Source organism: Clarias gariepinus, chromosome 1, assembly GCF_024256425.1.
Source record: "Clarias gariepinus isolate MV-2021 ecotype Netherlands chromosome 1, CGAR_prim_01v2, whole genome shotgun sequence".
NCBI lineage: Eukaryota > Metazoa > Chordata > Actinopteri > Siluriformes > Clariidae > Clarias > Clarias gariepinus.
Genome location: NC_071100.1, coordinates 20,809,239 through 20,953,107, shown reverse-complemented (window position 1 = coordinate 20,953,107; position 143,869 = coordinate 20,809,239). Strand labels below are relative to the sequence as shown.

Here is a 143,869-nt window from a genome sequence, read left to right as displayed (position 1 = left end):
ATTTTTTTTTTGATAGATGCGGAAAAAACCCTAAATAGTAATCAATACATGTATATCGCAATTGAAAAAAAGTTATTTATTTATTTATACACACCTCCCTCACTGTATACCGCCCTCTGACTCCACACTGACAAAAAGCTAGATGCGCCACTGGTTAAAAATGTTTTTTTTTTTATTCACCTATTTCTGTTTACTGATAAGCCCACTACATCACCCCTGCAACTTCCTGTGTACAGAAATAAAATACTTTGAGCAAACATTGGGCATTCAGTGCCGTGAAAAACGATATGCTCCCTTCCTGAATGTTTTTTTTTTTTTTTTGCATATTTGTCACACTTAAATGATTAGCGTTATGCAAAGATAATGTGAAGAAATAAGATAACAATAAGAAAGAGAATGGGCAAAGATGGCATATATGGATGGGTTCCAGGGTGAAAGCTACTGCTGATTAAAAAGAACACAATGGTTCATCCCACATTTGCCAAAAAATATCTTGATTATCCCCAAGACTTTTGGGAAAATATTGCATGGACTGATAAGACAATAGCTTTTTGGAAGATGTGTGTCTGTTACATCTGGCGTATAACTAACCTATTATTTCATAAAGACAACACTTTACTGGTCACCAGTGATGGAATAAGTATTTAAATAAAGTACTCAAACAAAGTACAAATAGTTATAATTATTAGTGCTATGGAAATAATGTAATGTAATGCATTTAAACATAACAGCCTTTTTTAACACTAAATATTGAAGGTAGAGATTTCCTTTTCATATAAAACTTACATGGTTTGGTTTGAAGCTGCTTTAAATGCAAAACTATTAACAGACCATCCTTACTAAACATGGTGTTTTCCATTTGTTTCTAAAATGTTCAAGCAAGCAACATTTTGATAAAAAATGTATGGCTTTAAATCTTCAAACCTTCATTTTAAAAAGAAATGCAAGGTGTACGTGCTACATATGATTTTATGTAGAAAACAGTGAATCACAACTAATAAATAAATAAAAAATATTTAGCTAGATTTTTACACACTGGCTATGTTTTTACAGACTGGGTCACAAATAATGCTACTAGACCGGCCTAACCAGACACAGCTGAACATTAAACAGGAAATAAAACAGCAAATGTGAACACTGTTGTAAAAATATAGGTTTGTAACAAATAGTCTGAATCTAGGTAAATCACTTTACTAATATGTGTAGGACACATGCCAAGACTGCCTCTCTCTCTCTCTTCTGTTTTTTTTTTTTTTTTTTTTTTTAATCAGCCCTTTCTGATTCCCTACACTGAGTGGTTGGACAAGTACTGCTCAGATTGTTGTAGATCTACAAGACAGAGAAAACAGATAATTTGTGGGCCCTGATCACTGAGGATTCCATGGAAGGGGGCTAATAATAAGTAGCTAGGTTAACTAGGTTAATAAGTAGCTAATTTAATGTAATTATAAATACAACAATATAACAGTATTTTTACTTTTAGCCAAAGTATGAATAAAGAGTAAAATAAAAAATGAAGATAAAATTAAATACATCTTCAATCTGAAAAGTAAGATAATAACCTACAATTAATTTTTATATTACTTTTCTTATTTTATTAAATGCTTAATTAAATCTTGAATTTGCTTTCACTATATTTTAAATACAATTTTTATTTATTTTTCATAGCTCAGGGAAGCCACCCAGTGATCATGATGGAGAGTTATGATAACTCAGGAGGGATTCATCTAGTGTGTGAGTCCAGAGGCTGGAAACCTGAACCTGAGGTTTTCTGGCTGAATAGAGAAGGAGACACTCTGCCTGCTGAAGAGACACAGACACAAAGAGACACTGAGGGCTTCAATGTGAAACGCCGCATCACTGTTTATAATTATAGTAACTTAAACAGATTTTACTGCAGACTTGTACAAGAAAATTACATGATGGAAGCAGATGTTATCATTAATCGTAAGTGTCAATGCTTAAAAAAAACTTATAATCACTGTCCACTTTAATAGCAACACATGTACACCTGCTCATTATGCATTAATTATATGACAGCAGAACAATGCATAACATCATGTATATACAGATTAAGAGCTTCAATTAATATTTACATCAAACATCAGAATGAAGGGAGAAAAAGTCAGTGACTTTTTGTGGCATGGTTTTGGTTCCAGATGGGCTGGTATTCTGTATTTCAGAAACTGCTGACCTCCTGAGATTTTCACATGCAACAGAGATTTTCATTTTGGTGAAAATGTTATTATTATTTTTTTTTAATCAAGTGAGCGACAGTGCTGAGGGTGAAAATGCCTTGTTTTATGAGCAGTCAGTGCAAATGGCCAGATTAGTTGAAACTGCCAGGAAGGATACAGGAACTCAAATAATTGCTCTTTTTAATCCTGATAAACAGAAAATGATCTCAACATGCACAAAACATCAAGCTTCAGGTGATGCTCCAACAGCAGAAGACCACACAGAGAAGACTCCTGTCAGCCAGGAATAAGAATCTGAGGCTTTGCCATTCTGTATAACCTCTAGAGATTGTTGTGTGTAAAATTTTTTGGATATCAGCAGTTTCTGAAATACTCAAACCAGCTAATCTTGTGCCATGTACTTTCCCCTGTTCTGTGGTATGAAGTGAACAAGCTTTTGACCTGTATCTGCATGATTTTAATCATTGTACTTCTGTGATATGAAAGGAATGACTGATTGGATATGTGTATAAATTAGCAGGTGTACAAATATATGGTGGGTAACGTATACTGTAGCGTTGGATAAAGGTCTATTGTAATCATCATATGTACAGTACAAATGTAACAAAAGTATCTAAAATATATTAACTATTGAAGTTATTGACTAACTATTATCCAGTTTCTTAAAGTATTTAGTAATATTTGATTAATGTACTTTAATTTTAGGTAAAGTCTTTAATACTTGGAAGTGGATTGTCAGCCTTTCAGTTTCAGCATTTCTTATTGCTGTTGGATGGATAGTAACTGCAATTATCTTACACAAGAAAGGTAATATTTAAATCCACAGGTTAGCTGAGTAACTGGATCAAGAGTTTTAGGAGCATGAGCAAACAAATACAAGTAGCACTGGATAGTATGTGTAGCTTGGAATATAAAACATATAAATCTGGAATATGAAAAAAATATATATTTTCATTAGGGTCTTTGCAAGAACCCTGCTTTGTTCATTTATAACCCACAGATTTAATGTAACACTGTGCAATGCGGTTTCATTCTTTAATAGTTAACTGTGCAATTACTATGTAGGGGTCAATAATTATGCATTAACAGTTGTGTCACTATTATTAATTACTGATGAGTTCAGGTTGATTATCCAGTATGTAATATTCAATTAATTATTATGGTAGCTCATTATTAGCTATTTCCACTGTTAACACTGCTTACGCCCTAGTCTATCTAATCATTGTCTATCTAATAATTAAACCAAGTTTTCTAAATCCATCTACTGTAATTCCTAAAAAGTTAACATTATCATAACTGTGATGTATGCTTTAATGTTTAACTATAACCACCATTCTGCAGTGCTTCTGGTAAACCTGACCTGGATTGATTTAGCATGCTGTAACTAAAACTCTTGTCTAACTCCCTTGCCTCTTAAAATGTACTGTAACACTAGTTAGAGGTGCTTGATCAGAGGTCTTCAACAATTGATCCAGTTTAAATTGACAAAATTATACTTGGCTAGCAGGCCTGAACCCTGATGCAGTCCTCTGCTGTTCTATGTCAGGTTACAAAGTGTACATCACGTGTTTGCATCACACACCAAGGCACATGATCACAAACATCTGAACCATATGTATGAAAAATGTTCACTAGTATTATGTCGTTCTGGGAACAGATATGTAGATTGTAAGATAGTTTAGCAGTTTATGATCACAGCCAGTGAAAGGTGGATATGTAGAAATAGTAATCTCAGTTGGTTAAAGTAGAGCTCCACCCCACCTGCATCATCAGCTGCATATAAAACTGTAACCCAACTGCCTTATTTGGGATCATGTGACAGAATCAGACAGTTTTTACTGATTGATGAAACCTGAAACATTATATACCCGGTGTCTGAAAAAGGGTTTGGAGGTAATCACATATGCTATAATAATGTGGTTCTCCAGGAGCCTTAGCCTGGCTTTGTAACCCAATCCATTTATTCAACAACTCAATGTTTCATTTATATTTTTGCAATATATTTTGATAACACAGCATAGTGTGCTGCCTGGTACAATCTTTTAGCCAACTTCACATTGCTAAGGGTTTGATTAAGTAACTAAGTAAACAATCAATTGCGGTTTTTTTATGTAAGGCCAGTTTGTGTTGGATAACCTTTTTCTTTTCAATATATAAAAATCTCTTTTTTTGTTGTTCTTATCTTTCTTTATCTTTCCTTGTATTATATCAATTTATTTGAAAATCTTAAACAATTAAGTATGACAAATCTGCAAAAAAGTATAAATCAAGAATCTGCAGACACTTATGACACTGCCGGTAGAATATAATATATTATATGACCTCATGCAGGTAAAGTTCAGCTTTTTATGTAAATGTACTGTATTGTAAAGCAGAAAATTTTTAAGTTATCTTTTTTTTGAAAAAAAATGTATTATTTTATTCAACATACACAAATAGTAAAAAGAAAATTGTAACAATTTAAACAAAATCTTACAAGTGTCACGCTCTGACATTTACCGTTTTTTTTTTTTTTTCTCCAGAGCCGCAGAGACAGAAGGTGGAACGTGGTAATTGATTTTGTAGATTACAAGTTGATTAATTCGACTTGTACTTTTAGACAGAATAAATATTAGTTATGTGTATCGAACTATATTTGTATAAACTCAAAACACTGCCTAATTGTCTAATTTTTGTGTGTTTCACAGAGATAACAGTAAAGAGGAACTTTGCAGGTAACAATCATTTAAACACCACATAAAATAATACTGTGAAAAAAATATATTTTTAAAAGAAGAGATGCTAATAATAAGTTTTTGTTGTCTTACCAGAGCTGCAGGTTGAGAAGATGAAGCATGGTAATTACATATGTTTCTATAACTTTTAGGGCTTTTTTCAAAGTTAGTAGAAAATTAAATATTTATATAAAAGGAGAAATGGATTGGTGTTTTCCATGCATTTGCATTGGGCACGGGGGCATCAATTGCTTTTGCTAAATCACATGAACCTAACCAACTCTATCTTTTTAAACTGTTGCTCCTTTGGCAGCATAATACACTTAGAGATCACTATCTGCTTCTAACCTCCGCATAAATTGTCAAGGACGAGACAGAATTGGTGACTGGAGTGAACCCAAAGGCACACTTAGACACAGGAGTTTAAAGGATTTAAGCAAAGTAAGCAAAGTTGACAGAATAATGAACCTTTAAGCAATCAATGAGCAGACAGTGACAAACGACAGTGAGTCAATGTGCATCTAGAAGGGGAGCATAAGAAAAAAATCTTCTGAGTAGTGCAAAAAGTCTTTGTTCAAAGACAGAATAAACACAGTCACTAATCCAATGTTTAACTCGTACCTTATAGAATAAATAAAGGGAAATGCAATCAAGCAGGTCAATTCACTTACACTCTTGACAGATATCCGCAAAAGCAGAAGCGCCCACAGAGATTATCCACAACAAAGCATTTACAGTAATTCTGTCACTAAATTCTGAGATGAATTTCAATACACAGACAGGGTCGATAGCTGGGTTTGTCAGATGGGAAAATATAGTATAATCCAAAGTAGAAACGAAATTCAAAGTCTGTTAAACATTTCCAAGCATGATCAGATTATCCAGCAGTGAAAGAGTCCAAATCAGAAAGTGCAACTCAAGTTAAAAAAAAACAAAAAAAAAACACACGGGTAGGTCAGTACAGGTTGCACAGAAGTACAGTGGTGTGAAAAAATGCTTGCTAGCTTCCCCTTACTGATGTCTTTTTTTTTTTTTTGCATGTTTGTCACACTTTAATGTTTTAGATCAAACAAATTAAAATATAAGTCAAAGATATTTACTTGATAACATAAGTAAACGCACATGCAGTTTTTAAATAAACGTTTTTATTATTTAAAAAAAACAAAATCCAAAAGCGGTGTTACATTTATGCCACACATAATAGGACACACACCTTCCAAAATGTTAAAAAAAAGTATTGGGAATCATCAAGATGTTTTCTGGCAAATCGGAGTCACGCCTTTATGTTCTTTTTGCTCAGCAGTGGTTTTCCTCTTGGAACTCTGCCATGTAAACCATTTTTGCCCAGTGTCTTTCTCATGGTGGAGTCGTGAACACTGACCTTAATTGAGGCACGTGAGGCCTGCAGTTCTTTAGATGTTGTTGTGTGGTCTTTTGTGACCTCTTAGATGAGTTGTCGCTGCGCTATTGGAATACTTTTGGTCGGCCGGCCACTCCTGGGAAGGTTCACCACTGTTCCATGTTTTTGCCATTTGTAGATAATGGCTCTCACTGTAGTTCACTGTGGTCCCAAAGCTTTAGAAATGGCTTTATAACCTTTACCAGACTCATAGATCTCAATTATTTTCTTTCTCATTTGTTTTGAAATTTCTTTGGATCTTGGCATGATGTCTAGTTTTTGAGGATCTTTTGGTCTACTTTACTTTGTCAGGTAGCTCCTATTTAAGTGATTTCTTGATTGCGAACAGGTGTGACAGTAATCAGGCCTGGGTGTGGCTAGAGAAATTGAACTCAGAGTTATGTTATGTTTTAACAGGGGTTGGGGAGCAAACACTTTTTCACACAGGGCTAGTTTTGGATTTTGTTTTCCCTTAATAATAAAAATCTTCATTTAAAAACTGCATGATGTGTTTACTTGTGTTTTATTTGACTAATATTTAAATCGTTTGATGATCTGAAACATTACAGTGTGACAAACATGCAAAAAAAAAAGAAATCAGTAAGGGGACAAACACTTTTTTACACCACTATAAATCCAGACACAGATGATAATCCAAGTATCACTTAAATAGGACCTGCCTGACAAAGTTAATAAGCTGATTTCAGGTGTACTGTGGTAATTAAATAATTAAAGGCTGAAGTGAACTTATGATCTGCACGTGTGTAGCTGATCGGGTTGACTTGTGACATAAATGTCTCCATGACAGGTTAGTGTCACGATAAATAAAAAAAGGAGAGATAGTCTGCTACTCCTTTTTTATTGATTTATTTAACGTTAGGCAGTTTTGAATTTGAATTTTATATACAGTACTGTGCAAGTCAACATTGGTGGTTCAGTGGTAGGTTTCTTGCCTGCCATGCGAAAGGCTTGCATTTACTTTCCACCCAGTGCCCAAACCCCAGGCACTGGATGCAGTGCTGGTCTTAAGCTCAGATAAAATGGGAAGGTTGCACCGGTAAGCGCATTCGGCAAAACCCTGTACCAAGTTGTGTGTGCGCGGCTCAGATGGTTTGCTGTGGCGATTCCTTAATGGTTTGAAAAGAAAATGTTATAACGTAAAAACGCTTTAAAAAATAAAAGTCTTAAAAGTTGTTTAATGTTTTTAGCAATTTGCAAAGTGGAAAGTAAATTAGCACAACAGAACAAAAAATTCAAATCAGTAGTTGCTGTGACTACTCTCTGTGCGCTGGTAACAGAGCAAAGAGGAAATCAGGACTTGTCAGACTACATGACCTTTTATCCAACTCTTCACATTCTATTATTTATGCTTTCTAGCAAATTGAAGCTTTTTTTTCCCAATACAGAGCTACACACCTGTTTAGTCCTAATCCCTTAAGTTTGCTTCAAATTGTGCGTGTGGAAATGCATGCTGTTAAACATATCCGTGAATGTGTTTTATTTATTTATTTTGATTTAATTCCACCAAACGTTTAAGTGTAGCTGCAGACCTTCTTTTAATAGATCATCAGGTATGGCTACACAATTATCTTTTTGTGTAACTTCTTCCTTGAGGATGACGGTTCACCACCATCCTTCCCGGTTTTAAGCATATTTTGGACAGTTATTAACTTTATGCTTTGTAGCAAGAGCAGGGAACAGGTGGAGGAAAATCTAAAGAAATGGAGGTACGCTCTGGAAAGCTAAGGAATGAAGGTTAGCTGTAGCAAGACAGAATACATGTGTGTAAATGAGAGGAACCTAAGTGGAATGGTAAGGCTACAGGGAGCAGAGGTAAAGAGGGTGCAGGACTTTAGGTACATTTACATTTACATTTAGGCATTTGGCAGACGCTCCTATCCAAAGCGACTTACAAAAAGTGCTTAGGGTCAACGGTCCAGAGCAATGGAGAGTGTAAAAATAAGTGAAGAGGCGGGTACAGGCAGGTTGGAACGGGTGGAGAAAAGTGTCAGATGTGTTATGTGATAGAAGAGCATCAGCAAGAATGAAAGGAAAGATGTTCAAGACAGTGGTGAGACCAGCGATGCTCTACGGCTTAGAGACGGTGGCACTAAAGAAAATACAGGAGGCAGAGCTACTGTAGAGGTAGCAGAGCTGAAGATGTTCAGGTTCTCTTTGGGAGTGACAAGGATGGATAGGATCAAGAATGAGTTCATCAGGGGGACAACCCATGTTAGATGTTTTGGAGATTAAGTCAGAGAGGCCAGATTGTGGTGGTTTGGACATGTTCAGAGGAGAGATTGTGAATATATCGGTAGAAGGATGCTGAGGTTGGAACTGCCAGGCAGGAGGTCTAGAGGAAGACCAAAGAGGAGATTTATGGATGCAGTGAGAGAGGACATGAAGTTAGTTGCTGTGAGAGAAGAGGATGCAGAGGATAGGGTTAGACGGAGGCAGATGATTCGCTGTGGCGACCCCTGAAAGGGAACAGCCGAAAGACAAAGAAGAAGTTGGACAGTTATTAACTCAATTTTAGTAGTCTCAGCAATCTCCTTGGTTGTTTCCTTTGCTTAATGCAGGTGAATATTGACCCTTTGCCACAACTACAGGATATGTTTTCTGACATGGTTATTAAAAAAATGAGAAGCTACTCATTGCATAAGTTAGGGTAAGTAAAATCAGGGTTTTTTGGCCAGACAATAACATTGCTTAATTTCATGTTTCAGTGTTGGCAGTGAATAAGATGTTTTCAGGTAAGAACCATTTTACATTTTTATCTTCATTACAGTAAAATTAGAAAAACAGCAACAGGATCAAGTCTCTTCTGTAGTTATTATATACTGTGTTTGTTTCTGTGTGTGTGTGTGTGTGTGTGTGTGTGAGAGAGAGAGAGAGAGAGGGTTAATGCATTTGTGAGAAATGCAGAAAATAAAATAAGAGCACTGTATTTTAATCAGTTACTGTGTGAACACAGGGTATATTATATTGCTCAAGCCTGAATTGGTTCAAACTAATTAAAAGCCTGTCTACACTGAGCTAATCACAAGAACCATGCAACATCTGGCCTCTCTGGCCAAATGTCTCCATGGCTGACTGGGTAGTGAACTAGTTGACATGCATGACTCACTGAACAGTACTCTGCAAACCAGTTTGGGCCTTGCAGCAATGCATAAATTCATTTAATTTCTACCCATAATTCTATCATAAAATACCTTACCTCCTGCTATCATTTCCTACTATATCAAAGAAAATCTGCACAGAAGAAAATTTTGGTTGTCAAAACATTGTGGCAATTTTGATATGGCATGAATGTTAGGACCCCATTTGTATTAGTTTGTTTTGAAAGATTATATTGATACAATTGCATTGGACGAACATAGACTACATGATGTTGGGATAACGTTGAATGAATGACCCAAATACAGTGTTGCACATTAGACATTTAAAAAAAACTATTATTAATATCATGTGAATCAACTGAATACATGCTTATAATGTTCATACTACATGTTTTTCTTATTTTAATTAAGCGCTCAGACCTCTGTAGTGAGAACACTGAATGCTAGCCGCTTGTCTACTAAGGAACCTGCAGCTGAGATTAGTAAACGCTGCATACAGTTGTGGCCAAAAGTAGTAAGACAAAAGTAAAATTCAATGTGTTAATGACATTTTTTTATTTTTGTATCAATATTTACTATGAAGTTCTTAATTCTTTAAAACATGTTGGATCGAGCTGAGCATGTCAAAAAGATTTCTGCTATATTCTGGTATCACTTGCTCAATCTTTGCCTGCTTGATTGCTGGACTAACTAACTACTGTAATTCACTAAAATCACTTCTTCTTCTTCTTCTTTATCTTTCGGCTGTTCCCTTTCAGGGGTCGCCACAGCGAATCATCTGCCTCCATCTAACCCTATCCTCTGCATCCTCTTCTCACACCAACTAACTTCATGTCCTCTCTCACTGTATCCATAAATCTCCTCTTTGGTCTTCCTCTAGACCTCCTGCCTGGCAGTTCCAACCTCAGCATCCTTCTACCGATATATTCACCATCTCTCCTCTGACCATGTCCAAACCACCTCAATCTGGCCTCTCTGACTTTATCTCCAAAGCATCTAACGTGGGTTGTCCCTCTCATCAGTCCCTCTGATAAACTCATTCTTAATCCTATCCATCCTTGTCACTCCCAAAGAGAACCTCAACATCTTCAGCTCTGCTACCTCCAACTCTGCCTCCTGTCTTTTCTTCAGCGCCACTGTCTCTAAGCCGTAGAGCATTGCTGGTCTCACCACTGTCCTGTACACCTTTCCTTTCATTCTCGCTGATACTCTTTTATCGCACAACACACCTGACACTTTTCTCCACCCATTCCAACCTGCCTGTACCCGCCTCTTCACCTCCTTTCCACACTCTCCGTTGCTCTGGACCGTTGACCCCAAGTACTTAAAATCCTGCACCTTCTTTACCTCTGCTCCCTGTAGCCTCACCGATCCTCCTGGGTCCCTCTCATTTACACACATGTATTCCGTCTTGCTGCGGCTAACCTTCATTCCTCTGCTTTCCAGAGCATACCTCCACCTCTCCAAATTTTCCTCCACCTGTTCCCTGCTCTCGCTACAAAGCACAATGTCATCTGCAAACATCATAGTCCATGGGGACTCCTGTCTTACCTCATCTGTCAACCTGTCCATCACCAGAGCAAACAAAAAGGGGCTTAGAGCTGATCCTTGATGCAGACCCACCTCCACCTTGAACTCTTCTGTCACACCTACAGCACATCTCACCACTGTCTTACAGCTCTCATACATGTCCTGCACCACTCTAACATACTTCTCTGCCACTCCAGACCTTCTCATACAATACCACAGCTCCTCTCTTGGCACCCTGTCATACGCTTTCTCTAAATCTAAAAAGACACAATGCAACTCCCTGTTACCTTCTCTGTACTTCTCCGCCAGCATCTTCAAAGCAAATACTGCATCTGATGTACTCTTTCTACGCATAAAACCATATTGCTGCTCACAAATGCTCACCTCTGCCCTTAACCTAGCTTCCACTACTCTTTCCCACAGCTTCATTGTCTGGCTCATTAGCTTTATACCTCTATAATTGCCACAGCTTTGCACATCTCCCTTGTTCTTAAAAATTGGCACCAATACACTTCTCCTCCATTCCTCTGGAATCCTCTCACTCTCCAAGATCTTGTTAAACAAACTTGTCAAAAACTCTACTGCCACCTCTCCTAAGCACTTCCATACCTCCACAGGTATGTCATCAGGACCAACAGCCTTTCCACTCTTCATCCTCTTCAACGCCCTTCTCACCTCACTTCTACCAATATTTTCTACTTCCTGTTCCACAACAGTCACCTCTTCTACTCTTTGTTCTCTTTCGTTTTCCTCATTCATCAACTCCTTAAAGTACTCCTTCCATCTTCCCATCACCCTCCTGGCATCTGTCAGTACATTTCCATCTCTATCTTTAATCACTCTAACCTGCTGTACATCCTTCCCATCTCTATCTCTCTGCCTTGCCAACCTGTACAGATCCCCTTCTCCCTCCTTACTGTCTAGCCTAGCATACAAGTCCTCATATGCTCTTTGTTTGGCCTTTGCCACCTCTACCTTCACCTTACTCTGCATCTCCCTGTACTCCTGTCTACTCTCTTCAGTCCTCTCAGTGTCCCACTTCTTCTTAGCTAGCCTCTTTCCCTGTATACACTCCTGGACTTCCTCATTCCACCACCAAGTCTCCTTGTCCACTTTCCCCTTACCTGATGATACACCAAGTACCCTCCTACCTGTCTCCCTGATCACATTGGCTGTAGTTGTCCAGTCAACTGAAAGCACCTCCTGACCACCTATAGCCTGTCTCAACTCCTCCCTAAAGACTTCACAACATTCTTCCTTTCTCAGCTTTCACCACTTTGTCCTCTGCTCTGCCTTTGTCCTCTTCGCCTTCCTCACCACCAGGGTTATTTTACACACCACCATTCTGTGTTGTCTGGCTACACTCTCCCCTACCAACAATTTGCAGTCACTGATCTCTTTCAGGTTACAACGTCGACACAAGATGTAGTCGACCTGAGTGCTTCTGCCTCCACTCTTATATGTCACCCTATGTTCCTGCCTCTTCTGGAAGAAAGTATTTACTACTGCCATTTCCATCCTCTTTGCAAAGTCCACCACCATCTGTCCTTCTACATTCCTGTCCTGAAGACCAAACCTTCCCATCACATTTTCATCACCTCTGTTCCCTTCCCCAACATGTCCATTGAAGTCTGCACCAATCACCACTCTCTCACCTCTGGGGATGCTCTGCATCACTTCATCTAACTCACTCCAGAATTTCTCCTTCTCTTTTAACTCACATCCTACCTGTGGGGCATAACCACTAACAACATTGAACATTATCCCTTCAATTTCCAGCTTCAGACTCATCACCCTATCTGATACTCTCTTCACCTCTAGAACATTCCTTACAAACTTCTCTTTTAGGATAACTCCTACTCCATTTCTTTTCCTATCCACACCATGGTAAAACAATTTGAAACCTGATCCTATGCTTCTAGCCTTGCTACCTTTCCACCTGGTCTCCTGGACACACAGTATATCCACCTTTCTTCTCTGCATCATATCAACTAACTCTCTTCCCTTCCCTGTCATGGTCCCAACATTCAAAGTCCCTACTATCACTCCTAAATTCTTGCCTTTCCTCTTCTCTCTCTGCTTTCGAACACGCCTTCCTCCTCTCCTTCTTCGACCAACAGTAGCCCAATTTCCACCAGCACCCTGTAGGTCAACAGCACCAGTGGCGGTCGTTGTTAACCCGGGCCACGACCGATCCGGTATGGGAATTATATTCTTGATTCGCATCATTGATTTGGCAAATGTTTTACGTCGGATGCCCTTCCTGACACAACCCTCTGCATTTATCCAGACTTGGGACTGGCACAAGAAGACACTGGATTGCGTTTATATTATATATAAATATAATATTTAATTTATTTATTATTTATATAATATATAATATTTAATTTATAATATTATAAATATAAAAAGCCCCAGATCAATGTGTGTTAAATCACATTGTGCTAATGGACATTCAGCAGCATATATGATATAAATATATTCGGATATTCTGTTGTTTTGAGGTTATATTTGCAACATTTGTGTTACATTTGTGTTTGAAACTTTCATTTAAGCTCATCTGTACATCATTTTATCAAAGTAACTCTAACTACAGATGACATCAATACCTAATTACAGGTACGTGATAATATCATACGGTATTTGGAATTCTGCTGAGAGTGCTAAGAGAATAGTTGAAACTATTTAAAATAAAGGTGAAACTCCTCAACAGAATAGAAAAAACTCTTGAACTGAACAACAAGCATGCCCTCTTTAAACTCTCACACAAGCACACTCACACAAACTGTACACACTACGCTAATTCACTAACAACGCTAATTTACTCATGAAACACAAGAGAGTGTGGTAGCTCTAAATGTGAGATGGAAAACGGTCCTGAATGATTTGTTAATATATATATTTACAGTGGTGTGAAAAACTATTTGCCCCCTTCCTGATTTCTTATTCTTTTGCATGTTTGTCACACAAAATGTTTCTGATAATCAAACACATTTAACTATTAGTTTAAGATAACATAATTGAACACAAAATGCAATTTTTAAATGATGGTTTTTATTATTTAGGGAGAAAAAAAAATCCAAACCTACATGGCCCTGTGTGAAAAAGGGCCCCCCCTTGTTAAAAAATAACTTAACTGTGGTTTATCACACCTGAGTTCAATTTCTGTAGTCACCCCTAGGCCTGATTACTGCCACACCTGTTTCAATCAAGAAATCACTTAAATAGGAGCTACCTGACACAGAGAAGTAGACCAAAAGCACCTCAAAAGCTAGACATCATGCCAAGATCCAAAGAAATTCAGGAACAAATGAGAACAAAAGTAATTGAGATCTATCAGTCTGGTAAAGGTTATAAAGCCATTTCTAAAGCTTTGGGACTACAGCGAACCACAGTGAGAGCCATTATCCACAAATGGCAAAAACATGGAACAGTGGTGAACCTTCCCAGGAGTGGCCGGCCGACCAAAATTACCCCAAGAGCGCAGAGACAACTCATCCAAGAGGCCACAAAAGACCCCAGGACAACATCTAAAGAACTGCAGGCCTCACTTGCCTCAATTAAGGTCAGTGTTCACGACTCCACCATAAGAAAGAGACTGGGCAAAAACGGCCTGCATGGCAGATTTTCAAGGCAAAAACCACTTTTAAGCAAAAAGAACATTGAGGCTCGTCTCAATTTTTCTAAAAAACATCTCAATGATTGCCAAGACTTTGGGGAAAATACCTTGTGGACCGACGAGACAAAAGTTGAACTTTTTTGGAAGGTGCGTGTCCCGTTACATCTGGCGTAAAAGTAACACAACATTTCAGAGAAAGAACATAATACCAACAGAAAATATAGTGGTGGTAGTGTGATGGTCTGGGGTTGTTTTGCTGCTTCAGGACCTGGAAGGCTTGCTGTGATAGATGGAACCATGAATTCTACTGTCTACCAAAAAATCCTGAAGGAGAATGTCCGGCCATCTGTTCGTCAACTCAAGCTGATGCGATCTTGGGTGCTGCAGCAGGACAATGACCCAAAACACACCAGTGAATCCACCTCTGAATGGCTGAAGAAAAACAAAATGAATACTTTGGAGTGACCTAGTCAAAGTCCTGACCTGAATCCTATTGAGATGTTGTGGCATGACCTTAAAAAGGCAAACCATGCTAGAAAACCCTCAAATAAAGCTGAATTACAACAATTCTGCAAAGATGAGTGGGCCAAAATTCATCCAGAGCGCTGTAAAAGACTCGTTGCAAGTTATCGCAAACGCTTGATTGCAGTTATTGCTGCTAAGGGTAGCCCAACCAGTTATTAGGTTCAGGGGGCAATTACTTTTTCACACAGGGCCATGTAGGTTTGGATTTTTTTTCCCCCTAAATAATAAAAAAAAAACTGCATTTTGTGTTTACTTGTGTTATCTTTGACTAATAGTTAAATGTGTTTGATGAGCAGAAACATTTTGTGTGACAAACATGCAAAAGAATAAGAAATCAGGAAGGGGGCAAATAGTTTTTCACACCACTGTATATATATATATATATATATATATATATATATATATATATATGAGGCGCCGTATAGGGCTTAAATTAAACTTCACTCATGCACATGTGACAAATGAGACAATGTTTACTAAACCTGAATACAGATCCAGTAGGAGAGGAAATCCTAATGATCTATAGTTCCGTTTATGAAACATGTTCTGATTATTATTTTATGTTAATACTGTTAATCATACCAGCTGAGGCATAGTAATTTGTGTTATGTTTTATGTTAGTACCACTTTAACACTTTGTGTAGTACTGTAAGAGTGGGGTGCAGTTGCTAACTGGTAGAGGAGGAGGCGTCGCAGTTATTCACAATGATAATTTGACTATTGTACAAAAACACGGACACAAATTTAATTCATTTAAAATTCTTTATAGTAACATAAGTGTATTTAACTATATTAAGTCAGCTCAGTCGATCCCGCTAATTGTCATTTACAGACCTCCAGGGCCGTACTCGGAATTTCTTAGTGAATTTGCAGATTTCCTCTCAAACCTAGTCGTTTCTGTAGACAAAATGTTAATTGCTGGAGATTTTAATATTTATTTTGAAAACCCAGAAGACCCTCTGAGAACTGCATTTATGTCTATACTGGACTCGGTAGGAGTAAATCAGTGTGTAGTAGGACCCACTCATAAAGCAGGTCACACTTTAGATTTAATAATATTTTTTGGATTAAGTATAAAAAATTTATTCACAATACCACTATCTGAAGTTATCTCAGATCACTATCTTGTCTCAATTCAAGTGTGTCACAATAATAATGTACACACAGCGCCGCGCTACCGTATAAAACGTACATTCACATCAACTACCAAACAGAGTTTTATCAGTAATCTCCCAGAGTTCCCAACTACGATTAGATCACCGTCTGACCCCACAGAACTCGATCAGGCGACTGAATATTTAGAGTCGACATTTCGCTATACCCTAGATAATGTAGCTCCAGTCAAGAGAAAAATTATTAGAGATAAAAAAACTTGCTCCCTGGTATAACGATCACACGCGCACTCTAAAACAGACCGCTCGGAAATTAGAACGTAAATGGCGTCAAACTAAATTACTAGTATTTCAAATAGCATGGAAGGAGAGCATCCTGAACTATAGAAAAGCTCTTAGTGTAGCTAGATCAACATATCTCTCCATTCTTATAGAAAATAACAAAAATAATCCTAGATTCTTATTTAATGCTGTAGCCAAATTAACCAGAAATAAGACCACTGCAGAAATCTCCACAATAACATCATGCAATAGTGAGGACTTCATGAACTTTTTTAATAATAAAATTGTAAATATTAGGCATAAAATTGAGGTTTTGAAACCGAACAATGTAATTGATGCAGATGTTAATCTAGCCATGTCAGACCAGAACCTAGAATACTTTACTCCCCTTGAAGAGAATGAACTAATTTCACTCATCTCTTCTTCAAATTCATCAACCTGTATATTAGATCCTGTACCGACACATTTTCTTAAACAGATAGTACCAGCAATAATAGAACCCCTGTTGAGAATAATTAATTCTTCACTCAGCATTGGATATGTTCCAAAATCTTTTAAATTAGCAGTTATCAAACCAATAATTAAGAAACCTGACCTCGACCCCTGTCAGCTGTCCAGTTACAGACCAATATCAAACCTCCCCTTTATCTCTAAGATCCTGGAAAAGATAGTAGCGGAGCAGCTATGCTCATATATACATAGAAATGGCATACATGAACTGTATCAGTCAGGATTTAGGCCTCATCACAGTACAGAGACAGCGCTCGTTAAAGTAGTAAATGACATTCTATTGGCCTCTGATCAGGGTTGTGTAACTATGCTTGTATTACTTGACCTCAGTGCAGCTTTTGACACTGTTGATCACGCTATTCTTCTTCACAGATTAGAAAATGTAGTGGGAATTAAGGGTACAGCCCTCTCCTGGCTCAGATCCTATCTGACCCATCGTTATCAGTATGTAGACTTAAATGGTGATTATTCTGCATGTTCTCTAGTGGAGTTTGGCGTTCCGCAGGGTTCAGTTTTAGGTCCACTGCTTTTTTCCCTTTACATGCTTCCTCTGGGCAACATAATCCGTAAGCATGGTATTAGTTTTCATTGTTATGCTGACGATACACAGTTATATGTCTCAGCAAAACCTGATGAGAAAAAACAGCTTACTAAAATTGAGCAATGTGTGCAGGACATAAGAAATTGGATGCTAATTAACTTCCTTCTGCTAAATCCGGATAAGACAGAAGTTCTAGTCATAGGACCGCATACAGCTAGGAGTAAAATTTTAGATCATACCGTAACTTTAGATGGCCTTTCTGTTCCATCAAATGCAACAGTGAAAGACCTTGGTGTGATTATTGATTCCAGCCTTTCATTTGAAGCACATGTAGATAATATTACCAGGATAGCATTCTTTCACCTCAGAAATATTGCCAGAATAAGAAATTTATTGTCGCTAAACGACGCAGAAAAACTAGTTCATGCTTTTATCACCTCTAGGTTGGACTATTGTAATGCCTTACTGTCTGGTTGTTCAGCTAGATGCATAAATAAGCTTCAGCTAGTCCAGAATGCAGCAGCGAGAGTCCTCACCAGAACCAGAAGATATGAGCACATCACCCCTATCTTATCTTCACTCCATTGGCTCCCTGTGAAATTTCGCATTGATTTTAAAATACTACTCTTGACATATAAAGCATTAAATGGTCTCGCGCCGCAGTACCTGAGCGAAATGCTAGTGTCTTACGATCCGCCACGCCTACTTCGATCAAAGGATGCAGGCTGCTTGTCAGTACCGCGTATTATGAAAAATACAGCTGGGGGCAGAGCTTTTTCTTATAAAGCCCCAAAGTTATGGAATAGTCTTCCAAATAGTGTTCGGGACTCAGACACAGTCTCAGTGTTTAAGTCCAGGCTAAAAACCTATTTATTTAGCCAAGCATTTTTATAAATAGATTTGCCATAGGTAAAGGAGCAGATCTGGGGGACTCATGGACGTAGAGTATTATGGTGAACTGGTATGTTTGGATGCTGTCTTCCTCACTCTCATTGATCACTCAGGTTTGCTGACGGTGAGGTGATTGTTTGCTTTACATGTCAGGAAGCCCTCATGTTTGTGTTTCCTTCTGGCTCTCCCTTTTAGTTATGCTGTCATAGTTAGTCCTGCCGGAGTCTCTGCTTGCACTCTACAGTTAATATACATTCACATTATACATTGTGTGACTGTGACCATACCTAACTGCCATCTCTCCTCTTCTTCTCTTTCCCCCCCTCTTTCTTTTTCCTCTCTCCTCCTGTCCCCCCCTTTCACTCTTTCTCTCTCTCTCTGTTGAGCTACACATGTCGTTCCTGAGCTGCCAGTGATCCAGACTCCCTCTGCCCTCCGGACCTGTCTGACCCATCCTGGTGCCCCGCTTCTGGCTGAAGATCTCGTCACATGGATGCCCCGTGTGTCTCTCTGGGATGCGTCTGGTGTCTGGGAATGATTCTCTCCACCTAGAAAATGGTTCTGGCCTTGACTGGTGTTGGCAACTGTTTCTCTGGGGACTTGACAGTTCGATAGTTCATGACTGGAACTTCTTACAAGTCTACCTGGGTCTTCAATAACTACCTGGACTCCATATTAACATCAATTAACATCAGCTATTATAGCTAAACTGCCTCCCACCCTACACACTGTATAAATGCAGATCATTTACTGCCTTCTGTTTCACCCAAATGAGGATGGGTTCCCTGTTGAGTCTGGTTCCTCTCAAGGTTTCTTCCTATTACCATCTCAGGGAGTTTTTCCTTGCCACTGTCGCCCTCGGCTTGCTCACCAGGGACAAACTGACCATTTTGATTCATACAAATTCACATTTCATACAAACTTAAATAATTCTTTTGACTATGTAAAGCTGCTTTGCGGCAATGAAAATTGCTAAAAGCGCTATACAAATAAAATTGAATTGAATTGAATTAAGTGATTCCAGCAGAGGGTTGTGCAACTTAGTTGTTGAGGTATGTAGAGGGGCACGTGGCCTACTTTCTCCCAGTCATTACACATGTGAACTGAGGAAAGCCGTGTCCGTGTATCTCTTACACAAATACCTCCCTTTTCAGGGCTTTTACACCGCTGGGATGAGAGAAGTGAGGTTCGTATCCTGAGCTTGAGAGAAACCCCACTTAACTCGTCCCATAAAAATAACCCAGGTGGTGGAGGGTGTAGCTACAGTCGGCGTGTTAGCCAAGCCAGGGAGAGTGTGCATCCTGAGGTGCAGAGTGTTCACCAGGGGCGCAGTAGAAGTCCAAGGTAACAGACAACTATACCTTTGCATAGTTCTGGTCCTCCCTCACCCGCCATGATGAATTCGGAAATTGGGAACCTGCAGTTTGAGATTAAGGGCACTCTTTTCCAACTCAACAAAGAGCAGTTGATGCAAATAAGTGACTTTCTTGAAATTTCAGGAATAGATCGAGATAAGGTAGCTGGCAAGACTTGTAATGCCCTTGTCTCGTATAATATCCGACACGTTAAACGCGAAGAACTGAGTGAAGATGACGGCATGTCAGAACTGCTGAGTTTAATGGACATGATAAAAACTCTGCAAGACACTAACAAAAATTTTATACCAGAAACAACAACAGACAGTGGTGAACAGGAGAAGCTAAGAAGAGCGCAAGAACAGCTAAAGCTTATGGTGCAACAAAAGGAAACCAAAATGCATGAACTAGCTAACAGACAGCATATTGTAAATAATTAACCCATACCAGTTTACACAGCCCCAACCACTGTTAACAGTCCCACTTGGCGAAGAGATTATAAAATCTCAGGTCAAATTGGCGAACCTGGGCAAAAGGACAGACTCACCATCTCTAGTCTGGCCCGCCAAATTGAGAATGGACTGAGTAAATGTTTCCCCTAAATCAGAAATAGTGGACGCTGTTATCAGAGCCATTGTACCGGGACTCCAACTGCGGAGTTACCTGGAAGGTAAAAGCGATCTGTCCCTGCCCACTCTTAGAAGAATTCTCTGCTCACATTATTAGGAAAGGAATGCAACTAAGCTATACAAACAGCTCACCACAGAGGTCCAGAGCAGTAAAGAGACCCACAGAACTTTTTAATTCGAGCAATAGATTTAAGGCAAAAGATATTGTTTTCCTCACAGGAAGCAGAATCTAGTCTCAAGTATGACCCTGCACTAGTGCAGAGCATGTTCATGCATACCATACTTACAGGCCTACAAAATGACAACATTAAAACTGATCTCCAGCCTTACCTTTTGCAACCAGCTACCTCGGATGAGTTACTCTTGGAACGGCTCAATGTGCCAATGTGCCAATGAAAAAGAGAGGCAAGATAAAAAGAGACAGATCACGCCACAGCATCACACTGCAGTCCTTGCAATTCAGTCTAGTGATATAAATGGAGATTAAAAAATTACAGCCCAACAAACCACTGGCACCCCTCCCCCAGATGTGTTGTCAGACTTGAAGGAAATCAAAGCAGATATAGTACAGTTGAAGGATCTCAAAGCTGAGGTATCACAAATTTAAGAATCCATTCATAAAACAGATAATGTGCCCAAGTTTTATCCCCCCGCCGGCAAAGAGACTGAATACGGGGCAGCCCACCATCCATGCTATTCCCAACCTCAGTTTGTGGCATGGAATAAAGAGGGTGCCACGGCTTTTCATCAGCCGAGTGGACCTGTACAAGAGTATCAAGCTGGGAGTGGCCCTAGGTTAATGACAGGAACTGCCCAGTTTCAGCAGAGATTTGCACCACAGAGATACCCAATGCCACGTGCCCGCCCGAGATGTTATTTGTGCCAGCAGCGAGGGGAAGAATATTGCCAGCATTGCTACAGGTGTGGAAGTAGTGAACACTTCCGTGCTGGCTGTAGGAGCTATAGAGGACCACCCAGCACAGGAAGAGGAACCCCTTTAAATGAGAAACGGTTGCCCCCATGGGACAGGGAGTGACCGGGACAGCCAAAGTGTCCCAAGAATGCACCGGCTGTGCAGAAACAGAGGGAAATCAGAGGTTTCAACAGTGTTCAGTGTGCAAAACAACTCACTATTGTTCCAGGGAATGTCAGGTTAGTCATTGGCCAGAACATAAGAAAAAACTGTAAACCGTTTGCACGGCATAAGAAAAGAACAGAACAAACACGGTCATGTAAAATGATGAATAATAGAAAAAGGGACATTGTGACAAAAGAACATTGTACAGTGACTGAACTTGTAGGAAAAAAAATATCTTGTCCACTGCTATCTACAAGGGGGAAAAATGAAGTACTGTGGCTCACAGGTGTCTGCAATTGATGAGGTATGGAAAATTAATCACTTTCCAAACATTAAGTTGAGAGACATAGCAGAGATAGTTGACTTAAATGACCCCTTGCAGGTTGAGGCAGCCAATGGTATAGAAATGCCATATATGGGGTGGATAGAAGTGACCTTTAGACTAACAGGGGCTGCTGATGAGTTTCATGTCCCCATACTTGTAATGAGAGGTAGCCAACAGCCATGTCCTATTATTGGCTTTAATGTAATTGAACGTGTTGTTATCAACAGCCAGAACAACCAGACAAACAATGTCGACAAAGAAAAACTGATAAAAACTGTAAAATTGGCTTTTCCTAACCTAAAGAAAAGGAAAGCTAAGCCATTTATTAAGGCAGTGAGTGTTGAAAGAATGAGTGAGTATTTGGTGAAAACAGCATGCCAGAGGATGACTATACCAAGTCATTGTGCTGTTCAAGTAGAATGTAGAATCCTTGCCAGATCCTTTAAGGATGACACTAAATTACTTTTTGAACCTGATGGTAACCCCCATTGGCCAAAAGGACTTAAGTTCTGTGACACGTTAATGCAGGTAAGGAAAGGGACACGACTAAATATCATTCTTAGTGTACAAAATCCCACTGACCATGACATCATGTTAACAGGAAGGGTAGTTATTGGTACGGCCCAACCAGTCACCTTTGCTTATCCACTTAGTCCAGTTAAAGAAGCACATCCATCTGCTGATATAAATAAAATTCAGGCCTATCCTGCCGAACATCAGAGAAATAATACAGAGCTCTGGGACCCCCCTATTGATCTCAGTCACCTGGATGATGGTCAGACGAAAATAGTATGTGAGATGCTGAGGGAAGAATCAAGCTCTTTTTCTCGGTCAGATAACGATATAGGCTGCATTGATAGACTTCAGTTGGAGATTTCATTGAAAGACCCAGAACCAGTAGTCCGGTCCTATATGTCAGTTCCTAAGCCGTTATATGAGAAGATGAAGGACTATCTGAAGGATCTAATTGCACAGGGATGGATTGAGAAATCCCACTCTTCCTATGCGTCACCTGTTGTTTGTGTACGAAAAATGTGGTTCTTTACGTCTATGCATAGACTACAGGGAACTAAACCGCAAGACTCACCCCGACAGACAGCCAATCCCTAGAGTTCAAGATCATGGATGGCCTTGGAGGAAATACTATGTTTTCACTATTAGGTCAAGAGAAGGCCTATCACCAAGGTTTCATGGCAAAAAACAGCAAACATTTGACAGCTTTTGTGAGACCATGGGGGCTGTACGAATGGACTAGGATCCCATTCGGGCTTATGAATGCTCCAGCAGCCTTCCAGCACTGCATGGAAGAGTGTTTAGAAGGCCTCAGAGACAAAATTTGTGTTCCTTACTTGGACGATACATTGGTGTTTAACAAAACGTTTGAGGGTCATGTCATGGATATAAGAAAAGTGTTGCAGAGGTTGAGGCAGAGTGGAATCAAATTAAAACCAAGCAAATGCGAGCTATTCAAAAGTAAAATTCGCTACCTTGGGAGAATAGTATCGACAGAAGGAAATAAAATGGACCCGGCTGACACAGCTGCCATAAGGGTGCTGAAAAACAAAACCCCCAAAACAGTTGGTGAGTTAAGACAGATTCTGGGGCTGTTGAGCTACTATCGGCAGTACATAAAGGACTTTTCTCACATTGCCGGCCCCCTTTATGAGCTAACGAAGGGCCCTGCCCAAGAATTAAGCCCGCAACTGAATGGGAGGAAGGTGCATACAAAAAGAAATGCGAACGTTGTACCATCATACACAACAATTAAATGGACAGACTCACACCAACAAGTTCTTGAACAACTGATTAGCTGTCTGATTCAACCACCTGTCCTGGCATTCCCAGATTTCTCCCAGCCATTCGTTCTCCACACAGATGCATCTAACAAGGGTTTGGGTGCTGTGCTGTATCAGAGGCAGAATGGAAATTTCGTGTGATTGCATATGGGTCTCGGACACTGTCAGTCTCAGAAAAAAAGTTATCATTTGCACTCAGGCAAATTGGAAGTCCTTGCTCTTAAATGGGCGATCACGGAAAGGTTCCGTGACTATTTGTACTATGCCCCCTTTTTTACTGTTTATAGTGACAACAACCCCTTGACTTATGTTTTGTCCACTGCTAAGTTAAATGCCACAGGAAGCAGATGGGAAACGGAATAAGCTGATTTCAATTTCACTATTAAGTATCACCCTGGTAAAGAAAACATCGACGCTGATAGTTTGTCGAGAATGCCAGTAGATACAGAAACGATGATCAATGAATGTACAGAGAAGATGTCCTATGATGCAGTGGGAGCAACTGCTCAGGCAGTGGAAACACAGCAGGAGTCGAACGCCTTATGGTCGATGGCTATCTCTGTCAAGAGTCTACTTGTTGCTCCAGGTACCGCCATTGTTTCGCTAACACCAGCACAGATACTGTACAAGAAGATCAGAAGGATGACTTACACATTGGGCCAGTGTTAAAGTGTAAGTTGTCTGGGGTAAAGCCTTTGCGTAAAGAACTTAAAAATTTAAAAAAGGGGCCTTTGTCTCATTCGTGAATGGGGAATAGATTAGATTAGATTCAACTTTGTCATTGCACATAGTTACAAGGCAACGAAATGCAGTTAGCATCTAACCAGAAATATAAGTTAGCAGTGGGGTATAAACATATATACAGATCTATATATACTATACATAAATAATAAAAATAAAGGCTATGTATGAATTGGCTTTACAGAAGAATATACAGGATGTATATATTTAAATGAATATACAGTGTAAAGTGAGCGGAGATGGATGAATTAATTGACTGAATAAGTGTAGATATACAGATATGTCTAAATATAAGTATATGGGATAAAGATATACAGAAACTATATATGGTTGAATTTACAGGAAGTGCAATAGTATGAAAATATATACGAATAAATATGGATAACTTAACAGCTGGAAGGGAATGCAGAGAGAGTATATCTATACACACATATATACATATATCAATATATATATATATTAGTGTACTGTCTATGTGCAGATTATACAAGTGAATGTACAGGGAATATTTACAGAAACATATACAGGGATGTTGGGTTATCAGTGATGATGCCGTGCATGTAAAAGGGTTAGGTGGATGGTGAAGTGTTCAATAAGGTAATCACTGTGGGGTAAAAACTGTTTCTCATCCTGCTGCTCTTGGCTTTTAGGCATCTGAACCTTTTTCCAGAGGAAAGGAAAGAAAACAGTTTATGTGCAGGGTGAGAGGTGTCTTTCACAATGCTACGGGCCCTACGCAGACACCTTTTCTTGTACACCTCCTCAATGCCATGAAGAGGAGTACCAATGATGCGCTGGGTGGTTTTCACCACCCTTTGGATGGATTTACGGTCCGAAACAGAGCAGTTACCGTACCAGACTGTAATGCAGCTGGTTAGGATGCTCTCTACTGCACAACGATAGAAATTGTTTATTATGTCCTTAGAAAGGTGATTCTTCCTCAGTAGTCTTAGGAAGAAGAGACGCTGGGAAGCTTTCTTGAGAAGACTGGAGGTATTAGTGAACCAGGTTAAGTCCTCAGAAATGTGTATCCCCAGGAACTTGAAGGTAGTAACACGGTCGACCATTGTCCCATTGATGTAGAATGCCTTCTGAAGTCCACAATGAGCTCCTTGGTCTTACTGGTGTTCAGGAGCAGGTGATTGTCAGCACACCACTCGGCCAAGTGCATTACCTCTGCCCTGTAGTTGGTCTCGTCGTTGTCATTGATGAGGCCAATCACTGTTGTGTCATCAGCAAACTTAATTATGGTATTGGAACCATACATAGGACTGCAGTCATGCGGGTACAGTGAAAACAGGAAGGGGCTCAGTACACAGCCTTGTGGAACGCCGGTGTTTAAAATGATGGTTGAGGAGAGAATGTTATTGGATTTAACATTCTGTGGTCTGTTGGTCAGAAAGTCTAGTATCCAGCTGCATAGAGAGGTGTTGATTCCGAGATCAGCGAGCTTCGTAATCAGCCTGGAGGGGATGACTGTATTGAACGCAGAGCTGAAATCCACAAAAAGCATTCTTGTGTAAGTGTTCTTATTATCCAGGTGAGATAATACCGTGTGTAGTGTTAGGGAGACAGCATCTTCAATGCTCCTATTTTCACGGTAGGCGAACTGATGAGGGTCTAGTGTGGGGGGAAGGCTTTTCTTGAGGTGAGCTAGGACTAATCGCTCGTAGCACTTCATGAGTATGGGTGTGAGTGCAATTGGTCTGTAATCATTAAGGCACATGGGTTTGGAGTGTTAAGGCACAGGTACAATAGAGGTGGATTTAAGGCAAGTCGGCACTGTTGCTTGGGATAAGGACAGATTAAAGATGTCCTTCATGACCTCAGACAGCTGTTCAGCACAGGTTCTGAGCACACGTCCAGGTATTCCATCAGGGCCAGCAGCTTTACGTTTATTTATCCTGCTGAAGGCAGCAAAGACTTCTGCGGTGGAAAGTGAGAGAGGCTGAAAGTTCACAGGTGGTATCGACGTAGTGATTGTTCCTGGGTGACTCCGATCAAAACGAGCATAGAAATTATTAAGTTCGTTGAGGAAGGAGACTTCAGTGGATATGAGTGCAGAGTGGGTGGGTTTGTAGTCACTGATGGACTGTATGCCCTGCCACATACGCCGAGGATCATAGTTTTTGAAATGATCTTCGATCCTCAACTTGTAGCTCCACTTGGCCTTATCAATACCCCTTTTCAGGTCAGCTCTAGATGCACTATAGGCTTGCGCATCTCCTGATCTAAAGGCAGCATTCCGGGCCTTGAGCAGGAGCCGAACTTCCCTGTTCATCCATGGCTTCTGATTGGGGTATGTTGTAATCTGCTTCACAGTTGTTACACTGTTAATGGTGGCTTTGATGTGGTCCAAAACAGAAGAAGTGTACAGATTAATGTCCGTGTGAGAGTCAGAAGTAGCTTGAAAGGCAAACCTACTCCAGTCAGTGTGGTGGAATCGGTCCTGAAGTATAGTGTAAGTCTCTCCAGTCCACACTCTGATGGGTGTAACTGAGGGCTTCACACGTTTGATGAGCGAAGTGTATTTGGGGAGCAAGAACAATGGAAGGTGATCAGACTGTCCCAGGTGGGGGAGGGTTAAAGCTTTGTATGCCTCAGCTATGTTTGTATAGACATGATTCAGAGTTTTGCTTCCTCTAGTATGACAGTCTACATTTTGAAAAAATTTGGGGAGTACTGTTCTCAAGTTAGAGTGATTAAAATCCCCTGCAACAATGAAAGCAGCCTCAGGATAAGCAGTCTGTTGTTTGCTAATAGCTTCATGCAATTCTTTCATAGCAGTCTTAGCATTAGCATCCGGTGGTATGTATGCAGCAGTTATAACTGTAGTTGTAAACTTCCTCGGTAGATAGAAGGGTCTGCATTTAATCATTAAAAATTCCACATCAGCAGAACAGTGACTTACAATGACCGTGCAGTTAGTACACCAGGCTTTGTTTACATAAATACATAAACCTCCACCTTTGGTCTTCCCGGAGCCCTCAGTTGTCCTGTCCGCTCGTAGGATGAAGCGTCCAGTTAGTTCGGTTGCGCTGTCGGGAATGTCGCTGCTTAGCCATGTTTCCGTAAATATTAGAATGTTGCAGTATGATAATTTTTTGCTGTTGGCAATATGGAGTCGCAGTTCGTCCATCTTATTTACCAGAGACCTCACATTAGCAAGGAAAATGCTAGGTAAGGAAAGCCGGTGTGGTGTTAGCCTTAGCTTAGCACGGAGCCCTCCGCGCTTCCCCCGCCTTTGTTTACGGTCTCTTCGCCGCCTGCGAGCACTTCCGCCTGGCCGGGGATAGCCCGTAACCTCCGATGGCTTGTAGATCTCAAGAGGAATGAGACGAAAGTCTACTATGCCACTGTTTATTTCTTGTAAGTTGATGTCTAAAAGTTCCTGTCTACTATACTGTATGAGGTTAGACAGAAAGCGTCTTGCGTAAATAAACTGAATATGATTAAGTAAATAACTACTAAACTGCAGTTTCTGGAGAGACGCCGAGCCTCGCGTTGCGCACGCGCCGCCATCTTGGTCATACCAATATTGGAGACAGATGAGAATAGAGTCCTGTGGAGAAGGACAGTTCACAGAAAACAACTAGTGTTGCCTGACAAACACAGAATCACAGTATTGAAGGAGCTACATGACCAAATTGGACATCAAGGTACTGATAGGACAGTGTCACTAATTAGAGACCGTTTCTTTTGGCCATACATGCAGCAAAGACTTGAACAATATGCAATGACCTGTGCTTGTCTAACACAGAAGAAACCTAGTCGTGAGACAAGGGCTTCCCTTACAAACATTATCATCACACAGCCATTTCAACTTGTGTCAGTGGATTTCCTCCACCTTGATAGATGCAAAGGCGGCTATGAATATATACTCGTGGTTGTAGATCATTTCACACACTTCAAAGTCGGGAAAAATGGTGGCTGACAAAATATTCAATGATTATGCCCTGAAATTTGGATTCCCAGCACACATCTACCACGATCAAGGAGGTGAATTTGAGAATCAACTCTTTTCCCAACTGAGCAAGTACTGCAATGTGGCCGTATCAAGAACAAACCCTTACCATCCACAGGGGAATGGACAAGTGAAACGCTTTAACCAAACACTAATGCAGATGCTAAAGACCCTCACCGATAGAGACAAGCTGAACTGGAAAGACTCCTTAAACAAGCTTATATTTGCTCATAATTGCCAACGTACAGATGTCACAGGCTTCTCCCCATTTTACTTGCTATTTGGCCGTTCTCCAAGGTTACCTATTGATATGATGTTTAACTTGCCCACAGAAGCAGGGAGCTCTAGTCACCATAGTTACGCTGAACAGTGAAGGCAAGGAATGCAGGAGGCATATGCTATTGCACAAGAGAATGCGAAAAAATCTGCCCAAAGAAACAAGAGGATATATGATGGCAAGGTGAGGAGTTCAGTGCTGTATCCAGGTGACCACGTTTTAGTGAAAAATATGACCCCTCGAGGAGGACCTGGAAAACTACGGAATCACTGGAAAGACACCATCCATACTGTAGTAGGAGAGGATCTCCCTATCTATGAGCTAAGGCCTGAACATGGAAAAGGAAAGTCCAGGACTCTACATAGAAACCTCCTTCTACCATGTGATCACCTGCCCCTGGAAACTGAGGTGCGTCTACCTGCAAAACCAAAAAGGAAAACTTCAGTGACTGACAAAGTCAGAGAGGGTTCAGAAGATGAGAAGGATGAGGATGATTATTATAATAGAGGTATGCTATATTAGCCTGTGACTCCGCCACCAGAACCGGTGAGAGAGATGCCAGAAATTGTACAAAGGGAAATTCCACCTGACCTCAGCACACCCACCGCTGAACCACCCTGGCTGGAGAACAGTGATGATGACAACCCTTTGGAAAATCTGGATATTCAGGATGAAAACACACCTCATACTGAGGAGGACCGAACATCATCGCCCATGTTGAATGTCGGACAGGAAGAGGAGATTGACATGAGACTGCAGCAGCCTCAAAGGCTCCGTAGGCCACCAAAGACCTTTAGATATGACAAAATTGGAACACCATCTTGCTACAATCTTGTCTCGTCTTATGTAAGGCCCCAAGTTTGGATACAACCAGTACAGTCTTGCTACAACCAGCCCCTGTATTTTTATGGAACTTAGACTGGCTCCGCTTTTGACATGTTAGAATCCTTGACACTCATCGGCTTACCGCAGAGCCAAATGTTGTTTATTACACAAACACTAATTTTACACATATTAAATGCTTAAAATGAGTCCTGTTATGAAAATAGCACAGCTATGACACTTTGTTTTAATGATGCCTGTGCTTGGTTCAGTGAATATTCATATACAGTATGTATAGACTGTGCACACATATGTTTTCAGTTCCAGTCTGTAAATTAACTGCAACAATGACTGATGAAGGAACTGAATGTAAGAAAGGGGTGCAGCCTGTAACAAGTGTTAGGACATATTTTGTCATACTTGGTCATTGAAGGTCAGAGATAAGGATGTTGGGGACAACATCTAATTTTGATGGGGAGTATGTGACAAATGAGACAATGTTTACTAATACAGATCCAGTAAAAGAGGAAATTCTAATGATCTATAGTTCCGTTTATGAAACATGTTCTGATTATTATTTTATGTTATTACTGTTAATCATACCAGCTGAGGCATAGTAATTTGTGTTATGTTTTATGTTAGTACCACTTTAACACTTTGTGTAGTAAGAGTGGGGTGCAGTTGCCAAGTGATTCCAGCAGGAGGTTGTGCAACTTTGTTGTTGAGGTATGTAGAGGGACACGTGGCCTACTTTCTCCCAGTCATTACACATGTGAACTGAGGAAAGCCATGTCCGTGTATTTCTTGCATACACATATATACTCAACAAAAATATAAACGCAACACCTTTGTTTCTGCTCCGATTTTTCATGAGATGGACTTAAAGATCTAAAATTCATTCCAGATACACAATATTACCATTTCTCTCAAACATTGTTCACAAATCAGTCTAAATGTGTGATAGTGATCACTTCTGCTTTGCTGAGATAATCCATCCCACCTCACAGGTGTGCCACATCAATATGCTGTTCTGACATCATGAGTAGTGCTCAGGTGTACCTTATACTGCCCACAATAAAAGGCCACCCTGGAATGTGCAGTGTTGTCTCACAGCAAAATGCCACAGATGCCACAAGCATTGAGAGAGCGTGCAATTGGCATGCTGACAGCAGGAATGTCAACCAGATCTGTTGCTTATGCATTGAATGTTCATTTCTCCACCATAAGCCGTCTCCAAGGGCGTTTCAGAGAATATGGCTGTACATCCAACCGGCCTTACAACCGCAGACCACGTGTAACCACACCAGCCCAGGACCTCCACATCCAGCAGGTTCACCTCCAAGATCAAGAGACCAGCCACTCAGACAGCTGCTGAAACAATTGGTTTGCATAACCAAACAATTTCTGCACAAACTGTCAGAAGACGTCCTCATCGGGGTCTTGACCTGACTCCAGCTCGTCGCCGTAACAGACTTGGGTGGGCAAATGCTCACATTCGATGGCGTCTGGCACGTTGGAGAGGTGTTCTCTTCACGGATGAATCTCGGTTTACATTGTTCAGGGCAGATGGCAGACAGCGCGTGTGGCGTCGTGTGGGTGAGCGCTTTGCTGATGTCAATGTTGTGGATCGAGTGGCCCATGGTGGTGGTGGGGTTATGGTATGGGCAGGCAGCTGTTATGGACATTTTATTGATGGCATTTTGAATGCACAGAGATACCGTGATGAGATCCAGAGGCCCATTGTTGTGCCATACATCCATGAACATCACCTCATGTTTCAGCAAGATAATGCATGGCCCCATGTTGCAAGGATCTGTTCACAGCTCTTGGAAGCTGAAAATGTCCCAGTTCTTGCATGGCCAGCATACTCACCGGACATGTCACCCGTTGAGCATGTTTGGGATGTGCTTGACCGGCGTATACGACAGCGTGTACCAGTTCCCACTAATATCCAACAACTTCGAACAGCCATTGAAGAGGTGTGGACCAACATTCCACAGGCCACAATTGACAATCTGATAAACTCTATGCGAAAAAGATGTGTTGCACTGCATGATGCAAATGGTGGTCACACCAGATACTGACCGGTTCTGAGTCCCCAGACCCCCAATAAAGCAAAAAACTGCACATTCCAGGGTGGCCTTTTATTGTGGGCAGTATAAGGTACACCTGTGCACTACTCATGATGTCAGATCAGCATCTTGATGTGGCACACCTGTGAGGTGGGATGGATTATCTCAGCAAAGCAGAAGTGTTCACTATCACACATTTAGACTGATTTGTGAACAATGTTTGAGAGATATGGTAATATTGTGTATCTGGAATGAATTTTAGATCTTTAAGTCCATCTCATGAAAAATCGGAGCAGAAACAAAGGTGTTGCGTTTATATTTTTGTTGAGTGTATGAAACACTCACACATACAGTATATACTACTAACTGCTTAAACAACTACATATGAAACACTTGCATACACATATATGAAACACTCACACATACATATATACTACTAACTGCTCAAACAACTACATATGAAATGCGCGCGCACATACATACATACTTTCCACGCACATACAGTACTGTACATACATACTTTCCACGCACATACATACATACTTTCCGCACACACACATACAAACTCTTCTTGCACATTCACCTATGAGATTCTCAGTGTAACCGGAAGGCATTTCAGTGTAACCGGAAGGCATTTCAGTGTAACCGTCTATATATATATATATATATATATATATATATATATAGTGTATAGATAGGCTAATCAGGCTAATAGCAGCATGATCCAGCTAACTAACATTTTGATTAATACTAACTTCTTGTGTAAACCAGTAACCAGGTTTGCGCATTTTCAAAAAAAATTTGCCTTAATTAATGAGTGTGTCTTGATTTAAGAGTACCAAATATCATTGCGTATCATGTGACAATCATGCTCTTCTTATTTTGACGCCGAGCCTCACATGATCACAACTGAGCTAATGGTTCTTCTCTCTCTTACACACTGCTGAATTATGGGTAATCGTCTCCCATGCTCGGTTTCAGTGCGCATGCATCACTCGTATAGTCAACATCAGTGCGTGCGTGTATGGTTTACTTTAACACTGTGACCCTGTGTGTGTGTAAAGCATCTTTTTATTTTGTGTTTGTAAGCAAAAGCAAGTGTAATAATCTTTAGAATTAGAGAGAAGAATTCTCTGATGATTCCGTCAGTGTGTGTGTGTGTCTGTGTGTGTGCGCCCTTCTCTTCTCCTTTTAGCTTCACACACACACCCACACACACTCTTAACGGAAACACTGCTCTTACTTTACAGGAGTGATTCCATTAGTGTGTCTGCTGGAAAGGTTCATTGTTAAAAAAGTTTCCTTATGGAGCAGTGTTTCCCTTGGTATGTATGTGTGTTTGAAAGTCGTCCTAACAAAGCCCTTTCAAATAAGAGAGGGGGAGGGCTAATGTGTAAGGCAAGAGGGAGGGAGGGAGTCATTCCTCCTAATCTTACTTTAGCTTCACACACACGCACAAACACAATCAGGCCTATATGTTAGATTGCTGCAGAGATGGTTGTTCTTCTGGAAGGTTCTCCTATCTCCACAGCGGACGTCTGGAGCTCTGACAGAGTGACCATCGGGTTCTTGGTCACCTCCCTGACTAAGGCCCTTCTCCCCCGATCACTCAGTTTAGTGCCTGATGTGTGATTAGTGACTCCTCAATCAGTGTCAGATGTTGTGTCCTTTTGGTTCTGAGTCTTTATACCATTTTAAAAATGATACAAATATTAATTTTCACAAAGTCTGCTGCTTCAGTGTTTTATATATTTCTGTCAAATGTTACCATGGTATACTGAAGTATAATGAAGAATTTCATAAGTGCCAAAGGCTTTTATTGACAGTTACATTAAGTTTATGCAAAAAGTCATTATTTGCAGTGTTTACACTTCCTTTTTAAGACCTCTGCAATTCGCCCTGGCATGCTGTCAGATAAACTTCTGGGCCACATCCTGACTGATGGCAGCCTATTATTGCATAATCAGTGCTTAGAGTTTGTCTGAATTTGTGGGGTTTTGTTTGTCCACCCGCCTCTTGAGGATTGACTGCAAGTTCTCAATGAAATTAAGATTTGGGGAGCTCCCTGGCCATTGTGTTTTGTTTTGTTTTTGTTTTTTTTTTGTTTGTTTGTTTTTTCCCCAAGCCACTTAGTTATCACTTTTGCCTTATAGCAAGGTGCTCCATCTCTGCATTAAGTACAGAATGTGATTATTTTCAATGTGTCGTACTGCTTACTGATTAAACCTGATATAATGTTAGAAAAGAGAAAAAACAATGATCAACATGAAGATAGATAAGAATTTTTTTAAAGTAGACCAGTAGAAGATTGAGTGTGGAAAAGATGATGATGATGATGATGATGATGATAACTAACTGTAAGTTAGCTAGAAGTTACACTAGAGACTTATTTATATGCTTATTTAATATGTATATTATTTATATTATATATAATATATATTATATATATTATATTTATATATATATTTACATTCATATGTCTGAAAATGTCTGCTGTTCTGTTCTTCACCAAAATTTTGTCATGAAGAGAGATGTCGTCTATGTTTCGGACATGACTATTTAAATAAATGATTAAAAGTTCTAAATATAAGATCAATTTAATTATAAAAAAATTAAAGGCCGCTATATTCAAAATAATTCAAAATATGATTAAAATACCTACAGTGGTGTGAAAAACTATTTGCCCCCTTCCTGATTTCTTATTCTTTTGCATGTTTGTCACACAAAATGTTTCTGATCATCAAACACATTTAACTATTAGTCAAAGATAACACAAAATGCAGTTTTTAAATGATGGTTTTTATTATTTAGGGAGAAAAAAAATCCAAACCTACATGGCTCTGTGTGAAAAAGTAATTGTCCCCTGAACCTACTGTAATAACTGGTTGGGCCACCCTTAGCAGCAATAACTGCAATCAAGTGTTTGCGATAACTTGCAACGAGTCTTTTACAGCGTTCTGGAGGAATTTTGGCCCACTCATCTTTGCAGAATTGTTGTAATTCAGCTTTATTTGAGGGTTTTCTAGCATGGTTTGCCTTTTTAAGGTCATGCCACAACATCTCAATAGAATTCAGGTTAGAACTTTGACTAGGCCACTCCAAAGTCTTCATTTTGTTTTTCTTCAGCCATTCAGAGGTGGATTTGCTGGTGTGTTTTGGGCCATTGTCCTGCTGCAGCACCCAAGATCGCTTCAGCTTGAGTTGACGAACAGATGGCCGGACATTCTCCTTCAGGATTTTTTGGTAGACAGTAGAATTCATGGTTCCATCTATCAAAGCAAGCCTTCCAGGTCCTGAAGCAGCAAAACAACCCCAGACCATCACACTACCACCACCATGTTTTACTGTTGGTATGATGTTCTTTTTCTGAAATGCTGTGTTACTTTTACGCCAGATGTAACGGGACATGCACCTTCAAAAAGTTCAACTTTTGTCTCGTCGGTCCACAAGGTATTTTCCCAAAAGTCTTGGCAATCATTGAGATGTTTTTTTAGCAAAATTGAGACGAGCCTTATTGTTTTTTTTTTGCTTAAAAGTAGTTTGTGCCTTGGAAGTCTGCCATGCAGGCCGTTTTTGCCCAGTCTCTTTCTTATGGTGGAGTCGTGAACACTGACCTTAATTGAGGCAAGTGAGGCCTGCAGCTCTTTAGATGTTGTCCTGGGGTCTTTTGTGGCCTCTCGGGTGAGTTGTCTCTGCGCCCTTGGGGTAATTTTGGTCGGCCGGCCACTCCTGGGAAGGTTCACCACTGTTCCATGTTTTTTCCATTTGTGGATAATGGCTCTCACTGTGGTTCGCTGGAGTCCCAAAGCTTTAGAAATGGCTTTATAACCTTTACCAGACTGATACATCTCAATTACTTTTGTTCTTATTTGTTCCTGAATTTCTTTGGATCTTGGCATGATGTCTAGCTTTTGAGGTGCTTTTGGTCTACTTCTCTGTGTCAGGTAGCTCCTATTTAAGTGATTTCTTGATTGAAACAGGTGTGGCATTAATCAGGCCTGGGGGTGACTACAGAAATTGAACTCAGGTGTGAAAAACCACAGTTAAGTTATTTTTTAACAAGGGGGGCAATCACTTTTTTACACAGGGCCATGTAGGTTTGGAGTTTTTTTCTCCCTTAATAACGTAAACCTTCATTTAAAAACTGCATTTTGTGTTCAATTATGTTATCTTTGACTAATAGTTAACGGTTTTTGATGAGCAGAAACATTTAAGTGTGACAAACATGCAAAAGAATAAGAAATCAGGAAGGCGGCAAATAGTTTTTCACACCACTGTATTTATATTTATCTAATCTAATTATTTATTGTAAAGTATCTTTCTAGAAATTCTAATAAACTATGTGTTTAATGTTTACAAATTCAGCTTGAATAATTCAGTGATCGTATTTCCAGAAGTGTGTTTTCAGGTTTTAAGCACATTCCAGTGTAACAGCAAGGTTACTCACAGCTAAACAAAGCTAAGCAAGCTGTTTTCTGCCTCCTTTAATTAAATGCACCCATTCTCTCTCTATTGCTCTATCTTTCTCCGTCACACGCACACGCGGTTTTCTTTTGCTAAAGTTTCAGAAGTTAAACATGTAATATTTCTCATCTCTGACAGGTTCGTACCATAAACTCTACAAGTTTTTCTTTTTACAAAATTTTTAATTAAATTTAATTAAATGTTTAATTATTTAATCTTCTAAAAATCCTCGTATAAATTCTAATGAATCTAAGCCACTGATGATGTTTTAATCTTTTTTACCTGAAACTCACATCTCACTCTGTGTTTCTCTCAGTGGATGTGACTCTGGATCCTGATACAGCTCATCCACTTCTCATCCTGTCTGATGATGGAAAAGAAGTGAGGGGAGGAGTCACAGAACAGAATCTCCCTGATACACCACAGAGGTTTACTAATTATCCCTGTGTTGTAGGAAAGCAGAGTTTCTCCTCAGGGAGATTTTATTATGAGGTTCAGGTCAGCGGGAAAATTAAGTGGAGATTAGGTGTCATGAGAGAGAACATTAACAGGAAGGAGTGGATTACACTGAGACCTCAGGATGGAGTCTGGACTGTGGCACTGAGGGATGAGAATGAATATAAAGCTCTTGCTGATCCCCGTGTCCCCCTCACACTGAGAGAGAAGGTGAAGAAGGTGGGGGTGTTTGTGGATTATGAGGAGGGTCTGGTCTCCTTTTATGATGTGAACTCCAGATCTCATATCTACTCTTTTACTGGTCAGACTTTCACTGAGAAACTCTATCCAGTCTTCGATCCTCGTTTAAATGATGGAGGTAAAAATGCAGCTCCACTGATCATCTGTCCTGTGTGTAACACTGAGTGAATTTTCACCTCACAGATTTAATCATCTGTTAAATGTCAGAATAGACAAGAACTTTTCAGATTTTTTTTTTTTTTTAGTAACAGGGGACATTAATCGGTACAACACACTCCACGCTCGATTACTGTAGCTTTGTCTAGTCCTGAGTAACCCGAATATACGCTTCAGTGTTTTTCATGTTGAATTTTACAGCTCGAATTTGATCCCTGAAATTAATTTATTTTTTCATTATTAAAAACTGAATTATTACCCGATGTGTGTGTTTTCATGAGTAGTGTAATACAGGCATAGAGCTGTTGGTACATCATTCATTGTAGTTCAATGCTGTTTATTTTCTCTTTAATTTGATCTCAGTTCTTGGTGAATGTTTCTTAGCTGGATGATGGATGTGTAAATGTATAAAACAATAACTTATACCATGTTAAAACGTCTACTACTGAAATGTGTATAATTCGTAAATGAGTTATTTATTAATTAAGTTATTAATTTAATTAAATCATTATTCAGTTGTTCCCTACACTGTTCACAGTTCACTTTGAACTGAGCTGTTTCGCTCCCTATGGTTTGGAATCGCACTTAACATAGCTGAACACCCTGTGTACTGTAGTATACTTTGCAGCGTACAAGCTGATCAGAACACACCAAGTTTTCATGTTGATTTAAATGAGTTGCTCTTACAGTATTTACTACTACTGGTTTGGTGCACAATCACACTGGGACTCATTTGTCAGGTCAAAGTTCTTCAGGACACACACATTCTTATCTAATACAGAGTGTGTAACTACTGTAACTCAGCACACACAAATTCTGATTTACCTTTTAATCCAAACTGCAGTGTGGTTTTATGACCACTTACACCTGGACACACATCACTACTGTACTTTTCCTGATATCAGGAATTTCTCTGGTAACTTTGCTAACATTAGTAGCTGTCAGTCTGTGATCTGTGTTGCATTGTTTAACATGTGCAGTACTGTATATGTACAGCTATGGATTAATGTATGTAGCCCCTCAGACGTTAGTTTTAAAATGTGTAAACGTCTTCATTGTCTTAAAATGTGACCTTAAATCATTTGTTTATTTGTAAATGATTGTTACTTGCCTACACTCTAAAAAACGCTGGGTTGTTTTTTCCACCCAAGCGCTGGGCTGCCTCTGTTGGGTCATTTTTCTGGGTTATTTACAGAGAGTTGGGTAGTTTTTGTGTAACCCAGCTGCTGGGTTGAAGTTTGATTGGCTCCTCCCCCAAAGTTCACCGGTGGATTCAGCGGCTGTCAGTCAGAGCTTCGTGTCTCTCTTGAGCTCCCACACCGCTGATGACGGTTCGTTTAAGGGAAAATGATGTTAAATACAAGATCTGTATACACATGTTCACTCACCTAAGTCACATATGACTGAAAAATTATTACTATATGTAACATTTATTACTGTTACCGTGTTAAGGTTAAACTTAAACTTTCAGGCTGGTCTGAGGTAAGATAATTTAGCTGACAATAGCTGCTATGGTTAGCCAAAGAACCCCACCTGTGTATGAAGGAAACGGATAAGATGTCTGAGCTTTTTATCTTTCTCTGTAGAATGTTTGCAAGGTGACGAAACTGTAACTGTAGTATTAGCATGACGCTAGCATTTAGTTAACATTAGAACTTTATTCATCTCACTGTTTGAGACAATAAAATGCTGGAGTGTTACAAAACACTGACCCTCTCACAAATATACACACCTGCTAACCTCCCGTTTATAACAATATCTTACACCTTTCCCCCTTTGGCAAGTAGTATGCAAATATGACTGCTGCATGTAAGCTAACCAGGTAGCCCTCTTTAACCAAAGTTGCTTGTGACTCAGGCTAAATTAACTATCAGTCAGCTGTACAGATAACTACTAGATGGAAGTATTAATATTTGGGTGATGACAATGCATCTCCTCGGTAATTAGCTTAAAATCAACACAGACCACAAGATCAACTAGTCTGACAAAAAAAAAAAAAAAAGAAATATATATATATATATATATATATATATGAGCTTTATCCCAAAAGCCATGCTTATTTTGCTTATTTTATTTTTGGTAGTAGCTGTCTCCATGTTTTTGTTTCAAGTTACCTATACCCTAGCTTTGTAATTTTTTTATTTAGTATAAATCCTATTACACATTAAATTGATAGTTTTATTCAGTTTAATCTTTGTTATTCAACCAATTTTTAGCTTTCTTTCATTACACCAACATGGTGGAATACCTCCAGCAGGCTAAAGTGTCAAGGCCGTACCCTACATCCTGATGTTGGGAGATGATGACCAGCGCTGCTCTCAGGCATTCGTCATTCTGGTGGGACAGGCTCTGGAGCAATGCACACTACTTGGGGCGGTTGATGTGTGCTTCAAGGCATTTTATATTTTTAACATTAACTATTTAAAGTAGTGTGCTCCTGTATAAGACTTTTTGTAATGTTGCTATGAAATAGCAAGGCCTACTTGAAAAGTCATAGTCAGTATATGCATGTTAAAATGGAACCAGGGCTGGATAGTTTTGTTTTGCAGAAAGGATATCTAATGTCAAAAAGAGATCCTGCTCTGTAGAAGCTGCCTCGGCCTATTTGTGTTATTACTCCATTCTGCCCTTGTGAGTAATAGTATAGTAATGATGTCGCTGTTGTTTATCTGTTCCTGTGCTTTTGAAAAATAAACGTTTTTTCTATGAACATTTAATAGGATGTTGTTAATTGCATATATGTATGGTTTGCAAAACTTTTAAGTTTTTTTTTTTTTTTTTGTAATAAACCAGTATATCAAAGTAATTTAACTGTTTAATAGACGTGGGTAGTTTTTTTTTTTTTACAGATTGACTGTAAAACATGAAAATAATAATAACCTTGTTTGTGAGGTAGAATTAACTCAACATTCCAGTTTAAATGAACCAACATCTGGGTAGAACATTTGACCAATTTATGTGGTAGAATTAACCCAGCATTATAGTTAAATATGACCCAGCATTTGGGTTGAATATTTAACCCATTTTGCTGGGTTAAAAAAATAACCCATTTTGCTGGGTTAAATTAACCCAGCATTTAGTTAGTCCAATAGTTATCCCAGCATTTTTTAGGGTGTAGAGTTCAGGCAAATCTCAGTAGCTCTGAGTGGGTTGATGAGGAAAAGGAAGAAGGCAGATAAAAGAAATTTCTGTACCAAACAGCCTGAAAGACAAGTGAGTCAGCATCGTCAGCATCATTCAGAGTGATATGAAGATCACACAGCAATGGCAAAGAGGGAAACTGTCTCTGCAGCAATAGGCTATTAATCATCCATTACATTTTTACATTTTAATCAGGCCATGTACAGTACAGTGGTGGCCAAAAGTATTAAAACTGAAATTCAATGTTTTTATGTCATTCTCAGCTTAAAATAATGACAATCAGGATAATAAAAATAATGTACTTTATAGAGTGAAATTGCTATGTTGGTATGAAGCATAAGACATTTGTATTAAGATGTATAATTACATCAGATGTAAAAAAAAAAATCTAACACTCTTCTGAATGAAAGCAACTAAAAACAATATCACACAATTATTAACTAATATTAACTAACAATATTGGCTAACTTACTGTGTCATGTAATTTTGTTGCTATGATTAGCTAATCATAAATTATCAACATAAATTGTCAACATGGTCAGCCATTTACCCTTGCCCAGAAAAACACAATACAGATATTGGTTTTAATATAATGAGTGCAGCATGAAATATAAATTATTTAGAAGTATATATAAGCCCAAGTTAATCTTAGGGTGTGTTCACTCTTGACGTGTTTGGTTTGATTAAAGCAAACTCCTGTGCAGTTGCACTGTTTGTGCTGTTCACTTGAACAAATGTGAACAACTCCATCTGACCATCTTCAAACAAACCAAGAACACTTGAAAAGGTGGATCACGCTTGGCTTCTAAATGAACTCTGGTGGGGTTCGATTGAAATGAGACTGTACTACGAACCAAAGATATGTAAACCAATCACGTCTGAAGGCATTATCTGATGAGCGCTGTAGCTGGTCAACTCTGTATCTGTGACAGCTGATGTAAAGGCAGCATTAGGACGAAAAGGGAGTGAGAAAAAGTCATGGCTACATCATGGCTTTAGTTTGCATGGCACTGGATGATTTTCCAAAAAAAGGAAATACCTTAAAGTCATTAACAAACAATGTCAAATTAAATGTTTATTTTAATGAGCATCTAAGAACATTCACTATAAACAGTGCACAAGAGTAAACAGACAGAACTGATATCCCAGCAGGGCTGTGTTCAATGACAAGAGTGCTTACAAAATGTTCATAAGCATACAACAGTTGAATCGATTAATGAAATGTTCTATCTTTTTAAATGCTCTCATTATTAAACGCAGTCAAGCTTTTTTCATACACTCGTGTTCTCGACAAACAAACAGACTTTGGAGCGTGGAGAACCTATAAAAGGACCAAAGATTGCTGCTTGCATTTGTATTTATCTATTTATTATTTTGCATGGGACGGTCGCCACTGGCAGCTGTATGGATAAAAGCTAGTCACAAAATTAAAATATTAGGTGTATTGGCAATATTTTATTCTTATGTGGTGTCTGATTGTGTTATTCTTAATGTATAACATTACATTTTATAATCTCTTCATGAGTTTTCAGCTAGTAAAACACCACCATACAGTATATAGGCTAATGCACATGCCTTCGGTTGTGTCTTTTGATTTGATGTTGAAAATGCAAGTTAAGCACACCAGGACTTTACTAGCAAACCAAGCGAACCAAAGCAATTGTATCATTTTATACATTGGTCCGAATCAACTGAACTACAAATGTGAACACACCCTTAAGCACTGTGCAAGAGAATTTCAGCCTTTATATAGTTGCCCCTTATTGTTGAAGATGCTGTGATGTTGGAGGGTGGTTCTGGATTTTTGATTGATATTCTGTCTCAATTCTTTACCATAAACCTATGATAAAAATTATAGACCCTTCATTTCTTTGTAAGTGGGCAAATCTAGAAAATCTGTAGGGGATCAAATTCTTATTTTCCCCACTTTATAATAATACACACTTTTTGGGTGTTTACCAGTTTAATCTCCTTGTGTGTTTTAAATAGTAAATTATTAAAATGTTTATTTGGCAGTGATTGTTAATTATATTAGTGTGTAAGTGTATATGTTCATAGACAGTAACAACTTCATAACACTTTACAATTTCATTTACACATAACAAGCTCTGAAAAAAATTGAAAAAAAAACAGTAAAATGTTACATTTCTCAGGTTTAACTTTTGTGTTTTAGTAAAATTAAAGATCTGTTTTATTATATGAACTTCTGACAACATTTCTTCCAAATTTCTAATTAAAATATTTAGAGCATTTATATATAAAATAAAGACAACACATCACATTACAAAAAACGATACAGTGTTTGCAGAGCTTGAGTAAGGCAAAGAAAACAAGTTCATATTCATTTTTAAACAAAATGGTACTGATGTTTTAACTAAGGAATGTTCAGAAATCAGTATTTTGTAAAATAACCCAGATTTGCAATCACAGTGTTTAAGATCATGCTCACCATGGCCTATGGCTTGTTACCATCTATTTTTCTCTTGATCACATTCCAGAGGTCTTCAATAAGGTTCATATCTAGAGAATAGGCTGGCCATGAGAGGGACATGGTCTGGCAGTGTCAGGGTTAACCCCTTGAGGGCGCCTTGCGCCCAGAGACTCTTTGTGTTGTTTTTGTGTTTTTTGTTAGGTGGACTTTATTAGTTTGTGGTGCTCATTATTTTGGTTAATTTGTATAGACTCCTGTTTGGTTTGTTCTGATATTAAAACATTAACAGTGTTTGTTTATGTTTTCTTTATGTATCATTAAAAACCATCTTGCCAGTCATCACCTCTGCGTTTATGCCTCGCCTACACACCCCACATCGTGACAGAATGCAAGACCTGTACAGTGGCATAGCGGAGATGCCTCCCCAAGATGTTTTGGAGGGGGCGGGGAGCTATGACGGTAAAGCCAGAGCGAGCGGACTTTGTGGGTGGTCGGCTTGCCATCCGGTGTAACGTTGAGGAGCGCTCAGAAGTGAGTGAAGTGAAATCCTGCGGAGCGCGCCGGAGAAAGACTGGATTAGGTGAGCAAAGGGAGCAGCCGAGCTAGGAAGGCTACCAGCTCGCGATTCGACGCCTGCCGTTTAAACACGATGGAGTTCGGGGTGAAGTGAGTCCCCGCACCAACCATGAGGTACGGGCCAGGAGGTTATGTATGGCGGTGACCAGGGTGAAGAAGAACCCCAGACTGAGCGTCATTGGAAGGCGAAGAAAGAAGAAAGATCAACATGTTTTGTGCAGAAGAAAATCAGAAACCCATACAAACCCTGTGTGAGCAGGTGAAACAGCTCCAGGGACTGCTCGCCCAGCTTAGCCTCAATGGAGGCCCAGAGCAGCCAGTTAGCCTCAGTGGAGGCCCAGAGCAGCCAGTTAGCCTCAGTGGAGGCCCAGAGCAGCCAGTTAGCCTCAGTGGAGGTCCAGACCTTCCAGAGAGCCCTGCTGCAGGCTCAGACCTTCCAGAGAGCCCCGCTGCAGGCTCAGACCTTCCAGAGAGCTCTGCTCGGCCGGAACCACTGCACGCTCTGCGTATGTGAGGATGTCACGCTTCCTCCTCCGCCTCTCGACTTCGAGGACATTGCACTTCCTCCTCAAACAGGCTTCGAGGACATCGCGCCAGCTCCTCCAACAGAGATTGAGGATGTCATGCTTTTCCTCTGCCCAGCTTCGTAGATGACGTGCCAGCTCCTCCGCCAAGCTCGGAGGACAATGTGCCAGTTCCTCCGTCAGGCTTTGAGGACATCCTGCCAGTGCCCGGTCCGTCACCCTGCTTTGAGGCCAACGACCCAGTGCTCGCTTGCCCGCCGGCTTCATCGACTCGATGTCAACGACATCGACTCAGGGCGCATTCTGCCGCCATCTGGCTTTAAGAATCCTGTCCTGCTGGCCCTGCAACCCTGCCCAAAGGACAAAATCTACAGCCTCTGTGTCAGGAGGCCAGACACAGGACATTGGGGAGGGAGCCCTGGACCTCCGGGGGCGGTTAGGGAGGGTTATGTCAGGGTTAATCTCTAGAGGGCGCCTTGCGGCCAGGGACTCTTTGTGCTGTTACGCCCCGGTCTAGGTCGGGGCGAAACAGGAGTGAAAAAAAAAGAAGGGGGTGAGACCAAAAGTGTGTTTGCTCAGTGTTTATTTAAAAAAAGGTGAATAAGCAAATTCCCAAAAGGGGGCTGTGAGCTTTAGAAGCCGACAAGGCCAAAACAATAAACTAAATTCCCTCTACCTAGTACCAAAGTGAAACAACTAACCTGCACCGAAAATAAAGAAGCAGAAATACAAAGTTCTTCCCTTACTCCCAAACTAACCTCAAACCAATAAAAAAACAAACAAAATGGCATTGACTTCTTACTAAGCCACTCAATAACAAATTAAATACAAATATATACAAAAGTATTTACAAACCAAACCAACAAAACAAAGAGGACAAACACAAAATTGTAGTCAAAACAAGCAAAAGGGTCATACACGCAATAGGCAAACAAAAACCAAGCAAAAGGGGAAAGGCTAGGAGTAGTCAGAAACGTAGCAAAGGGGTCATACACAGAATAACATTCAGGATCAAGCATAGGATAAACAGTAAGCAAAAACACGGCCTCTAGAACTCTGGTCTGAAGGCCTTAAGTAAGCCTCTGGGTTGCCTGTAGGACCAATCATCTTAGAGGAGGCGGGACCAACAAAGGACAGGCAGAGCAATAATCAACCGATTTCCAGCACTGGCAGAAGTGGGCAGAACCTGCAGAAACAAGGAAGAGACAACCCCAATCCCACCACCAGCAGAGATAAAGCAACCATAACCAGATACACAAGAAACAAATAAATCCAATATCGTAACAGTGTAGTTTTTGTGTTTTTTGTTAGATGGACTTCATTTCCAAGAATGCACCTTGGTCTGGTGATGGGAGCACTCACCTGAACCGAGGTGGCTTATCAGTTGAGTTATAAATAGCATGTTTAAGTTCGGTTTCTTTGTCTTGCATCTGTTGGATTAAACTAGTTTGTGGTGCTCATTATTTTGGTTAGTTTGTATAGACTCCTGTTTGGTTTGTTCTGATATTAAGTATGTTTGTTTATGTTTTCTTTATTTATCATTAAAAACCATCTTGCCAGTCATCACCTTTGCGTTTATGCCTTACCTACACACCCCACTCCCGTCCACACCTTGATTGACCTGGCTGCGGGGCATTGAGCATTGTCCTGTTGCAAAAACCAATTCCCAGAGTTAGGGAAAATAGTCAGCACAGAAGCAAATGGTTAAAAACCGATTTGCATATTATATAATTTGCATATTAAATAATTTGCAAGGAAAAATAAAAACCATAACAAAACTGTTTTGTGTAATATGGTCGCTTAGTGCTATTCAAATTGACAAGTTAATTGAACACAGTAGCAGAATTAAGCAAGCAAAGTGGCTCCATTTCATATGTAGCACTGTTTTAAATTCTAATTTATTGTTATTTCAGTGAAAACCTTCAAATGTTACATACTCATCGAATTTGCTTTGCATCCAATAATGTTTACAGAAATATGAATCGAAATGCTACAAATTTAACTGCCCAGACCCCTACAGGCCAGGAGTCTGCTGATGGTGTGCTAGATTTACATTGTCCAGCCAGCTCATCAACTTACTCAGTTATCACATAAATTTAAATTTTAAGCTATCTATTCATAATAGTTTAATATTGCATTAGTCATTTTGATTACTAGTTTGATTACTAGTATATATCGTAATGCAGAAAAGAAATTATACTAATTATGTACATTTATTAAAAGGATACATGGCTTGTAATACTTGGGGAATTTGTGCAACTGAAATAAATGTTTATAATTTCACATTTTTATTACTTCTGTATTTACTTGAATCTGCAGTCTGGGTCAGGTGAGATTCTGTTTACATTAATGCTTTTCTTTGTCCCTCTGCTTAGAACATCTGTATGCACAAAACTTTCATATCATCTATGATTTTATAAACACAAAGCTAGCCATGAGATTAAATTAACAAAAGAAAGGTGGATGAGAAAACAGACTGCCAAAAGTTGCTGTTGCCAAGCCATGATGTCAGCAGCAAAGACTCCATAGCACTACCTGTCTTTGAGTGGTTATCCATACTTATAACAGAATAACATTTAGCTAATGTCAATAATATTTCTTGAATTTACTTTTTTAATAAATCTTTTAATTATAAGGGTCGGACCAGGATGGACATCCAGCAAAAAAAAACCTATACAGGTTTTTTTGCAGATCACATAGTCCACTGTAGCTGACCTTAAGTGAGCAGCTGAAAGAACAACAATGTTTAAGTAGAAGAATTAGGACAGGTTTGCATAGAATTTTTTTTATCTTTATTTTGATATTTACAGACTGTAGGAAGTAAGAAGTAAGAAAAATGCATAATATAAAAAAGTGAAACATAATAAAATGTGGTGGATTAAAGGCTATTTTATGAACTTCCAAATAAGGAGAGTGGAAGCCAATAGTTTTAATTAATATAACAATTACAGCAAGAACTGATCATAAGAATATGTCCTAGAATTCTATTAGAAATTTATTGCATGCATTATATGATTTCTTCCTCAAATTTCATTTTTTTTCTTTTTTTTTGTTATCATACTACAGTTGATGGTGAGGAAGTGCTGTTTACCAGACAATTTACATTTTGTATTTCCCCGTTGTTTTTGAGCTTGTGTCTGATGACAGTGGTCTAGTGGGAAAACCTCAGACACTTCTACTAAAGGAAAATCTGACAACCTCAGAGGAGGAGTGATCTGCATACAGGTAATTTTAATACTATAAGCGTGAAACCCTAAATGAACTTAAATATATGTGCAAGTAAACTGGATATATTAATTTCCCCAGTTACAATAATTATTTAAATAAACTTAAATGCTCTTTGTGTACTTTTGTCTGCTGCCATGCCATCTGATAAGTAAAGCAGATACACTAACTTTAATTGTGAGGTGGCTCAAGTCAATTTAATAGTTGGCAAACATGAAAGACTGTTACAGACAAAATTCAAACCTTCTGTCTCTGATACTATTAATCTCTCTCACACACACTATCAAACCTTGCACACATATTAGCAACATACTCTCTCACAAACACACACACACACACACACTCTCTCTCTCTCTCTCTTGCTCTCTCTCACACACACACTATCGAACCTCTCACGTAGTATTTTATACACACTCGCTCTCTGAGCATGCGCTGGGTGTGAGTGAGCGTGTGGAAGACTGTGTGGCGTTTTGCCAAAATCTTTGGGGAAAACTGTCCGTTCCCCCCCCCCCCACTTTTTTTTTCTTTTTACAATTTTATTTATTGTTGAATGTTGATTTAAGTTATATATATTATGTATAAATGCATATATAAGGCCGGTGGGGAAAGTCTGTCTCTCCGGAATGGCGTCAGGTGCATCCCGGACAATGGGGTACTTGTGGAAGAGGTGCTGTTAGCGGTGGGAGAGCAGGTCAGGTGTGAAAACATCTACTCAGCCCCCTCGCGGTGGTGGTGTTTTTAAAAAGGACAAACCTCTAAGTGCATTCATAAAGAGCGGAATAACCGTGAGAGAATCTACTGTCCAGGTCACCACTCTGTCTGCCCCTGCAATAAGAGTGGTGCTCTCTAACTTCCCTCTGTTCATACAGGACGAGGTGATCATGAGGGAGCTGGCCCGAGAGCTGGAGGTTCGTCAGCCCAATGAAAGCCATCCCGCTCAGGTGTAAGAGCTCCAGCGTGACACACGTCCTGTCCTTCCGCAGAGAGGTTTTAATGGTTTTAAATAACCAGGAACAGGACCGGTTCTACGGGGGGCAAATAAATGTCTTGCCCCCTCAAATCAAAATTTTAAAATGTTGAGAAAGCACATTTTAATATACTCAAAATGAATATATTACAAGTAGCGGAAAATTTGTGTATTTATTCACAGGCTGCAGCGCGCGCGCACACCAACACACACACACACTCCTCCCCTGAGCCCTCGGTAAACATCCAATCACCGTCCGTATGCAAATGAGTCAGGACGTAGCCTAACGTAGTGTCGTGTAGGACAGTGGTTCTCAAACTTTCAAGCCAGCGACCCCTAATTGAAGATCGACAAGATCTCGCGACCCCTACTATCAAAAACAAGCAATAAACATAACAAGCTGTTCCCAGTATTTTGACTACATTTACTATACTGTACATCAAAATAATTTTGGCTTACCTTTTAATGGGAAGGGTGTGGGGTTTTTTTGTTTGTTTTTTGCTTGTTGGGCAATCATGTGTTTTGCCGGGCTTCATACTTTCATGAGCAAGCACTTCTGAACAGATTACACATTGAGGGAAATCTACGTTGTCAACAGTAGAGCAAGTGAATCCATACTTTATGAATTCTTCCTGATATTTTCAGCGTGTCTGCTGAGGAAGTGTGCGCGTGAGGAGGTGTGTGTGTGTGAGGAGCACAGAACAGAGCAGGAGCTCAGCTGCGCTGTTCCGCCTGAAACACTCTATTGTTTTCGCCCTTTCTTTACTTTCACTGTATGTTTTGTATTATAATTTTGTGACGCTGAAAAGGCTGATAAAGGTTTTGTGCTGAACGCTGTTGTTGGCTCTGAGCTCTTTTTTCCCGGCTATCCGGCCCAAAGCGGCACAGTTTGTGTGCACGTGAATGTTTTGTAATCGTATTCCATTACGTGTTCTAAAACCACGCCCCCATTTACTTTTAATTTACAGAGGGAGAGATAGATAGATACATTTCTCGATAGAGCAAAGAATGAATAATTGCCATGGATGAAAATTGGAAAAAAAAAAAAAAAAGGTGGAGCTGAAAATTTATGCGACAAGAAGAAAAAGCTTCAAAAACAGATGCTGTAAAATTCTTCAAATGAACAGATTCTGCCTTTTGCGTGAGGGGAAATTACCGTTCCGCAGGCTCTGACAGCTCTAACATTACGGTCAGGGACAGAGAGTCTGGATTCAGCAGCCTCAGGGTCAGTGATGATGATGACCAGCACCTCTCCCCTTCTGTACCCGAGCCAAGTGAAAATCAACTGAACAGAAAAACTGGAATAAAATCAGAGGCAGCATTAGCTCGGGCTGGTAAACTAGTCACTCATTTTAATTATTATTGTAAACAATATTAATTCAAAATAAGGCTGAGACTCTGAGACTCTGGACGAGCTGCAGAGATCTACAGCTCAGGTGGGGGAATCTGTCTATAGGACAACTATTAGTCGTGCATTGCACAAAGTTGGCCTTTATGGAAGAGTGGCATAAAGAAAGCCATTGTTAACAGAAAACCATAAGACCCATGCAAACCCATTTGCAGTTTGCCACAAGCCATGTGGGGGACACAGCAAACATGTGGAAGGAGGTGCTCTGGTCAGATGAGACCAAAATGGAACTTTTTGGCCAAAATGCAAAACGGTATGTGTGGTGGAAAACTAGCACTGCACATTACTCTGAACACACAATCCCCACTGTTAAATATGGTGGTGGCAGCATCATGCTCTGGGGGTGCTTCTCTTCAGCAGGGACAGGGAAGCTGGTCAGAGTTGATGGGAAGATGGATGAAGCCAAATACAGGGCAATCTTGGAAGAAAACCTCTTGGAGTCTGCAAAGGACTTGAGACTGGGGCGAAGGTTCACTTTTCAGCAGGACAAGACCCTAAACATAAAGTCAGGGAAACAATGGAATGGTTTAAAACAAAACATATTCATGTGTTAGAATGGCCCAGTCGAAGTCCAGATCTAAATCAAATCGAGAATCTGTGGCAAGATCTGAAAACTGCTGTTCACAAACGCTGTCCATCTAATTTGACTGAGCTGGAGCTGTTTTGCAAAGAAGAATGGGCAAGGATTTCAGTCTCCAGATGTGCAAAGCTGGTAGAAACATACCCTAAAAGACTGGCAGCTGTAATTGCAGCAAAAGGTGGTTTTACAAAGTATTGACTCAGGGAGCTGAATAATTACGCACACCCCACTTTTCAGTTATTTATTTGTAAAAAATGTTTGGCAATCATGTATGATTTTCGTTCCACTTCTCACATGTACACCACTTTGTATTGGTCTTTCACATGGAATTCCAATAAAATTGATTCATGTTTGTGGCTGTAATGTGAGAAAATGTGGGAAAGTTTGAGGGGGCCGAATACTTTTGCAAGCCACTGTATATTTACCTAAGCTATGAATTAAAAAACCGAACTGTTGTTTATCCCTTGTGACTCATCTCCAGGTCAAGACCTTGTGATATCCACGGACAACAACCAAATCACTCCTTCAGCCACCGCCCGCAATCTTGGGGTAACCGTGGACAATCATTTGTCATTTTCCCCACACATCGCTAACCTTACTCGCTCTTGTCGATTTCTTCTTTACAATATCAGACGAATTCGCCCATTTCTTTCTTCACAGGCTACTCAGGTGCTTGTTCAGTCCCTTGTTATTTCAAGACTGGACTACTGCAACTCACTCCTGGCAGGCCTGCCTCTGTCCACGATTCGTCCTCTGCAACTGATCCAGAATGCAGCAGCACGTCTCGTTTTTAACCTTCCCAAGTTGTCCCACACCACACCACTCCTCCGCTCCCTGCACTGGCTTCCTGTAGCTGCCCGCATCAAATTCAAAACACTGATGCTTGCCTACAAAGCTAAAAATGGCCGAGCACCCACTTACCTCTCTGCGCTAATTACACCACGCACTGCACCATGTTCCCTCCGATCCTCCAGCACTGCTCGCCTCATCCCACCATCTCTCAGGGATCGAGGGCGGCATTCATCCAGGCTCTTTTCTGTTCTGGCACCTAGGTGGTGGAATGAACTTCCTCTAGATGTCCGTACATCAGAGGCTTTGACTATCTTTAAACAACGACTCAAGACGCATCTGTTTCTCCAGTACTCAAAAAAAAAAAAAAAAAAACTCTTCTTAGTTGTGTTGGACTAATGGTACTTAGTTATTAAGTTAACCCAGTGTAAGTATGTATCCAATGTTGTAAACATTAAAGCACTTTTTGTAAGTCGCTCTGGATAAGAGCGTCTGCCAAATGCCTAAATGTAAATGTAAATGTAAATTAAAGTTTGTGTATGCAGCCCCTCAGACTTTAATTTAAAAATGTGTAAACTTCTTCTGTGTCTTAAAATGTGACCCTAAATGATATTTACATCATTGTTGCTTGCCTTGAGTTTAGACAGATCTTAGTAACAAAGAGTGGGTTGATGAGGAAAAGGAAGGAAATAAGATAAAAGAAAGAAAGCAGCTAAAAGCAACTTCTTTACCAAAAAGTCTGACCGAGAAGTGAGTTCCACAGTTAGAAACATCATTCAGAGTGATATGATCACACAGCAATCGCAAAGACAGAAACTATCTTTGCAGTGGTAGGCTATTAATTATCTATTTTATATTTACATTTTAATCAGCTCATGTACAGTGGTAGACTGAAATATTGAGACTAATGAGAAGTTTTAATGACATTCACAATTTAAAATGACCCACCGAAGTTCACAATTTTCTGGAGAATTATATCCATTATTTGTGCAGGGGTGGACACCTGGGCTTCAGAAAGTAAAAGTTCTGCCATGTATTTATTTCACCATTTAACTAAGTTATTTTAATATGTGGTGCAGTATGACAGAACAAAATGTGACAACAGGAACTTGGTTTATAATAAACTCTGTTCAAGTGAACAATTACTGTAGCTTCCATCATACTGCTTTACTGAAGTTTCCAGCATTTCCTTATTTAAACATGGAAAGCCCATAAAGAGCAAAACAACATGGAGCATCAGGAAAACCACATTCTGTAAGTAAAGAAAATTTAGTCTGACTAGTACATAGTGAGGTAAACAAGGTAAACATGATACGGTTATCACCTTAACTTTTAAAGCTTTATCATAAGATCCTTTATTTAAACATAGTGAAATATTAATGTCTGGGTAGCTGACTTGATTTGGATGTTGACTTGGGCTTTAATCTTTAACATTTATAAAATTATTTTTTTGCTGATTTAGAAGTAAATATTAATCTGAGGAGTTTCATAAGCCAGTTCACCTTTAGTGTCTATCCCAAGCCAGAATTAATGTGGATATTTGTGTTGGGAACATCCTCGGTGCGCAAATGAACAGAGACTGCTTGAAAAGCTGGGTCTCATTCTCCTCCGATTCTGGTGCAATTCAATTGAAATATAAATACACCACGGACCAAAGATATTTGGACAAACCAAGTCTGCTTTGATAGCACTATCTGATAATGATGACTGTACCTGAGAATTTTCAGTGATTGACCCTGTATCTGTGACATCTGATGTAGAAGAAGCAGCGTTTAGACAGGCAGGGAGGGAGAAAAAGTCCTAGCTAGATCATGCACATTAGTTAGCAAGGTACTGGATGAGTTTTGAAAAAAATTAAATGCCTTATGGACAGCGCACAAGAGCACTGGAATGCACATAAAAGCCCAGCAGCCTGAGAATACAACAGCTGAATGAATTAATGAAAAATGAAACATGTTTTTGAGCACTTTGCTGTACTATCCTGCGCAATAGGATTATCAAAGTTGCAGCTGGCATTTTTTCTATTTATTAATTTATTTGTTAATTTGCCCCTTCCTCTCTACCACTCTATTCTCACCACTTTATTCTCATATTTCAATTTATTTACATTAAATATTTATTTTTCATAAATATTATTATATATATAAATATAATTATTTTTTTATATTTCAAATTTTAATTTACATTACAGTAGTTAAATCATATAAAGTTTAATGTTCTAATGTATTGTATTAACTTTTCATGTACATATTGTATCTGTCAAGTATGGATGGACTCCAGGCAACTTGTATGTGCAGATGCAAAGACGTTTATTAAAAACAAAACTGTTCATGGAACATAAACACACCGAAAACAACAGTATGAAAACAGATGCGAGACAAAGTCTAAGTGTGCAACAAGAACCTTAAATAATACTATTAATTGTCCCAAGATTACATACACCTGTGGAAGAGAAGCCTATACAGTGAAACATAAAAAAACAAATACATTACTAAATAAGAGTCTTGATGATAACGATGATGATAAAAGAAAAGAAAAGAATAAAAAGTGTGTTTTTTTCTTTAAGTATAGAGTGGTATGTGCAATGACTACACTATTTGGTATTTATGTTGGGGGAGGGGTGAATGTTTTTTTACTGTTAATGAGGATTACAGACAAATGTTGTAAATATTCATTACATTAACAACCTGGAAGCTAGCCTGACCTCTGTTTAGAGTGTAGAACTTAAAATTGCTTCAATTTCACAAACACATCAGCAAATAAACAGATCTAAAGTAAAAAAAAAAAAAAAAAGCCATGCTTGTTTGCCGTAGGTGTAGATCACTCACACACTCCTGTGGGGGAGGAGAAGAGCGACTGAAAGTGAAAGTGACTCCTATTGTTGTTCTGTCCTTACATCCTGACGCAAGTGTGCAACAAGTGGTAGATAAAGAATCATCTAATAGATAATTAATAATATTTTCATTCAGTATGCCAGACTATCAGTATGCTGTGCTTTTCGAGACAAAAAACCTCCAGGATGGAGACGTCAAGAGGATTAGAAACTATTTTCAGATCAGACGGCAGTCTGGAGGAGGAGAGAGCGGAGAAGTGGAAAAAGTGTCTGACAACACCTATAAGATAAGCTTTTTGGACAGAGCAGGTCAGTAAATATGATTATTTAAATAAAACTGATGTAAATTATTCCCACACTTTTCTGCTCTAGTTTAATTTTGTGAAAGGTATGCAAGGCACAATAGAGCAAAAACAATAGAGCACAATGTATTATTATTATTATTATTATTATTATTACAGCACAAGAGAGAGTACTAAGCAAAACTTATCATGAAATTAATCTTCCTGGAAGAGCATGTGTACAGATCTTCATAAAACACCATGACATTGAAGAAAAAAAGCAGCTTCTACCGCATTCCACATCTGATCAACAAGTAGGTGCTGTCTTACACAATATGCACATGCTGACAAGGATAATAGATTCTCTGACTAATAGGAAATGCCAAATAAATGCCAAATAGTTAAAAACTATTTTTGATAGGCAATAAATTCTTGCTTAAAAGTGGTATAGGTATTTCATTAGTTTTCTGCTTGTATTACAGGCCTCTGGGAACACACCTATGCAGAAAGTTTTTAAACTCGACCCATATTTACTGAACTATCTAAAGGACAATTTTAAAGCAAGGTCAGGTTTGGAGGAACAGCTCTCTTCTTTACTAAGCAGCTTTAAGTTAGACCTGGTCACAGAGACAGTAGTGGTAACGAGGGATGCAGTCCAAACAGATCAAAACGATGTTGTGCAGCTGAAGTGGGAAGCAAAAGTGGATATTGTCTTGTCTGAAATACAGGATCGCCATATCATCCATTTTGAGGTGGAGCCTAAACGGCTAGAGATTCTACAAAAAAACTCTGACCTGTTCGCTCAAAAGCTTGGATTCTATAAAGAGGAAGGTTTATATGTGATTGTTGGAGAACATGAGGAAGTGGAGAAGTTTTTGAACGTTATAGATACTTTGCACTTGCGGCAGCAAGCACGTAAAGAATGTCCTGTGTCTGAGACACGTTATGCACTTGTAAAAGTGCAGTTTGAACGGGAAATAAAGTCAAGATTTCCAAACATTCAGATTGCACAGGAGCAACATGGCAGTCTTATCCTAAATGGTCCTGAAGAACAAATCCATTCAGCAGCAGCAAAGCTTCAAGAGTTGCTGAATCAGATTCAGGAGAAAAAAATCCCACTTTCTCGTCCCCTTAAAGCATTTATTTCATCTAGTGGTGCTATTCAGATCTTCCAGACACGATTCCAGCAGAATCTCTGTAGTCCGGTTTTGCTTGAGGCCACAGGATTTAGCTTAGATTTGGTTCTGCTGAGTTTGTCCACAGGTGCACTTCAGGAAGCTGCGGCTGCAATACAGAGAGACCTGTGTATGGAGACAGTGCTGCTGGAGCAAGCTGAATCTAAGCCACCAGGAATAGATACTTTAAAGAACACTTTGACACCTGCATTACAACAGGCTAATCAAGGAAATTCTAAAGTGGAAATTAGCTACGAGACAGGGACAGGGACTGATCCCAGAATGAAGGTGCAACTGGTGGGTTACAGCGCCGAAGTCAGTAAATTAAAAAATATTATATTGAACCACAAGCAAAACTATGGGGAATACAGTGATACTGTGACTCTACCTTTAGCAGAAATGGTGGATAATTTCTCTGAACTTCTGACACTACTAGGTGTGACAGCAACAGATTTAAGTCTAAGGGCAAGACCATCACCTTTCCCATGTATCCACCTCTCAGGACCTCGGTGTGAAGTAATTGATATGAAGAAGAAACTGGATTCATCCCTTAAACATCTCATATGGAGGAAATGTTCAGTGGATGGTCCTGGAGTCCTGCAGTTCTTTCAAGAGGAAGGTTTAAACACACAGAAATTATTGCAGAGTTCCTGTCAGGTTCTGATATCTCTGAAAAATAACCTTCAAACTGGTGCTGCATCATCCACAAACACAGCTTTTACCAGTCTCCCTATCATACCTGCTTCTGTGTCAAATCCAGGTCACTCTGTTTCCCTGGAAATTGTATTTGGAGGTCTTGAAGATCAACAGGTAAAACTCATATATTATTATTAACGCACAATTTTCTAGTAAGACCCTAACAGCAAACATCACCATCTAGTTTTTATTTTCATCTTTAATATTTTATACACAGATAAGTAACATTTATACTTTCTTTGGAACAGGCTGATGTACTTGTTGCCCCCATGTTGAACACAAACTTGACCTCAACTATAATTGGGAAATCCCTTCTTAATAAAGCAGGGCAGCAGTTTAAGAGTAATTTTTATGGTATCAAAGGAAGGTGCAGAATTTCTCCTGGGGATGTGCTAGAGGTTGATGGGACTAACTTAGGGTGCAGCAAGGTTTCCTTTATTGAGTGTCTACCTTGGACTGGAAACACAAACAGCAGTGAACAGGTCAGAGAGTGAAAGTGTTTCAGTAGCTGCTCTATAATGTTGTGGCAGTTTGTGAGGCTTTAAGACACTGCTTATGACACTTTTCTTATTTTTATCCTGTAGGCAATACACAGTGGAATTGGACGAGCTTTGGCACTATGTGAACAGCAGGCATTGAGCTCAATTGCTTTTCCAGTAATTGGACCTGGAGTGGTTCTGGCTCTACCTGTACAAAATGCTGCTAGTATTCTGACAAGAGAGATTGGAATGTTTGGCCTGGCTGGGCCGACGAGTTCTCTCAAAAACATAAGAATTGTAATAATGCCTAATTACCCAAATTCTGAAGAGGTAAGAAAATGTCATTTGTATATTGGGCATAAGCATCATACATTTAGTGTTGATATTTTATTTTATAAATACAGTATAACATTTTCAAGAAGGCAGGCGTACTCATATTATAACAACTCAATAAATATTTGAAAACCAAAAACATAAAGACAATATTTGTCCACAGAGACTAAATAATGTAAAGTTAATAATAATAATAATAATAATTATTATTATTATTATTATTATTATTATTATTATTATTGTTGTTGTTATTATTATTATTATTATTATATGCTCTAATTATAACATGGTAAGAGAAAAAAGAAACAGAGAAGGCACTTAATGAATACTTCCACACGGTGGCGCAAAAGGGCAGTGGAATATTTACACAGGAAAAGAGGTCGAAGAGTTACTTGCTGTTGTGCCAACTCTTTGTGTGTGTTCCTGCGTTAGGTGCAGTGTCTTCAGATCCACTATGCAAAATATGAGTGACATATCTTACAGATTATTATAATAAATCAATGAAAACAGTGTATACTTATGACAAACACTGGCCCAAATAAAGTTATAAGAATAGTTAAAGAGTAATTCTCCTCTCTGTCATTTTCACTATTAGATCTACCAGGCAGTCCATGCTGGGTTAAATGCAATAATGGTGAATCACATAGGACAAGGTAAGTGTGTGAGTTTGTGGTTGTTTGTTTGTTTGGTTGTTTTTGTTTGTCTTTTATTTTTAAGTGTTGTTTCATAATGTTTTTAATGTTGACTGATATGTTTGACTGCAATAATATTACTATTGCATATTTTATCGGCTTCCACAGTTGCCTTTCAGTCTCTAAGCTCAGAAATTGATGAAATCACAATCCCAATGGGCAGCTGTCAGGTCCATCTGATATTTGGAGACATCAGCAATGAGACTACAGATGTCGTTGTAAACACCACAGACTTTACAGACTTAAAGACAGGTGTTGTTTTATCCTAAACACCACAGTTATCTATGTTTGTTTTCTATAAAAAGGTAGAAATTTTTTTTACATTTTTTAAATATAAAATGTCTATTTTTTCAGATGTGTGCAATGACATCCTGACTGTTGCTGGACCACAAGTCATGGCTGCTCTAACAGCAGGTATAATGTTATAAAGTTTGTTTATGTTGCTCTCTGCTGCATAACACAAGTAACAACAACAAAAAGTTTACAAAACATTAAAACAGAATTCTAATGCTAGTAAAGTGTCCATTTTTAAATTTTTTGAAAATCAGTGTTCACTTTGTGGCAGGCGGGAAACCTAGCACTGAGCCGCCAGTGTGGTATCAGTGTTCACTATATGCGTGTGAGGCGATAAAAGTAATATAATAAATATAAATAATGTAGATAAAGGGCAGTAGATTAGGTTCACTGGAAAAGAGGTCGAAGAGTCACTTGCTGTAGGGCCAATTTGTGTGTGTGTGTGTGTGTGTGTGTGTGTGTGTGTGTGTGTGTGTGTGTGTGTGTTTTCAGCGTCTTCAGATCCACTATTGAAAATATGACATGCATAACTTACACATTATTATAATAAATCAATGAAATCAGTGTATATTTATGACAAACATTGGCCCAAATCAATTTTACAGAAATCTGGTTGTATATTTATATTTAAATCCCACATGAGATTATTTATTGAAGAACAGGCTTGTCATGGTTTTTGGGAGGTAAATCTTCAGGGTATTTCCTTGGTTTGTTAACAATAAGGGAGACAGAGAGAGATTGTTAAGAGATTATAAACAGAGGTGCAGCTTCTCAATAGGCAGCTGGTTAGGGCCTTATGCCAACTTTCAGATTGTGTCTGCCTGTTTATGTGCCTCTTTGTTTTGCATTGTGGGAATAAAAGCAAACTCTTGTGTTCTGTGTTCCTTTTTTTTTTTTCAATTGTTCTGCTTGATGAGTACAGCATTATCTGTACATTTCCTAAGTAAATAGTGACACATGGTGCTTATCTCATGCACATCTACCAGCCAGCATGGGGTTTCCACTATTAGTCATGAAACCTTGGTTCAGCTCCATCTAGCTTACATGCAGCATACTCACTATAGTTTTGACCTGCTTCAGCAGCTGCTGGTATGTGCGTTTCATGAAATATGTGTTTCATGACTGGCTGATTTAGCTAAAGTGGATATTGTTGCTCACCCCTTGTTAGAGTGAGTGGTACAGTTTAATATGTTTAAATGCATATTTCTAATCATATATTTTTCCATATATCTAGCGCAAGTGAAAAAGGGGGAAATCTTTGTCACTCAGCCTGGAGCATTCCCCTGCAAGGCCATTATGCACGTGTGTGGACAGAAGGATACAGACGTCATTAAAAAACTGACACAAGATATCCTTCTCCAGTGCGAACGCAGTGGCTACCAGTCAGTGGCCATTCCTGCTATTTGTGCTGGTCAGTATTTATGTTTATATAATCCTTCATAAATCAAATTTATTGTAGAAAAACAAATGTGGAATGTTACATTTACAGAAGTCTGGAGATACATTACAAGAACAGAACATCACTTTTGTAGTGTAACTTAACCATGTGGAATTTGTAGGTAAAGGAGGGCTGGATGCTCGCCTGGTGGCCAAGGCTGTTCTCCAGGGTGTGAAGGATGCTACAGTACAAGCTAGTTTCAACAATGTAAAAATAATTCACATTGTTCTGATGAAAATCCATGTTTTTTTGGAGTTCAAATCAATGGCGCAGCAGATCTTTGGCAGCTTTACCCAGGTGAAAGGTAAGAAAATGGTACCACTTACAGCAATTATTTTAATATTTTACTTGCGACAATGTGGCTGTGACTGAGCACTGTCCCTAATTTGCTGCCTCAGAATTCAGTGAAAAGATCTGCTAGTTAACTACCTTTGTTTGGTCATTGTTTTTTTGTTGTTGTTTTTTTTGTTTTTAACAGCTCCTTCGTACACAGTCCACAGAGCTGCTCCATCTTCTTTGACCCTAGACTTTAGGTCTCTTGCCCAGTGTCTTCCAGACCAACATGTCACAGCTGAATTTCTTGTAGTAGGGTTAACTGATGATAATGTCTCAAGGGCCTGTCAAGAGCTTCATCAAGCATATAAAAGACACAGCTCTTCTCATTTTGTTTCACAAGAGGAACTTAAACACCTTACACCAGCTGAAGTTGACAATATTATCAAGACCGTGACTTCTCTGGGTATTCAGATAAGCCAACGTGGCCCTGATGGATTGACAGTTAGTGGACTGACAAAAGGAGTAAATAAGTTCATACAGCTGGTGCAAGGGTCTCTTGTCAGGCAGGTATGTTGTAGGTTTGTTTGCAATAAGGTATATATATATTATCTCTATTTGTGCCTCTAATTAAGAATTGTGTAAACAGACAGCATTCTGTTATTGTAGGTGAGAGAGAAAGAGCAAGATGATGTTTTTTCCCGTACCAGTTGGTGCATTTTGGGATCAAGAGGAATCTGGGAGAGACTGCCTAAACAGGCTCATCATCAGCTGGAAAACAAGAATGTTGGCGAAGGGATAGTGGATGCACAAGCACAAAAATGGACAGTAAATCTTGCAGAAATGGAGGCCACAGCAATCGGGGACACAGCTGTGGCAAATATTAAACGACTGGAGAACCTGTCAGGTGCAAGGCTACTTGTTTTCACAATTAATCATATTAGGGAAAAAAACATATTGCATTGATAACATTTTTCCGCATTGTTTTTTTTTGTGCCTCAGATTTCATTATTCCACTGTACTGGGACAGCATGACCACAGGGGAGATTCTAAAGGTGGTTTCTCTGCACCCCAGCTCTGCTGAGTACAAAAGAGTGAAAAGTGACTTCAAGAGAACAGTCACAAAAGCAGTTATCAAGGTGACTGAACCAATAGGAATGTGGTAGTAAACACATTACAGAAAGAGAGCAAAAGGGGAGAGAGAGGGGAAAGGATGGGGATGCGGGTGTTAATATATTGTAAAATTGTGCACAATAAGTAAGCAGTTAACACATGTATGATACACATGATTGTACAGATCGAGCGTATTCAGAATGTGAATTTGCGCCGGGCTTATGAAGTTCGTAAAACAGAGCTGCAGAATAAAAATGGAACAGTTGGGGCAGGAGAGAGATTCCTATACCATGGAACTACAGCTGATGCCTGCACTTCTATACAGCACAGTAACTTTAACCGTAGATTTTCTGGACAAAATGGTAATAGTTTTTGACTGCTTGACTAAAACTCAATAAATAAAAATGTATTGTCCAAGCTCAACTTGATTCAAATTATTTTTCTTTTTCCCCTTTGCAGGCACATTGTATGGACTCGGGACATACTTTGCTGTGAATGCAAACTACTCAGCCAATACCACCTACTCTGTACCTTCCACAGATGGGACACAGCGCATGTTTGTGACACTTGTCCTAACAGGTTATTACACCCAGGGAGGAAGTGACATGACAGTTCCGCCACCTCGCGGATCACTGGATCCTAATGATAGATTTGACAGTGTGGTCGACAACATGCAGAATCCCAGCATGTTTGTGGTGTTTCATGACTGCCAGGCTTACCCAGACTACCTCATCACATTCAGATAAAGGCACAGCTGAGTGACAGAGTGAGAGAGTGTTTTTCCAATCCTGCCAGGAATATGCCAGGTATAAAAAGTAATCCTACTATTCCACTAGCTCAGAGTGATCTCTTGGATTAACAGTATGTCTGCTTATTGTTAAGTCATAAATCAACAAGCTAGAGATGAATAACTTACTGTAGATGTTTAAACATCATGATGAGGATTATTTACACACACACAAACCTAATCGTAAAATAAAACATTGTTAAATCAAGAACATTTGTCGCCATGTGGCACCTTCTTTCACATGTTTGCTGTGTCCCCTACATGGCTTGTCACAAATTACTGCACAAATGGAACTTCTTATGGCTTTATTTCAACAATAGCTTTCTTCTTTCCACTCTTCCATAAAGGCCAGATTTGTAGAGTGCACGACTAATAGTTCTCCTGTTCTCCCACCTGAGCTGTGGATCTCTCTCAGTTACCATTGGCCTCTTCTCTGATAAATGCTCTCCTTGCCTGGGGTGTCAGTTAAGGTGGTCAGCTATGTCTTGGTAGGTTTGCAGTTGTGCCATACTCTTTCTACTTTTGGATGATGGATTGAATAGCGCTTCGTGAGATGCTGAAAGCTTTGGATATTTTTTTTTTATACCCTTACCCTGGTTTAAACTTTAACACAACTTTATCCGTGACCTGTCTGGTGTGTTCCTTGGGCTTTATGTTAAATGCTGTTTGTTCACTAATGTTCTCTTACAAACCTCTGAAGGCTTCATAGAACAGCTGTATTTATACTCAGATTAAATTATACACAAGTGGACTCTATTTACTAATTAGGTGACTTCCGAAGGCATTTAGTTCAAGTGGTTTTAGTTTAGTATCAGAGTAAATTATACGTAGAAGTATCAGAGTAAAAGGGGCTGAATACAAATGCCCTATTATGAATACAAATACCCCTTTTTTCATTATTATTTCATATTCTTTATTTGGATACTCTATTTTTTTCTTTTTAAAGGCAGTTTCACCGCATATCATGCTGTGTATGACTGTGTATGGGACAAATAACATTTAAATTTAAATTTGCAAGCCGCAGTTTTTAAATTTTATTCATAAAAAATATATATAACTTAAAAATATATAATAAATATCTTTTAAGCATTATTGATGTTTTCTCTTTTTAATTGTTTTCAACATAGTATATTAATATTAAAAAAACAGATTTAATATTTCTGACATAATATTTTCAGAACAAATGTGAAATTATGTTGTCAACAAAAAAGTGTTTAAAAAACTCAGAATATGTCTTATATTTTATGTCTTTTAAAGTAGCCACCCTTTTCTTTGATGACAGCTTTTCCAACAATATTGAAGGAGTTCCCAGAGATGGTGAATTCTTGTTGGCTGCTTCATATTAAGTTCAGGATGTTGGGTCATTGTCTTGTTGGAAAACAAATGAACCAATTAAATGCTAGATGGAATGGCGTGTCTCAGCAAAATGCTGTTTTATCCATGTTGGTAAAGTCTGCCTTAGAAGTTACAAACAGTGAGTCCTCTCTGCTTCACAGTGGTATCCATACATTCAGGAGCCATCCATTTACTTTCTCTACATCTAACAAAGACATGGTGGTTACAACCAAAAATCTCTAATTTGGACTCATCAGACCTAACAGCAGGTCTCCACTGATCTAATGACTGTTTCTTGTGTTTCTTGTCCCATGAAAGTCTCTTCAGCTTGTTCTTCTTTCAAAGTAATGGTTTCTTTGCTACAATTCAACCATGAAGGCCAGACTCCCACATTCTCTATGAATCCATAGATCGCAATTCTAAAACCACAAGATTTACATCAGCTTGATATTAGGCAATTACTTGGAAAGTACTGTAGTATGTAGGTGTGAAAATGCTAGCAAATTAAAGCAAGTTCAGACTAGAGCCTAGTCAGAGAGTTTCCCACATTCCAATGTGTTCAGCCAACAATTATTCACTGTTAGACCCCTTAAAGCCAATAACCAAGTCATTTAACTTCTTAACATCATATTATCATATATTGTACATTTTATACATTTATTGTGAATTATTCACAAATATTGCATTGCTTATGTGTCAAATTAACAATTACGTGTGTGTTTGGTTTGTGATGTCCTGAGATTGATAAGATGATAATGTGTCAAAAAGCCAGAGCCTCTAATCTTTTTCTTAGTCTTACTTACTGAATGATCACAATTTATAGATTATTGTGCAAATGTTTTTTACCCCCATTTAACTTTTAATGCTAATTTGATTTCTGCATAAATGGGTCAGGAAAAAGCTTAGTATTTGCAAACATTATTTTTCCTAATAAAATTTCATGTTGCAGTAAAGAGTTGCATGACAGTAAAAAAAGCAGAATTTTATGAAAATGCTCACTGTTCAAACAAAAACTAATGCTTGGCTATCAGATATTACAAGCAAAAATAAATGGATGAATTGTGGCAGACTCACAAAGATGTTTAGAAATGTTACCAGTCATTTTCCTTGTAAAACTGAACAAAGTGTGCCTGAGACCACATGTTGTTTGCTGCTATTTAAACATTACATACACTTATGTTTATTCTGAGCCCTTTTTACTTTTATTTCTACTATTTTTACTCTTAAGGTAAAGGAATGCTTTCAATATAGGCCTACTGCACCACATACAGTATACAAAAACTTAGTACGGTTTAAATACAAGAAAGACAATATACTATTATTATATTAATACTAATACTAATCCACTAACACTAATATCATCATTATGATTACTTTTATTATTACTATTAGTATTATTACTATTATTACTATTATTATTATTATTATTATTATTATTAATAATAATAATAATAATAATTCACCATTGTACATTTACATAATATTCTGCTTTCTTTATTGTTATATTTATTCATTTCTTTAGTTGTCTTGTTTTGTTTTGTTTTGTTTTGGATTTGCTACATTTTTTATCCATTAGAATAAACTGACTCAGACATGTTTCAGTGAAGCAACACAAGTCTAGTCTGGATAAATATTTCTAGTGTACAGTAGACTGAAGGTTTTTATATCTATTTATCTTATTGTATCATATTTCATCTGTCTAGCACCCTCTGGGAAGGGAAGTATGTTTAATATAAACTGAGAGTGTAGTCCATTTTTGGGTGATATCAATTGTAGTCACCATGTCTTGATAATGCATTTTTAAGAATGCATTATTTAGGAATACATAACATTTCATATTCATTTTCACTGATCAGTTCTTACCGGTCACTTTAATCACATCTGTCTCATAAGTATATAGTAAATGATCTATTCATATATAGTATGTGTGGCTTATCTTTTATCTTTTATCTGCAAACCAATGCACTGCTTTTATTAAATATCCCTGGTGGTTGAACAGTGTCTTACCAGCAGTGACATTATCATGTACAAAATCTCCAGCCAACAGTCACTGTCTCATTACCAGTCCCCAGACCAGACAGAAGGACCAGTTCCTACAGTCCAGGGTAGTTAAAATGAAATTCTCTTGTAGTAACTGACCTGACTAAGCACTTTCCTTACGATAATGAGACGTCAGAGTTTATATCAGGCTAAACAAGACGGAGCAGATTAAGAGCTCAGATTTCTTTTATTCAACAGTAAAGCCTTTTGAGTTTTGTGGAAATTTCAGAACAGGCAGGGATAAATTGCCTAAGCTTCAATGCATGCTTAAACCTGCCCTACGATCCAGTGCTTGAGAGGAAGGATGGATTCGGCATAACAATAAGGTAAAATTATATTAAATTGATTTTATATTATTTACTTAAAACAGGAGCAAAGTTATTATAGAAAATAAACAGAGTTTAAAAATAACTGCATATAATACTAATAATACTAAAAATGCATAAAAATGCTAATTATAAAATGCTATTCACAAAAAAAATGGATGAAAATGTTGATCATTAATGTTTAGATGTCCGTTCTTCGTACGCCGGATTTGATTGTTGTGGATTTGTCCTGATCTTGAATTGTTTCGTTTTTCGATGCGCATCTCGCACTTGCTGTCATAGCAACAGGTCCGTAAGCCTAAACCTGCTCAGAAGCAGGTTATTTTATGTAAACAGGATTTTAGGCTGCACTCCTGGCGGGTTATGATTGGTTGAAATGGCGACGTCACATCTGATTGTTTTTATATATATATATATATATATATATATATATATATATATATATATATATACACTGTATATAGATAGATAGATAGATAAATAGATAGATAGATGTATTTAAACATACATACAGTACATCTATACATGTGTGTGTGTGTGTGTAGCTGTGGTCATCATTCATGTGTTAATCGCCGTGTGTGTCTAATAATATCTAACATTCTATCCCCTGATTGTGTCTATATAAGTGGAGGTAATTTTCTCACCCCCAGGGATGCCCTCCACAATTGGTCTGTTACTATTAAAACCAAGGGCGAGCTCTTCTGCGGGGGTATAGGGAGAGGGTGCCGGACCATCACCTGTTTTTTCTGTTCCGCCTTTTTCTTGGTTGCTGTTTGAAACCATGAAACATATTGATTTGCCCCTGTCTTAAAAGGAAATGAAGATAACTGTGCTAAAGATTACCATTTTATAAGATGTTCTCGTACTTCACTTTAATTTGTTCCCATGTTCGCATGGGTCCACTGCTGGCTCTGACGTTAAAGATGACAAAAAAAGAGCAATAAATAAGGTTTTATATATACAGACCCCAGCTATCTGCCTTAATGATTTTTTGTTACAATTACATTTGTACAATGGTAAAGCTACTCTTTTAAATTTTCCTTTAAAGCTGGAGAACACATAAAATTTTCACCCACTTAACAGCATTTACACCTTGAAATTACAGTTTGTTATCTTTTTATCAGGAATTGTTAATACCAAGTTAAAGAAATTAATAAAGAGACTTAAATTATTTAAAATAAGAATGTAAGGTTTCACACACACACACACACAGAAAGAGAGAGAATCACTATATATATATATATATATATATATATATATATTACACACAATACAATTAAAATAAAGCAAACATTTTCCTGCTTAGTGTTTACTTTGGAATAAAGGGGGGAAATCACTTCATCAGGAAAAATCACTTCACTGGAAGAGCATTGAAGTTCATGCGTAGGACGTCTGTTACGCAATCTATCACTTTTACTGAAGGCAGAAGGGCTATAAAAGGAGACCTGCGCTCAGACTGTTCACAGAGAACTCTTATAGCACTTGGAAAAAGTGGTCCTGAATTTATTTTTTTTTTGTTTATTTTACTATTTTATTTTAATCAAATCATTATGAAGCACTTAGCTCTAGCTATTACTTTTTTAACCTGTGCTCTCTTGGCAATGACAGAAGGTCAGTAGTACATTTTGTGGATTATTGACTTTTTCTTTTTTTTTTACTTTATAGCATTTGATAATTTTACATATATCATTTGATTATATTATATATTATACACCAAATTATGAATGTAGGTGTATTTTCTTAAAAGGAATTAAACATAAAAAGTTGCTAACAGCATCTTGCTTATACAAGCATGCTTAGCAGAGAATTTGTGTTTATTATTGATCACATCTCTTCACTTCTGCAGGAGCTCCACAATTGCAGCTCAGATGTCACTGCACAGAAACGATGACAAAGGAAATCTCTAATAGTAGAATTGTAAAGCTGGAGATCTTTCAACCTGGTCCTCACTGCAAAGATGTAGAAGTAATGTACGTATGTATAAAATGTATTTGTCCAATTCATTTTGTGCAACAATTTGTAATAATGTTTGCAAAAATATGAAGGTAGTTGCACCAGGTCGAACTAATTTAGACCTAACTCAGCCACTTTTAAGGTGTTTAAAATAACATGTCTTGTACTTGCAGTGCTACAGTTAAATTTAGGAAAGAAGTTACATTGTGCCTTAACCCCAAAGACAAGTGGGTTCAGAATCTCCTCAAAAGGTAAATGTTTTTCTGTTGTAATCTGGTTTGCTTCTAATCAATGTAGCCTAAACTGTCAGTCATTAATTAACATTAACATCTATTTCATCCTCATTGCAGAAGGAACCTGGCACAATAGAATGCTACTAAGTTGAAGATGGTTGACAGAGAAGGAAAGAAAGAAGACCAGAAGAAGAAAAATGTCTCATTATCACTTCACTCATGATATGAGAAATTATCATGGTTCTAGCAGTATTTTTATACGTTGTTTGTATCTAGAAAAACACAGAATTGCTATTTTTATGTATTAACCACCTATATTACAAATAAAATATTTTTTTAACCTTACTGTCTGTTATTTACCGCTTTATGCTTTATCAATGTATCAGATAGCTTTAAATAACTGAAAATAAACCAAAAAAGCATCTTTGTAAGACATGCAACACCTCCAGCATGGGTACCTTTAAGGTAACCTGACATTGGCAATTAAATAAAATTCAGTCTACAGAGAGATTAATTTTTTAATATGCACTGCTTTTCCTCTAAACCTTCTCTAAACTTTGTTTTATTAATCTGGTTGGATTAGATTTTACTAATTAACACCAAGAAAACATAAAGTGGTAGACAAACATATTAAGACAAAAGTGAAATTTAATTATTTAAGAACATTCTTAAAAATGTACATTTATGACAATCATGACAATAATAATAATAATAATAATAATAATAATAATAATTTGTTATTTTTTATCTTGTCAGGTTTTTTTGAAAGTTATTCCTCGTCTGCCTACGCACTTATCTTTTACTGAAGTGCCCATGCACTTTTTCTCAACCTACTGTATAGGCAGATGCTTGTGATATTGAAAGTAGATCAGCAATTTCACCTGCATGAGTCTTCAGCATAATATAAATTTGTCACAGAAGTTCACAATTCAAGCAATCAAGCAAGTTTAGGATACCTTAGCTATATCACATCCCTACGATCCTGGGTTTGATCCTGATAAGGGGGATTCAGGTATTTAAGGATTTTAAAGTGCAGCTATTCAAAAGTCTTGGGATAAAAAGGCTTGTGGATAAAAACTATTTGCAAGTCTTTTTGTCTGTGATTTCACACTTTTGTATCATCTTCCAGCTGGCAGAACTGTGAATCGTGTGTAATAAGTGTGATGGGCCCTCTTGGAAATCATGGTGTTGTAAATGTCCTGAAGTACAAGGCGGGCTACTCCCCAGATGGACTGTGCAATTTTAATCGCCCGCTGGAGAGCTTTCTATTCCTGACCAGTGCAATTCCGAAACCACATTGTAATTGAGCTGGTGATTAAATTTTTGACTGTTCATCTGAACGCTCTGAGGATTTTGGTTGACATGCCTAATTTCTTCTTCTTAAGAAGTACAGACGTTGTTGGGATTTCCTCACAAGCTGCTGAATATTGTGGTACCATGTGGATTAATAATTATCTCCTCGATTATTCTCCTTCTTATCTTGAATTAAGGAGAGATTGTTCCCCTGACACCAGGCAATCAGTGCCCAACCTCTTTCCTGTAAGATGTTTCCTCTCCTCCAATCCAATGACTGCAGTGGGCTAGGTACACAACCTTGGGGATTCCCTGTGCTTACTGTAGTCCCTTTGCTCCCACCCAGGTGCCCTATTCTAAATGAATGAATAAATAAATGAATGACAGTGCTTTATATATTTTTACAAGGTAAAAATAATGTCTTTATGATACATATTTAATTAAACAGCCAATAATAGGCTAAATCTATGCTAATTAGGCATTAATGTAAAATAGCTACAAACAGAAATAGGTAAATGGTCAAACTGTTTGACACTGGACCTTTAAGTGTGTAAGTAAGCAAATTTAAACTAACATTTTCTGAATTCAACATCTGTATTGCAAACCTTTGGCAGTCATATGAAAGAACTCTAATATTTACTTATCTATCTTGTGGATTTTCAGCAGACAGGAACCTGATTTACTGGAACCACTTTGGCAGAGATTTTGACAGCTCTGAACCTCTGCCAGTGCTTAGAGTAAGAGTGATGTCAGAACTTCCACTAAAAAGCAGAAAATCCTTGGGAACCTAACAGCATGGTTTTTTCCCTAAAAAAATTGTGTGGATCATCATTTTGGATTATTTAAACATAATTTGAAATCTAGGTCAGTCTTGCCCTAATTTAAAAACAAATCTATTACATTATTATTTTATAAAATAAAAAATGTTATGCCTAATGATTTGGAATATGGTAATTATAAAATCATTCTGCCCTGAGATGGATTGGCACTCTGTCCAGGGTGTACCCTGCCTCATGCCCTAAGTCTCCTGGGATAGGCTCCAGGTCCCTGCGACCCTGAATACAGGATAAAGCGGTATAGAAGATGAGTGAGTAAAGCCAATAACCTGTAGGTCTAGTATGACCATCCTCCACATGAAATTCTCTCAATACCCAAACAGAGCTGATAGTAATTTTTTTGCTGTCTAATATTTTACCCATTTTCTTTGGAGCTGCCTCCATGTTCCTGTTTGTTAACTTGGCATTAAGCAATTAATGGAAAACTTAAAGCAAATAGCTGGAAAAAAAAAATAATTATAGCTAACCACAAGAGCTTACGTAAAGTATTACAATGAAGCAGGTTTCATACTGCAAAGTGTGTTGCAACTTCAAGAAGATCAGCCAATAATTTATGTGTTGTGATGGCAGGCTTCCAGCCAGTGTTGTTTTGTGCTTTTCTATGCCTTGTCAACCTGCTATACTGCTGGAGAATGCAGGTAAGTCAACTGGAAACAGACTTGCAAGTCCAATATATATAATTTTTTTATAGGTTGCACTGCAAAATTCATAACATAGGATACAGGAAGTATAGTTGTGACAGTAGAAAGTTCAGAAAAATACCAGGAGATGGCAGACAGTAACTTCAGCATCTTTAAGACACACACACACACACACACTGGTGGAGAACGCAGGCAAGCCGACTAGAAACAGGCTCACAAAGATCCCCAGAAGAATATCTGGGAGGGCATCTCCTTGAAACCAGCATCAAACAGCAGGTGCTCCTAAAGCAGTTGTCATGAGTTCTGCAAATGACGGCAGCCAAGCATTTGCACCATTAACATTGGGGGGTCAGAGAGATTCTCCTCCCAAACCTTACATTGCATGACTGGGGCTGCTGTAATGATGTGCTTTCAGCCAGTGTGGGCAGGCATCGAAAGAAGAAAAAAGCTGCCTGCCTGTGTTATACATACGTGACACCCTGTCCCTCCAACACACCTCTTGATCCAGGCTACATGCCTTACCTGCTCTCTGTACCACGACCCACACCGAGCTAAACCCAGTGGACACGCGCCCCCATTAACACACTAAAGCTCCAAAGTATTTTGTTCATTAAAGAGAAGCTGTTTATTGAGCATGTTTAAATAAAAAAGACTTTTTGACCCTCTACAGTGTATTTGCTGGTACAGTCTTCAAAACCTTTATGGGAATGACCTATAACTTAGCATGTTTGTTTTATTATCACAAGAACACTTTTAGTAGGTTGTGTTAATACAAAGTATTTTATATGTCTTCACTTGAGCAGCAAAAAATTATCTTTTTTTTTTTAATAAGATAAAGTCAAAATTAATTGTAGAAGAGATTTTGTTTTAGTTTTGGTTTTTAATTTTGTTATTTTGTATTGTGTACTGTATATGCAGGAGAGAAAAATGTAAAAATATATGATTTGGTCTGCCATATCATTTGTTTCCATTTTTCTTTCCAAAAAACTTAAGATGGAATCTGAGCCTTAATAAATTATGTGTTGATAAACACCATGATGTAGTTGGGAAGAGACTGAGCGAAATAAGTGCACTAATGCTCATACATTATAAATAACTATGGGCTTCCAATGTTAAAATTGTAGTGTCTTTGGAATCCCTGTGTATAAGCCACCCCAATCTTTTCCTCCCTCACACTATTTCCCACACTATTATCTAAAAAGACGACATACCATATAGTATTTTAAATTTATGTGCATCCACCCACCTCACAGGATTCCATGAACAATGACGCATGTGCTTGGTTTGTGACATACAGAGATTGAGATTAGAGTAACTGGGCAAGAAGCCAGAGATTTCTCTCCTTTCTCCTCCTCATTATATGGTACGTTGCTTAATTCTGTCCAGAAACTTTGGAAATTACGTAACAATATTGCGAAACAGGAATTCACATGAGAAGATTTTAGATACAAGACAGTGACAGAGAGTAAAGCATGTTAGTGAAGCCACAATAGCACGTTTCTCTATCTTTATCTATCTATCTATCTATCTATCTATCTATCTATCTATCTATCTGTCTGTCTGTCTGTCTGTCTGTCTGTTCTGCACTGTCATTTTAAATTATGTTCTTGTAATGTTAAAATTAAAACCAAGATCATTCAGGTCAGATGGCTTATTTATCTGGTTGTAAGTGGCATAAATGTTTACATCCTTTATAATGGATCATGCAACTATGCTTAGAATCAATGAATTGCATCCAAACTCCAAATGCCCCAACAATGGCCATATACCTGTCATGAATGAAGTAATTCTGACAAACTCTAATTTTAGATCAGCTGTCAAAACACATAACCTGCTGTACAGATATGTTATTTCTCTCTCCACAATTTCTATAATTTATATTTACCTTTAGTTGTGTACCTTTATTATAATTCTCTACACTCACAGGGGTAGAAAATTTAAAAAGCTAAAGCAAAATTTCACACTGTGGGTATTCCTTTGAAATGAAACACCCAATGACCATTTATATCTTAAACTGTAAACCTTAAACATTTTTCTCGGAGAGTGTTAAACATGTGATGGATTAATTAGGAATTAAAAATTTTTTCAGCATACCAGCAGTAAACATTGTTTTCAGGGCTACATATTGCACCTTTTTTGGCTGTGTAAAAAAAACTGTAAATTTCTGGTGCACACTGTTAAATGTCTTTAACAAAAATTAGTTGTTTACAGTACACACTTCGTAAATTATTCTGCTGACATTTATCAATAAAACATCTATGCAAAATTATACAGAAAATTAATGTACATGTAGATATTGATGATCCGCATAAATTAAAATTATTGTTCCTCATGTAACGGTTAACACACATTAAACCAAAATGCACTCGAAGCATTCAGGTTAAGTATTGCCTTTTACGGCAACTATTATTGGGATAGAGGAAATAAATATCACTTCCATGGAAGACTTGCAATACATCTTGTAATATGCTGAGGAGGAAGTGTGTTGTGCAATCTTCTGCATTCATTGGAGGCAGAAGGATTTAAAAGGGCCCTAAGCTCAGTTTCTTAGTTGAGAATTCCTAGAGCACTTGATAAGAGTGGTCTACTGAATTTATTTCTTTTTATTTACAATAACAGTAATAAAGATGAACCTCTCTGCTTTAGTCATCACATTTTTAGCCTGTGCACTCTTTTCAATGACAGAAGGTATGTATTTTGTAATGTTACTTTTCCATATAAAATTTGCTATAGAATAGATCAAATCATGCTTTTAAGTATAATTAGTTAAGAATGCGGGACTAATGCTTATGAGTTTAATAAATAAAGTAAACATAAATAGTGGACTTTTAAAATATGCCTCTATTTTTTCCCATTGCATCTCTTTTTCTCTTTAACACAACAGGACAAGTCCAGCTACGATGCCAGTGTACAAATAAATGGCAAAAGGAAATCTCTGTTCACAAAATTGTGAAGATCGAAAGATTTCTGCCTGGTCCTCACTGCAAAAATACAGAAATAATGTAAGGATTAATAAAAACTGTCTGTTACGTTTGGTCATATATCAAACATTAATGTATGTCTTTAAAGCATGTTTATTCCTAGCAACTGAATTATTGGCTTTCTGTCCTAAAAAATTAACAATTTCTTTTTAAAAATTACTTTATTAACAAGCTTCTTTTGCTCATTGGATATATGTAGGTGTAACAAGCCTGATTTAAATCTGATTTAGACCTAGATGCCGCTGTTTTCATAAATATTTAAAATAATGTCTTGTACTTGCAGTGCTACAGTGAAATTCAGGAAAGAAATTAAATTATGCCTCAACCCCAATCACAAATGGGTTCAGGAGATCCTTAAAGGGTACGTTTCAAATTGACATATTTTCCTATCATATTACGCTCACCTGGAGTCATGAATATTTCACATGCCTTATACAAGTTATAATGAATATGGCTTGAAATGTTGTCACAAACTGCTTTCAGTTGTCAATTATTAACTCATATTTATATTAACATCTTCCTCTTCATCCCTGCAGAAGGAACCAACACAGCTGAAGCAAAAGAAAAGAATGAAGAACTGATGAAGTAATAATCTAAGTGTTTCTTCACTCATTATATGAGTAATTATCTATGTTCTAGCAGTATTTTTATACTTGGTCTGTAATAAATAAAAAACAACAAATGTCTATTTTTTTATTACCACAATAAACATTTTATAAATATTACTAATAAATCGTTTCAGAAGTTTTCTACACTGTTTTTGACAGCTCGGTACTGCTCTAAAACTGGGTCATATGCTTATATAAATAAAAACATGTTAATGTAAATTCATAAATCACGTAAATAAATTTAGCCTACAAATATCTCTTTATTCTAAAACTACATTTTTTGTCACCATTTGTCTCACTTATGTTGGTCTAAAATTTTAAATTTATTAATTTATTAAAAGAAAAAAACTGTAGACTATAAGTGATAAATTATTATCACTATAAAGCCTATATTTAATTTCATCACTATAACCAGAGTTGCTTGCTGAACAGCCCATTCCAAAAGCATGCGCATTTATATGGAACTGATCTCCTAGATTCTATATAATTTTACAGCATGACTGTGAGGATTTTTGTTTAATCAGCCACAAGCTTGTTAGTGAGGTCAGGCACAGATATTGGAAAAGAAGGCCTGCTTCACATTTGTCTTTACTCCTCATCCCGGAGGTGTTCTTTGAGATCATGACTTAGACATGTCATCTCCTAGAGGAGCCTGAAAGAACCAACCCTCAAAAGCAAACAACAAAGAATATGCAGTAGAATGCATCATAAAAAAAGAATGCCACAGTTTGCTGAGGTCACTGGGTTTGGTTGTTAGTTAAAAAATATTATTATTATTATTATACATTATTATAAATTAATTTCTTTTATTGTAGTTCTGCAGCTACCATATGTAGTCGTCTGGCAGAGCGTGTCTCAGGAGGAGCTCATTTACATAATATGGTAAAATCAGAGGAGAAATGGAACAAAGTAAGTGTGAGGCATGAAAACAGCCATTTTTTCTGAGGGTTATTTCAGCTGGAGCATTAACAGAGAAACATTGGAAGACCTCGATACTACTCTTCACTTTAGGACTGTGTGTTCAAATACATTATGTTATTATATCCATCCATTCATCTATAAAGCTCTGTAGTCTAACTAGGGACCATGGGGGTGAATGGTGACCACTGAATTTATTTACAACCATGGTAGGACATTCACATGTGCATTAACACACTGCAGACAATTTGGGAATTTTAATTAGACTAATCTACATGTTTTTTCCCTGTGAGAGAAAACCGGAGAGAACAGACAAACTCCATGCACACAGAGCCCAAGGCAGAAATCGAACCGGTCCCTAGAGGTGCAAGGCGACAGACACCTGAAGACACACATTTATATATATTACATGTTTATAAAGAAATGTGGAGGATGTTTTGGGACACCCTGTCCATAAAATAACTACATTTATATACTGTATATAGGTTTGATTTATTATAACTTATTTTATTATATCCATATTTTATATAGAACCTTTGATTATATAAAATAAGAGTATTTAAATTTTAGGGTTGTTTAAGACAATTCATGCTCATAAGGAAGTTTGAGCAATAAGAATTACTCAGACATGAACAGACATGAGCATGATCTGCTGGAAATATTTTGACATGGTCTTGGAATCACTGAACCTCGGCCAGTGTTTGCAGTATCAGTAAGACCATGACTTGTGTCAGTTCCTGTAAAATCAAAGCACATCTTCAATCCTATGAATGACTCACTTTATTGTTTCTCTGACTCAAAAAATTAAAGGTGTGCCAAGAATTACTGTGTGTGTGTGTGTGTGTGTGTGTGTGTGTGTGTGTGTGTGTGTGTGTGTGTGTGTGCGCGCGCGCGCGTAGGATGTGTGTGTGTGTGTGTGTGTGTGTGTGTGTGTGTGTGTGTGTAGGATGTATATTTAATAGTGCTGATGTCATAAATGTGCATTTTTTCAAATTAGCCAAAATATCTGAACTTGTGTTGAGTTGAGTCCATACACAGTGAAAATTGTTTTAGTTCAGTGAGATCTAAAAGTGTACTGAGTTTGACATGTATATGTGCAAATGTGTATGAGCTATGCTATTATAATAATAATAATCCTTAGAAGAAAAAGAGGGCTCTTGCACATTTATGACATCAGCACTATTCAAATTATCAGAGCGATAATACTAATTAACAGCATTATCAAAGCGAAAAAGCGATAATGATTAGAATCCAATACTATGGAGTTAGAAGCTGTTTACAAACTCTTGACTAGTACCATATATGTTTTAGAATCTTTAAAAAGTAACCCATAGTATTTCTAATTTTGTAACAATCAGGGATTTCTGACAACACGAAATGACATACTTCTTAGGCATTATAGTTTATCTTAGTATTTTATTACAGGGTAGAATATTTAATCGATGAGTACGATATCACTTTACATACAATCGAATCAAATCACTTTATTTGTTTAAAGTTATTTGTTCCTAGTAGTGCCCCAATGTTCAGCTTACAGGCAAAAGTATATTAATTCCTGTTAAGTACAGTATAAATATAAACTTTTATCCCAAAAGGCATCCCAAAAGTTAAAGCGAGGGAGAGATAGAGTAGGCCATTGCTCCCATAATTAGATTAATGGATATCAAATATGTAACCTTACTGGCTTTGCTCTTTTTGGGTCATGGCTTCAAACTAAGACCTTGGAAACAATTCAATAAAAGCAAATATCATTTTTTGTATTTGCATTGATTTAATATGGTTAGGTATTAAACAGACAGTACTACTGGCCATAACCAGGCTACCAGGTTACTGACTGTGAAATATTAAAGGTGTGGGAGTATGAACATGCAAATAATTTATGTGCAAAGGCAATAAGAAGAGATTAACTGAAATTCTTGTGCTGCGACCTATTGTGACATTTCCACCACTACTGAGAAGTGTTCACTCAGCTGAATTGCAGGGTCACTAATACACACACACACACACACACACACACACACACGAGATATACAGGCATGAGGCCTGCAGCTGATAAACATGTGAATGTCCAAAGTGAAACCACAGACCTCTTTACACATAAGCTACATACACATGCATACAGAATGCAAAGGGAAGTACAAAATTACTGTTGTAATAATCACATGTTTGTTGTTAATATAAGATTAAACTTAGAGTATTGAGGAACAGACAAGACAATCATTTAACGTGTTTTGGAACTGAAGCTAACTCTTCACTATGAGATTTTTTCTGCTTTTGGCTTTGATATCAGTCAGCCTTTTCCTCACTATGGGTAAGTAACTGTCATTCAATTTAATGCTCTGGACACCAGACTAATAGTAGCACTTGACTAAGAAGGACCTGAATGATAATAATAAAAAACTGAAAATCGTTTAACCTACTTAAATTATTTATATATGATTTTTAAATATTGGCCATATTTATTACTGAATAAGCAATTTCTAATTCAAGATGTAGATGCAACTTGTCTTGATGAACTGGAAGGGAATAGGAAGTCCTAAAGAACTAACCCTGAATTCTAACTAAACACAATTATTGCTCAACTATCATGCTTACATCTGTTTTTTCAACAAAAAGTTACATTTCCCAATGATTGTGACATTTTAACATTCTGTCTGACCCATTTTGTTTTAAATGCACCCTGCTGTTTTACTCATGCATGTACACATAATGCACATTTAAAGAGTTTCCTTAGTTTTTTTTTTAAAAGGAACTATGTCAAACTCATGTGTCAGCCAATATTTATGTCAGCTCTTCCAGTTCCAGCGTATTCCCACTGCATGTTCTTAGTAAACTGTTTAAACTGTTTAAATATTTTTTATTCCTTCAGCTATACAGCCTCTTGGAAAAGGCTACAACAGTCACTGCATGTGTTTGAAGCTGGAGTCCAGGGTAATCCCCCAAAAAAGCCTGCGTAGTGTAGAAATCTTTCCTAGAGGCTCCCACTGCAGGAATACAGAGGTCATGTAAGTGTATAATACAATTAGGCTATTATAAGAATTTATGAGGAAGAAAAACATACTGTGAACGATCAAATATTCACCTCTAAACAACATTTATTATGTAAAAATAAGTAAGGAGGGGATCTGATACAGAGCATTTTCAAAATTTTTCAAGCATTATCTATACCAAGTATCCGGTATAGTTCCATAGTGATCCTGGAACCTGTTCTAGGTAATTTAGGATACAAGGCACTCTAAAAAATTTGTAAACAATGTATATTCCATCAGTAATATCTGTTGGACCGTTTTTTAGCAAAGTAATATTATGTCAGTTTATTATTATAATTTTTTTTTTCGGTTGGTTTGCTTTTTTGGGTTTTTGGGGTTTTGTTTTTTTATTTCAGAAAGACTTTTAGGTTTAATCAAAATAACTGATCCTTGCTTTTCTTATTTATTTATTTTTGAGGTGTTATATGTTGGAATGTCTGAAACCATCATATTAATATTTATTTTTGAATTTTGTCACTCCTGCAATTTGCCACATACCTCTGCATTTTTTATCAGCCATTTTATATATTTATCCCACAGTATTGGGTTGATATTAAGCTCCATGTTTTTTTTTTCCTTAGTGCTGGCTTGGTGAGTGGAGAAAGGATCTGCCTGAATCCTCACACAAAGTGGGTTAAGAAACTAATCCAGTTTATTGAGAAGAAAGACAGAGAGATAAAGAAAGCATAAAGGACATGAAAAAATGCTCATGAGGATAGGCTATTTCATGCACATGATCAGATCAAATTGTACATAATGTTCGTCTTCTTTAATATTAGAAAAAGGATTCATAATATTATGATTTCATCAGCAACTTTTTTCATGCTCATAACAGCTTGCTGTAATAAAAAAATCTTAGTTACCTGTTCACTTGCAAATGCTTAAATGAAACGATGGATTGGAGACATAACCGATAATGCTAATATATTATGTGCATTCATGTCATGTTAGACCTTTTTATTTATATTAATGTTATATTTATTTCAAACAATTTTCAAAAATGGTGCTATCATAATTAACCTCTGTTCCTGTAATTCACATACCTCCAGTTTTACTATGCTTGTTATACTGCACAGTACATACCTATAAGGCAATTGACCTTCAACAAGCCATTCAACAAATCAAAAATAATTTACGTTTTTTTTAAGTGAACTGCTATAAGATAACTGGATTTTTTTTTTTTACCCAAAATGTGAATTTTCAAATGACTGCAATGTTGTTATCTTGTTCACTTTTATGATTCTCTTTTTATGTTTATATTACATTACTTTTTGTACAATTGTGTATCAAATTAACAAATAAAAAAGTAATGGCTGTTTTTTTTTTATTATATTACTTACTTACTATTAAAGGCCCATAAATGGAAAATGTAGAAGGAAAAAAAAAACTGGATTAATTTCTTTAAACAGTCATCCCCCTGCTTTCAGAATAAAAAAAGGATTAAACAAATCAAGCCAACTATGTGCATTAATTGTGGAAAATTCATTCTGTTTCTTTGGAACTGTTACGATAATCCCAGGTCAACGTTTGTGCGATAAGGAATGCTGTTTTTGATATCATTGGCCTTTTATTGTAGAACAAACTGGGAGGGAATCTGCACAAGAATTTCACATGAGTAATATCTATCATCTCTCATTTAGAAAAAGTTGGAGATGAAACAGGGAGATCCATGCTATTTTTTATATCATTGCTAAAATAGTAAAATAATAATAATTTAAAAAAAGGAAGTAAGAAAGAAAAACATTTAAACATCTTGTCTTTTTAGGCCTTGAATCTTTGTACATTTTTAAATCAGAATTCTGATCAACTGTTTTATAAAAATTGTAAATTAAATACTTATCTTACAAAAACAGCAGGATGACTGCAATCATATGACATAGCCAAGTAACTCTGGATAAGGGCATCTGCTGGTTTCCTGTAAGTCCAGGTGCATCCCCCCCCAGTATTCTGTCCACAGATATGATGTTGTTTGTTTGCACTGGCAGTATTTTGTTCCATCTCACCATTTGGTAGTTATAGACCTCACACACTTAACCTATTTTAAACAGATAGGATAGATGGTCAGTGAAAGGAGTAAAAGAAGCCATTTGTGTGCATGTAAAAAATCCCTCTTTTAACAGAGGTGGAGGTCTAAAGAACAACCTGCCTCCTGTTTTTCATACTGCTCTTTCGTCCGTTACTAGGAAGATCAAGAGTTTACACATGTCTACCAGGAAAGCCACACATCCTCCTTACTCTCCCTGGTCATTACATCTTAACAACTCTCCCTCCTACTTATACCTTCTCCATTGTTAATGCAACATGCCTTTACAGACAGAAGGAGCTACTTGGATGAATAGTGAAACATTTCTACCTAACAAGAAAGAGGTCCAGTTGACATGACTGGACCTCTGGATAACTTTCAGATAAGTCACCTAGTGACCTAGTAGTTACTTGGTTGTGAGCTTTTAATAATCATGCCTGTTTTTCACACATAAGAACTGAGCTAAATAAAAAATCGAAATGTGACCTTAAATCTAAAATAACACCTAGTGAGGTTTAAATAAACTGCTTTAAGTTTCAGTCTTTAAAAGTATTTCTCAGTGCTTCGTGGGGTCTTTCGCCCTGTATCTGCATGGTCTGGGTTCGGATAACGCATCTGGTCTATGTGCATAAGGTTTGAATGTTTTCTCCATGCTTTATGGGTTTTCTCCTACAGTCCAGAAACGTGAAAAGTGTGTGTGTGTGTGTGTGTGTGTGTGTGTGTGTGTGTGTTGAATTTTCTTTTCTAAAGCAAAATAAATAAGTTTTAGTAACAGTCTAGAAGATATATTTTGGGGAATAGATCATCTGCAGAATTATTCTTACTTTACAAAATGTCTTGCCCAATAAATTATATAGACATAGAGCTAATCATTCATAATAATATCCAGGGGTTTATTTTTCTTGGCTTGCAAGGTAATCTTTTTCTTTATTTATTTTATTTTTTATTTAATTTATAAAGTTACATCACAGCAATTACTTGAAAATGTGTTGTGGAATAATAAACTTTCCAATTACATATAGTTAAGGTACAAGAACGAATCACCAAAGATGACTACATTCTGTAACCTGGAGAGAAACGCTTACAACTTTCTAGCTTACTCGTTAAAGTCTTGAGTTTATTGCCCTCTAGTGGAATCATTAAGAATATTTTTTTTATGTTTATTTTAAAATATGGGTTCCAAATACTTTTATATTTTAATATCTCGAACTTTACATTTTCAAAATAAAAGTAATAAAATAAAACAAAATACTTTTTATATTTTACATGAGAAAGTTTAATAGAGTACCATTTATAACTGATTTGTTTATTTTAATTTGTTTTATTGTTATATTTTTCCACGAAAGAAAATGATATTTCATGTCAGAATAATTAACGTGACCTTTTTTTGTGACCTTTATTTTTAGCGCCTTGTAACGCACACCGTTACGTCATCAACGCGCGACGAAGCCAGGCTGCTTCATAGTTGTATCGCGTGCGCAGGAGGAAGGGTGCATTTTATTATAATCGATTCGTGTTAATTTGTAGTTTTGATACTTTTTAAACCACTCTTAAGACTTTTTTCTTAGTTCTTTCCTAAAATCTTTATCTATTTAGCTTCTAAATTAATAATATAGTGTATAGTTTAGTGATTTATATGAGGAGAGAGAAATGACATTTATTTTATTCTGTATTTATTAATAAACATAATAATAATAAAAGAAGAATGGAAATGAATGAAACTGTTGAGAAACAGGAGTTAAACTTTGAAGACCGGCATCTAGATGATGAACCTGTGTCTGACATGCTGGAGTTCCTCAGCATTGATGTGGATCTCAGGTCCAGTCCATCATCCAGAGAGGAAGCATTATTCTCTGTAAGCTTCATGATCGCCCTCATTTTTAAATGGCTAAATTACTTTTTTTATTTAAAAATACTGCTGACGTTACTAGTTTAATTGCCTCAGTAATGTAGTGCAGGGTTACAGCTTTATATGCCCCCCTTTTCTAACAGTATTATGTCATTATGGGTGTGTGAGTGTGTAGGTAATTGTCCAAGTGGCATATTCATAATCACATAAGGTTCAGTGACGCTGATGGCTACTAGATATTTTTATCACATTCATAAGTTTACTACTTTACTTCTTTACTCCTACTTGATGCTTGTGATTCAATAAATCCCATACAATCATCTATATTATCTTATAATGGTCCTCTGCCAGTATAATATCAGTACTGCAATGATTCATATTGGTAATCCTGTGTTATTTCTGACATAAACAATGACCACATTCACAGACAAACCTGTTGCTGCAGTAAAAGTGAGCCTACAGTTAGAAGTGTTGTGACTACTATAAATATAAACACTAGCAATAAGACTTTGTCCTACTGACATTTTGGTCTTTCATGCCTAGTTAGCGCTGTGTATAATTTCTTTGCGTCTTCCGTATGTTGATTGTACAGAAAAATGTCATGCGAAAGCAGCGGAACTGGGAGAGGAGACTAGAGGCAAAAAAGAGCAAGAGGAAAGAGGAGAAACAGAGAAGAAAGCAGAACCAGCAAGATAAAGGTAGCTTAATTACTTCATTATTGGCAGGTTTTGTGAGAATAGGTAAAGACTGATTAGGAGTTTCAATTCATCTTTTCAATCTAATACATGCACATTAAACAGCCGTTCATGGTTGTTAATTAGTGTGACTTACTTAGTATTCATTTTAACATGTTGCACACCTTTACACGACTAGATTTATTTAGTCTGTTAATTTGTAAAGTTCAGTTAATGCGAAATACACAGTATTGTTGCTTTTGGCAAATCACAGAGCAGCTGAAAAATGAGCACATTTCGCCTTATCTAAAGATAAAGCAAGTTGGTTGTGATGATGGAGTTTTATATTTTGCCATTGATATTGAAATGACTCACAATGTTCAGTCATTTCAACAACAAAAAAAAGTTTCTCTATTGCTTCACATTAATTTTCTTTTTCTTTCCAACTTCAACATTCCTTCTGCATTACTGTAATGTAACTTACTTATTTATTGTGTTGAATGTATTTTAATAGCATTTTTGCTCTGGGTCTTCAGTAGATGTGTCTCAGTTGAGTAAACGTGTGCTCAAGGCTATCACAAGAGAGCGTTTAGAGGAGGCGAGAGCAGCTGGACCAAGACTGTGTGTGGATCTCAGCATGAGTGACTGCATGTCACACAAAGTGAGAGACCCTCTGTTAAGTCTGAACCAGTGCTATGTACATAAATAGAAATGTATACAAATATACTACCTTAAATTTTTAGCAGGGGTTACTTTAAATCCTTTTAGATAAAATCTAAAAGGATTTATGTCTATGTATGTCTATGTAATGCTACTGAACTTTATATTTTTAATTTTCATAGTAAGATGGATATTTGATTATATCACAGAGAGTAAGTGTCTTTTAACTGTACACATCATACTGTTACTGCAAAAGTCTTTAAGTCTTTTTTTGTTTTTTCAGATTTATTACAAACGCTTGTTGTAGAGCTTGTCATAGTTGTTCCCTAATAAATGAAATGCCCATAATCTGTGTATAAGCTTTACCTGTCTTATAGACATCCAGAAGCATTGCTTATGTAACAATTCCACCTACTGTATATTGCTTTTTTTGCATTTCAAACTCAGAGAGACTGTTCCGTACAAAAGTGCCACCATACTAAACAAAACAGGATGAATCCTTTATTCCCAATATGATATTAACTTACAGGTCATTTCAGACGGAATGATTATTACTTAGGGTTATTTCTATGGATAAATGTATGGAGGGAATAATTTAATGTTTTTAGACACACAAGTTCATTTTGATAACTGAATCAGAAAGTCTATTTATTTGAGATTAGTTTGTCTGCTTTATTATTTATTTGTATGTTCTTTGTACTTTTCTTTTTTGCTCCAAGGAAATCAGTCGTCTAGCCGGTCAAATCAGACGTCTCTATGGATCCAATAAGAAAGCCATGCAGCCATTTCATCTCTTTCTCACAGATATGAAAGAAGACAGTCTGCTTTATAAAGAGTGCATCAGAATGAATGAAGGCTTCCTAAACTACTTGGTCAGTATTGACTAAATGATGCTTAAAGAGCTGCAAAATATACAATGTGTATACACAGATTATCCATAACATTATAACCAGGTGATGTGAATAACAGCAGATAGCAGATATCAGCAAATATACCACCGCTGCAAATTGGTGACAGGATCATGGGCACCACTATAAGTCTCACCCATGCCTCCAGAGACTTATAGCCAGCCCAACTAGTCCGATCCCACAGAACCGCCAATGCAGCACAAATTGCTAAAAAAGTCAATTCTGGCCACAATAGAACTGCACCAGAATACCCGGTACATTACAGCCTGCCACATTTGGGGCCCAGCAGGTAAAGAGCCTAAGTCCGTCTACTGCCTCCAAACTTTCTAGATCTCAATCCAATCAAGCATCCAAGGAAGGTGCTGCACCAACAAGCTTGATCTACGGAGGCCCCACCCCTCAACCCTCAGCACCCAAAGGATCCACTGCCGGTGTGTTGGTACCAGATACCACAGCACACCCTTGGAGGCCGTGTAGAGCCACTCCAGAGTTGTCCCATTTGGCACAAGGGGAACACAAACCTAAGTGGTTTCATTGTTAATGGTTTTGATGTTATGGCTGATCGGTGTATAGTATAGATTGTTAATCATACTGCTGGCCTCTACATTACTTGAATCACAGTCTGATCTATATGCCTTGAGACAGACCACAGATTATTTCTGAGAGTTATTATAGTTTCAATAATTAACACTTTGCTTTGAGCAGATTGATGTCACTGAGGAGAGTTGGACTGAACTCTTTCCTTCTGAGGACATCATTTATTTAACTCCAGATGCAAGTGAAGGTTTATGTTTTGTGATTTTCATTCAGTTTTGTTAAAATAGTGATTTTCTACCAATAAGTTTTAGTGACACAATAAATAACAAATTGGTTTGACTTTTTTTTTTTTTTTTACCTTTAAGCTTTGGAGCAAGTAAATGGAGACAAGGTCTTCATTCTTGGAGGCCTGGTTGATGAAAGCATTCAAAAGGTTGGTGCCAAATTGCTCTGGGCCTGGGAGGTAGTTTGTGCTCGTGTTCAATTATTATTCTTTTTTTTTATTATTATTATTGCAGTTTACCACGAACATTTTAAAAGATTCTTCTTAATAAATTTTTATAGAACTCGGACTAACGTATTGTTAATTTTTCTCTTTAATGTATTTTATTATTATTCTGTTACTTGTGTGTAAGAATTTAGTATGTAATTGTAATAAAGTGGATTATTGACAGAAAAGGAGCTACATGAGGGCAAAAGAGCTTGGCGTGCAGATGGCAAGGCTGCCCATTGATGAGTACATGACGAAGAGATCCAACCCAAAGAATTTTCACTCAAAAATCCTAGCCATTAATCAAGGTGAGCTCTGCTTTCTCTCTCTCCCTCCTGTGTACATATAATACAAGATACACAAAAAACGATCCTGAAAAAAAAAAATTTAATATGCTTACTTGATGACTTAAAATTGTGTTTTAAGACCGCTGAATAACTTAAGATCAAGTAAAGTAGTTTCTGATGTACATCTTAACAGTTTTATTTAAATAAACATTTATACAGGCTCACTGTTTATATTTCTTTATTACAGCAATCATTTACTGGCAGATTGAACACAAGTCTAACTATTAAATATGAATCATAAATGTCTTCGTTGCTAACGGTCTGTTGTGTTTTGTAGTATTTGAAATCCTGCTGATTTATCGTGACACTGGAAGCTGGAACAAAGCCCTCAGTGCTGGAGTTCCCACAGGAAAGGGATACATCGTGTGTTCTGAAGAAGAGCCAGATTTAACATGATGATCATCAACTCAATGACCAGCACAACACACTCAGGACCCCGGTTTAATTACAAACTTTACAAGCCTTCAAGAGCAAAGTGATAAAAGATTCTGCTTTTCTCTGGTTGCGTTCATTTTGAAATAAAACCTATCCGGTCAGTTACTCAATTTAGATGCTATTAGTTTGCTCTTAAAACTTTATCTTCTCATCGAAATTTAATCTATTTTAAGTGATTATTTAATTTCTAGTATTTATCTAATGGACACTAATCTTTCCATCTTATTTTACTGTTTATGGTAATTTCATGTAAATCTTTTATTGCATTTTGTTAATGGTTTATTTATATGTATGTAGTCGGTTACCAAATTGCTGTATTCTCTAGAAAGCTGGAAAGGAAAAAATACTATTTAGGTCCATTAGATGGCGCACAATACAAAGATGTGACTTGGCAGTTTATTTCAGCTGCATTTATGTGTCTTTCCATATAAAGCATGCAGGAATAAACAATATAAAGTATACTGTATATATTTAAAATAGGATTTTTTTTTTACCACATTTACAAAGCGTCATTGTCAGTTATGTATGGGATATGTCAGTGTATGACTGTTTCAAATAAAACTGAGTTGTTTTTTTCACCTCAGCAAGTTGTCATCTATTTTGAAATAAATGCTTAAATCAGTAAACTTGTTTTGATTGGAAGACTCACTTAAGCTTTCTAGAAGGACTGGACACGCAACTAAACAGTATTTACAGTTGTGTGTAAGCCTTACACCAGTGCTTATACCGACTATACAGGGTGTCTCCCTCCGTTAAAAGGCAAACTAAAAATAGTAAATTTTGTACAAAAGTTTTAATGTAGTTTGTATAAAAACTACTGCGCTAGTCAGAATCGAACTAAACTTGGTTTTCCCCTTTAATTTGGTTTCCTTTTACACCCAAACTTCCATGCAAGCTAACATGCGTCACCATAAGTAATGTGAGAACAGGGAGCACTGGATTAATGTGTCTGAGGCAGGAAGACAAGAAGAAGGTTTTTTTTTTTAATGCTCTGCCACACGGAGAAGGTCATAATTCATAGTAAATGTGGTATTTATCTGGGCTATATACAAAAACCAAACAAACAAAACCATGCCAACAGAATGCTGAATGGACTTGAAAAACGTCTGGAGAATACACTACTGCTGTTTGCAGGGAAGACGTGCAGCCTTCAGTCTACTGAGCAGAGCAAGAGCTTGAGGTGATGCCTTAAGTAGGAAATTATATTTCAAACAAGGCTAGGTTAGTTTTTTTTTTTTCGCCAGATTCACAGACCAAATTTGCTTTTCTCTGTACATTTAAAAAATATATATAATACAAAGGCTTGAATGTGAAATATCCCAGAAATTTTTTCACAAAACTAAAGTCTCTCTGTCTCTCTAACTTGATTCACTCTTTAAAACCCATTAGTTAAATTTGGAAAATATTTTTTTACTTGTTAATTAGATTAAGGGATTTTAGCTAATTAATAACTGTACATTGTTGTAAACACAAATATTTTAGTTCACAAACAGATTTTTTTTAAATTATTTTCTTCTTTTTTTTTTATGAACTTATGATGATATACAACCATAATTTATTAATACTTATTTACAAAACACGTTTTTAATTTTAAAAGGTTTGTAGGTTATCAAACCCTGTTTTGGCACAACCTTCCAGTGCATTACAGGATTCTTGTCAACAACGTCAGACATTAAGAGATGTATTTAAATTATATTTATTTTCCTGATAACATAGATTTTGTCTAATAATTAAGTGTTTTTTAACTGTCTTACAGTTATTTAAAAATTCAATGTACTGTAGCACCTTTTAATGGCATTTAATTAAATTAATTATTACATAAAATCCATGCTTGCTTTTACCCTAAAACAGTAAATTAGTAATCATATTAATAAAATGTTCCCTAATGTTAAGAAATGTAATATTTCATTAGAAATACACTATTGTGGGAACAATTTACTTAAAAATTCCTACCAGATGGTGTTGACATCTTCTATGTTGTTGTTAGTCTTTCGGCTGCTCCCATCGAGGGGTTGCCACAGAGAACCATTCGATCCGCACAACAGCTTGGCACAGGTTTTACACTTAGAACTGACATTGCATTCAGTAGCTGGGGTTTGGGCATTGACTGAGAATTGAACCCAGGTCTTCCGCATGGCAGACAAGAGACCTACTACAGGTAGTCACAGGCAAATGATAAGTTTTTATGGCATACTATGGGGATGTCACGGGCATACAGTACCTCCCTGCCACCGTCATCATTAACTTTTACGCCATACTGTGACTGTGTCACAGATCACAGTATAATGTACTCATTGACTGTAACAGTAGGCAGCATCGTCTGTGGCAAAAATATGTCATATGTGACAAATATGACAAAAATATGTGTGCCCTTTAAAGAAATAACTTTAAGCAAAACAACAAATTAATATTAACAGAAAATTTATTAAAACTAATGTTTGCTGATGAAAATGTAAAAAGTAGGCTATTTTAACTAATTAAATAAAACCTACTTTGGACGTATTTGTCAACACTGTCACAAAATAAAGTACCACCATCAGGTGAATTTCCTGACAGTGTTGCCAAAATTCCATGTTATGCTATTTAACTTCTAAAATGTACGTATGTGCAAACCAGTTTCTTTTTGCATAATTTGCTAGATGCATATTTAATTTGCTTAAAATTCATTTATTTTACAAAAAATAAAAAATAAATACCCGAAACTGAATATAATTTAAGATATACAGTGTTGACATGTTATGGCTGTGACCACATTAGTATCAATGTCAAATAAATATATATACATTTTAAATATAAAAAAATTATTAACCTTGCAAGAACCTGAGCAGTTAAACAAATTATAGAACAAATGGGGGGGGGGGGGGGGGGGTGTCCTTGGATTTTCCGTTGACCACAAGTCATGACTTTATTATTATTATTATTATTATTATTATTATGTCTATTATTATAATGTCTGACAGTGTTGACAGAAACTCAGAACACAAATTCAGCTACTTAAAAATTAAAGTTAAAAAATGCTCAGAAAAGTTCACAGTAAGTGATTTTTCCATATATTTTAAACAGTTTTTAGCTATTTGAAACCGTGAACCCCTGTTCTGGATAAGGATTTTTGTGGGGCTTAGTGGGAACACTTTATCAACTAAAATAAAAATTATTTTAGATATAATTGGAAAAAAAACTACTTTATGCTGCTGAATTTCTTTATTTAGTTCAGCTTATAAAAAAGATCAAAATCAAAATATTTATTATTTCTGAATTTTACAGAAAAACACAATATTATGTGCTGGACAAGTTTTGTTTTAGTTCTCAAGAATGACATACTGTACTTGTAGCTGGGTTGTTTGTGATTGGTTTTATAGCATCTTGTCACTTGTTCTTCTTTTGTTAATTTCGTTCAGTTTTAGCTTGTATCTGCTACCTTCACCTCCCTCGAGTTTAAAATTATTATTATTATTATTATTATTAAACTTATATTGCATTTTTACTGACAGTACTAAAGTTGTCTATATACCTCCATCTAGCGTTAGAAAAGGGAACTGCAGATTTTTCTACACGTGGAGCTCGTTCGGTCGTGTTGGTGCAAAGCATGATGGGAATTTTCATTCATTCATTAAAAAATAAGAATTTTCTATTTTATTCTAAATTTATTCGAGTCATTGTTGGTTTATTGGTATTCTGTGTAAATAGCTTTTCATTTCTATGTGTGTTATGTTTAACGGCTAAAACCTACCATCTACCGGATGTATGTTCTCTGTGAAGTAGTCAACTGTGCGAAGTGTGTTTAAGTTAAGACTATACTTTCAGGGATCATTTCTATAGTATCTAACTAGGAAATGTGATTAGAAAGTGTTACGTCTCCCTAATCACGATGACGAGTTTTGATGTACTCTTCTGAGCGTGAATCGGATTATAGCTAGTGCTTCATGCATGGGCTGTGATCATTGATGAACGTTCTCCGTTTCGTCAGAAATGCGAGAGGATGAGTGCATGATCAGAGTGATTCTTTTTAAAAGCTGTTAATAACAGAACGTTTTTTATTAGTATTTTTTTTTATGTTTGACATGAAGGTTCTTTATTTCCAAGACCTCTGTAAGTGCTTTGTTGAGTGGGTTAGGAAAGTTTGAGTACTGCATTCTTTATATGAAGTTGATGTAAATAGTTCTGGTTTATGTGCGTAAACCAATCTCTGAAATTATTGGAAATTAAATGAAAAACAGCAACAGAAAGCCATTTTTTCTCTTTTATTAAAGTAGGTGTACACCTAACAAGTCACTGCGTAGAATCTTAAAATAGAATATATAAATTTGCTACTCAGTGTGACAGATTCAGTTTACAAATCAATGATTAAAATACATACTAAACAACATTAGTTAAAGAGGAAGAGAAAAGGCGTTTAAAAAAGTAGATACCACTAAAATAACAGCAAAGTTTACGAGAAAAATTGAGATGAATAATAATAATAATGTTTTAATATAAAGTATTTTGTGCGCTTATATATTATTCACATTTTAGATAAGAAGTAAATGTAAAGCTCATTGTAAAATACGAAAAAAATGTTTTTCTGAATCTTGGTTTATGAATAAAAAAAATCTCATGAGGCTCCATGTGCACGACATTTTACCGCGTGGCCTTGTTTGTCATTGGTCACGTGATCCTCAGGGACCTGACACACACCCGAGGCTTCATTTGGAAACGCCCCTTCTGCTCGACACGAGCTTCGGAACTTTGGTGCTTACCTAACAGCGTTAGGATGTAGAAATCGGATTTTGTAGCGTGTGTGTGTTTATATGTGTAGAATACTACTTTATTAGGTTAATAGTGAAAGGTACCAGTCCACTATGGGTTTAGCATATGAAGGCGATATAAAGAATCGTTAAAAAACCTAACGTAAAAAAAGAGCATTTCAATAAACACGTGCGCTAAATTTTACACGTTAACAAATTAAACCACGTGTACATTCTTTACATTTGTTGAGATCATAATTCACGGTATTTCTATGAAAAAAATGTTACACAAGCCGAGTGAAGCCGGTAATGGAAAAGAGTGAAGAGTCAGTCAGAGTTGAGGAGATAAAGGCGGGAAACAGCTCACAGCAGCACGTGACCTCACCTGCAGCCTCACACCACAGCAACATAAACCAAAGACTGGGCCGCTCAGCTGCTTCAAGTACAATACAACATTTATTAATAATCGCTGTTTTTGTATTAATTGATTAAGTAACTAACTAATCAATTAGTTGATTAATTAATTAAAGTGAAAGTGCCTCTCCCAATCAGAGGATTAATTCAGGAAATGGACATCTTCAGCATTAAAGACTGGAGTATGGGCTTTCATATAAATTAAAACAGTTTCTCTTACTAAAATGTTTTTTAAAAGCTGAAAATGCGAAACGAACTTCTTAATGCATCCCAAAAAGATGAGTTTTTCTCTTTTTCTCTCTTTCTCTAAAAAAGGATTTAAAGGATGCTTCAATGGCACAAGCAATATGAAAGCACACATTAAACTGTGCAGTCAAAAATAAAGTGACTAGTGATAAAAGCCACTACAAATGAAATCAATCAATCAATCAATCTATAAGAAGAAGAATCTCTCTCTCACTCACACACACACACACACATTTACAGTTATTTGTTATACAGATTCTCTCTCTCTCCCTGTGACTCTCTCTGTGATCCTCTGTGTGTATGTGTGTGATTCTCTCTCTCTCTCTCTTTCTGTGTGTGTGTGTTTCTGTCTCTCTTTCTGTGTGTGTGTGTGTGTGTGTGTGTGTGTGTGTGTGTGTGTGATTCTCTCTCTCTCTTTCTGTGTGTGTGTGTTTCTGTCTCTCTTTCTGTGTGTGTGTGTGTGTGTGTGTGATTCTCTCTCTCTCCACACTTGGTATGAAGGCGATTGACCCACAGCGAAGGCACCAGAATGAGCTCTGCATTAGCAGTCCGGACCCTAGAGGGCAGTTTCTCATCAGATGCTGCAGAAGGACTTTTCGCTCGGATTTGTTCATTTTTAGCTGGAGATATAAAGGAGTTAAAAACCTGTGATTGAGATTCAACTTTAACATCTCAGGACATTTTCCTCTACAGTCTGCCTGACTATACCGAATCTCTCTCTCTCTCTCTCTCTCTCTCTCTCTCTGTGTGTGTGTGTGTGTGTGTGTCTTCAGTGGTGTTTAATTGATGAATCTGGCTGAACAGGAGGCGACAGACAGCATGAAGCATCATGTTCACTATCTGCTCCTCTGGGAAAAGCCTGCGAGCTGCTGCCTGCGCAGACCTGGAGCAGTTTGACTCAATCCGCAGTGTTTTACTCTACAGGTCAGTGTTCAGGACATTAACGCCTGGATTTTATCTAATAACAGCTTCAGCAGGGTGTTAGTAACCTGACGTCGCCTAGTGTTTATATTAACACGAGACAAGAAGCATTGGTTAGTGTTATAGTGTTATTATTAGATCTTCATGTTGGTGTGGCTTTAATCTACTGTATTATGAGGATGTAAAGTGCGTTTTTAATTTTCTAAAAATCCAAACAACGGGTTTGTTGTTATTATTATGTTTGAAATGAACCAGTTAAAACAAACATTTATATAAAATATTATGTGTTCTCGATGTACAGTTACATAATTTTGCGCAGGAAATGTTTATTTTCTTTTGTGTGTGTGTATATATATATATATATATATAAAAATAGATTTTTTTTTTTTAAGTTTACTTCTGTATAATTATTTTTTAAGTAAACAGGCTTTCTAAGGAATAAAGGGGTAAAATCCGTCCTGGATAAATAGTCTTATTGATTATTAAATATTTATTTAAACATCCAAGCACTTTTAATCTTTTTGTTATTTCATGTTTAGACGATTTGTTTGTTTTTATTTAATAAGATTTAAATGTGTAAGCTTTTGCACGGTGTACACGCCATTAAAAGCTTCCTCGTTGCTACAGCAACCACTACCTCATCCAATCAGCCGTCGATGATCGGTCACGTGCTCCTCGCCAAGGACCCGTATGTGTACAACATGGCGCGCTCATCTCACTTCTCATAACTATGATAAACAAGCAAACCTGTACTCAAATTAAAATAATTAAAGCGTGAACAATTAGATTGGCTTTTGGAAGATGTAGTAATGGCCGGTAGAGGATTTGGAGCGCGTTTTGAGAAGAATTCCGCCTGCAGTTTGAGTGAGAAAGACGAAGTTAATGAAGTGTCTGAAGTCAGCGATGGCAGTGGTGATGTACAGTCCAGTTCATCCACTTCATCCAGTTACTCCGAGGACTCTGAGTAAGAGCCAAAACTAACGGGACGACATTCTCCTATAAAACTTCTGAATGATCCCATATATGTTTATCTCTTGTAAGCCTCAGTGCATCATTCTCTCAGTGACCAGACCTGTTAGATTCAGAACTAACATTCTAGTGGAACACATTCAAGTTGTCCTGGTTCATATAATCTAGATTTTAAAAAAAAGGAACTTTCTTTTTCCTGACTTTCAATTTAAAAGTAAAGTTCTGCTTCCAATTTAGAAAGCCATCCCTCATAAATAATTACATGCTGTTCCTCATCTTTACTGAATTCATGGACGTGGTTTTTTAAAGAGCTCGCCACAGAAATGGTGTGGTTCAGTTTAAAGAGAAAAGGGAAGAAAACGTATGTTTATGTGCATATTTGGTCTTATACTTCATGCAGAATGAGAGCATTTTGTGATGGGTGCACGTCTTACCCTTACACTCTGTAATGCACCCTGTGCCATCAGACATAACTATGCGGTTAAAACGAGTATTAGAAGAGGGCAAATGAGGGGAAAATGGAAAAATATTATGGGTTATGGTCAGTGTTTGGTGTTTCAGATGGACTCATGTTGCCATTTAGTTTTAAACTGGGTCATTGAGTTTAGTCAGAAAGTATTAACTGACTTTTATACAGTTAAGTACACACATGAAGGCCGCCACTTAATTCAACTTTTCGAGCTGTAATGTAGCCTGAAATGGAAAATCATATTTATAGCTAAGCTTTTGGTTGTGTGATAGTTCATAAAGTTAAACTGCTGTTCACAGTCATAGACTTTTATTGCATCTTTTATGACCTATTCACTGTTATTTTTTCTCTCATAGAAATAAGCTCAGTGCAAGTACTGTTTGACAGACCAGTAATAGGGCAACATTGTTTTTCTTCTTCTGTTATAGTGAGCTCGAGCCTGAGTGGCTTGACGACGTTCAGAAGAATGGTGAGCTTTTCTATCTGGAGCTGAGTGAGGGTGAAGAAGAAGCTGCACTCTCTCACGTCGCTGCCACTCAGTCTGCTGCCACCAATCATGTGCGTTTCAGCGAAAAAGAGGCAGAGATCATCACTGACAAAGGCAGCAAAAAACGTTTGGACTCCAGCATGAAATCACAACTGAAATTTAAGAAGCTTGCTAAAATCCTCGGACGCAAACGATGTCCGTCTCAAAGAAGCAGAACTGATGGAAAAAATGGCGGTGCCTTTCAACAACCGGCGTCTATTTTGAAAAATCAGACAGGGCAGCGGACAGGACTGGTCGTGCAGCAGCCATACTTGAAGGATGTCTGTGTTTACATCAACCCTAAACGTCTGGGCAATACTTATACTCCTCCAGGGGGCTTGCTGGAGGCCTTATTGGGAGTGGTCCTCCAGAGAGGAGATGGTTTGGGCTGTAATGGGGAGAGACTCATCATTCATGGACTCGTACCTCATAGTCCCGCTAGCAAGTGTGCACAAATTTTAATTGGTAAGCTTACGCTTCACAGTCTTGAGGTACAGAAATAAAATAAGTACATTTCGACCTTTTATGTCAAAGGATTTACTCACTACATAAAGTTCTACATCTACATAAAGTGCATTAAGGCACAATTCGTTGCAAGTTAAATCAAACATAGCTTACCTTTACTATGCCACCAGTGGGATTTGTTTTCTTCGACTCCTGTTCTTAAATGGCTGCAGCTGTGCTAACCTACATCCAGCAGCAATAATGACGACCCAAGTTCCTATTATGAGGACTAATACATTGTAAATGTTATTTGATATACTGTTTGTAGATTTGGGTGGGCCAAATCTGAAGAATAACATCTGTTTCGTTCTTAATTATTCAGAGAAAAAGTATTTACCTTGCAGATTTTACTATTTCCCTGGTGCCCAATAAGACTGAGAGGAACTTTGCAGTTAAAATTTAATTTTGTAGAATATGTTTTATTTGCAATATTACAGTGGATGTTATATGGACATCAACTAGTCTAAGGCTTACAAAGAGTTATTTATTTCTGCTGACTGATCTAATGACATGAGGTTTTGTTGAGTACAAATCAAAGCATATTTGGGGCCTATTAGGCTAACTGAGAGATTCAATGTAAGATGTTGATTTGTCACAGATGTGCGGGTTTTAGGCTTTCTGCTTCATCCCGCTACACTGAGTTAAAATCCAAATGTAATAAAGTGCAGCACTATGCATTGTACTATCCTTGCATAATATTATAAATTGTGATGTTTGATAGAAATTAGTATCCTGTTAGCATTTTATTTGTAATAGTTACGTTGGAAGAACCCAGAACAGTTAAGGACATGCCAGTGTTGCCTATTTCCATCCTATTTTCTATGACCTTTTCATCCACACGAATTGACATGCAAGCGTAATCCACAGAAGTCCAACGCTTCCAAATCCAGACACACCAAAGGGATTCCAAAGGAATTACACAACTGGGTAAATCACCACAAGCTAGCTTTTTACAAGTGGCTCTGAAATGCCTGGCCATGTTAAAGCAATTAGGCCATTTAAATGTCTGAAATAACACAGAGGAAATCTCTGTAACTGAGATAGGAGCCCACAGATCTACTAAAAGCAGGTGGAGAAGGGTTAGATTTTGCAGAAGTACTATATCAGGTGGAGTTTGATAGCATATCAAAAGGCAGAGAATTATAGTTACTTTTTTTTTTTTTCTCCATATGATACTAAACACCGCTCGACACTAAAACACTTTTTATTGCACTGCACTGAATGAAGGCATTGTCTGGGTGTAGGGAAAATGTAGATGATTTTTAACAACATTATCTTTAATTTTTTTAGGTGATGTCCTTGTGGCTGTAGACGATGTTGATGTTACATCCGAGAATATTGAGAGAGTTCTGTCTTGTATTTCAGGACCAACACAGGTGTGTGTCTTTACATTGATTTAAATAGTAAAATAGTAGTAAGAAAAAAACGCAAACATGATGTATTTTCTTTCACCCAGACTCAAACTTTGTGTGGGTGGGGTCCCTGGGGGCACACTGGTGAATATTAAACAAAGACATTTTCAGTTATTTGAAATAAAACATTTGAGATTGTGGTAGAAACGAGATAATGCAAACACAAATATAGTGCAGAAAACATTTTTAGAGCATACAGAAAATATGAACATGTATTTCCACTATATTAATAGGGCTCACTGAATGGTTTGATGAGGATGAAAATGATGCAATTCATATGCAATTCAAAATCTTGGTATCTCTAATTGAACACCTATGGGAGTATTAGACAGTTCTCTGCACCACCATCACCATTATCATCAAAATACCAGTGGAGGGAACATCGACGGTGGCCCTGAAGTACAAAGCACAACAACATTTCACAAACACAACCACATTTTCCAAAACACAAACACAAATGTTGTGTTTCGGAAAATGTCTTCGTGTTTTGTGAAATGTTTTGTATTTTGGGAAATGTTGTTGCCTTTTGGAAATGTGGTTAAGATTTTCGAACTGTTGTCGTGGTTTGTACTTCAGGCCCACAATGGATATCCTTTGGTAAAATGTCATTAATCACTGCTTTAGTACATTCCAGAGAATCTGTGCATTGTTAAAGCTGTTAAAGAAATGCGTGGTGGTAAAGATGCTTGTCGGTTTCTGCTTTAATTTGTTAATCATTTATGTGCTTCATCATAATCATATTGGCATTCCAGTTCTCAAATGTGAAAATGGACATACTAGTAACATCCCAGATTACTCATTTATTACACCCCACAATAGCAAATAAAGTCTTTTAAAGTCTGCAGGGAAAATCACACCCCAAGTGTACCAGAACACAGAGGAACACCACCATAATATGACTATAAAAGTTACAATTATCTGCAGATGCTGTGCATTACACATTTCCTAAGATTTTATGACGTCTTCTCTGTGCTGTTATGGCTATCTGAGGACCAGTATTTACTGCCTTTTTAAGAAGATTAAAAAGAAATTATTTTGTAGTTTATTTACTTATATCCATATTTTGTTATTTGCTGTGTTTTATTACCTCTCAGGGCATAAGAAGTGGTTCTTTAAGGAAAGTCTCAATGTTAGACAGAAACACACACTAGTCTCCTACAACAACTGAGTATAAACTGTGCGTTGGGAACGCAATTAGAAACAGCTTCTGTGTTTAATCCGTTTAATGTGGTGTTTTTAGTGCTTCCACACAACAGAAGTTTGCTAAGGAAAACTTGAGGCATAAATGTATAGCTTCATGCTGACTTCTGCAAATCCTTTAAGCATACATAAGTGGTCACCTCTGCAATTTTAAAGGATATTTATAAATGGGCAGAAATCCCAAATCCCTAGAACTTAGGATTGGATTGGCCACCTGGTAGTCTATACTGTGCAATGTATTTTAAATAGTTTCAGAACCCTCAACCTCCCTCTCTATAGTGTGGAAATCAGGCCATGCTATAACCAATTATAGGAAGGTTTCAATGTAATCAAAATGGTTTTAGCTGTGAAACTATATATATATATATATATATATATATATATATATATATATATATATATATATATATATATATATAACTGAACCTCAAACAACAGTTATACAGTGAATTATGAGCAGGAAGGCAGCCTACAGCCATTTTAGAAAGTGCTCATAGAAAAAGACAAGTTTTCATTAAAATGTCTTATTTAAAGCAACTCAAAACTGATTAATCCATTAAACATAGTCTTCTAGTTACAAAGGGCAGAGAAGCTAAATTAGAAAAAGAGTTATGTGCCAGGATAACATATGGTGGCTTACATGAGTTAATAGGATAGAAGGGAAAAAAGTGCACTTTAACTTTATAAGGTATTTAAGAGCAAGACAAAGAAAGTTATTTGTGCACATATTTTTTTTACTTGGCAACATGATTTCAGGTGTAACAGTTAAGGCCTGGTGTGTACACCCTAACATGGTCAGTCTGACGTCATCACACCACATGACCTTTTTATATTGCTCCAAAATCTTTGTGATCCCTATCAAACTGTGTGTGTATTGTTTATTATTTTTGCTTAAAGTTATTTCATGTGTTATTTGCATTCATACATTGTTTTCCTGTATGTACACATATGTTCCACCAAACATTTCCACTGATCTTTATGTAAGCCGGGTCTGTTTAGCTCAGCAGCCTGAAAAACATTGGAATGTGGATTACATGGTTGTGTCGCCACTGTAGCGATGGTGGTTATGGCACAGCTCACATTTTGAAGCCACAGGAAAAGTGTTATTAGTCTGCGGATGGAGAAGCAAAGGGAAAAAAAGGGACAGATTGGGGGATGAGTGCATGAAGCAAATTACTACCAAGATTAAAAAAAGATGGACAGAGAGACTTTTCCTTCTTTTTCTCATGTCTGTTTTAGTATAAATTAATATAATGTTGCCATGCTTTGGTTCGATCAGTATGGTGTTTTAACAGTGAACTAAAACTGATGTGTGGCAGCATTTATTATCCAAAGAAGCATACATTAAAAAAAGAGAAATGTATTTTTACCACTAAACAAACAGTTGTGTTTGTTTGTTACTCGGAGGTTAAAGTCATGATTTAGCATGAACTGGAATGTTGTTTCTGGGTAACCACCTTAGCGGGTTAGTCAAAGATTTCATTGTCTTTTGGCTCCACAAAAAAATAGCTTTTATTAAGAATTTGGTCATAAAGTATTTTTCTGACTTGCAGCAGGAATTGAGTAATAATTAAGCCATTTGTCAATAGAATTTCATAGTTGTGATAATGCTGAATGATGTGGTTAGTGTTTAAGGTAATCAGTAGTTGCTATTATTATTTATTATGAATTTAACTGCTTTGCAACTAGTGTGCATTCCCAAATAGTAACTTTTAAACCAACCCTTAATTAATCTTTTTCTGCAATGACTATTTCTGGTCAGTGTGTAGAAATTGTGCCATCAGCATCATTATTCAGCATCATACATTATAAGCACTGTTCAGTTTATTTGTGGTGGATGGGGATGATCAGTGAGGATAAAATTAGTGTTTTTGACAATTCTTCAGGTGAATTTGACTTTGGAGACTGGCGTTGCAGGCACTGTCGTGGACTCAGAGGTGCCGAGGCCGCGACCCACCGCCCCTGTCAGCCAGCTTGTGCGTCTCCTCTGGGGTGAGGACACCATGGAGCTGCAGATGAGTGTAGCACACATTCCTCACATCGTCATGTGTCTATCACTCAAGCTGGACTCTGAATCGCCTCAGGAGGAGGTCAGTGCATTTGCAGTTTTGCGATGGTTTCTGTACATTTGGTGAGAAAGTCAGAAAAACAATTGTGCTTTCATATTAAGTGCAAAAAGAGCAAATCAGAGAACGTTACAGTTATTTGCAGATATCTGTGCATTTGCTTTTTTTTACTTGGCCAATTATTTCAGCTTGAAATAATTCCCATGTTATAATTAGCTTGAAATAATTCCCATGAATTGCCTGGTACAGGAGTATGTTCGGATTTAAATAATGATAATGTTCAGTTGATTTATGTAATGTTTTTATGAAGCTGTGATGTAACAACCGCTGGTATTGGCCCAACTTTGGCTATGTACTATGTTTTAAGGCCAGAAGCTGAAGCATCAGTGACTGTACACATTTACATTTAGGGATTTGGCAGACAGTAATTGTACACATCAGCTGCATAATACAGGCAGCTGAATCATTTATAACACCAAACTGAGAGTCTATTTATAACCTGTGCTCCTGCCAGGATCAGTCTTGTTTCTGCCATGAAACACTCATTTGGATGCTATTTTATGCAAAGCTGGAAGGTACCAGCTGAAATGTTTTCAAACTGGTCTATTCTCACATAGTAAATCCCACACACTGAACGTGTGCAAACATTCAAAATGAAAATTTTGCACACAATATAAAGCAGAGAGCATGACGGTAATGTTTATTGAGTGCATGTAAAATGAGCTGTAACTATATGTATGTATATGAATCTTCATATATCTGAGCCGAGATGATTAGTTGCAGAGATTATACTGCAGAGTGTATTACATCCTGTCAGCCTAATTATTCTCTAATCTCAGTGTATATATATATATATATATATATATATATATATATATATATATATATATATATATATATATATATATATATATATATAACACAACAATGATTCAACAACAAATAAAGAACAAACAAGTTTTTCCTTGTATATTCATCTTTAAAAAATTTCTGTAGAAGTCAAGAGGATTCAGGTGAAATCTGTGGTCGCTAAACTTTTTTCCCCATATTTTTTCCTTGCAATCTTTCCTAAGTCCACATCTGGACCACAGTCCACCAGAACCCTGATGTAGATTTCTGGTGGGTTGTATCATCTCAAATTAAATGCTGAACCAACACGATCAATTATTTTGCGTTCCCTGACATCATTAAACAGCCTTTACAGCCAATTATAAAATCCAAAATGTTCCCCTAAAGGTTTTACTCCTCATTTGCCACAACTTCGGGTGGACCTGAGCTTCTCTGCTGCGTAGACCAGGCTGTGATCGCTGAGTGCAAAAAAATGCTTTGAATTTTACATTTAGTTTTTTAGACTATTTACCAAATGCCCCAGTGTGAACAAACTATTTTCACAACAGTTATGTACATTGAGACATAAGATTCTGATCCTCTGACAGAAGATGCATGGCCTCTGTGTGTTTGTGATTATGAACCTGCATATAAATTAAGACATTTCTAAGGGAATAAAAAGGCCAAGACGCCTTCATAATGATACCAAAAGATTTCTGTCTGGGAACTAAGATTAAGGTTAGGGTTAGCTTCCATTGTGTGTGCACCTAAGGTTTTCGTGTTTTCATGTTCTGTTGTGCTCCCATAAGACCCTTTAGAATTTTCCTTTTCAGTCCCACTTTTGTGTTTCATGTCCGTGCACACACACACACACACATACACACACACACATTTCCTTCAGGTTTCTAAAAGATTGAAGTGTCTTGTTATGCATACTAATCAGAGCACAGTAAAAGAGGGTCCCCACCTTTTCATCATCTGAATAAATTAGCGTTACGTCATTCTTCAGTCTCCTCTCCATTATTTTTAAACTGTAGACCAGAGATTCTTTCCTATGACATGTTTGTGTTTTTATTGAAAACTGCCTATTTTTCTGATATTAAATTCTGGACCAGGCTTATGCTGATATTCATATATTTATTTTTTTGTTAAATCTATTCAAAACCAATAACCTTTAGGTATATATTTAGTGTTTGTTACAACTTCTACATTTACAAAGTAAACAAAGTAAAAAGCTGTTTGACAACAGCTCTGGTTATTACTTTGTGGACACTCATCTTTCATGCTAGCAAAAATAAGTTTACAGTTGATTAAATATTTATTTACACCCTACCTTTATTAGTAGTTTAACTACATATGAAGAAAAAAATGCTTTTTTTCATTGTCAGTGTTACTTTACATTGCCAAAAATAGAGTAAGAAGTTGTACTTAAACTTGCTAATCGTTCATGTTGTTTATGTGCTAGCATGCTTAGCTTCCATATTGCTCATTTTAAACTGCAGCGTCTTTTCATTCTCCCACACAGAAAGCTTGAATTCATTAGCTTTGTTTTTAATGTCCATCTAGACCCAGACCCAAAAAGTCACTCTGTGGAAAAGAAAAAACCCTCTGGTATCTTTATATTGGAGTATTATTGCACTTATGTGCTGCACTATATCTCTGCAGCAGGAGATCCTGTACCAGTACCCAGTGACTGAGGCTGCAGCTAAACTGAAGGGAGTGAGAGGAATCTTCCTTACACTGTGTGACATGCTGGAGAATGTCACTGGAGGACAGATTGTTAGGTAATATTAGCACTTATTTCTATTTCTTGGAGCAAATGATTGTTAAATCAGTTGTTGCCTTGGTAATAACGATTGAATCATAATGGAACTGAACACAGTTAATTGTCACACGTTTCGTTTTGACCAGTGCAATTATTTAATCGGAAAAATCTTTGCAATTTATGTAGTTTGTCAATAATATAAGTCTTAATAAAATATAAGTAGAAATAAATTTAACATTGTAAAAACATTGTAATTTTAAGTTGATAAATAGATATGGACACATATCACCTTTAATAAGATCATTTATTTTATCATCACTTCAACATAAGATGATGTTCAAGCCACTAATATTTTGAATTCCAATAGATTATTAGCAAAAATATCATATTTGTGACCAATCTATTGAAATGTATATGTTTTGCACATGTATTCCAGAACACAATGTGTGTGTGTGTGTGTGTGTGTGTGTGTGTGTGTATCTATAGTTCCTCTCTGTTGCTCAGAAAGCAGTTGGTCCATGTGGGTTATTGGAAGGAAGGAGATAATCTGCTGGTGATTGGTCTGCCTGCTGACAGGTAGTCATGTGATTATAATCTTCTCAAACCCCTCACACCCACCATGATTACAATACAATTACAATAAAATTAAACCCTGAATGGGACAGCGTACAGAGCAAAGGAGTGTTTAAAGTTGTCCTGACTCACTCGAAATCATGTCTATCAGCCAAAACATTTCATCAGTGTCTGATATTTGCATCTTTATTTTTGTACTGCAGAAAAGAAGCTATTCTAATGTAGTTAAAATTTTAATCTGTGGTGCTAAACTTTTGCATGTTCTTGGCCTTTTAGTATTTTTCTGTGGTGTCTTGTATCTTACAGGGTACCACTGCTGCATCTACACAATGTTATAAGTGGATTGGTGCGAACTCTCAGGGTCATGTACGGCTCTCTGCAAGCGTGGGTACTTTTTAACTACCCTTAACATAAGCTTCAGCCTATTTGAGTACCGTAACCTCATTTTCTGTTTTCTCTTTGGTATTTATGCCAGTTTTTAGGAAAACAACATCAAATAATTTTGCAGTTGTATCTTATGCTGTAAGTTATGAGAAGAAATATGTGTAGATGGGTGGGGCAGAGGGCAGTGAGAATGAAAATGTGCATTTGAAATGTCTTGGAAAAGGCAAACTTTGTGTGTGTGTGTGTGTGTGTGTGTGTGTGTGTTGGATGATGGTGTGGGTGGGTGTGGGTGTTGGGTGGGAGGGTGCCAAACAGTCTTACTGCTAAGACAGTCTTACAGTCTTACTCACACCTCCTGCCCAGCAATTTAAATTTACAAGCATAAGATAATATTTTTTTTTCTGTATCTTTTATAGTGCCTTCTGTGATATGGAGAATGCTGCTCGGCTAGATCATTTCTTCTGCCTGTTCTTCCAGAGACTCATCCAACCCTCTCGTTTGAGTGACAGCCCTGGCTCCTCACTCTCCAACATCTCCGGGACCCTCTTCCTAGACAACTTACCTGCCATGCGCTGGCTCACTTTACCACCAGACATTAAGGCATGTACTCTAATAATGACAAATTCTGCTGCTATTTATTTTTTTTTAACTTTGATTAGTTTGGATCTCATCACACTGGTCCTTAGCTGCAGGTTTGAGAAACTTTTAAATGTGTTATGCAGTTGGGCACTAAATCAAGCTAACAGGTGATATTGGTGATAATAGACACCATACAATTTTTTTTTTATCTGGTTTGTTACATAAAATCATTGTAAGGTATGTAGACTTTTGCTACAGCTTAATGGATTAAAACTAAAGTTGGAGTGTTTTCTGTGGCTGACATGCCACTTACAGGTTGAAGTGGACACTGTTCTGTCAGACTTTGAATCATCAGACTTTGGTGACATGGTAAGTGGAAATAAAAAAAAAATTCTACCTTCTTTTTTTATTTTTGATTATATAAAAATAAAACATCGTTTTAATCTTTTTTTTTTTTTTAATCTTTAATTTGTTTTAAAATAGTCAGAAGATTTTTATGGCATGAGGCGTCTGTATGTCATTTTGGGGTCCTGTCTCTTCTACAAGGTAAGTCCACTTCTCACTGGAACCCTCTAAATATTTCATACATTTGGTAGTAGAGTTATTCAGTTACAATAAAATGATAGTTTCACTAAAATTAAATTGAAATACTTAAAAAAAATAACCTTAAATTACTTGATGGGTGCAATTTGCTGACCAACATCTTTAGCTAAATTACTCAAAACTAAAAGATACTGTTTAACTTTTAAATATCACAAAGTAATTTAATAAAGTAAATTAAAATTGTATATAGTTTATATCATCATCCAAATCACTTTTTATTTTCTCTGAGTTTTTTGTTGTATCGAGGTTCTTCTTGCCAAGATGTAAGGGAGGCAACTTCTTGGGGCCCCAGGCCAGTAGAGCACCTCTGAGGGCTGACAAACTTACTTATTATTTATAAGATAATGGTGATGAATGCGGGTTGAGAGGCCACAATCAAACCTTTGCCTCTGTACCCAACAGACTTTTATATACAGTATATAGATAACTGTGTCCTAACGGTACATCAAAAATAATAAACAGTGTGACAGGTTTGTGTGTGTAATTATTTAAACATGCAGTTGAAGAAAATAGTGAAAATAAGTGCAAAAAAATTAATGAAACTTCTTCTGACACTCAGATGAATCAGTGATGTAGCCTCACTCAGGCAACCCAGCTGTGGCTAGTCAGACATCAGCTTATATCCTAACAGCACAACCCCACAGATCCCCTCTCAAGTCTCTGACTAACGAACATTCGAGTTGCGAACTTTCACAGATAAGAGCAGACCTCACATTATGAACATTTTGAGATGTGAACAAATTGCGGAAGTATCATGTATAAAATCTCCAAAGTCTTTTGGTTGCGTGTGAGAGAAATTAACTGGCCACATCGGTTCCAATAAAATGGTCTAGGAGCACAATAATAGAAACAGTTGGTCCTGTAAAACTGTTCCAATAGTGAATAATCCTATTTTTGGAAAATCCTAAACGAGACAAAGGTTCACAGTCCGAAACAATTCTAAAATTGGTGGTTGTTGTATCCTGAAGTTGGACTGAAGCAAATAAGATCCGCTCCAGTCCGTGCCATTCTGAGGTTATTCACCCTACTGACACTCTTAAGTGGAAGTTATTGCAGTAACCCAGGATGAGATCTCTTATTGATGCTGGGACATGGTGTCTCTCCAGTGTCTCCAGCATAAGGTTATAATCTGTGGGCATTGAAGTGTAATAAACTCATTCTAGTGGAAGAAGTCAGTCAGGATCGTCACTGCCATACTGAACAAAATCTTTACCTCAATGCTGAGCCGAGAGAGAAACCTGAACTGACTGATGATCTTTGAATCCTCTTTTGCTGTGGTATCTTCCCTCTCCTCTAAATTACTATGAAAATCCTCCAAAGTTGGCACAGAAGCTTGACACTCTTGTAAGAACAACTCTGTAAGGAGATGACCTTGCTTATGATTGTTTCGTAGAGTACACAGTGGATCTTATATACTCCTGGATTTACCTTAATAGGGTTTCTTACAGGTCAGAGGGCTGTGCTGGTTTTTGAGGTCCTTGCACTGGCCCAAATCTCGGTGCCGTATTGGTATATGGTCCTTCCTTTCAGATGGTATTGGTAGGACAGCTTACCCTTGCCACTTTGGTTGTCATCTTCAGGTGCAGCCGTCTGTCTTTGCAGATGTCACCAAGCTATTCTATATTCTGTAAAAAAGACATTAATCACAGTTTGTTTTTACCATGTTCTCTTTTGACTCAGGGTTATCTGATAGCAAACCACCTGCCTAAAGAGGACCTGCTGGATGTGTGTCTGTACTGCCAGCATTACTGTTTGCTGTGTCTGGGAGCGGAGCAGCGTGTGGGCCAGCTGGTAGTATGGAGGGAGGTTTTCCTGCAGGGCAACTCTCAACCTGACCCCCAAACCTCCACCTCTCGCCCGGGCTTCTGTGAGTCCCAGAGCCGCTACTTTCTCCTCGTTGTGGGTCTGGTGAGGGTCAAGTTCATTTTCTTCATAATTTTCTCATTTATTTTCACACAATTGTAATGTAACAATTTTACACAAGAACCACATACAAAAGACTATATCCAGACAGAACACGAACCAAAAAAAAGGTACGTTCAAGAACAAGTGCAGCACAAGAAAATAAATGCACAGTTCGTACCTTATGGGGAACTGAATGCAGCAGGAACAAGTGATTGAAAAAGAAATCTGTCTGCACATCTGAACATACACAAATGTAATGGATTTTTTATTTATTTATTTACAACATAAATATTATATAATGAAGACCGATGTCATCTTTTAAGATATTTATTTATTTATTTATTTAGTTCTTCACTTGTTGATTTGCATAAATTGAGTTGTATTCATTCTTACGATTTTTTAAAAATAACTTTTAACATGTTAAATACATTGATATTTTTATCAACTTTATTCAGTTCCATGGATTATATTTATTTATGCCTTTATTTGTTTTCTTGCAAGATACTAGTCTTGTTAGGTGTCAGTTCTCTTCAGCTCTTTCAGGAAATGATGGATTTTAGAAGTGTCATATATTATTATAACTCTTTTCTTACTTAGTGGTCCTTTGTATGCCATGAATTTTGCCTCATGATCTCAAGATTCAGCAGTTTAAAGAGACATGCCAGCTTCATCTGTCATATACCTTTTATTTATTGGCGTATCTTGGCTAAAGACACCCTAGGAAAATTGAAACTATTTAAAATTTAAAAGTATTCAGATTTTTTTAAAGATTCTGTAGGAGCACATTGGCCAGGATTTTGCTTTGCACACTCCAGATGTATAGTTATTTAAACACACAGTTACCTGTGTGTGTGTGTGTGTGTGTGTGTGTGTGTGTGTGTGTGTGTGTGTCTGTGTGCCATGCTGACTTATCTAATATCCTCTTGGTCTGCCTGCCTGTAGCTATGTTTCCCTGCTGCTAGTCTTATTGCTCCACATTCCTGTTAGGACTTTGTGCAGAACATTGAAACTCCAGCAGCGCAACATAATTCTCTCCTTGGGAGCCTGATTCTCACACTTTAGCTGTGCTGTTTTCTCGTTAAAGTATGTTCTTATTTTGTTCTATAGTCTCGTCAGTCTATTGCATTTTTAACACTATTCTTTTTGCTTTTTATTCTTTAAGAAGAACAGTGTATTAAGGTATTACATTATAAAAATGACTCCAATAAGAAATAAAAAACCTAATTCATGCATCCACAATTTCTTTGTTACACATGTTTTTCAGGTGACTTTTACCTGTATCTTGTATATTTCCAGAGACATTATATACAGTGTGTGTTACTGGAAGCTGGTGGTTGTGCATCTCTTGCTCTCGGATCTCCTGGCCCTGACTGCATCTATGTTGACCAGGTCAAAGCGACTCTCCTGCAGCTCGAGAGTCTTGAGGCTGCTATTGAGGAACGCCTTCTAGCCCCTCCTACTCCTTGCTTGTCCTGTGCTGATTGGTTTTTGCCCTCCAGTGGGCGGGACCGCCAGGACATGATTAGCAGCTCACCCATTCTAAATCGACTGACAGCAGCCATCAAGCCACCGTCACCTGGATCAATTGGTCGTAGCCTGTTCAGAGAGGCAGGTTCAGGGCGGAATGACAGGAAGCCAAGCCCACAGAGGAGTTTGTCGGATAGCGGGAGTGAAGGCCGAAGTGATCAGGTTGATGTTGGGCTGAGGATGCCATCTGCTGTTACTCGCAGGGACTCGCTGGGATCTGGGGGATCGGACGGGAGTGGTGGCAGTGGAGGACTTTTTAAGGTTAGGATTATATTGGCTTCTTTTCTTTCTATTAGTCCATTATTTTTTTTATGACTATGGTGAATAGGTTGCAAAAGTTTTGTCCCTTTATGTATTTATTAGTAGTGTTCAAGAAAAAGAAAAAAGTATACACTGAGCTGAAGCACTTTAAAGGAATACTCCAGCATGTTTCAACTTTTAATATTTAACCTTTTACCTCTTTTTCATTTGTAATTATAGTGTGATTATTATCAACAATAATAATTTTGCCATGTTTTGTTTGCTGAACAGAAAACCCTACATTAAATTGATTTATACTTTTAAACCTGTACTGATTCGACTTAAATAGTAAAGGTCTTAGCATAAGGTAGATATGAGAGAAAATCCTACCAAGCTGAACTTTCCAACACTGCAGTGTCAGTTGTAAGATAAATATACTATATAGTGTGTCATATAAGGTGCCTAAGTAGCGTGACTGAGATTAGCTTTTCACAGTTACACCAAAATGGTTACTCCATTACAATTCTCAAGTCATATAAGGTGCCAAAAATATATTGGCACAAAATGTTCAAAAACTTTGAAATCTGAAAAATGATATGGCCTTTACTGAACAAGTCTGTGTTTTATAAATGTTTAAATGCAGATTCCCAAACTTAGACAGCCCAATCCTTTCTACTTGGGTTCCCTGAAGAAGAGCCTGACTGAGAGAGAGGTTGAGGAGATGCAAAACAATCTAAAGTAAGTCTGTGTGAAAAATGCCAATTATGAATTGATTTCCTAAATCATGTGCATGTGCAGTGGTTATAGGAACCATTCCCATCTCGGCTACTCAGACCACATCTCTGTTATATGTATATTAGACCCGTGTTGTTTAAAAGTGTGTTGGTGTCTGTGTGCAGGCTCACAGCAGGGTTGGAAAACACACTCTTTCACTATATTTTGATGGAGACAGTGCAGGGCATCTTCATTACGCCAACACACCGTGAGCTATCGCAGCTCAGCGGCTCCATTCACCCTCAACTCATCCGCAACTTTCACCACTGCTGCCTGTCCATTCGCCACACCTTTCAGCAGAGCCTACCACCACAGGTATGTGTGTGTGAGTTTGTGCTTGTGTGAAAGTGAGATACGTAGATCTAATCTGAAGCATCTGATAGGAGTAGGATGCACGAGAGCTCAGTTCAAGTGTCATAACAAAGTGTCTGAACACTTATGTACTGTATATGGGGAGATAACCATCATAAGTGCTTAAGTACCCCTTCTCAAAAGAACAACCAGGATATAAAGACAAGCTCCAGATTGACAAGGTTGACTAAAGGTTTGATGACAATTTTGTTGTTCTGGGATACCTCAACATGGGTGTCGGACAAAGCAGGGAACACAGCAAGGAAAGCCTTGGGGTGCACGGTAGAGGCAAATTCAACAACAAAGGCCTCCTTTACCTTAGCAAATGTGCATAACACAAACTGCATTAAAATAACTACAAGATCATCTGATTGCACCTAACATCAAATTGCTGGCATATGATTTGCCTCATTGAGTTCAGTAGTTCGAGACGGATTGACCACGCATCCTCTATTGATGAGATCAAATAAAGCCATCTTCAAAACAAACTCAAGTAGAGCATAAGGAAAAGATGGCATTCCTGCTAAGATGTACAAGGCAACAGGCCCAATCTTCCTGGAATCTCTAGTCCATTAAGCCACTGCCAACTTTGAGGAGCCCCAGTGTCAAACAAACAAAAACACAATGCGACAGTGCAACACCAGCAGTAATCCCAACAGCCAGTTTTCAGTGCCCTCACTACTACAAACAACCCACTGGTTGTCTTTAGAAACTACTTGGATTCTTACATGTGTTTTTTTCCCTCTGTGTGTATGTGTGTGTTGTAGCAGGACAGAAGAGGAGCTGACAGGCTGCACGCTTCTCAAGGCCTTGGCCCAGTTAAAGAACATGGCATCTTGTTCCAGTGCAAACCTGAAAACTGGACTGACCAAAAGAAACCTGCACCCACAATGACCTACTGGGTTATCGGGTACAAGTTCATATTTCTTACTTACTGTGTAATTTAGTTTGGACAGGATTTAATACATTTATGTTACATTTACAGTATGTCTATTAAGTGTACAAAACTAAGCTTAAACCCTAAGCCTTCTGGGATAGACTCCAGGACCTCTCAACACTGAATACAGAATAAAGTGGTTTAGACGATGGTCTTATTAATACAAACAGACAATTTTGTAAGGTTGAGTATCCAACGCCTTGTTGACGCTAAGTTGTACTTCTTTAGTTGTCGGCCAAATACACTCCCTGTTTAAAGTAGATTATGACATTTTTTGCACGACTGTTCATAACATCACTTTTACTCAACATTTTCATTCCACCGCATAAAACTCTCAGTTCAGTTATTTTACATCCTCTCAGACTGCTATGGATGTGTTTGCTCAAACGACACGTGTGACGCTTCACGTTACTGCCTTAAATAGCACTATGGTTCCAGTACATATGAGACAAACTGGTTTTAAACTTCTCAAAGAAAGAAAAAACATACAATGATCTGTCCATCTTTGAAGATCCAGTTTTTAAAAGGTGCATACCTTTTTTGGAGTAAGCCATGCTGTATTGTAATTAATTAATGAAACTTCAATTTTTTACTTTTAAGAAAATTTTTAAAAATTTAAGATTTTACTTCAATATCGGGAACTGACAAAGTTCCATTAAATTCTGTCAAGCCAGTTTTGCGTGGTGATGTGACAAAATTGGCTGGACGGACATTTTTTTCTGAGATATAAAGAAGTCATTGAGAGTGAGTTCAGACCAATCTTTCTGTTTTATACAGATACAGTAACTTAGATTCTATTGTGTTTGCTTATTTAACCTGACGTCTTAACTTATTTCAGACTTTGATCATTTAATTAAAAAGAAATAATAAAAATAAGATTAAGATTCAATTATTTGTCACATGTAATTAAATCTTAATTGTAGGGTTAAGGGCCATGCTGAATGACTTAACAGTGGCAGCTTGGCAGCGCCACTACCTTCAAAATGCACTGGACAGTGAAAAAAAACTTATTTATTTTTTTTTAAGGACTGGACTGGAATTTGATTTTACACTTATGCCTTCAAAGTTTTGCCAAATTTCAGTATTTTAAAAAAGTAAATACAGACTATTTCAACAAACCAAAGGGTTTGAAAGCAGGATTTAATTTGAAACTAATCTTGGTAACTGGTAACTTTTTTCCACTAGAATAAAAATAGTTTTTTTTTTATTCTTTCCAAAAAGGTTCAATCTGTACTTTATGTTTATCAGCTCCAAATGTATTTTATTATTCTTTAAATCTTAAATTACAAATAAGCTATTGGGAGGATTAGTCTAGTGCAAAGTCTGTATCTGTAGTTGGTTTCCTGTTTGTTGGCTTTTCCTAAACAATCACGAGTGAAAGTCTACACTGTGCTAATTTTAAATGTATAGGGTCAATTTTACACCCTGGTGTATGATTATACGTATGTTAAACAGGTGTAACTGGCTATGGATTTGATTTTCCTTCAGAACTTACAACCTCTGTTTCACTGGTTTGTGTTGCAGGCGGATGGTGCTAGAACCCGTCCCTCAGGAGTTCTATGTGTGTTTCCATGACTCTGTGCCGGAGGTGCCTGTGGAGATGGCCTTCAGGCTCTCATTCGGCCTGGCCGTCTGATTTTATATTTAGGTTTCCTGGATATTCCTCATGGAATGAAGAACTAAACATTGTTAAAATCGCAGGAGTTGGTCATCTGAAAATGTCAACACTTATACCTCGGATTTTTTTAAAGAGAGAAATACAGCTAACGGGTTTAGGGACCTTGGTGCAAAAGCCTGTATTTCCACTACGGAGCAGTGTAAAGCATTCACTGGTGTGTGAGACAACTGTAATTCTTAGCAGGTTAACTGGACCTGAATGCACCTGTGGAAATCACTGTTGGTGTGTAGTTACAGCATTAAAACTGACAGCTATACATGTTTTTTTAAATCACTCTGGGCCAAAAAAAAACTCCTATTACTTGGCTAACATTTGCACAGGTGTACATGCTGATGGTATAGTAGGATGCTAATGTCACATTAACCAAAATCAGGGTTTTTTTATGTGGTAAAAACATTTATTTAAAATAAAGCTGTAGAAACATGTTTAAGCCATGAGAAAATATTACACTGCTTGTTTTATCTTACAAATGCAAATAGCATTCTTCAATGATACCTAAAGAATACATTCTTCATTTTATCATTATAGTTATCTCATAGTTTTCACTTTTTCTTGCAATTACAAGGTAATTTTTCAGTGCAGTCACACTAACTTAAAACTAAAGAATTATTGGTTATTAATTTTGTGATTTTTAACATCGAATTGAAATGAATCTGCCTAATATCTTCTCATACATGCAGTACACAAGTTTCCATATAAATTACAGCTTAAAGGTTTGGGATCACTTTTTAACTTCATGGTATTTCTTGATTTTTATTTCTTTTTACATTGTAAAGCAATAATGAAGGCGGCCAAAACATGAAATTATGTCAATTAGTAATTTGAGGCTGGTAACTTTAAATGAACTTCTCCTCTGCAGCAGAGGTAAGTTTTGGTCTTGTTTTCATGTTTCATTATGGTGCTTGAAGGGTTTTGCAGATGCATTTGACAATAATGTTCTTGTATTCCATGTCTTAAAATAACAACTGACTGTTTGTTAAATAATTCCATATGTGTTATTTCATAGTTCATTAGTATTGGTAAAGAATGTAAAAAAATAAATCGCTAAACAAAAATTAAGAAATATGCAAGTGATCCCAAATGTTTGAGTGGTAGTGCATCTCTGTGAGTTTTGTATTGAACGTTCACAGCACAGATGTGTGAAATAAATAAAAACACAATTGCAATGTCACCTTGTAATAATGTTTAGTTCAGGCTTTTTACAAATAAATTGAAAGCAGAAGAAAAAAGAAAAGAAACTTGCCAGACTAAAGCCATGTCATAGTGAAGCATCACAGAAAAAAAGAGGGTTCACCGCTACACTGATTCAGCATCCATGACATTAATCTAACTTTTTGTATGTAAGGGTGTTTGTAATTTGTTTTGTTTGTTTTGAAATTAGATGCACTCCACTCAGAACATAGCTGCCTAGCTCTTCCCATTTATTTTTTTATACAATTGCGATTTCCCCCACAGGCAGCAGAGGGCTCCTTTACATGAACGACTTGAGGTGCTTAGTTTCCCTCAAGTGGTTGGTCAGCTTATAACTGCATGTGCATGATTGATTAAATGGGTTTTGGTATAAGACTTTCATATTTGCAAAACAAACTGGTACATTCATTTTGACACCCAAGTAAAGCCTATACTAAAAAACCTTCAAAAACATAATTTCTGAATTTTGGAATTTTATAAAAAATAATAATAATAATAATAAAAAAAAAGAATAAAGTCAAATACATTTGACTTTCTTTCACTCATAAACATCCTTAAAGTCATGGTGTTCCAATAGTGCAAGGTTTGTAAAAACTACCACCGCACATCCACATCCTGAGCTCAAGCTGCACTCTCTACAAGCATTAAGTTCTTCTTGTAACAGTCCAGACTGCAGAGTGGAGTTCCCGTCTTGGAGCAAGAATACTTCTTCTGGTTAGAGCAGCCAGCAACACCACAGTTTACTGGAGCAGGAGGAAGTGGGCGTGAAGGGGCAGGAGCCGGAGCGATCACTCCAGCCGGGTAAGAGACTGCTGCCCCCTGAGCATTATCCAAGTACCTCACCATGGGCAGCTGTGCCTGTTTGCCCTTGCGCTCTTTTGTGCTCTTGATTTTGGCCTTGCTGGTCTTGGTGAGCCTCTCAATGGTCTGGTTCTTGTTCTCTTCCGCCTTTTTGGCTGCTTGCAGACGTCTCTTACGGGCTCGTTCCTCCCGTTTCTGCAGCATCTCGGCCGTCAGCTCCTTCTCTTTGTAGCCCATGGGGAGCTCGAAGAGGGGCTGGATCTGCTGCTTGTGCAACAGCGCTTTCTATTCACATTAAGAAAACATAAAAATTATTCAATAATTTAAAAAAAATAATACAACTGACATGACTAATATTTTATCTGATTATTTACCATGCACATCGTTGAGATTAAAACGTTACTAACAAAAGCCTTTTGTAAAAAGTTAAACTACACTTCCATGTGGCACAACAAGATTGCAGAAAATACAGGTACAATTATCAGTGGGAGTCAAGAGAGAAGCACTTCTCAAACTTTATGAATGAGAGGGGCATACTTTTTCCTCCGCTGTCAGTCATAATGACACTTGCCAATAGTAGGCATTGGTGTGCTCATGTATTTTGTATGTTCATGTATAGTCTGAGCAGCAGCTATTAACCCAAATGTGTTTGCCTGGCAACTTATGTCTGGAAGGAGCCTTCACCTGGTTGTAAGCTGATGTATGATAGGAGAGTGCTGATTAGTAAGCGGGGATTACCAGGGACAGAAAAAATGCAACAGTCCAACACAGTACCTGTCTGGCAGTCAGAAGTGACTCGTCTATCTCCTTCTTCAGCTCCCCATTATCATCTAGCTCTCCTTTCTCCAGCGCATCAAGCCACTTCTCCTCTTCATCCATGGGGCCTTCCAAAAATGAATCAGTGTCCATGTCTGGTAAAGGAGAGGGCTCCAAGTTACTGTCCTCATCTGTAACAGTATGGAAAGATTGTAATTTTAAGACACTCTGCTTATATAATACTGATTCTCTTTTATAACATGCACGAGGCACCTGGAGTATAAAGTAATTATTAGAAACTGACTTGAATAAACTATTATACATCTCCACAAAAAAAATCTGCTGTAGAACATACAACAGAGGGACAAGTACCTAAAAAGATAAAATACCCATAAACTGAAAGCATTCTCATCTCTAAGGGTCTCGCACAGCATGAGGAAACCTAAAGACTCACCGAGCCAGGCACGGTACTGCTCAATAGGAACTCCCTCTGAGGGCTCATCCTCATCGTCGTCATCCTCATCATCATCCTCGTCATCAGAGTCGTCGTCATCATCACTGTCCACGATTAGAGGAGACATCGCACGCACAGCCTCTGGTACCACTGTGAAGGTGGGCACGCTACAACAAAAGTAAAGATAACACCACATTTACTGATCAGCCATAACAATAACAAATTAACATTGATTAGCAATCATACACCAGTAAACTGAGGAAAGGATCATAGGGACGCCCCGACCGACCTGGCCTCCAAACCACCCTGACCCTAGCATAATCGATTGCCCATGGACCACCAAATAAAAAATTTTGGTCCACAAAGGCCCCACTTCATAACCCACAGCACGCAAAGGCTCCTTCACTAACGTCCTGCTGCCAGACAGCACAGCACAAACACCCCAGATGTCTTGTAGAGTCATTCCCTGAGGGGCGAGAAGGGAAACATACACAATACTGGGCATTATGTTTTGCGTTTTGTTTTGGCTGCTTGGTCTATAACATCGAGCTATCCTAGAGTAAAACTTTTAACCCTCAACGGCTCAATGTTATGTTTGAATTGCATTCTGACTCAAATGAAAGTAAAAAAAATATATACCTTTTTGTGCCCAGTGTTTGCCCTCCTAATTTGATCTTCAGCTTCAGCTGTGGAGGTTTCAGCACGATGCCAGAGTCTGACTCCAGCGCCTCAGATGAGAAGCTGTGGCCATCGTCTCGGTGGTGCTTCTTCTTATGCTTCTTGTGCTTTTTGTGTTTCTTCCTGTGGGCATTGTAGTCATCATCATCCCCTGGAAAACAAAAACCTAGTAAATAACATTCCAATGACGTTTTACACACTATTAACCTGTACATGATTAACATCCATCATCTCCATCCATCAGCTTAAAGCTATCAGACTCTAAATTCAACAGTGTTCTTTTGAATTGTATAGGTTTTTGAATAGTAGCTTTAGGAGGAAAACATTATAATTCCTGCATAGTCACATGATGTGACAGACTGATGAATGACTAGTGGTGTGGTGCAGCAGGTAGTGTTGCAACCTCAGAGCTTCAGAATTGCAGGGTTGATTCTGAATTCGAGTTACATATTCGAGTATACATGTGGAGTTTTACACATTATCCCTGTGTCCATATGGGTTTATCCCCAGATGGAAATGCTGTTTTGCTAATATTTAATATTTATGAATGTATAGTTCATGCGTTCCAAGATGGCAGTGGTTATACTCTCTATATAGAGATTTACAGTTAGGTATTTGGCAGACGCACTTATCCAGTACAAAAGTGCTTTATATTTAGCATATATAGCTGTATTCCAGCCCCATGCCCAACATTTCCAGGATAAAACTGTTACGAAAGACGAATGAATACATAAATAAATTAATGGATCTCTAGAATAATTATTATAAGAATATATGCTTATTATTACTACTTATAGTAATTACTACTACAGGGTGAAGGGGCATTGGTGGCTCAGAGATAGATTTCCTCGCCTGGCATGGCGAAGGCCCAGGTTTGTTTCCCAGCCAATTCCCAAAAGTATCCCCAGGATAAAATGGAAGGGTTACTCCAGGAAGTGTTGTGTGAATCGGATGGTCGGCTGCGGCGACTCCTTGATAAGTTGCAGCCAAAAGACCAACAACAACTACGGGCGTATTGGAAAAGGACACAATTTAACAAGATGTCGAAATGGTGAACCTTCTTACGGGGGCTGTTGCATTTAAGCACACAGAAAGTACTTCATTCTTTTTTTTTTTGTTTCTATTTGTTCAACTTGAAAAATAAATTACATACTCTGATGCACTCCCTTGGTCACTGTGTTCCTTTTTATCTATGCTTTTGTGTGTGTGTGTGTTTTCTTATTCTGTTACATGAACCTCTTACTCCACTATAGCCACAAGCATGTACTTTTGTACTCAGTACAGTTCTGCACATGTTTTTGGCTTAAGTTACAGTGCAAATGATGAATAAAGTTTATTTGGATTCAGTAAGTGAGCTTTATGTGTAAACTGGTGAGTGCAACAACAACAACAATACCAATAATAATAATAATAATAATACTCACTCACCTACAAGAAACCTGGGGAGGATTATCATGTCCTTCCTCTTTCCCATTGCTGTAGACAGACTCAGCTCATCCACACCGCCACCATGTTTCCTCTTAAAACATTTACTTATTTACTAACACTGTCCACTGCTTACTAACTGCTCAGCGCTAGCTAGCGAGCTAAAACCTATTAAGCGAACAAAAACATGCAATAACCGCGTAAGCAGCTTTTCTTCTCAAATTGAAACTCTTAAAACTAATCACGCTGAAAAAATATAATTTAGTTCCATAGAATTTTTACTTTTAATTTCTTAATAAATAAAAAAAACTTACTGAGCTTTGTCTTAGCAACGGCACCAAGACTAGCACGCACTCTAACCTTTGATTCGACTGTACAAGCGACGTCGTTAGGCATGATGGGAAATGTAGTCCATCTCCTAAATATATATATTCGTGGTTAGTGGCATAGATAACTACATTACCCATAACCCTTTGTGCCCACGAACGAAAACCACGCAAGGGCAAGTGACTACTGCTGTGTTCAGATTAGAGCATGGTGTGCAGTTCTGTGTTTTGAAGTGCAGATTTAAGGTAGTTAAACTTCTTTAACTGTGGTGTTAATATATTTATTTTGTACGTGCTATTTAACATAATATTCGAGATGTTAGATTTACATTTATACACATAATGTGGTTAATTGACCCACATGCATGATCATTCTCTGCATAATAATAATAATAACCACAATTTTTTTTAATTATTATTATTATTATTATTTATCAGAGTTGCAGTGATAATTTAATCCAAATATCACATCTGGTACTGCTAGTTAAATGTAATTATTGGTTGTTTTCAGTCATCCAGGTTTGATTATTTGGAAGTTGAGTCATATCAACTGTACTTCTTTCTTGTTAGGTAGAAATGTTTCACTACTCTTGGCAGGTCCTTCTGTGTGTTTGTTTAAAAAGTTTGTTTAAAAAGTAGCATCCAGATCCAAAAGGGGGTTGACAGAAAGAGCTGAGACCCAGACCCAACATAAAAATCTGACAATTCTGTATGAGGCTGGAGGGTCAAAGCAGCTAAAAAGGATTTTTTTGGGAAAAAAACAAACAAACCAGTTCATTCCAAACTCAAGTTCAAGTAGGCTTTATTGTCACTTCAACCATATACACAGTGTTAGTACACAGTGAAACTCACCAACACACTAAGACAGACACGTCCACCCCAAAGACATAAAAAGAGCAGCATAATATATGCGGTTCGCTGCAGTGAAGAGTGTTCAGATCTCTACGTTGGGAGACAAAATAACCTCTACATAAGCAGATGTGTCAACACAGAAAGTGCAACACCTCAGGGCCTAAATCAGCAGTGGACCTTCACCTGAAGGACAAACTATAACCATTTGAGAATGAGAATGTATGAATTTTGGACAGAGAGCATAGATGGTTTAAGAGAAGAAAAAATAAGCCATCTATGTGCAAGGCGAAAATTTTCTCTCAACAGAGGTCGAGGTCTAAGACACAACCTGTCTCCTATTTTTCATGTTGTTCTTTCATCCAGCCCTAGAAAGCTCACCCACCAAGAAAGCCACACTTAAGGACTCTCCTACTTTCTCTTGTCGTTACACCTAACAACTCTCCCTAATCTCTCTAACGACTGTCCCTCCTACTTTCACCTTCTCCATTGTTCACGTAATGAGCCTTTTCAGACAGGGGAGGATCCCTTGACTTTGGTGGACTCACATATGAGGAACTTACCAAATTACCTCTGACCGAAGAAGCTGCTTGGAGGGGTAGTGAAACATTTTTACCTAACAAGAAAGCAGTCCAGTTGACATGACTCAACCTCCAGGTAATTATTGGTTGGGGGAAAGATCGCCTTATATTTTAATCGCTGCTAATCCTCTGTCTTTTTCTTATAGCTAACATGAACTACTCTAGGTTTTTGACGGCTGTGAGTGCAGCCCGGAGGCCGTCCCTAATCCGCGTCCTGAGTAAGCCATACTCCATCAGACACAGACACATGGCTTCACCTGAATATAATAAATCAATGCAAGCTTTTAAATATCTTGATTTAAAGACTCGTAAAGTAAAAGTAGTCTTTGTTTGTCCTACACTTACATCTTAAACAATCAGGTGGCTTCAAGATTAGAATCATACAAATCTTATCTTCATGTTATTAAAGGTCACGATCTAAGGTGATCCATTGAGTGGTGTATATACTACTATATCTAGACTGGCATGAGGTACAAAGTAAACCCAGATGTGTTTTCTCAGCAACTTAATACGTTTTTACTAAGGCCATGATGTCATGCATTGTTTTTTAAATCATATCCAGTATGTAGGCGGAATGGTGGCGTAGTGGTTAGCACTGTGGCCTTGCACCTCCAGGGTTGATGGTTTGATTCCTGCCTCGGGTCGGTGTGTGTGGAGTGTGCATGTTCTCCCTGTGCTTAGTGGGTTTCCTCCAGGTACTCCGGTTTCACAATCCAAAGACAAGCAGATTCGGTTAATTAGTGGGTGAATGAGTGTGTAGTATGGAAGATGAATAAACAAACAAATAAATCCTGTATGTCTTCCAGGTTATCAAGTAGGGAATTAATATAATTGCCTATTGTGTCTGCTCTAGTATTGCTCTGAAAGAAAAACTAAAAGTAAACAAACAAAAAGTCTTGCTTCCTAATTCACGGCCAAGTTTGATCTGTCCAGCGGAGTTGCAGCAGCGCTCTCCTCCCAGCCTGATCTCTCTCGCCGGGGGAGCCCCAAACCCCAACACCTTCCCTTTCCGCTCTGCCACTATTCAGATAAAAAATGGAGAAAAAATCACGTTTGATGAGACAGTGATGAAAAGGGCTTTGCAGTATTCTGCCTCTTCTGGGTAAGTCTTCCTGATCATTATTTCATGTCTTTGACACACTGCTGGACAACTAGGCTTCATGAGCTTAAATGTTAATGTGGTTATAATGTTGTACTTCAGCAGTCATAAAATGCAAATGTTATTTGTCACATACACAGCCATACACGGTATGATATACAGTACAGCATCATACTGATAGTTACAGATAAGGAGGCAGTATTTAGTTAGTTTTTTATTTTATTAGATGATAAATCTAGGATAGATTATAGATAAAATCATTCTCCATTTTAAACATGTAAAAATAAGGTATGCAATACATTTTATTTTAAGGCTTTTCAAGTGAAATGGGTTGTTTATGCAAAAACTTGAGAAAACATGCAAATGTGGATAATTTTGCATACTGTAGATTATGGAAAATTGAGATATTCCCATCATTTGGTGTATAAAGCTAATGCCCCACTGTTTGCTTATTTGACTTTGTATCTTCAGCATTCCAGAGTTGATCTCATGGTTGAAGGAGCTGCAGAAGAGGCTACACAATCCTCCCACTGCGACATTCAGCCCAGAGAGAGGACAGATGGAGCTTTGTGTCACCACTGGCAGTCAGGAAGGACTCTGCAAAGTACTCAACCTGTAACTTTTACATTAACTCTGCTGTCTGATCTCTAACAGTGTAGCCTTGAGGTTAAAGCTTTAACTCTGAAGTTATGATTAAATTTTAAACAAGGTTTAAGTTTTAACTCCAAAGTTAGCATTAAATATCAAATAAGATTTAAGCTTTAACTTTACATGTAATATTAAGCCAATGTCCAATGAATAAATGTTATGAATGATACACGTTGCCCGTAACAAATGTTACATTATACTGACTTCAATACAGTCTCCCAACCACCTTCATTAAAGGTTTTTGAGATGCTCATCAACCCCGGTGATAATGTCCTTCTCGATGCTCCAACGTACTCAGGAACTCTAGCAGCGGTAACTAATCTTCCCTCAGTTTAGTTTCTCATTGTGTTTTCTGTAAAGCCTAGAACAAACCCAGCAGCCGATGTTATACCCTATATTCCGCATCCACAGATGCAGCCACTGGGATGTAACATCATAAATGTGCCTAGCGATCAGTATGGAATGATCCCAGAGGCCTTAAGAGACATTCTGGCCAGATGGGACCCTGCAGATGCACAGAAACTGGGTAGCAGTGTCCCCCGAGTCCTCTACACCATCCCGAATGGAGGAAATCCTACAGGCGCCTCCATGACTACTGAAAGGAAACAGAAGGTCTATGAGGTACAATAGTGCTGTCACTTCACAACTAAGCATTAAAAACAGTGTACATCACAGTGCTCTACAAATGGTCAATAACAGCAGTTTGGATAGTAGCCCATGCTCCACAGAGTTGAAAACATCTGTAATTGTTTGTATGGTAATTTTTTCTGTGAGGAATTTTTATTTACAGTGTCTAAATAAAAAAGAATTTCTTTTAGGCAAACAGAAGACTTTAGGATATGGTGGGTACTGCGTCTTTTAAATCCTTTAGAGACGGTGGCAACAAGCTTGTTTCTAGTTGTGTGCATGTGCACTAGGAATAATTTACAAAGAACTGGGTTACACAGCACTGGGGAGTTGGAGAGGGACTGGAATGCCTCCTCTGCAGCCTGGGTCCACCTTTCCAGCTTCTGGTGTCCTTTTCTGGTCATGAAAAATGATAAAGAGTAGAAATGTGTTACTAAGTATCTATAAATGCCAACAAACCGCATCCAGAAAGGCACGTACCTGTTTCTTGGTGGTGAGCCTTGTACCCAGGTACTGTGCCTGCCTGGAGCACCTCCAGGACCCTTTTGAGATGATTTAAGTGACAGTGTCATCCAAGTAGACTGCAAAAAAAGGTGGCATAGGAGATGATAGGTTTAATTAATTTTAATCAATTTCTTTGCCTGGCATGTGGAAATGTTCTCTCTTTGGAATTTCTCCAGCATGTTCTTGAGATCCAGGTGTCTGCCAAATGGCTGCATATGTGTTAGGTGCATCACCATGTCGATTTGTGAGTGACTCTTGGCCACACTGTTAGGTCCTGTATTAGAGGAGAAATTTTTTTAATGAGGAACGGCTGGTAGGAGATAACCTCCCCTCTGAGAGAGCTCGGCCAATCAGCTCTCTCTAGACCTCCAGCTGCGAGAGGTTACAGCATCAACCGGGAATCGAACCAGGGATCTCCGGGTGATAGGGTAAGCACTTTACCACTGCGTCAATTGTTCGTCTTGAACAGCTTGCCAGGGTGGAGAAGAGAGATGGTTTGAGTGATGTTGCTACTCGCCTTCTGCTCCTGTCTTGGCGCTCTCTTCTTCCTCCTTTGGAGCCAGGCAAGCATAACGCATGGTCATCTGTCATTTGGACCAAGGTCTTCTCCTCTGTCTGATGGTGACAGGCAGAAGAGTGCTGGAGCCAGTCCAGTCTCTGCCTAGGAGAAAAAGCATGGGTAAGTCAGGAACCAGACCCATACATAGTATATATTCACGCTCATGCAGTAGTTCCCAAATTTAACCTTAATGGGAGGAACCTTCCAGATGTTCCCCTGATCGCAGAGAGTCGAGAGGCTTTCAGCTGGCTAAACATCTGGTTGGCAGCACTATGGCTGCAAACTTATCAAACCTCATAATTCCTAAAGAAATTATACTTTATTATCAATATTGAGGTAAGAAATTCTGTCTCCAAGGCAGGACTAGGTCAGACCACTAGGGTTTTCAAATATATGACAAAAATATCACAAATTTGGAGAGTGGTCCCAGCACACTTAACAGACTCCACTGTCATTTTATTTGCATGTTTATTCTCAGTGCCTTATGCTTGTTGGCCAGGAGATCCCTCAGAAACCAGTACAGGCCACCTTTATGCCACCTGTGCAGCTGATGGACTGGGACTGATCCAGCTGTTGTCAAAGGCTTTCTAAAAGAGATGGTACAGCCACTCTTGGAATTCAGCTATGGTTGTGATGGTAGAAAGGATTTTCTCCTTAAGGGTGCTGTAATCTTCTGGGTCCTTGGAAGAGAGAGTGTCATAGGCCAGTTTTTGTGCCTTGCAGTCCCCTCAGATGTCTGCAGAAAGTCCTTCACATCATTGTCATTGGGCTTCATACTGGGGTTCGGACAGAGGTGCAGCTGCATCGTTAATTTCATGATTTTTTGTTTTTGTTAAAAACATTTGTTATTGTCAAAAGTGCTGCATGAGTTGCTCCATGTTTTGAAAAAGCTCTGTGTTCATGCCAGCATTCTTCTGGGGGCATTTGTTCCAGCATTCTTCAAGTGGAACAAATGCATGCCAAGTGGACAAACAATATACAGATCAAGTCATAAGTAGGAGACATGGAGTTTTTTTTAATAGAAATTAAATCACAGGGAAACGAGTGCAAGGAATGAGGAACTGCTGGTGTTCTGTGGTAAGATTGTTACAACCAGTGCTGCGGACGAGCCAGCATGACAATGTTCAATTGCCCCAGCGAGCAGTAGAGCTGGAGAAAGACTTGTAGGCGAGGTGAACAGCTGCGAATGTTAGGCCTGTGGAACTGGACCCGGGGGGCAGTTGCCACACATGCTAAGCAACGATCTGAATGTATAATTTTACAAAGTTATAAAGCACTGCAATACTCTGAACAGGAACAGTACTCCAGAAAGAGGTTTTATTATGCAAAGATTTTGATTTTAGTTTAGTATTAAATATTAATACAGAAGACATCGAAATTACAACATGACATAGAATTAGTCAACAATAATGTGGTCATAAAACACATTCTGAGTTATTTATTTTCAATTCTTTAAAGTAGCCATCTTTTGCTCTGATGACAGCTTTGTACACTCTTTGTTCTCTCAGGAAGCCTCATGAGGTAGTCACCTGGAATGGTTTTCCAAAAATCTTGAAGGTTGTTGAATGACCTTCGTCTCTTAAAGTAACGATGGACTGTTCTTATTTCCCTTACTTACGTTAAATATAAGTGTTTCTTATTATGGATTTGTACAGTAATTGTAATAGTACTAATAGGGCTGTTGACTCTGTATTCACCCTTCCTCTGCACAAGACATCTGATGGTCTAAAGCACACTGAAAAGACAAGAAATATCACAAATGAACTCTTGACAAGTCACACTTAGGAACTGAAAACCATTCCATATGACTACCCCATTAATCTTTCAAGGGAAAGCCATGAGTGTGCCAAACTGCCATCAAAACTAAAGGTGGCTACTTTATAACATATTAAATATATTTTCTGTTGTTTATATATATATAAATATACAGAAGGAACATCATTATCAGGTGCCTAATTTACATTTCTGTGTAACACATGAACTTTGGATTTGTCGACACTTTTACTTTTTCTAAGAAGAATTAACATCAAAGAAACTATGGCTTTAACTTTATAATCTGCTCAGGAAGTTAAGAGACTGTGTGAGTGTGTATTTGTGTATTTGTGTGTACAGCTGGCACAGAGTTATGATTTCCTGATTATCGAGGATGACCCGTACTACTTCCTACAGTTTCAGAAGGTACTGATTGATTTATTGGCCTAATATAAACTATTTGTATATGGTTAGACTTTAACACATTATTGCATTTATCTACACAAGCTGATAACCTTTAGTGTTTAACAGATAAGGCCGTGTTGCCACTGTTGAAGAGCCAGATAGAGCGCAGTGTGGTTTTTTTTCCTTCCTCAGCCCTGGGCTCCTACGTTTCTCTCTATGGATGTTGATGGGAGAGTGATACGAACTGACTCTTTTTCCAAGATCCTGTCTTCAGGGTAAGTAAGTGTGTGTGTGTGTGTGTGTGTGTGTGTGTGTGTGTGTGTGTGTGTGTGTGTGCACATGTGCGAGAGAGTGTCTATGTGTTTAAAAGAGAGGGAAAAATTGTCCATATTGTTTCACACTGCAAGGTTGAGGCTTTACAGTACCTTCAGTCTCCCAATGTTAAATGTTAAAGTTACTTTAAGAGTAAAAAAAACGAATTTCTTTCAAGTTTCTTCAAATTTCTTCAAGCAGCTAAGAAGAAAATACCCAAGAGTATTATCTTCACCCTGCCTGGTGAAGACATTGGACCTGGACATTGTGTTTGTGTTAAATTATTAATAAGCAGTGTTTTTCCTATGTTACACTTCACTAGGTTTGCAGTAGAAGTAGTGCAAGTGGGTAAGAGACAAAGAATATGAGATGAGAGGAGGGAGACGTTTTGTATGTGTGTAAGAGAGTGATATTTCTCAGGAGCTGAACATATGGTACATTAATATGCAGTCCTGATAATACAACACTCACACACAGAAATAGAAATTACTTCCGTATTATAATAATAATAATAATAATAATTTGATGATTCTGTACAATATGTACAATAATACACTGTGTGTATATGTACACTTGTACCAGCCAGTTAAAAGTTAGAAAAATATGAAGATTGTATCAAAAGTGATGTAAAAGTGGGCATACGTTTATTTAATCTTTATGCGCTTTTGTACTTGAGTACACCAAAGCATACAGCAGATGGCAACATTATCTTTGGTACGACCAGTGACTAATTCTGGTTAAACACAGAACATCAATATAACATGTGCTTTCATATTCTCTGTAAGTGTCTGATTGGTGTCATCTGCTCTGTAGACAGAAGAAGGTGGTTGGAGAAGAGCAGGAACAGAATGTTTAAACGAATAGTTATGTTCTAACTTTGCTAACTTGTAAGTGTGTGTGTGTGTGTATGTGTGTGTGTGCGTGTGTGTGTGTGTGTGCAGATTGAGGATAGGTTTCGTCACAGGACCGAAGCCGTTAGTGGACCGCGTGGTACTTCATATCCAAGCGTCTACCATGCACACCAGCACCTTCACACAGGTCCGATCATCATATACTGTACAGTCAATGAACTGCAGCATGACTTCACCAGAACCACAAGTGACATTTACCAAGATTGATTGATTGATTGATGTTACCCAATGTGGGGTCAGAATCAGAGTCAGGTTGATTCCCAGGTCGATTTTTACATACAAGGAATTTGTTTTGGCACTGTGGGGTAAACTACATTAAAACAAGAGAAAACAAAGTAAGAGGTACTATAAGAAAATTATATACATTAAAATTATGTAACAATAAGCCTAAGAGAAAATAGGAGAGGTGTTCAACTCAAACTAAGACTTGAATGTGCAGAATAACTGGCAACACGGGTATTTACATTTAGGCATTTGGCAGACGGTCTTATCCAGAGCGACTTACCAAAAGTTCTTTAAAGTTTCCATCATTGGATAGATACTTACACTGGGTTACTAACACAGTGCCATCAGTTAAACACAGGTGGGAAGGGGATTTATTTATTTATTATTTTTTGAAGGGTATGAGAGTAAAAAACAACTTTAAATTCTATACAATCCCCTGCTTCACTAATCCACTTATCCCAACATTTCACTAGTGCTTGGATACCATCAAGGTAGAACGTTTCTTTTCAGTTCAGTATGCCAAAGCGAGGTCGAGTCTTTACAGGGGGTGTGGCAGTAACTTCCAGCCGAGTTCCTGTAATGTGCAAGTGGTGTTTACTGTGCTTGATGTCTTCTGTAAATGCCAAGAAATCATTCACTAGAAATCCATCCCTGTAAGTTAAGTTAAAGAAGTTTGTACAGTTTAAAAACAGGGAGGGCTAGGTAGTGCAGATTATATATATTGTGTATATAACACATTGTGTTAGTGCATGTACTGTAATGTCCACAGAAGTCTATCAGTGCTGGTCTTCGGCCTTGTTTATTAGCAAAATTGCATTTGGGACGTCTCTAAATTGTTTATTAGCACAAATACTAGCACACAGCAGCCTTTCCATTGTCTTTTTGCACAATAAATGGATTAAAGTGAGCACAAGACCTTCCTGTTCAGCTAACAATATACAGATCTGTTAAACAGTGTATGGTAAAGACCCAGCAAAGTGTGTATAGTTATAAACGGATTCATTAACTTGGTATCTGTATGGTTAAGCACATCTGGTCATCACATCTGGTCAGAGTAAGGCTAAATTGCACTAAAGATTTTGTTTACACAATCTGGAGAAGAAAAAAAAACTTGATTCATATTGTTAAGTAATCAATATTGATATCATTAATGTGTCCGGTGAGTAAAGTGTAGGAATGAAGTGTAAGTTATAAATCTGATTTACAGTTGCGGCATGATTATATTGTGTCTATAAGATATTATTCAAACATTTTATATAATAATATAGATACTAACAATATAAACATATTATAAGTTTATTATGTTTTTGATATATTATGATGATATATGATATTTAATGATTCTCTTCTGAATAATAAATTTCTGTGTTTTATTATTTAGATGAACTAAGTCGAGTGAGTTTCTATGGTTCACTGAAGAGCTCTCCTGTTTTCTCTCCTCTCTTCTCTGCAGCTCATGGTGTCGCAGCTCCTGCATGTTTGGGGACAGGAGGGTTTCCTGAAACACATTGATGGGTGAGTCTGAAAGCAGCTTGACTGGTTTAACCTATATTATGAACTCGCCACACATATAATGCGAGGGAGCGGCCTGATGGTTCTGTGTGCCAGGTTGGGCGGCGCTGGTCTGCAGTCAGCAGTTCACACTGTACATTTAGAGCCAAACCCTTCTCCTAAAGATATTTGTTTGCCTGCAGTGTTTTAATTTTAAACTGCACAGAAAATAATTGACTTTATCGTTAACTCTTAGTGTACGCTGTAAAAGCAGCAGTAAGTACATTTTTGTATTGCCTGCGGCTTAAACAAGCCAAATAGATAGTTTTTTCCCTCTAATGTGGCCTCATATGAGAAAATCTTCTTCCCCTGCTTGTTGCTTGGTTCCCCTTTTCTCTGGCATGGCGTGGCTTAGAAGTAGCTTATTTATATAGACAATAAAATTGGTATAGGCTGAAAAAATTATGTTTTTGAGGTATATAAATGCAATACCCTAAGGCTATTTCAGCTGGAGCATACACACACACACACACACGCACACACACTTGGGGAGCTCAGAGATCAGTGTTAACTTATAAAGAAATAATAATAAAATATAGTTGCAAGCAACGCTGAGCGGGCCCAAGCACCCTGTGCCATCGCCATTCGGGTGCACCAAATAGACAGTGGACACACTGGGCACATGCATTTTAAGGGGACATACCAATACCATTATGACATAATTTGAGGATGGGGGACCCCAGATGCTGGAAAAAAGCATCACACTATGATGTCACTCAATGTGACATCACTCAGTATAATGTCACTTAATGTGATATCACACACTAAGTTATTAACCACTTTTTGGCATAAGTTTAAGGCATCGTCACGGCTGACCCGTTTGAGATATCAAAAAGTTCTCCGCAATCCCTCACATAGGCCCGGTTTGGTGACGATCGTATAAATTCCTATAAATTGAACCCATGACATGCAATGCAAAAGTTGTACAGGTCAATGAGCTCTAAAAGTGTGTATGAGCTAACCAGCAAACTCTCATGTGAGAGTCCGGGGACCAAACTCTCAGGCATCCTAATGGCAGCAGATTCCAACCTTTTCATGAAGTTTTGAGCATGTTAAGACCCCCAAAAACCCCTGAAACCTGGAAAAAAAAATCCTTAGAAGAACAAGAGGGCCCTCACACACTATAGGCATAGGGCTGATGGTGCTTGGGCCCTAAATATGGAACCTTTAAAGTTGAGGTTTTGATGTACATGTCTTTGTATTTTTTAGCGTGGTGGAGTTTTACAGAGAGCAGAGGAACGCCATGCTTTCTTCAGCAGACAAGTGGCTCAAAGGTGTGTTTCGGTTTCATGTTAGACAGAACAGCTCATTACTTAGCATTATGAATACAAAATATCACACTTTTGGTAAATAAATCATGCAGCAATTGTATTTTTTTATATTTTTTTTTTGGCTTCTTTCTTTTAGTGTTTGCTGTTTTTTCAGCCTACTGTTAGTGTTTACATAGTCTTTAGACTGTTGTCTTTAGTGGGTTATCATGAATTGAAAGAAATTCATTCTCCCTTGTGTGTAGATGTAGCAGAGTGGCATGCACCAGGAGCCGGCATGTTCCTGTGGATTAAACTAAAGGGCATTAAAGATACACATAAGCTAATAATGGAAAAAGCACTGGAGAAAGAGGTACACACACACACACACACGCACACACACATTTCGTTCATTCACTCACTGTTGGATTTCAACAAGCCAATATGTTGTGCAAACAAACACAGCCCTAAATATGTGTGTATGATGTGTGGAAGTTATCCATCATGTTTCCAGGCAAAGATCCTGCATACGAGGATACACTCACACGCATACACACTCACACACACCCTGTTTGGTCCATGTAGAAAGCAACACACAGTACAGTGAGCCTTTCTGTTGCTGCTGTTTACTCCATTTTCTAATGACCTCCAATGAAACTCTTCCAGCTGTTCTGCGTCACTAGATGTTACGTGTCTGTTTGTCTGCACTTGAAAACATTTTGCTACAATCAAATGGACTGGATTGCCAAGTCATATGAAAATTCCTTCTTGATGTAGTTACATTTGCGACAGTTTTTTTTTTTTTGACTCTATCTGCTCATGGCTGACCCTGCGCTCTGACCCCAGTTACGCTGGGATATGCCAAGAAAGAATTTCACTGTGCTGTAATGTATATGTGACATATAAAGGGTTAACTTACCTTTACTTAACTTAACTTTAGGTACTGCTTGTGCCCGGAGGAGTGTTTAATATTCACAGCTCCGAGCCATGTCCATACGTGAGAGCGGCCTTCTCTTTGTCCTCACCGCAGCAGATTGATGAGGTGAAATACACCATCTCAGACATACACTCATGTAGAATACACTCCGCTCTCACACACAACTTCATATTTTGTATGCAGTAATGGGATCAGTTTCACCTTTGTCTTTTGATTTCCTTATCCTTTGTTTGGTTAATTTTATGGGAGTTCCAATAATTCTAGCAGTCATTATACATATACGATATTGGCAACTTTCATTTTCGATTGTATTTTTTTTTTTTTCAACAGGCTTTCAAGAGGCTCTCAGCACTTATCAAGGAGGCTTTGTGAAAAACTTTTTTCCTAACAAGTATGAAGTATTGTGTGTGTTAAGTGATGTGTTTGCATAGAGACACTGTACAATGCTGCTGAGGGTCAAAGTTCTCACTACTTTGTTCTTCCATTATCATTTAAAATTAAATCTATAATTCATAGATACATGTTGATTTTTATATTAAGTATGGTTAAAAAAAGACCAGAGAAACTCCAACAAACTCAGTTAATACACTATATGATCTGTTTTTGTTTACCAGTCAATTTTAAGAGAAACTGTAAACAAATGAAATAATAATATTTTTACATGTGAATGATGCAAAACAGGTGCTCAGAGGTGTAATAAATTAGTGTTCTTTGAATTTATTTCATTGTCATCCTGTCAGTTCTAAATAAAACACACTAGACTTGTATGTACAGTAAAAGCGTCAATTCCACTTCATTGCCTTTTTTTGTTGTAATTTTTCACTGTAAGGCTTTTTTCATTTTTCAGTGATACACTTCTGTACATACACATACACCATATACACTTACTGTCCAGTGATACATTAAGGGATTGTGTTCAAAACTTGGCTAAAATAAGTTATATATAGATTGTTCACTTAATAGCTATCGCTGAATTTATTCTTATCTATTGTAGGTAATCTCACATCTGTCTATTTATTGGTGCTGTTTATTTTTAAAAGCATTCAATCACATTCGCTTGTACCAGAAAGGTCCATTTATCTATAACTATAGCACAAGGGCTGTTAGTCATTAATATATGTTTCTGACATAGACTTAATCACACAAAAAGGCATAAAGCAGAATGAAGTGCTGAACACGATGATGTTATGTCAAAGCTTTCTTGGTGCTAAGGCATGACTGCACAAGTTCATTGCATTGTTTAACTGTTTAACAGAATCCTAGAACTTTTCTGGTTTAATATACTCAGGTAATCAACTCATTCATGATCGGAGCAGCAACTAAAATGTTCAGGGCAGGAGGACATTTATCACACCCAGTATTGTTTCCTATTCCCATGTATCATTTAGAAGAAGGTTGGCTAGATAGACTGCATTTTTTTAGTTGCTCTTTGGTACAGCAGTTCACTCTGTCCAGAATGACTCACTGTGTTTCACGGTGTTTAACACTGGGACATTTTGGATTATTGCTTGTTACACTGTACAAGTAAGTACATAAGTATGAAGTAAGTAAGAAAATACTACAGGATGTATTGTTTTTAGGGAAACAATCGAAGACAGGGTGGTATGGTGTGGTTGGACATAAAGCATTGTTACTATTACTAACATGGATAATTTTTCTATAACAGCACATTTTGAAATGTTTCATTAATTTTATATCACAGCAATTTACCAATAGATGCATTTAATAATTTATGCCTTTATGTCCTTTACATGTAATTAACATGTATAGTTACATGTAATATTCGTGAAACATGTGTCAAACAAGCTGGTAGATTTTGTATCATCCACACCAAGGAAACAGAAAGAACATAGTGTGAATCATGAAGACTTTGCATGGTGGAAAACATACCATCATTAATATAGATGAAAAAGACTCCTTACAAAAATAATGCATAAACATCTCAGAAAACTTTATCTCATCAACACATTGATGCTTTCCTTTCTTTTAATCCCATTAGATTAAGTGGAGCATCCACCATGTAGTTCTTAATACTGCTATTAGAATTATAATTAGAACATTTAAACAATCCTTTACATTACAACTTGAGCTACTGTACATTAATCAACACCTTTCTGATCGATCAAATTGGAGACTCCAACAGTGCTGACTGAACAGATGACAATAAAATCTAGGCTAAATTTTGGAACTGACAAGATGTGAGATAGTTATTATAGATGGTTATTATAGATGGTTATTATATAGTTATGAGCTATTCATAGTTTTAACAGTTTCATTTAAGTGGCCTTAAGAGAAAAAAAAACTTGCCTAGAAATACACTGTGAATGTTGTCCTGAACAGTTTTTTTCTTAGAAAGGAGTATTTTGGGGTATTTAAAAAAAAAAAAAAAAAAATGGTTATTTGTCTCTGGGACAAGACACTCTCAGATTGTTGTTTCCTTCTAGGCATGCTCTCAAATGGTATACTCCAAAGAAGGAAACAAATTGCAGTCATAATATTAAATACAAATTTAGGTGCATTCATTATATCATATTGTAGATAATATACAGTATGGGTGTGTTTTTACATCCTGCATGTCTGTCTGATATAAGTGGTGGTGTATGGAATTCCCAAACACACAATGAGGCATAAGACTTCTACAGTTTGTCAGCTAAAACTGCACGGTGAGATTTTTTATTTCCAAAATAAAATATAATAATATTGTGAACTGTGGGATGTGGCCATAAGCACACACTGACTACTTCAGATTTTATTTTTAGCCCTGATGTAACACACCTGATTGGGTTAATCAAGGCCTGTTAGTAACATTTAAAGTTACTGTAAGATGTGTGATATACAGTAAAGGATAGGGTGTGAAAGGTGTAGGAATGAGGTAGGGTTCCTCTGTGCTTCATGAACTTTCATCTTAAAAATATCTTTCGTGTACTTTTTAGCTAAATCAGACATGAGGTGATCCTGCAAATGCAAACAAATTCAAACAGCAAACTAAGGACAATTGAGCAAAAATAAAAATACATTTTACAACATTTCAGGTATATAACAGTGCAACTTTAGAAAGCTCTACTAGACTACGGTCAGTACAATTATAGCTGAGAGGAATGAGCTAAAACGATTATGAATTAAAAAAAAATCCGCATGAAAATGGATGCAAGGAAGAAAAAGAAATGCCATGCCACGCGCTGACGTTATAAAAAAGGCTGGATTCTAAACGCCTCTGAGCTTCCTATATCAGTGTACTACATAGAGCATGTCGTAGCAACTTTGTAGTGCACTAGTTTATACAGTAGGGAGGTGTTTGGGACACAGCTCTAAGGTAGTTTGTTTGTTGAATGCCAGTGTTGATTTGGCAGAGAGATAGAGAGAGAGAGACAGAGACAGAGGAGGAGGAGGAGGATTTTTTAAAGATGGACACGATAAAATGTCGGCCTGTTTAGAAACACAAACAATGCGGTGAGTAAATAATGTGATACAGTATGACTTAAGCTAAGTGTTGTTTAAAAAACACCGTTGGAGCCTGAACGCTAGCGCAGACTCGCCTCATTAACACTCTTTGTTTTATTTGCATTTATTATTTCTTTTTATTGTCTCATTTACACATCATAATCAAGTTATGACGTAAGTCTGTTAAAATCAGTCGATGCTATTAAGACGAGGTTTAATCTTAGACATGTTATCTTGCTGTGTAAACACCGGTGTTGGTGAATCTAGCGGTTTTCCAGAGACCGAGCTGTTAAACGGACACAATCCTGTTTTCTGTTTTTTTCCCCTCCTGTATCAGCTGACTGACTAGCCGAAGCTAAGGCTAACTCCATTCATTAAACTGTCTCGGTTATTTCTGAATGTCTAAGCCAATGTTAGTTTGAATATAACCATTAATATATGTGGTGACGATATTCTCTGGGAGATAGAAAAGCCAAAAGAGCTCAGTTATTTGTTAGCTAGCTAACCGGACTAACGCTAGCTTTGGTAAGCTAACACACTACCCCTCAGTAATGGGGTCAGGGTGAACCCTGCTGCTATGGGAATCACATTTAATAAATACTTGTGAGTTTTTTTTTTTTTTTTTTTACTTCTGAGCGTGTTGTGCTGTACTGAGGTAAATAAATAAACAGGACTAAACTGTTGATCTATATTTTTAATATTCTCTTTCATCTAATGTCTACCAATTTCTTAAATGTTTATTCTTATTTAAATAGTTTTTGCTAATTTAATTTTATTTACTTTGTTTCACTTCTCTATTTGAAGTTCTCTATTCACTATTCACTATGTAAAGTGCTTTGGTCAACTTGAAGTTGTTAATAAGTGCTCTATAATGCTCTATAAATAAATGATTAATTGATTTATATCTTTAAAAACAAGAGAAGTTAAAGCATAGACATTTTAGCCATCTTTTGTTCGCTGTTTTTTTGGATTGAGCAGGGTGGGGTGACATCCTTTTTTTTTCAGCACACCTAGGCAATATGATGAACTGAATTTTATTTCATTTTCCCCAACTATATAAACATGACTGAATTTTATTTCATTTTCTCCAACTATATAAACATGACTGAGCCAAAAATAAAAAAAATGGGTCATATCGGCAAAGAAATTGCACAGATACACATGATCATGCGTTTTTCTGATTTGTTTCTATTGTTTCTATGACCAAAAATAATAACTTTATACTCATTTTGAGAGAAAGTTTTTTATTTCAACGTCATTCCCATATTCTGGTAGGGGTAAAATTTACACATTATAAAAGTAATGATAACTCTCATTCTACCTGACATATTTAAAAACCCAAATGCAAAAATTGGCAAAAACCAAAAAGTTAGATGTTTGAAGCTCTCCTTTTAACACACACACACACACACACACACACACACACACACACTGACAAGGTTTCAATATAAGCAGTTTTTTATTGTAATTGATCCATGCTATACTAGATATAACTAAACACAATGTTTTTCCTGTTTTGCAGAGAAAGTGCTGAGGATCAGAGCCTCTTTATCTCCTCATGACCATCATCCTGGCCTCTTTCTCTAAACCACCTGCAGACATCCTGTGACTTTTGAACATGAACACTTGATTGGTGTGACCAGACCAGTGAAAATGAAGGGTGCAGACGGATCTGTTTTGGTTTATTTGGTGTGTGTTCTTAGCTTGGCCTCTGAGGTGTTACTGGCTGATGTAAATGGCACAGAGACAGCAGGAGAATTGGAAGACGGTAAGACGCCCGTGGTGCACTCCGCGGTGAGTCAGATCATCGCCCGTGAGGGGACCTGCGTCCTGATCGACTGCAACGTCACCGGAGAGCCTTTTCCCAGGGTGCAGTGGTTTAACTCTCACGGACACCTTTTGGACACGGAGGCAAGCGGTAAGTAGTTTTTTCAGCTAAACTTTGTAATGCACAAAACCATATACACAAAACTGAATCACTTCCACATCATAAGAAAGTGAAACATGCTGATTGGATCAGTAATTATCATGGCCATAATCTTTTTTGCTTTATGAGTCTCATCACTTCCTTAAGAGATCCTTAATAGTTTGTGTTGAATAAGACCAATTTATATTATTATGTTAAATATAATATACATATATTTTTCTACATGGCTGAAAAATCCTATAATGAGGTGTTTTATTTCTTTCTCACCACAATAATTTGCCAACAGTTATAATATTTTATTTCATTAAAAAAAATAGTAATAGGTAATTAATTGGTAGTTAATGTAATATCAATTAATTTAATATTTTGGAATTATTTAGACATTTTCCTGTTATAACTCACTAGCACATGTCTTTTTTTCTTTTCTTTGAAAAACATTAGTTTAACGCTTAAGTCTCTTGCCGTCAGGCACCATCAGTGTGAAAGTATGTGTGTAGAGTGAGACCAACATGCTCATGCTTGTTCTTAAAGATATAAACAGAGCTATTAAGTTAGAAATAAACAGCCCCTCCCATTTAACCTACACTTTCTTAATGTGAGTGACTCGAAGTAACATTGGTGGAACAAGCAGTGACATTCGTCTTCTGTGATCTGTGTGTGGTGTTTGTTCCTCAAGCCAAACTCTGCTATGTCCAACTTTTGTGCAGTAACTCTGTCTGAACTCGCCTTAGAGAAGTTTCTAAGAGCAAAGTGTGCATTTTTGTGATAGTTGACTGCATGGTATAACTCTCATGTTATCCTGCGCCAGATGTGTAACACTTTGCTGTCTATTTCCTGGTTGTGGAATTTTTCTCATTTCAGCCCTTCATCCCACCATTTATCTCTTGGCTATTTAGTCCTGATTTCACAGGTTTAACACAGTGTAATGCTGTATGTTGTACACTTATTATTCAGACTGCTAAACTTTATTACGTTTGTAAGGCATATATACTCAAAAAAAAAAGAAACGTCCTCTGACTGTTTTTACTTTCAGTTAACTTAATGTGTAAATATTTGTATGAACACTAAAAGAGTCAACACCATAAGACATAAACTAAAAATGTTTCACAATGTGTCCCTGAATGAAGGGAGGCTCAAAATCAAAAGTACCAGTCAGTATCTGGTGTGGCCACCAGCTGCTTGAAGTACTGCAGTGCATCTCCTCCTCATGGACTGCCTATTGCGGACAGTCTGAGCACTGCCCACAGGTGCATGTTAATTAATTGATTATGGTTAATTGAACATGCATGGAAAACATTGTTTAAACCCTTTACAATGAAGATCTGTAAAGTTATTTGGATTTTTACAACATTATTGTTGAAATACACAGCCCTGAAAAAGGGGCGTTTCTTTTTTTGCTGAGTTTTTTTGTTGGGTTTGTTATCCAGCAGTTTAGACGATTTTTGTCTCATCAGGAAAATCTTAAAAGTGCTGCATTTCAGCACAAGTGCATAATGCGTTAATGAAAAGCTACTTGCTGAGACTTTTGTTTTGAGGTCAGGCTAAATGGACTGTACCATCAGTGCTAACACTGCACTGTCTGCTCTGTGCTATAAAAGGAAAGAGTTATAGATTCAGAGCACACTAAACCTCTGAGCAAGCACAACCGTAAGCTCAAGCTGTGCTTATTTTAGATACAGGCTTTTAGGTTAAAAATAAATGAATGAAAAAAGTGGCAGGTTAAATTTGTCCTTATTTTGTGTCTTTGGCTGAATGTGCCATTTTCTGTTTAAAACTGTACATATAGATAATCATCCATTTAATATGAGAGGCAAAGGTTCTAGGGAACATGGTGAATAGAAAGACTTTCTTTATATTATTAAACTTTACTGAGTGGTTAGTACAACACTAAAGTTAAAATAAATAGATAAACAAACTAATAAATACCACCCAAAACCTGCTGAGCCTGATTTTGACTCTTATAAGTGAACAGTAACAGCGACATGTAGTGTTTGATGGTGTAAAGGTGAGAATGGTATCACAAGGTAAAAGCTAAAATGCACTAATTTTAAATAGTTTGTTTTCCAAAACCGTGTTGATATGATTATATATTATATTATATATTATATATAATATGATTATGCATGAATTTTCCCTCACTGAAAGACATTAATCTAAAATCCTACTTGGACTTACAATAATACTGCAGCTGACTAACCACCGTCAGTATTTTCTGTTTTTCCAAAGTTAACCCAAATAACTCAACGTTCCCATGATTATAACCTGATTAGATTTCCTTTGCTCTGATGTAAAAGGCTATTCAAGAGAGGATGAATATTTTTCATATGCGGTTCATAACTTTTTTGATAGAGTTATCATCAGTTATTGATACTTTCATGTTGTTCATGTGGACACAGTTTGCATTTATTTCATTAAAATGTGGTCAGTCATTGCTTGCAAAAAACATTATGCTGTTCAGCATAATTTGAACATTTTAAGCTCCTGTTTGCTGCAGTGTTGTGTGTGTGTGTGTGTGTGTGTGTGTATGTGAGCTGTGATCTCAGTAGTATAAATCTCACTGAGTGTCACTTTAAGAACGCTACAGCTGGCATGAGACATCACACTCACACCATATTTATACTTAATTTTTACAGCCTTCTGCCATACTGCTACAGAAAGATGATAAGCAACATAATCTCTTCGCATGCTTTCCAAAAGAGAGTGCTGGACCTTACATTTTATATTCAGTTTTGATTAAGCTTAATGCTTGACCTTGTTGATTGCTTAAATTTCTTTAAAGCTCAATCACTGAGACGAACTTCTGTTTGAGTAAAAAAATAAATAAATAGACAGTTGAAGATTTGCCGCACTGACTCTTTTACACGTTCTCTGCGATACAGCCTCAAAAATACCACATAGTGGCATGTTGAAGATTTTGGTGCAACTTATAACAACTAGCATGAGTTACAAGCTTACGTAAATTTGCAGTGACCTGACACAATGATTCTCTTATGCCATTTTGTGTTGAATTTAAGTTCTATGAAAATGCTCATAACCTGCACGTAACTGTTGTGTATCTTCCAGCTGATGGCTGTTAACTCCTACTCAAATAAACATTTTAAAAGCTAAATAAAGCTTTGAAAGGCTCAAATATTTTGGACAGTTATGTTGAGTATACACTTTGCTAGCCTTGTGCTCTTTCTCTGACTCTCACAGAGGGAAAATGGTGGATTCTGGAGAATGGAGTCCTCAACATCACCAGCATCACCTTCGCGGACCGCGGCAAATACACATGCATGGCGTCAAACGTTCATGGCGTGGCCAACTGTACAGTCACAGTACGTGTGGTCTTCACAAACGGAGACATGGGCGTGTACTACATGGTGGTATGTCTGGTGACTTTCACCATCATCATGGTGTTGAACGTGACTCGGCTTTGCATGATGAGCAGCCACCTGAAGAAGACAGAGAAGGCCATTAACGAGTTTTTCCGCACAGAGGGAGCAGAAAAGCTCCAGAAGGCATTCGAGATCGCAAAGCGCATCCCAATCATCACGTCGGCTAAAACTCTGGAGCTGGCCAAAGTCACGCAGTTTAAGACCATGGAGTTTGCACGTTACATAGAGGAACTGGCGCGCAGCATCCCTCTCCCGCCACTGATCATGAACTGCCGTACTTTCATGGAGGAGATCTTGGAGGTGGTGGGGGTGGAGGAAATGAGGCACACCTTTGTCCGGCAGGCACCCGAAGGACAAGAAGGCACTTCCCGTAACGTTTTCACCATACTGCAAATAAGAGACCGAGCAAGAGACCGAGAGAGGAGCGGATCTCCTACAGCAGATTCAGATGACGCTTCGCTACACGAGCAGCCTCAACACATCGCCATTCAGGTCTCGGTCCACCCACCACTCAGTGATGCAGGGTGCAGTGTCGAGGCTCCACCCACCACAGAGATGGATGCCTGTACTACTGCTTCGGATCAGGTGAGTGTGGAGGCGGAGCCTGAGGGACAAGAGGTTAAGGTGGAGATGGAGCCGGAGACAGAGGGAGAAGAAGAAACATCTCAGAGAAGCCAAGTCATCTACGAAAGCCACGTGTAAGATCCCCTAGTTACAGAATGATTCTCTTGCTATGCATTTCATTAATAATAATAATAAAAAACATCAAGAACAAACAATCAGAATAAAACACACAAATTGTTAAAGGTTCATTATTGATCGTTTTGAGAGACTTTTTCATGTTTTGTTTTTCCATGACAATTCATGTTGAGTGTATTTTGGGAGAATGAATCACCACAATCATGTACTGGGGTTTATATTTATTACTCTTGCAGAAACTAGGGCTAATCTTGTACAGAGTCAGATCGATCTACAGGGCTGTTCTTGGATCTACATGTAGATTATGTAGTGATGTATCTAAGGATTTCTAGTGTAGAGTATTCATCGAGACTCAGTACAAGTCAGTTTTTGGTTTACCGCATAAGAAATACATGTTCAGGTCTAAATGTTATTCACTGGTCAGGACACTGATGAAAATGTTCTCTTTCTATATTTATGGAGAAATATTTGCTCTATACGTTGAACCACCACTGTAGTTCTTGTATTATAAAATACTTATTAGTGGTTTTGCTTTACTAATTAATATGTTTTTTTTCCTTTATTTTAAATACTCTCGTTTTCATTTTAATGAAAAGAAATTCTTAATTTTTGGAATTTCAAATCTATTAATTATTACTTTTTTTTTGTAAATCATTAAGAAACATGCTGATGCTTCTATAGTGCATGAAAACACCAAATTTTGCAATGAAAAAAAGAGTTTTTAGTAACTTTCAACATGGCCTCAAGCATTTCAATCGTCACTCTGCTCATGTGAAGAAAACTAGGAGAGCGACAAGAGGGCATTGTAAATTTCTCCCCTCATCCGGTGCTCTTTAAAGTGTTTTTCTTATATTTTTTCCTCTCTCCTCCCTTTTTTCTCTAAGGAAATAAAAAGCTCCTGGTATAAAACCATCAGGTCTGAGTTTGTGTTCTTGCCTTTGGTGCTGTTTTAATTACAGTTTACAAAATGATTTTAATTAGAGCCTCCTAAGTCGGGTGTACACGATGCGTGACCATCACCCCACAGGTGCTTGTTGAACACTCCGTTCCAGATGTAGTCCTCCCATTTACGGTTATAATAACCTACATTCTGCTAAAAAAGGCTTTTCACTAGCTATTGGAGCATTGCTGTGGGAGTGTGTGCTCATTCAGCTCTTTTAATGGACATTATGGGGGATATAACACATGGAATACAATTTGAAAGAAGTCACATGGCCTTTTTCCTGGTGATTGTAGGGTTAAAAGCCCAGTGACATACAGTATGTAACAGCTATATTTTTTTAAATTTTATATTAATGTATTTAAGAAATGTACAGTCTGTGTTCCAGTTCAGTGGGGTTGTGGTGAATGAAGTGATTTAATTCCAATCTTAACACACCATGTCTTCATGGAGCTGGGTTTGTGCTATTATCATACTTTGCCTGGAAGTGGTTTTAATGTAATGGTTAATAATTATTAAATGTAAATAAAAATACATCAGTACAGATGCTATGGACTCTTATTTTGCAATACTACACACTCACAGAGAGAGAGAGAGAGAGAGAGAGAGACCTCTACAGGCGAGATGTCATATCTGCAATATGAACCCCAAACAAAGTGTGCGTTCCAAACGGCCTGAAGTACCCTGGCAAGTGTACTTCATAGGCTGTTTAGCCATGTTAAGTGTGATTACAAACCGTAAAGTGTGGAAATGTTCGGTTTAAAGGGAACTGCGATCAGTGTAGTGAACAACAGGTCTTCACTTCACCGGAACCGGAAAAGGGAATAAAAAAATTCCCATGTCATTGCGTCTCGCTGGCGTTTAAAAAAAAAATGGACTTCGAAAAATGATTTATATATTTATTATCATTATTATCGAGGATGACATCATTAAAAGGACACAATAATTTACATTTAAAAAATCCTTAGTATTATATAGGCTAGTAATTTAAAAAAAAAAAAATCTCTTGAAACATTTAAAAACAATTATTAATTAATAAATGACAATTATTTACAGGTTATACACGTTTCAATAGATATATATTAAATATTCAAATATTTTTTCAATAAATATTCAGTATTAAATGTGCGTAGAGTGCAATGGCCACAGCAGCAACGACCGGTAGCCGAGGTGCTTATGTTACCATGGTAACGCCTGGAGGAAGTGACGTCTGCGCTGGTGATTTCGCAGTGTGTGTTCCAAATGGTGGAGTTTTGTCAAGCTTCACCGACATTCCCTGCAAACAAAGTAGGGAGTAGGGAGCACCCTGTGAAGTGCACTTCGGAATGGAACTCAGCGGTTTGGAGCCACAGGTAAGTGGGGCAGCTGTAAGAGTGTTAATGTACTTAAAATAATATCAGTGTTTATAGTTATACTGCACAATATGTTGGAATATTAGGATAGTAATATTTTTGTTTCAACAATCCCTATAGTGCTTTAATCATACCATCAGAACCACCAAAAAATCTTTTCCCCTGTTTACTCCTGCCCCTGTTCCTGGTTAATGATCAAACAATTTCCTGTAAAATGTCATTATATGAAACATATTTCCCCTACTTGGTCTAGAGATTTAATTATACATGTGGCTTTGAGGAGATCCCTTATCTCTTTATTTATGCAGAGTCACAAGTAAAAAGGTTATAGTGTGACTTTTTGTAAGAATGTCAGACATAGCTTGTGAATGCTAAAATAATTCAATTATGAAACTCCATTACATTCTGCTCTCTGTTAATAATAAGAATACAGAGTTTTCTACAGTTACTAGCCTGGCATATTAATAAAACAATAACAGAAAAGAAAAACAATAACCAAAAGGAGTTCGATAAAAATTTTTTTTTAAAAACACTACAATGAAAGCTAAGTGATTTGTCCTAAAGAAAAAAGTTTGCATATTGGAGCCATTTTATTACTTCACCTGATTGAAATTGGGGCTCATGAGGTCACAGTGCACAAGGTTCATCTCTGTAAATAGGTTTGGCTTCGTTTTTGATGGCATTTAACTCCTCAGCTTGGAGACAAGAATAAAAGTGCACAGAGATGAGGGAGACATTTTATATTTGTGGAGCGACAGCATTTTTTTATTCTGGTTAAATGTAAGACAGGTGATGGTCAGTGACTCACCTGATGTCTGATTAATTTATCAGCCAATGTCAAATTATAAAAATAGAAACCCTGCTCTACTTTTGTGTGTGTGTGTGTGTGTGTGTGTGTGTGTGTGTGTGCACATTTCTTTTTTTAATTTGCATTAGAGGTGGTTCCTTGTTTCCGGGGACCTAAAAGAAAATAGCAGCAGCATCAGTGTAGAAACAGATCACACTAGGGGAGACCATGCAGCTGCACCATGTGGATATGAAGCATCTCATGGAGGTCAGTAAGACTCTGGTCAGAAAGGCATGTATGACTTATATGAGTCATCTCCTAAAAAAAAAATAAAAATAAAAACCTTCTTCAGAGAAGACAAAAGGGGACTTTTATGCTTGGACTGTGATAAAATCCTTTATGATAAGTACTTTTCTGAAATATCAGAAATGCGGTTGGGTGCCAATCTATCGTACGGCAGAAGCATGCATAAGTGCGCACACACAAGTTTAAGTACACACACGCTACAGGAAATTTGAAAACACTGTTTAGCCCAATTCCACATGTTTTTGGACTGTGGGAAGAAACCGGAGGACCCAAAAGAAATCCATCAAGCATGGGAACAAAAGATTACATATTGTTAACCACTACATCACCATGCCATCATGATATAGTTTATAAACTTTTTTTTTTTTTGGCAAAACATTTTGAAATATGAAAAACAATAAAACACATGGTATATGGCTGTTCTGATCTAAACATATTTGGAATGACAAACTAGCTTTAATTTACTATACAACAGAAGGTTCACTATGGTCCTTGTACAAGAATAATCCATTTCATACACAGATTTCGTTTCCTCTTCACATGTGCCCAAGCACCTGCATTATGAAAATGACTGTACTCAGCCTATAATCTAAACACCTTTTGTTCCTCAGCAGCTGAACAACACTACTCCTGGTCTCTGTAATTTCTCTAGTTCTGTAAATAAAAAGGATTAAATGAAGAAAAAAATACATGGATCACCAACACGCAGCCAGCCAGCACAAGGAGGAGTTTGTAGCAACCTATTCAGCAGAAAGCTCCACTTCTTATTCCATGACTTGGGATGAAACCCTGATGGACTCCAGGCTGAGGTTATATTCAACCTGAATCATATTTAGGGCCCACTGACATTAACCTTATTTACTCGTAGTGTGTGAGGGGCCCTCTTGTTCTTCTGAGGAGTTTTTTCCCCCCAAGCATCCAGGGCTTTTTAAGGTTCTTAACATGCTTCAAAATTCATGAAAATCAACACGCGTGATTCATTTTGATCTCTTTCTTGGGGATTTATATGATTGCACCAAACGAGGCGCACATGTGATCCAAACTGCAAAAGGATTTTTGACATCTCAGCTGTGGTGATGACTTAAACTTCCTGAGTGACATCATAGTGTGATGCTTTTTATTCTTGTATAAAATTCCCCTGGTTCTAAAACGGTGTCATTATGGTATTGGTATTTCCCTTTAAATGCATGTGGCCACTGTGTTTCTGGTGTGCCCAGGGTTGCGATAGCACAGGTGCTTGGGCCCACTCATTGTTGCTTGCAACTATGTTTAAATATTACCCTTACAACAGTGTTCTGTTACATGTGCACTCACCTTCAAGGTCCTGTATGAGTAACAAACTGCAATAAACATGCATGACATTTAGCACCAGCGAAACAAGTCATTTTAAACAATTTAATCTTACACCACCTTTTAAATGTACAATCAAACCATCAATCATATGTAATATGTATTTACAAATCTAGTGATAATATAAATTAAAAATAATGAGAGAAACTTTGTGGGGACAAAGTGAGTTTTGCATTTTTTTTCCTTCATAACCTGACAAACAGAACACAGATGAGATCTGAGACTAACCGCCGGAAAAGAGGATGAGGACAAGAGAAGGACATCAGTCATTTTAAAAGATGCAACTTTTTTTTTTTTTTAAACCCAGAGTATGGAGAAAAATGTAATGTTTAAAATGGTATTTTTTGTTAAACAAACTAATAAAACCACACATACACACAGCAGCACTGAGGGGAAAGAAAGGATGAATTTGACTGTGATAAGGTCAATAGAAATCTGACCGTTCACTTGACAATTTTTTTTTTTTTTGCCAGAACCAGAATGATCATGGAGTTTCAAATCTACATATACACTTTATGATAAAAATAATAAAGCATAGTAAAGTGTGCAGTTATAGACAATCAGTGTCAATGGTATGCTGTGACATCATAGTGTTAAGATCCATAAATTACAGTTGTTTTTTTTCCTTTTTACCCATCTTCAATGATTAACAGCAGGTGGGGCTGTGATTATTCCTGTGATTAATTACACAATGGGTATCATCAGTTACTTTACTAAGCAACTAGACCACAAAATTAAACATCTTAGTACACAATGTTGCATTTTTCCTCATTGTTGGTATTTTTATGGTTATTGTGCCATTTACTGTTTTGCTGGGAAAAAATATTCAGAAACTTGATACATATGTTGTGACGCCATGACATTAAATCAGGCATTAAATTGCATTTTAGGTGAATTGGATTATGTATGTTGTCAGATTTGACATGTCCGATTGCTGAGACATGGCCAGTGCATGATCATGAGGAGGAGATATTTGTAGAATATCTACATAATGATTATATTCTATGGCGTGAAAGGAAAGAGGGAACCCTCAGCCTCACGTAGACACCAGGATTGCCCTGCTACCCTGAAAAACACCTTCTCTAGCAGTGTGGTTTTAAAGCACTTTTTTAAAATCACAATTGGAGAAAACCAGCTTAAATAAAGTGCTTTAAAACCATAATTAGGACTAAACCTTTCTCAACTGTGTTGAATGATCAGGAACGTACATTATTTGTCAATAAGTATTTGCTGAAATTGATCACTGACACATTTTAACCATCTATTGGCCATAGCGCAAAACTAATCTAAC

The 143,869-nt window shown here is 37.6% G+C and overlaps 10 protein-coding genes and 1 non-coding gene across 14 annotated transcripts in view; 10 read left to right on the top strand and 1 right to left on the bottom strand.

The window, feature by feature from the left end:
* Positions 1-36,860, top strand: part of LOC128520673 (butyrophilin subfamily 1 member A1-like) — a 39,556-nt gene extending 2,696 nt beyond the window's left edge. Inside the window, exons 3-9 of the mRNA XM_053495022.1 lie at positions 1,669-1,947; positions 2,904-3,005; positions 4,721-4,747; positions 4,886-4,912; positions 5,009-5,035; positions 9,038-9,064; positions 36,280-36,860. Coding sequence (XP_053350997.1) covers positions 1,669-1,947; positions 2,904-3,005; positions 4,721-4,747; positions 4,886-4,912; positions 5,009-5,035; positions 9,038-9,064; positions 36,280-36,827 — 1,037 coding nt within the window. The 3' untranslated portion in view covers positions 36,828-36,860. The remainder of the gene's footprint in view (positions 1-1,668; positions 1,948-2,903; positions 3,006-4,720; positions 4,748-4,885; positions 4,913-5,008; positions 5,036-9,037; positions 9,065-36,279) is intronic.
* A 16,493-nt stretch (positions 36,861-53,353) lies between these two features.
* Positions 53,354-60,930, top strand: LOC128519128 (protein mono-ADP-ribosyltransferase PARP14-like). Its single transcript, XM_053492763.1, has 15 exons — positions 53,354-53,598; positions 53,751-53,884; positions 54,053-55,555; positions 55,690-55,923; positions 56,026-56,250; positions 56,849-56,906; positions 57,054-57,197; positions 57,300-57,359; positions 58,474-58,650; positions 58,799-58,981; positions 59,156-59,520; positions 59,620-59,857; positions 59,953-60,089; positions 60,248-60,425; positions 60,523-60,930. The coding sequence occupies exons 1-15, from the start codon at positions 53,427-53,429 to the stop codon at positions 60,807-60,809; spliced, it is 4,095 nt and encodes a 1,364-aa protein (XP_053348738.1). The 5' UTR covers positions 53,354-53,426; the 3' UTR covers positions 60,810-60,930.
* A 5,086-nt stretch (positions 60,931-66,016) lies between these two features.
* On the top strand, positions 66,017-67,082 carry LOC128530169 (interleukin-8-like). The gene is made up of 4 exons (XM_053503923.1): positions 66,017-66,162; positions 66,398-66,521; positions 66,678-66,755; positions 66,855-67,082. Exons 1-4 carry the CDS (start codon positions 66,102-66,104, stop codon positions 66,871-66,873), a joined length of 282 nt encoding a protein of 93 aa, XP_053359898.1. The 5' UTR covers positions 66,017-66,101; the 3' UTR covers positions 66,874-67,082.
* Positions 67,083-72,079: 4,997 nt separating this feature from the next.
* LOC128530081 (interleukin-8-like) lies at positions 72,080-73,213 on the top strand. Its single transcript, XM_053503798.1, has 4 exons — positions 72,080-72,195; positions 72,392-72,509; positions 72,772-72,849; positions 73,025-73,213. Exons 1-4 carry the CDS (start codon positions 72,135-72,137, stop codon positions 73,041-73,043), a joined length of 276 nt encoding a protein of 91 aa, XP_053359773.1. The 5' UTR covers positions 72,080-72,134; the 3' UTR covers positions 73,044-73,213.
* A 2,928-nt stretch (positions 73,214-76,141) lies between these two features.
* On the top strand, positions 76,142-78,358 carry cxcl19 (chemokine (C-X-C motif) ligand 19). Its single transcript, XM_053503792.1, has 3 exons — positions 76,142-76,325; positions 76,884-77,019; positions 77,625-78,358. Exons 1-3 carry the CDS (start codon positions 76,271-76,273, stop codon positions 77,731-77,733), a joined length of 300 nt encoding a protein of 99 aa, XP_053359767.1. The 5' UTR covers positions 76,142-76,270; the 3' UTR covers positions 77,734-78,358.
* Positions 78,359-80,522: 2,164 nt separating this feature from the next.
* On the top strand, positions 80,523-85,580 carry trmt10b (tRNA methyltransferase 10B). 2 transcript variants are annotated; one of them, XM_053503780.1, is made up of 8 exons: positions 80,523-80,921; positions 81,508-81,613; positions 82,129-82,250; positions 82,969-83,121; positions 83,863-83,941; positions 84,060-84,127; positions 84,369-84,492; positions 84,809-85,580. In XM_053503780.1, exons 1-8 carry the CDS (start codon positions 80,772-80,774, stop codon positions 84,925-84,927), a joined length of 921 nt encoding a protein of 306 aa, XP_053359755.1. In that variant the 5' UTR covers positions 80,523-80,771; the 3' UTR covers positions 84,928-85,580. The 2 variants fall into 2 exon arrangements, with proteins under 2 accessions (XP_053359755.1, XP_053359746.1); XM_053503771.1 differs by having other exon boundaries at positions 82,126-82,250.
* A 3,174-nt stretch (positions 85,581-88,754) lies between these two features.
* Positions 88,755-88,967, top strand: LOC128531885 (small nucleolar RNA U3). Its single transcript, XR_008361229.1, has one exon. It is a non-coding gene; the product is annotated as a small nucleolar RNA U3 (small nucleolar RNA).
* Positions 88,968-90,830: 1,863 nt separating this feature from the next.
* On the top strand, positions 90,831-110,949 carry intu (inturned planar cell polarity protein). 2 transcript variants are annotated; one of them, XM_053499244.1, is made up of 16 exons: positions 90,831-91,274; positions 93,138-93,700; positions 95,030-95,115; positions 98,238-98,441; positions 100,911-101,029; positions 101,497-101,586; positions 101,890-101,967; positions 102,384-102,567; positions 102,862-102,915; positions 103,030-103,092; positions 104,830-105,057; positions 106,351-106,842; positions 107,465-107,559; positions 107,721-107,910; positions 108,717-108,856; positions 110,408-110,949. In XM_053499244.1, the coding sequence occupies exons 1-16, from the start codon at positions 91,180-91,182 to the stop codon at positions 110,517-110,519; spliced, it is 2,793 nt and encodes a 930-aa protein (XP_053355219.1). In that variant the 5' UTR covers positions 90,831-91,179; the 3' UTR covers positions 110,520-110,949. The 2 variants fall into 2 exon arrangements, with proteins under 2 accessions (XP_053355219.1, XP_053355229.1); XM_053499254.1 differs by lacking the exon at positions 90,831-91,274 and adding an exon at positions 91,975-92,235.
* Positions 110,950-111,729: 780 nt separating this feature from the next.
* ino80b (INO80 complex subunit B) lies at positions 111,730-116,242 on the bottom strand. Its single transcript, XM_053499233.1, has 5 exons — positions 115,870-116,242; positions 114,403-114,592; positions 113,764-113,930; positions 113,328-113,500; positions 111,730-112,838 (listed from the first exon to the last, which is right to left on the bottom strand). The coding sequence occupies exons 1-5, from the start codon at positions 115,913-115,915 to the stop codon at positions 112,374-112,376; spliced, it is 1,041 nt and encodes a 346-aa protein (XP_053355208.1). The 5' UTR covers positions 115,916-116,242; the 3' UTR covers positions 111,730-112,373.
* A 110-nt stretch (positions 116,243-116,352) lies between these two features.
* Positions 116,353-129,117, top strand: aadat (aminoadipate aminotransferase). 2 transcript variants are annotated; one of them, XM_053504785.1, is made up of 14 exons: positions 116,353-116,438; positions 117,769-117,840; positions 118,556-118,724; positions 119,193-119,325; positions 119,607-119,681; positions 119,781-119,990; positions 123,172-123,237; positions 123,409-123,491; positions 124,470-124,566; positions 126,118-126,179; positions 127,425-127,489; positions 127,729-127,835; positions 128,403-128,504; positions 128,730-129,117. In XM_053504785.1, the coding sequence occupies exons 2-14, from the start codon at positions 117,774-117,776 to the stop codon at positions 128,769-128,771; spliced, it is 1,278 nt and encodes a 425-aa protein (XP_053360760.1). In that variant the 5' UTR covers positions 116,353-116,438; positions 117,769-117,773; the 3' UTR covers positions 128,772-129,117. The 2 variants fall into 2 exon arrangements, with proteins under 2 accessions (XP_053360760.1, XP_053360751.1); XM_053504776.1 differs by lacking the exon at positions 116,353-116,438 and adding an exon at positions 117,416-117,698.
* Positions 129,118-131,721: 2,604 nt separating this feature from the next.
* mfap3l (microfibril associated protein 3 like) lies at positions 131,722-138,758 on the top strand. Its single transcript, XM_053504636.1, has 3 exons — positions 131,722-131,849; positions 133,363-133,758; positions 136,963-138,758. Exons 2-3 carry the CDS (start codon positions 133,494-133,496, stop codon positions 137,844-137,846), a joined length of 1,149 nt encoding a protein of 382 aa, XP_053360611.1. The 5' UTR covers positions 131,722-131,849; positions 133,363-133,493; the 3' UTR covers positions 137,847-138,758.
* Positions 138,759-143,869: the final 5,111 nt, after the last annotated feature.

Bases quoted from the DNA above. Each gene is read 5' to 3' on its own strand.
- LOC128519128 (XM_053492763.1), top strand. From the start codon at position 53,427: ATGCCAGACTATCAGTATGCTGTGCTTTTCGAGACAAAAAACCTCCAG. The intron at 55,556-55,689 runs GTAAAACTCATA...TCTTTGGAACAG, and splicing joins GAGGTCTTGAAGATCAACAG to GCTGATGTACTTGTTGCCCC. The intron at 56,907-57,053 runs GTAAGTGTGTGA...CGGCTTCCACAG, and splicing joins GGTGAATCACATAGGACAAG to TTGCCTTTCAGTCTCTAAGC.
- LOC128530169 (XM_053503923.1), top strand. From the start codon at position 66,102: ATGAAGCACTTAGCTCTAGCTATTACTTTTTTAACCTGTGCTCTCTTG. The intron at 66,163-66,397 runs GTCAGTAGTACA...TCACTTCTGCAG, and splicing joins TCTCTTGGCAATGACAGAAG to GAGCTCCACAATTGCAGCTC. The intron at 66,522-66,677 runs GTACGTATGTAT...TTGTACTTGCAG, and splicing joins TGCAAAGATGTAGAAGTAAT to TGCTACAGTTAAATTTAGGA.
- LOC128530081 (XM_053503798.1), top strand. From the start codon at position 72,135: ATGAACCTCTCTGCTTTAGTCATCACATTTTTAGCCTGTGCACTCTTT. The intron at 72,196-72,391 runs GTATGTATTTTG...TTAACACAACAG, and splicing joins ACTCTTTTCAATGACAGAAG to GACAAGTCCAGCTACGATGC. The intron at 72,510-72,771 runs GTAAGGATTAAT...TTGTACTTGCAG, and splicing joins TGCAAAAATACAGAAATAAT to TGCTACAGTGAAATTCAGGA.
- cxcl19 (XM_053503792.1), top strand. From the start codon at position 76,271: ATGAGATTTTTTCTGCTTTTGGCTTTGATATCAGTCAGCCTTTTCCTC. The intron at 76,326-76,883 runs GTAAGTAACTGT...TTATTCCTTCAG, and splicing joins CAGCCTTTTCCTCACTATGG to CTATACAGCCTCTTGGAAAA. The intron at 77,020-77,624 runs GTAAGTGTATAA...TTTTTTCCTTAG, and splicing joins TGCAGGAATACAGAGGTCAT to TGCTGGCTTGGTGAGTGGAG.
- trmt10b (XM_053503771.1), top strand. From the start codon at position 80,772: ATGGAAATGAATGAAACTGTTGAGAAACAGGAGTTAAACTTTGAAGAC. The intron at 83,122-83,862 runs GTCAGTATTGAC...TGCTTTGAGCAG, and splicing joins AAGGCTTCCTAAACTACTTG to ATTGATGTCACTGAGGAGAG. The intron at 83,942-84,059 runs GTTTATGTTTTG...TTTACCTTTAAG, and splicing joins AACTCCAGATGCAAGTGAAG to CTTTGGAGCAAGTAAATGGA.
- intu (XM_053499254.1), top strand. From the start codon at position 92,081: ATGGCCGGTAGAGGATTTGGAGCGCGTTTTGAGAAGAATTCCGCCTGC. The intron at 98,442-100,910 runs GTCAGTGCATTT...ATATCTCTGCAG, and splicing joins CTGAATCGCCTCAGGAGGAG to CAGGAGATCCTGTACCAGTA. The intron at 106,843-107,464 runs GTTAGGATTATA...GTTTAAATGCAG, and splicing joins GCAGTGGAGGACTTTTTAAG to ATTCCCAAACTTAGACAGCC.
- ino80b (XM_053499233.1), bottom strand. From the start codon at position 115,915: ATGGGAAAGAGGAAGGACATGATAATCCTCCCCAGGTTTCTTGTAG. The intron at 113,931-114,402 runs GTATATATTTTT...CTTTTGTTGTAG, and splicing joins CAAACACTGGGCACAAAAAG to CGTGCCCACCTTCACAGTGG. The intron at 113,501-113,763 runs GTGAGTCTTTAG...ATACTGTTACAG, and splicing joins GCAGTACCGTGCCTGGCTCG to ATGAGGACAGTAACTTGGAG.
- aadat (XM_053504776.1), top strand. The intron at 119,682-119,780 runs GTAACTAATCTT...CCGCATCCACAG, and splicing joins ACTCAGGAACTCTAGCAGCG to ATGCAGCCACTGGGATGTAA. The intron at 128,505-128,729 runs GTGAAATACACC...TTTTTTCAACAG, and splicing joins CACCGCAGCAGATTGATGAG to GCTTTCAAGAGGCTCTCAGC.
- mfap3l (XM_053504636.1), top strand. From the start codon at position 133,494: ATGAAGGGTGCAGACGGATCTGTTTTGGTTTATTTGGTGTGTGTTCTT. The intron at 133,759-136,962 runs GTAAGTAGTTTT...TGACTCTCACAG, and splicing joins TTTGGACACGGAGGCAAGCG to AGGGAAAATGGTGGATTCTG.